General features: G+C 43.2%; 1 protein-coding gene and 2 long non-coding RNA genes across 5 annotated transcripts; 2 read left to right on the plus strand and 1 right to left on the minus strand.

The window, feature by feature from the left end:
- Nucleotides 1-1,358: 1,358 nt before the first annotated feature.
- Nucleotides 1,359-3,685, minus strand: LOC116864075. Its single transcript, XR_004381937.1, has 3 exons — nucleotides 3,603-3,685; nucleotides 1,543-1,770; nucleotides 1,359-1,392 (listed from the first exon to the last, which is right to left on the minus strand). It is a non-coding gene; the product is annotated as an uncharacterized LOC116864075 (long non-coding RNA).
- Nucleotides 3,686-3,876: 191 nt separating this feature from the next.
- Nucleotides 3,877-24,926, plus strand: LOC116864076. 3 transcript variants are annotated; one of them, XR_004381939.1, is made up of 3 exons: nucleotides 3,877-3,978; nucleotides 16,472-16,600; nucleotides 24,863-24,926. It is a non-coding gene; the product is annotated as an uncharacterized LOC116864076 (long non-coding RNA). The 3 variants fall into 3 exon arrangements; XR_004381938.1 differs by lacking the exon at nucleotides 24,863-24,926 and adding an exon at nucleotides 21,902-22,206; XR_004381940.1 differs by lacking the exon at nucleotides 24,863-24,926 and adding an exon at nucleotides 17,127-17,144.
- Nucleotides 24,927-47,950: 23,024 nt separating this feature from the next.
- Nucleotides 47,951-63,451, plus strand: SUB1 (SUB1 regulator of transcription). The gene is made up of 5 exons (XM_032851275.1): nucleotides 47,951-48,051; nucleotides 50,553-50,625; nucleotides 52,526-52,648; nucleotides 59,113-59,221; nucleotides 60,921-63,451. The coding sequence occupies exons 2-5, from the start codon at nucleotides 50,554-50,556 to the stop codon at nucleotides 60,998-61,000; spliced, it is 384 nt and encodes a 127-aa protein (XP_032707166.1). The 5' UTR covers nucleotides 47,951-48,051; nucleotide 50,553; the 3' UTR covers nucleotides 61,001-63,451.
- Nucleotides 63,452-109,423: the final 45,972 nt, after the last annotated feature.

Consider the following 109,423-nt stretch of genomic DNA (forward strand, 5'->3'; position numbering starts at 1 on the left):
AATTGAAGTAGGTGCTGGTGGAGCCGAAGGCCCACACTGAACTTGGGACTTGATTTTTATTGGGCGCTTTCTGTGATATGCACTCGCAGTTTGGCCTGGTTTAGTGTATTGAGCTGGGCTAGGCGAGAAATGTGCGTTTAAGGGCTGCTAAATATCTGCATTTGTAAAGTATCAAAGTACCCAAATATTTCAGGTGTGTGCCATCAATTGTGTGGCTATCACCAGAGCTGATGTCCTTACCTATAAAACAGTCCTGATGTGTCTTTGAAGAGGATTCTGTACCTGCAGATCTGTCCCTGAAAAAGCTCTGTGCCAGTGTTGAGTGGTGAAACCAAGAATACGAAAACGGATTTTCTTCTAAGGTAAATTGTAGTTTACCTTTTAACCACCAGGGGGCGAGCGCATTTCGGTTAGAGACCTGGCTTGGGGCTGGGCAGGAGCCAAGGGGGATAATTACCTTCAGGTGTGGAGGACTCTGAAGCCTCTAGCTGGAGGCCATAGAAATGAACACTTCAGTCGTCCAAATGGATTATGTCTTTTTGACTATTGGTTCTGCCTATGGTTACTGGCTCTAACTCAGGTTTAAAAAGACACTGCTTTAACGAATTTCGTTTAACTCTTGATTATCCCAGGGTTCACTAGAGAACTCCCCAGCTGGTTGCTTCTTCTTTCTTACGTGTTTAGGCCTTTTGCAAATAGGCAGAAATTTGAATGGGAGAGGAAACGACCTGTTGTCCTCATTTTTGTCATCAAAGACTAAATCACAGAAAAAGACCCATTCCCTGTAAACAGAAAGAAAAGAGAAAACAGCACAGAATTCCAAAGGGCAATGTTCCATCTTTTGTTTGTCTCTTTTGTTTAGTTTTAAGGTTGTGAGCAGATGGCCTCGCTCCATCAGTAACACATGAAGTCAGAGCTTAGCTGGAGATTTAGCTGGAGATTCTGGAGGGCAGGCTACGCTAATAGCTCAGCCCCTCTCCCTGGGGCACTGGTTTTCTAAGTATAGTCTGCCTAGTCCATCTGAACCACCTGGGGGAAGGAGGTTTATAAAAACGTTCTGGGCTGCGTCCCAAACGACTGAATCAGAATCTAGATCTCGGAATCCGCCTTTTAAATAAGTTGCCCATTTGATTTCTTATGAATGAACATACATTACTTTTGTGATATGAGGTAAGCCTCCCGGCGTGAAGTTAAGAGGGGAGATGTGGCAGCAGGGTTATTTCTGTGTTAGGTTATAAGGACCTTACACTGAGGTAAAGGTCACATGTCCCAGGAAGCCCCCCCCCCCCCCCCCCCCCGTGGAAAGCAAAGTGGCAGGAAGCTGGGCCTGAGGATGGAAAGGAAAGGCTGCGAGTCTCTAGGAGATAGACTGGTGTGTCAACTGGGAGCCTCCTGGAAGGAGACTGGGAATTAGTGGACACCACAGGAAGTCGCTTTAAAGCATCCCTGAGGACTCCTTGTTCTCCCTGCCACTCAGAAGTCCCCAGAAATCCCAGCACAATACCCAACAATATTTTGATATTGGTATCATCAGCAGAGTACCTGTGGAAAGTTCCTGTTGCCCCCAAGTATCTTCCCTACTTTGGAAAATCTCCTCACTTAATCACACTTTCTGGAATTTCACCTTGTATAGCTTTGTTTGTGTGGGATCTGTGCTTTGTTTTTAAATCTCTTTTCAAGTGCAAATCCTCTTGGGGACATGAAGCTTCTATTCACACACTGGAGGGAATTTTCTTATTACTTCTTGTAATAAGAAGTCATTCTCTCACACTGAGAAGAAAAAGAAACATTTTTATTGAATTGAGAGGAAGGGGTAATTTTAGAGCTGGGGAAATTTGAATGAACGACGGGAGAAGAGGAATAAAACATTGATTCCAGGGACATTCTAAGCAGGGAAAATGGCAAGGGCTGATTCTGGTCCTTGTAGGGCTTCAAACCCGAGGATATTTCTGGCCAGAAGAAAGAAGAAATAGTGAGTACTTGTACCAAGAATGAACTCTTAGTCTGCAAGCTCCAGAATGGAAGACATAGAACTTTCATGATGTTTCTATGTCACCCCAATTTCTATTTTGCCTCCCTGTACCTATCTACTGACTAGGTTATGTTATGACAACAGCCTCCAAATCTCAGTGGCTTACCAAAATGGAGGCTTGTTTCTTCTTTATGTCACATGTCCAGGTCAGCAAAGGGACTCTACATGTGCTTGTCACCTAGGGATCCAGGCTGAAGAACTCCCCTTTACGAGGCCTTCCGCCATTAGATCTCCAGGGTCTAGCACATATTAATACAGTCACAGAATATATATTAATCGAATGGATGGAATACAGAATAAGTAAATAAATTAGATGGAAATTTCTCATTCGGGTCACAGGCATTCAATTCAGCCTTAAATGTGTTTGATACAAAGAACATCCTCCAGTCAATGTTTGTAGACCTGGGAAGAAGAAGTCTTACCAACAGGAAAAGAAGCAGCTGAGGAAACGTTTTAGTCATGCAACCATACAGGAGGAGAGGGGAGACAGGCCTAATTCCATTTTTATTTCTTTAAATTATTGAATGTATTAAACAAAGTTATATAAGCACATGACCCTTTTTTTTTTTAAATTAAATTCGACAGTGTTGTACACTTACTCTTGTGCACCAGGAAAATACTCTGCTAGACAAAGGCGGCCTCTCTGGTTCTGTTTTCAGGTTATTTCCTCTCTGTGTCTGTTATGCTCACACTGCTGTTTTTTGGTTTATCAACTTTAGACACTATCTCTTAACTTCCTGTTGTGAACGATAAGGATTTAGCCTGCCCACACTACTCTCCTGGTGGAAGTATATTGTCATTTTTAGTTCTTCTAGTGGTTACTGTTTTAACATTAAATACTAGACATGCATATCTCTTTCCTGTTCCAATGATTTTAGGCAGTATCTTCATGACTTTATTAAAAGTCAAAAAAACTTGCCTTTCCCTAAATTCTCTCTCCATGTTCTCCTTCCCAATTCCTGACATCTGTCATTTGTTTTCACATTGTTCAGGCTGGTAAGGTTTATATTCTGTATGGAAACCATAATTTGTTGCTCCAAACTTTGTCTAGCTTGATTCTAAAAGGTCAAAGTCTCCGGGGGAGGAGAGGAATGAGGAAAGAGATGTGGGAGGTCCCCTGACCCAAAGCCTGACCCCAATGGGCCCACTTAGACCAATAAGGAGCTTTATTTGAGGCCTCCGGAAGTGAGTGGGAGCTGAGTTATTACCTGTCGTTACCACACTCTGGACTAGGGCAGCGGCGCCTCAAGAACTTCTCAATAGTGCCCAGCACCAACGTTGTGGCAACTGGTGACTCCGGTCCATCCCTACACCTCTGCTCAGACCCTATTTGTCTAACCATATACAAGGCTAACCCTCAAAAATTAACATCCTGAGGCATCAATGAACCTGCAAAAAAGGAGCCTTAAAACTCATCAGGAGCAATCCTCAACACCAGTCCTGAGATCCGAGGGGCCACAAAGACTCCCCAGCCTAAGGCTCCCCATGCAGCCACCCACGGGCTGGAGCAGGGGGTACACATCGTCGCCCCTTCTACAGACCTCAGCAGACGCCCTGTTTTCCTCCTTACTTCTCCATCTGCCTCTGTCATACCCACAGAATGTTGGGAGGCAATTCTCCAGGGCATTTCCACACTGTTTATGACAGCTTTTGTCTGTTATTTGCATAGCAAACATCCTTGGAAGCTAGCGGTAAGGTCTCTCTCTGGGTCAGAAGTCAGTTTTGTTTCCTGACCAATATAATGAAGATACCGCCTTCCTCTGGGGCATGAAGGTTGGGTGGGGGGGGTGTTTTGCCATCAGTTCCTTTATAAGATTGGGGGTTTCTCAGCTGCGATATGGACTCTGTGTGGGTGCTGTTCACCCCAGAAGGCTACATGTCACCCTCCCGGGGCTTGGGGGCAGGTGATCTGCTGCAAACTTGGGGCTCATGCTGCCGGCCGTGCTGTGAGTAATAGACTACATCTGCTTGGGCTGGTTGTTTCCTTACTGTCCATGACCATATGGAGATTCAGTGGACGTGGGGGCAGCTGAGTGGCTCTGTTGGTTAGGCGTCTGCCTTCCACTCAGGCCATGATCCTGGGACTGTGGGATCGGAGGGCTCTCTACTCAGCAGGGAGCCTGCTTCTCCCTCTCCCTTTGCCTGCCACTCCCCTTGCTTATGCGCGCGCTCTCTCTGTTAAATAAATAAATAAAATCTTAAAAAAAGAAGTCAGCCGACTTAGCAGCTGCTGAGTCATTGCTGTTTAGGGACAGCTTGGTCACTTGTCGCAGACCCTCAGAAGGGGTTCAATTTTCTTCCTGGGAGTTAGACCTTCCCCGTGTATTCAAGGCAGTGGCTTCCTCTGTTCTCATGCCTGCCTCTGAGATCCCTCTGCTGCCATCCCTCGGTCTTTCTTTTCCGACAGTCAGTCGGATGAGGTGTCCGGTGTGGTCAGCGATGGATTATTAATGCATATGCTCCGGTTACCTGGGTGGACCAGAACCTCCATTTCCAATTCAATGTAGACAGAAGAAATAATGCAGAGAGATCTTTTTGAGATTTTCAGGAGCCTTGAATCACACAACATTCAACTAGTATATTGCAAAACATATTGAACCATGAAAAAGGGGTATTTGCTGATTCCAAAATCTCTCTTTTTTTGCATCGTTCCTCAGATTTTCACTATAGGGATCAGCAGAACTTTTTTTTTCCCCCCAGCAGAACCTTTAGAAGATGAAAGGCTAAGTGGTATTTCTCAGCCATGTGAAGAAGGAGAGGCCAGGGAGACGTGACATCCTCCACTGGAAATGTTGGAGGTTGCCTCTGTGGATTGTTTTTCAGAACACCATTCACATATTTCTGTTCGCAGAGGCTGGGGAAACCTTTAGTTACCATAGCCCTGTGCAGCTACGGCTCCCCAGAGCACTCATCCCCTGAGACTTCAAGGTTGAACTGAGGCCCTGGCCGAGGTTTAGGAGACTGTGCTTTCTGGGAAACATCCTAGTTTTTGAGGTTTTCGATTCTTCTGGAACAACAGTGGTGGGGTTTCTGTTGTTTATATCTGCTGTCATGGGCATGGTTATGGCTAAGTTATACAGCATCTTTGTATTAACAAGAAAAAGACACCTCGTGTAGCCTAAAGCACTTTAATTCCAAGTGTAAAAAAAAGTTGTCATTAGGGGATGCCTGGATGGCTCAGTCAGTTAAGCATTTGCCTTCTGTTCGGGTTGTGATCCCGGGGTCCTGGGATTGAGCCCCCTGTTGGGCTCCCTGCTCAATGGGAAGCCTGCTTATTCCACTTCCTCTGTCTTCCCCCTCGTGCTCTCTCTCTCTTGCATGTGTGCTCTCTCTCAAATAAATAGAAAAAATATTTTAAAAAATTGTCATCAGGACACTGATGTCTTAGAATAAGACACCATCTGCTGGAATTGTAATAATCTAAGATGCCTGCTGAATGAAGAGCACACAGCCTGGGATTCTCAGGAGAATCCAGATTGTGATGCTGAGTGGCCTGCAGTGGCGATAGTGAGGTTATTGTCAGTTTGCTAGGATGCTTCCCTAATCTGAGGCTGGTTTCCTCCGTGGTCCTCTTGGAAATGCATCAGTCTACCTGATACTTTTAATTAATCCCTTTCTGCCTAAACCAGCTAGAGAGGTTTCTTGTCAGCCACTCACAACTCTTACCAATACAGACAGAAAACAGAGAAGGTAGCAGCAGTGAGGAGAGGGGCAACACAAAATGAATCTTTGGGGTGTGTAGGGAGGAAAAGAAGGTCTCTGGAAGAGAGACACGGTCTTCCACTTAGCTGTTAGGAAGACAGAGTGACTTCCCTGAAAAGGACTGGTAATCCCTTACATATATTGAGGAAGGTTATAAGTTCAATAGAGGAGAAAAAATATATTTATTTGAAAAATGAATGCACTAGATATTTTTAAATCAGCAAAATATCCCTTTACATAATGCCTTACGCTTTCCAATGTACTAGTTAAGTGATTTTGACATAAATAAACATGTGATCCCGTTGGTTTACCCCTGGGTTGGAAAGGAAGTGGCTGTCTGATCCCCATCATAAACCGATAGGCTGATGAAGTCCAGACACCAGGTCTGGAAGGATGTCCATTAGAGGGTTCCCTGGGCGGAGGGGGTGGCTGCTGGGGACCTGGGGTGGCCTCTGTCCTGTTTCATCAACTCCCCTCCTGGTTTTCCTCAATGCTGTGGAAAATCTCAGCTTAGCACTCTTTGAGCCAGATTGTTTCTTCTTCCCTTGCTATCCACTTTTTGATTATCTTATTTCTGGTCATAGTGAGGTGGGGGAAGGGCCAGGGCCTTGATTTTGTCGTCAGTGTAAAGACTGTAATTTCATCTCTAGCTGTGTCTTCTGCTTGCAGACGGAAAACATATGGGCCCCTAAAAGATAGCAATGAGACCTCTTGCCCTCATTTCCTGCACCCGCCTCCCCCTTGGATTTCTTTCTTTCTTTTTTTTTTTAAAACATTTTTTCTTTTTAAACATTTATTTATTCTTTCTTTTTTCTTTTTTTTTCTTTCTTTTTTAAACATTTATTTATTTGAGAGAAAGGGAAAGCATGCATGCCACACCTGCAAACACACACACACACACACACACACACACACACACACAGGTGGGGGGAGGGGCAGACGGAGAGACTCTTCAAGTAGACGCCGTGCTGAACACAGAGCCAGACACAGGACTCGATCCCAAGACCCGTAAGATCATGACCTGAGCCAAAACCAAAAGTTGGATGTTCAACCATCTGTGCCACCCAGGCGCCCCTACCTCCTTGGATTTCTTATCTCATCTGCCTCTCTACCACAGCTCTTCCTTCTCTTAACCCCTTTTGCCCTCTTTCTCAGTTTGAATTCAGTGCCCCAGCCTCATCTGGTTCTTTCTGGATAGATCCAGGGCTTTGGGCCAGGAGGATCCTGGGCAAGAGGGCAAGAGAGGCCTGTGGGAGGGACTTCCCTTGGGAAGCAGCAGAGGAAGGTAGCCAAACCTTTGACACTCTGCAGTTTAATGAATCTTTAGATTATTATGTCAAGGAGCATGGCTGTCTCCTGTTGTCCTAATCTATTTTGTGTTCAACCCAGGAGGAGGAAGGGTACCGGAGGGAAAAAACCACCCCTTTCCTGCCACATATAAAATATTGCAGATGTTAGCTGGTGATTACAAAGACGGTGAAGCAGGCCAAGAAACTGTTGGGGGAGGGGGTTCGCCGAACTGACTGTTCAGGACAGATGCTCTGGAGGATTGCATTACAGAGAGGGAGGCTGTCGGTGCCGTTCCTCCGCCCTGCTCCAGGGGGCAGGCAGCTATTTCAAGCCTGTGGGAGAGAGGGAGTCTGCGCTATTTGCCTTTGGGAGGCATTTCACTTTATTCCTCGTCTTGGAAAAGGATACCCACTTCTGCATTCTGTGGGTGCCTTTTTTATGAAGTGTTACTCGGAGATTCAAAATAAGGAACGGTGGTAGACTGGGCATGTGTGGATTTTGCCTCTTCTCTCCCCCCGCCCCCCTTGCCCCTGCCAAGATTTTACTTATTTATCTAGAGAGAGAGCAAGCACATGAATGAGCTGGGGGGTAGAGGAAGGGCCAGAGGGAGAGAGAGAATCTCAGGCAGGCTCCATGCTCAGAGCAGAGCCCTGTGCAGGGCTCGATTCCAGGACCCTGAGATCACAACCTGAGCTGAAATCAAGAGTCGGATGCTTAACCGACTGAGCCACCCAGGTGTCCCATGGATTTAGCCCCTTCTATAGCCATTCCCCCTTCGTGGGGCCACAGCCCTACGATTTTGTGTGGGGAACACCTTTCTTCACTCTCAGTTTCCATAATCGGTGACACTGAACCCCACCTGACCTGCCCCTATTCCAAGCTGGCGCTTACACCCACCGAAGCCATCTGCCACAGCGAATATACTGGGGTGTCCATGTGACTTAAGTTGGGATGGTGAGAGTCAGCCCCAGGACTTTGCTGTCACTTTGTGAAAGTGGGGTTTGCCTTCTGCCGCGGGGGCTGAACGGATGGACTCTAAGTCTGGTGTGGCTCCTGGCTTTCTTTGTGAGAGCTTGCTGGAGAATGAAGGCCCGTATGAGACATTCAGTCATTGAGAGAACGTTCCTGAGAACCTTGTCTGAGTGTCTGCATCCAGCTGCAGCTGAAGCTGATCCTGCCCCAGGACTTTACCTAACCGGCGCCTGGAAGTCTTCCCTCCTCCCCTTGATAGGCACATTTTGCATCTGAGTGTCTGTCACTTGCAATGGACAGGGCCCTACCTACTCCACGTGGCTCCAGAAAGCTCAGTAGTCCATCATGGTTGCCATATTGGGCAGAACAAAATGAGGGCTGCCCTGCCTTTGCCTCTAATGCTGCTCTCACGGTGGAAGAAGCTGGCAAGCTGCTTTCCAGGTCATATTTAACTCAGAGGGCACAGCTGCCTCCGAGAAAGATTGCCAGCCAGGAGTCGCAGCCAGAACTCAGCCAAACCATCAACACGCTCAGTTCTGAGCTATTGTACGCCAAGGACACCCATTGACAAAAATGAAAGCACATAATAGAGGTCTGACATGAGTTCAGAAAGCCCAAGTTCCACTTGTACCCATGTGGAAAAAAAATTGTTCTCAGACCCTCTGGAAGAGACAGCTCTTGGCTCACGCTCACTGACATAAGCTGATGTGAAATGTTCCTTGAGTAGAAGCCAGCAGCTGGGAAGGGTAGGGGCAATTGGAAAGGAGAGGCTGCTTTAATATTTGTTTATCCTGCAAATTTTTTTTTAAAGATTTTATTTATTTGACAGACAGAGATCACAAGTAGGCAGAGAGGCTGGCAGAGAGGGCGGGGGGTGGGGGGAAAGGCTCCTTGCAAAGCGGAGAGCCCAATGCGGGGCTCGATTCCAGGACCCCGGGATCATGACCTGAGCCGAAGGCAGAGGCTTTAATCCACTGAGCCACCCAGGTGCCCCATGTCCAGCAAATATTGATTGAGTGCCTTCTATCGTGCTAGGGATAGAAACACTAATAAAAGAGTCCTGCTCTCAAAGAGCGTGCAGGTAGGTCAAGGAATCAGGCCAGAAAATGGATGCATTAATGTAATTAGTGCTATTTCAGATGGAAAGAATAGAAATAATAGAAAGGTGATGCTCTTCCAACAGTGCCCATTACTTCTTCCTTAAATCATAGAATCCTGATTTTATTCGAGGAGGCAAGATGTTCAGGTAGGTGGGCCCCTCCCTGTGCTCTGCATGAACCATGAGAGACCCAAGGCAGTGATTCTCACATTTTGGTCTGCATCAGAATCACCCTGGGGGGGGGCTTTTAAAACCCAGAATCCCAGGGGCACTGGGTGGCTCAGTCGTTGAGCATCTGCCTTTGGCTCGAGGGTGCTGGGATCGAGCCCCACATCGGGCTCCCTGGCCTACGGGAAGCCTGCTTCTCCTTCTCCCACTCCCTGTGCTTGTGTTCCCTCTCTCTCTCTGTCAAATAAATAAATAAATAAAATCTTAAACAAACAAACAAACAAAAAACTTTGGGACGCCTGGGTGGCTCAGTGGGTTAGGCCTCTGCCTTCGGCTCAGGTCATGGTCTCGGGGTCCTGGGATCGAGTCCCGCATCGGGCTCTCTGCTAGGTAGGGAGCCTGCTTCCCCTTCTCTCTCTCTCTGCCTGCCTCTCTGCCTACTTGTGATTTCTGTCTGTCAAATAAATAAATAAAATCTTTAAAGAAAAAAAAAAAAATAAAACCCAGAATCCCAAGTCTCACCCTGGGTTACTGAGTTACTGGGTCAAGGTGAGGCCCAGGAATTTATATTTCCAACAGATTCTAGGTGATACTGCTGCTGCTGGTCTGAGTGCCAGTAATCTAAATCAAGCATGGTCACCTGCTTCAACGGTTACGGCCTTTGGGGTAGGGGTGTGGGGGCACGTGACCAAGTTCTGGCCAATGAAGTGGCAGGAATTCTCTGCCTTGAGTGCCCGAAGTTCTTGAGCGGGCGGCTTTGAAGGACGAAGAGGCAGACCAGATGAAGAGCGGTGGGCAGCAAAGCAGAGTTTCTGAGTGACAGTACCAAGCTCCCGGAGAGGGAGGGGACCTGAGAGGGTCGCCGCAGGAGTTTCCAGGGGATTTTCTGAGCTCTTTTGCGGAACTATCTTCAGCGGTCAGGGTGTACTGAGTCCTGCCAATCAGGCTTTGGTACGTATCTGTCCACCTAGTAGGTTAATGTCTCCATGCTGAGGGACTTTTCGCTGACATCTGGGGGCTTATGTCTGAACTGCCCTTTGCCCGTGATAGTGACAGATGCTTTGTCGTTAATTGTCTTGTTTTAGGACGTTTAGCAGAAGTCTTTTCTGCAAAGGCTGCAAAGCAGAATGCTAGTGCGATCCCGTCTCAGCTGCACAACGGGATGTCAGTGCTGTCTGGCTTTAGCCGTCCTGACTTCATATTTTCTTGTTGGGGCCCCAGACTACCTAACTGTCCAACTAACTCCTAACAAAGCGAGAGGGAAAGCCTACAGAGAAATTCCAGGAAGAATGCTTACTTCCCGGGAAAAAGTGAGTGGAAAGGAGGCGTGCCCTTTTGTCTAACTTTGAACAGTTATGTGAGGAGACGCCGTTGACATGTTCTGTTTGTGTGGACATGGCTGGGAGACTGGCAAAAATCCTGACCCAGAGCCCTGACATGGGTGAGGAGCTGAGCAAACTCTGGCACCTCCCACCTTCAGACTGCTGTGTGAAATAATTAAATGTCAGTCCCATTCTCATTTATTTATTTATTTATTTATTTATTTATTTAAAATATTTTATTTATTTATTTGACAGATAGAGATCACAAGTAGGCAGAGAAGCAGGCAGAGAGAGAGGAGGAAGCAGGCTCCCCACTGAGCAGAGAGCCCGATGTGGGGCTCGATCCCAGGACCCTAGGATCATGACCCGAGCCGAAGGCAGAGGCCTTAACCCACTGAGCCACCCAGGTGCCCGGTCCCATTCTTATTTAGAGCTAGACATACCCCAGCCGATTCTGAGGGCCACCCATCTGAGCCTAAGTGGGATGGAGTATCAGGGAAGGCTTCCAAGAGGAGGTGATTCACTCTTGTTTACCAGCGCTTCATGGAGAATGGTTCCCATTTGTGCTTTGGCAAAATGACAAATGATGACACTTTATAGACTCACTATTTTACAGAGTCACTTTTGAACTGGCTACAGGAGAAAGGTGAAATTTGTCAATAACAAGGGTTTATTTCACATACAAAAAAACCTGTGTGGGAACAGAGAATAAGGAAAGTGTTCAGTCTACCTGTGAGAGAGTCAAGGAACATTGTGTGTCAGAGGTGACCGCTGGGCCAGACCACTGACTGCTGATGCCGGGCAGAGGAGAAGTGTAGTCCTAGAATCCAGTGTGTGGGATGTAGCCCCATGTTTGTAGGGCTTACGTGATCGTGAGAACACATCATCCCAAGGAAGTGGCACAGACAAGAGTGCAAAGACAGGACAGAGCTTGGTGTTTCTGGGTAAGAGTAACTGCTCTGCCATGGTGACTTAGAGACCGTGTGGGTGGGACTGTGCCATGACACCAAAAAAGTTGGAGAACATGATTAGATAAAATTAGAAAGCAAAAATCAAGGACGTCAGTTAAGTCAACCCCCCCAAAAGAGGACTATCCCAACCCTCAAAGGCTTCCGAAACAAGACCAACCCCCTGAACCTTCCATGCCTCAGGGTGGGGGGGGATACCACCTCCTCTTAAAGCGCCAGTCCCTCCCTTGGAAGGGGAATTGTTTCTTGGTTTCAGGCCCTACTTGTCATTTTACAATGGCTGGGGTGAAATGGAGCAGGGTGTGAAAGAGCCAGGAAGTGAGCCAGGAAATTGTAGAAAATGATCATTTGTACAGCGCTCTAGATTAAACAGAGGAGTTTTCTTACAGCTGGGGATGATTAGACCTGGGGCCCCATTCACCCAGCCCTGCCCAACCACCGCAAGGACAAGGGGACCAGTAGCTCCACACATCTGTAACCCATTGCTGATTTACTTACAAAAGTCCCTATGACGTATGTGAGAATGGATTTGAGGGTGCTTCAACAAGGATGATGGGATATGATTTTAGTTTGGGCTGAATTTTGGGAAAAGAGTGCAGTTAGATGCTAGTGTGGACAGGAGAGTTTGGCTTTTCCCTTCTTCAACAATGAAAATAGCTTTTGATTGATGTAAAATAATGCCTATTAAAGCAATTTAGAAAACTGTAAATCAGGATTCACCTTTGGACCCAGGACCTAGGCACCTTGGACCCCCTGCCTGCTGGGGGGTAGCTACTTCCTTTTGATCCTTAAGTAACAGCTTTATTAAAATATAAAGTACATATAAGATTCACCTTTTTAAAGTATACGATTCAGGGGTTGCAGTACACTCACAAGATTAGGGAACCATCCCGTCTATCCAAGAGGACTGTGTAGTCCACCAGAGTTGAGTGTTGAGCTGTAGGGAGAGACCACACCCCCATCTCCTGGGGTGTGGGGTATAGGAGGGGGAGGAAGTAGGATAGTGAAGAATGGTGGAGCACTTCCTGAGCAGCCCACCAGAGGTAACCCAGAGAGAAGTGTCATTTTGATGATTTAATATGTTCAGACAAACTGCCTGGTTGGAGTGGTCAGAAGTCACAGAAGTAGGAGAGGGGTGGGGGAAGGCTGGAAGAAGGAAAAGAAAAGGAAGTTTCAGGACACCTTTCCTCAAGTGGAGGGAAGAAAGGTGCTTCAATTTTATACTAAGCTGGGGGTTCTAATTATTACATCCAACAAGAGATTAATTTCTAAAATTAGATTTTTCTTGTGGCTGAGAGCAATCAGAAAATATTTTTCTTTTCTCAGAGTAAATGATATACTATGCAGTTTGCCCAGGTTTCATTCTGGACAAACAATTAGCAAGAATTAGCCCCACAGACCATGTGGTTCCTGTTGTTCAACATAGTGTTTACCCTAAGAAATGACTTCAGGGAGTGATAGTGCTATGAGGAGTAATGATAGTTCAGGTGAGAGATGATGAAGATGAAGATGGCAAATAGAGAAAATTGCTTTAAAAATGGACATGATGGGGTGCCTGGGTGGCTCAGTGGCTTAAGCCGCTGCCTTCGGCTCAGGTCATGATCTCAGGGTCCTGGGATCGAGTCCCGCATCGGGCTCTCTGCTCAGCAGGGAGCCTGCTTCTCTCTCTCTCTCTGCCTGCCTCTCTGTCTACTTGTGATCTCTCTCTGTCAAATAAATAAATAAAGTTTTTTAAAAAAATAAAAATAAAAATAAAAATGGACATGACGGGGCTCAGTTGGTTAAGTGTCTGCCTTCAGCTCAGGTCATGATCCTGGGACCCTGGAACTGAGTCCAGCAGTGGGCTCCCTGCTCAGCAAGAGTCTGCTTCTCCCTGTCCATCTGCTGCTCCCCCTGCTTGTGCTCTCTTTGTCTCTCTGTCAAATAAATAAATAAAATATTTAAAATAAATGGGCATGATTTGGGGCACCTGGGTGGCATAGCCAACTAAGTGTCTAACTCATGGTTTCCACTCAGGTCATGATCTCAGGGTCATGGGATCGAGCCCTGTATTGGGCTCTGTGCTCCGGATCGAGTCGCTTGAGATTCTCCCTCTCCCTCTGCTCCTCCCCCGACCTGCAAATACACTCTCTCTGGGATAAAGAAATAAATAGAATCTTTTTCTTAAAAGATTTTATTTACTTATTTGACAGACAGAGATCATAAGCAGGCAGAGAGGGAGGAGGAAGCAGGCTCCCCACAGAGCAGAGAGCCTGATTTGGGGCTCGATCCCAGGAACCTGGAATCATGACCTGAGCTGAAGGCAGAGGCTTTAACCCACTGAGCCACCAAGGAACCCCAAGAAATAAATAAAATCTTAAAAAAAATTAAAATGGACATGATTTAGTAGCAGATTAGATATGAGAAGTGATAAAGAAGGAAAAGTTAAAGATGGCTCTAAGTTTTCTAGTTTGAGGATTAGGTGGATGATGGTCCCGATGCCTGAAATCCACAGACGGAGGAGCAGCATTGGATGGGGGAGAGGAAGACAAAAAGTTTTGTTTTGGACTGAGTTTGCAGTGCATGTTTCCCAGGAAGTTCAGAGCCCAGGAAATAGTTGGAAATAAAGTCTGGATCTCAGGTGACAGATGGTATGGATTTTGGAGTCTTCAGACATGGAATGCAGGGGAAACGAGGCTAGATAAAATCCTACAGAGAAAAAGAGCATGGAGCAAGAAAAGGCTTGAGGAGCCAACATTTAATGGTTTGTAGAAGGTACCGAAACGATTGCAAAGGAGACTGTAGAAAGAGCTAAAGGAAAGAGGGGACACCTGGCTAGCTCAATCAGGAGAGCATGAGACTCTTTTTTTTTTTTTTTTTTTTTTAAGATTTTATTTATTTATTAGAGAGAGAGAGTGAGAGCACTGAGCTGGGAGGAGAGGGAGAAGCAGGTTCCCCTCAAGTAAGAAGCCCGATGCAGGGCTTGATTCCAGGACCCTGCAGGCAGATGCTTGACCAGCTGAGCCACCCAGGTGCTGCAGCAGGTGACTCTTGATCTTGGGATTGTGGGTTTGAGCCCCACATTGGGCAAGAGATTCCTTAAAAAAATAAAGGAAAAGAGAACATGGTAACCACACCTCTAACATGGGGGAGTGAGGGAGGATGTCAGAGCCACACAATCACTCCTTTGAACAGAGCAATCAAATTAAATATTGGTGATGACTGATCTAATAGTCATAATGTGCTATTCTTCATAGCACATCGGCTAACACTCTTGACCCCGTGATAAGATGTGGCATTTGAGCAAAGGATGAACTTGCAGAATCCTACCTGCTCGTTTGCCCAGTGATTCCTTAAAATCAGTGACTTGACCCTACAAAATAATGGGATAGAGTTGGGTTTTGGACCAAGGTCCAGAATGAAGTCAACTCTTGACTTCTGGATCATTTATCAGATCCAAAATGCCTTAACATGGGATAAAAGTCCCCTCCTGCTCTCACTACTGATTCTTTTTCTTTTTTTTTAAGATTTTATTTATTTATTTGAGAGAGACAGAGACAGAGATAGTAACAGAGATAGTGAGAGAGAGCATGAGCAAGGAGGAGAGGGAGAAGAAGGCTCCCCGCTGAGCAGGGAGTCTGACGAGGGGATGGATCCCAGGACCCTGGGATCAGGGCCTGAGCTGAAGGCAGAGGCTTAACCTACTGAACCACCCAGGCATCCCTACTGTTTCCTTTTCAACCTTATTTCTCACAATTGCTCTCTGTTTACCTTACCCTCCAGGCAATCCATTTACTCCAATATGCCAAGTGCTCCCTCACCCGTCATTCCTTTCCCCATGCTGTTTTCTCAGCTTGGCATAATGGTCTCCAGCCTAAAATCTTTCATCAACTTCTGTTTGGTCTTAGAATAAAATTCAAACATGTTGTGTATGACCATATCCTTGCCTCTTGATAAAGAAAACCAACCCCATAAGGAAGTTTCATGCTACCTCAACTGTCAATTAGAGGAAAAGTTGAAATCTTGAGAAAGCCCCAGTTCTATAAGTTTCTACCAGGGTGTTCTATCTGATAGCTAATGCTTTCCTCATCTTTCACTGAAGCCAGCCTTTTGAACTTGCTAACTTATAATCATAGTTCCCCTCCTCTGTGGAATAACATAACATCCTTCTCCCTGACCTCAGTTTCACGAAACTTCCTCTTATTTCCCTGAATGTCGCAAAATCTCTCCTCCCCAAAATGTCACAAGACAATTCTCATCCTTGTTCTTGAGTGTATCTACATTAAAAGAAAACCCATCACATCGTCTCTGTTGTTTTCTTTCCCCAAATCTATAATTTCAGTCTAATTCTGAGGAAACATCAGACAAACCCAAACTCAGAAACATTCTACAAAATACCCGGAACTCTTCAAGAGTGTCAAGGTCAAGAGAAACAAGAAAAGACTGAAAAATTGTCATAGCCCAGAGGAGATGAAGGAGACATGACAAGCGATAGATATGGGATCCTGGATTAGGTCCTGCAACAGAAGGAATCATTTAATGCTAAAACTGGACAAATAAAAATAAACTGTAGTAATAGTACTGCACAAGGTTAATTTCTTATTTTTGAGAAATGTATCATGGTATGACAGATATTAACATTAAGAAAGCTAAAAGAACTCCTATAGATCATTTGATATATTTAAATTACTAAGGTGGGGTCACCCAGCTTCTGACTGGTGAACACTCCCCTTCTTCCTTCCTTGGTTCTTAGTAAATTCAAGTCCTGACATTAAATTCTAAATTCCACACTACTTTGATCTTATCCTGTGCCATTTTTCCTTTGATCCATTTCACTCTAGCCTGGATCTTCTAGTTCCGGGAACACCAGCTTCCCCTGCAGGGTCCTTGAGCTTGACATTTCTTCTACCTCTCAGCTCTTCGCTTTGTTTCTTTGCAGGGCTGGCTTCCCTCCGTCAAATCTCAGCTTCATGTCCTTCGAGGAAAGAGAGGCCTGTCTTGACCAGATCTCCCATCACTCTGTTACAGCATCTTCAGTATTTTTCTTCATTACACATCATCACAATTGGTAATGTATTGATACATTTACACATTTTCTTCCCTCCAGAATGTTTGTTCCATGAGGGCAGAGAACTTGTCTGTCTTGTTCTCTGTTCTATCACCTGTCCTGAACACAGTGCTGTGCCTGTAGCAGGTGTTTAACAAATATCTGTTAAGGGAGTGGCAAAGGGTAATTTTCTAAGAGGTGAAAACATGACACTCATCAAACATATAGTGAGTATGTGTCAAGTGTTTACTTAACTCATTTAATGAAGGAGCCAGCAGGACAATACTAGGAGAATACAGGAGAATTCTAGGAACAGAGTCAGGAGGCATGATAAGATAATTTAGCTTGGTTAGAGGTAAATCTGGTTAATGTCCTAAAAGGCAAGAAACTGTAACCTTTGGGATGATCTTCTCTTCCGAATCATTTACATCTCTAATGGACAAAACCCTACAAATTAACAGGTAACTTCACAGAAGCTGGGCCCCAATGATAATAAGTCAAACAAAGGTACATTCTTTTTTTTTTTTTAATTTTATTTATTTGCCAGAGAGAAACATGGCGAGAGAGGGAATGAAAGAAGAGGGAATGGGAGAGGGAGTAGCAGGGTTCCTGCCGAGCAGGGAGCTGGATGAAGGGCTCAATCCCAAGACTCTGGGATCATGACCTGAGCTGAAGGCAGCCGCTTAACAACTGAGCCATCCAGGCAGCTCAAAAGTACATTCTTTAGAGGAATAATGTGAGGCAGGTCTGCTGGGCAATGCTCCAGCATGACATTGGAAGGATATGGAATCATCTTTTTGCCAAAATTCTAAGTATTGGACAATCAAAAAAATAAAACCAGAATGAATGGACAAATTGAAAATTTCCAATTGAAAGGGTGTGTGTGTGTGTGTGTTTTCAATGAGTTAGGGAGCAGCTACCTGAATTAGCACATCTTTCCCCGGAAGCCAGCATCATTTGACTTGGCATTTTCTTCATGAGTCAGCCCATGTGTCACCTTCTCTAGGAAGTCTGTCTTGAGCTTCCGCTCACTCCTGGTCAGGACAACCGAGGGATTCATCCTCATTATTGAGACAGTGATGTTATCCAAGCCCTAGATTTCTTGGGTGTACCCCTGCCTTACCCTGTTGTAACCCTTGCTTCCTGGGCCATATTTTTATATTGTGGGTATCCATAAAATAATCCCCAGACGTCCCTTGAGGATTCCCAGAAATAACTGAGGTGAGGTAGGAAGGAGACTTGGAGGGTGAGATCCCCCATCCCTGCAATCAGCAAGTGAGGCCGAGGGGTCAGGACAAAGTAATCAGAAATATAAAGAGGACCTCATTTTTATTCTGGCTAGTGAAATCCTCAGCACTGGTCAAATATAAGAGCGGCTTCTGCACTGCTCTCTCGATCCCATGAGATGCTATTCTGCAACAGGTCCAGAGGTCAGGCTCCCACAGGTATCATTCTCTGGTTTTAGAATTTATTCCGGGGTGGGGGGCGGGGCGGGTAACAGTCTCTGGGACCGAAGTCCTGAGCATCGAACCAGGGACTATTACAAGAAGAAATCATTTCAAGGCAAATAAAGACTCAGCTCAAGCTGTAAACAGTCCCCTTAGTACATCAGAAGGGACCTTTAGGCAAGTGGCATCTTGCCAGCAAATCGACTCAAAACAAATCTGTAGCCACCTAGAGGTGCTGGAGCAGATTTCAGAAATGGCGCTGGGAGGACGATGCAACAGCTTATAGGAATTGCCTCACTCCCACTTTGAGGTTCGTCCTGGGCAGAACTCTCCGCATCTCCGCGGTTTCAAAACAGCACGCAAGAATCGGAGACGGTTACATCAGGAAATCAGGAGACCCTGGAGACATTCCAGCCCATCTCTTTCATTGTGCAGCGGAGCAATCCAAGGCACAGCGGAATGAAAGGATTTGCCCCTGGCCCTCTCGTGCAAGTATTCCCAGTCCCTGATAGCTTCCTGATTAGCTGCGCAGAGGACGCGGCAACACGTGGCTTTGCTTTCCTGCTGACAGAACTTTGTTCTGGGTGCCCAGCTCAGCCTCAATCAACAAACAGTAGGAACAGAGATGTGGCCCCGCCGGTGCTAGGCGAGCAGCACGTGACCAGACGGCGCAGCCGCAGTTCGAGGCAGCGCCATGGCAACCGGCACTCACGCGGCCCCAGACAGCCCCGCAAGCTGGGGGGAGGGGGAGCATTAAAGATGGCTTCTCGCTCGCAGAGCAGAGTGCTCCAGACTGTTGCCCTGCAGTGAGTGGCTCTAAAATACACCAAGCCCTGGCTCGTCCAGCTTTTTTACCAAAGGTTGCGCGTGGGGCTGTCTGTGCGTGTGAGTGTGTGTGAGTGCGCGTGGTCCCAGAAGGAGAAATAAGCTCTGCAGCCTTGGGAATCCCCAAGAATGACTATGTCTGGCAGTGTGGTTTTGCTTCCTCTTAGAGCAATGCGTGGTTTCAAAATGTGTTCCCTGAACACTAATGTCCCCCGGGTGGTAGGGGAAGGCAAGGGGAAAGGGCGCCACCACAACTATCATCTTTTCTTTTCCTTTACTTTTCTTTCTGTTTCTACTTATTGGGACACCTGGGTGGCTCAGTGGGTTAAGCCTCTGCCTTCGCTCAAGTCATGATCCTGGGGTCCTCGGATTGAGTCCCACATCCGGCTCCCCGTGCAGCGGGGAGCCTGCTTCTCTCTCTGCCTGCCAGTCGCCCTGATTGTGCACGCGCGTTCTCTCTGACAAAAATCTTTAAAAGGAAGGTTGTATTTATTTGAGAGAGAGAGAGAGAGAGGCAGACGGCTTGAGCAAGGGTAGGGGGGTGGGGAGGGGGCTGCAGGAGAGGGAGAAGCAGACTCCCTGCTGAGCAAGTAGTCAGATGCAGGACTCTATCCCAGAACCTGGAGAGCAGGACCTGAGTCCAAGCAGATGCCCAATCCACCGAGCCACCCAGGCGCCCTATCTTTCTTATATCTTGTAGGTTCCGCTGCTACCAATTAATAAGTACATCAGTTGTCAGCCACCGCAGTGGACCAGGAGGGGCCTGGGTGGAATTAAGATTCATGAGTAGGATTGATTTTTAGGCCATCTTACTGAGATGCTGAGGCTTCCTTGATTTTAACCTGAGTGCTCATGTAATCGACAAGACAGAACTTCTCAAACAGACCATTCTTTGTCCCTTAATATGTGCTTTCCCCTTGTTTTTCTGCATTTCCAGTTGGGCACCTTGGAATACAGACCTCCAGTTTCCCTGATATGTAGGACTTGGTCACATTCTGCCTGTTCCACTGAGTGGAAGAGTGGCTTTCCTGATGTGCCCTTTCCCAGAGCCTTCTCTACTTCCCTTTGCCTACTTACCGTGTGACAAACCATCGTGGGCCATGAGGATGAGGTCCCCACCCTCATCCTTTTTTGATAATTTTGTTTTGATTTTTGATTTTTGATTTAGATAATTATCATCCTTTTTTGATAATTCAAAAATACTGCTACTTATTTTATCAGTAATAAAAAAAAAGTAGAAAGTACTTAGTATGCTAGATACATGAAGCTCTTGAACCTAACTGCCCTACCAGTCTTCTATGTTTTTTTTTTTTTTAAGGAGGTTCCTCACTCAGTGTTGAGCCCAACAGAGGGCTTGAACTCACAACCCGGAGATCTAGACCCTGAGCTGAGATCAAGAGTTGGATGCTAAACTGACTGAGCCACTCAGGTGTCCTCTGTTCTCTATTAAAAAAAAAAAAAAATTCTTTATTAACAACTGAATAAACATCCTGTAATACTCCCACCACCACCAGACATGCTAGAAGTATTATTTAGGATGCTTTGGGGTACAAGTAACAACAAGCCTACTGAAAATAGTTTTAAAACATAAGCGTTAAAAAAAAGTGATGTCACTTCAGGGACGCCTGGATGGCTCAGTCGGTTAAGTGTCTGGACTCTTGATTTCAGCTCAGGTCATGATCTCAGAGTCATGAGATCAAGCCCAGTGTTGGGCTCCTTGATTAGTGGGGTGTCTGCTTGAGATTCTCTCCCTCTCACTCTAGCTCTCCCCTGCTCACACTCTCTCTAAATAACAAACGAACAAACAAATGAAATCTTAAAAAAAAAACCCAACACAAATTTATTCTTTTATGGTTGTGGAGGCCAGAAGTCTGAAATCGGTTTCACTGGACTAGTGTCAGTTGGCGGGGTGGATTTTTCTGGAAGCTCTAGGGAAGAATGTATTTCTTTGCCTCCTTTAGCTTCTGAAGGCTGCACACATTCCCTGGCCTGTGGCCTCCTCCTTGAGATGCTGCAACATTGCCTCTTCTGCAATCAAACCCTCCTCAGCCTCCTTGTCCTAAGGACCCATGTGATGACAGTTAGGCCATAATATAATTCAGGATAATTTCTTTTCTTTTTTCTTTTTTTTTTTTGTTGTTGTTGTTGTTGTTTTTTTCCCCAATTTGTTATATATATTTTTCCAATTATTTTTATTAACGTATAATGTATTATTTGACGAATTCAGGATAATCTCTTATTTGAAGACCACTAACTTAATCACACTAAATAAAGTTAGATTTGTGGGTTCTGGGGATGAGAACATGGATCCCTTCAAGGACAGTTGCTAAGCACCCAGGTTCTTTCTGTTTTCCTGCTCTGCCACTCTCAACATTTTGGGGACACATCCCTTCAGGAGTTTAATTAATTAATTAATTAATTCTAAAAGTCCAGCAGAGTTGACGTACAATGGTCTATTAGTTTCAGGTGTACAGTATAATGATCCAGCTCTCCCTTCGTGGGTTTAAAATCACCTTGTGGCTCCAAGCATCACATTCTCACAAGGCCTTGTCTCCAGCAAGCAGAGAGGACTGTTCCGAGCCTGTCTCTTCAGTTATCAAGGAGGACCTGTCTTCCCAGAGGTTCTCAGCAGAAGCCACAGCAGGTCCCAGGAGCAAGGACTGGGTCACCTGCCTGTGCTTGAGCTGCAAACAAGGCTGGTAATTTGCTCATCTCTGCGGCCTGCAGCCGGACGAGGGGTGGGGGTGGGGGCGATGCCGAGAGGGAGATTGTGCGGTGGGCGCCACACCTCACTCTGGAAGGTCATGCTGTAGATTCCATAGGCGTGAGTACCACTGAGGAGCCTTTGTTGCCAGGCCTCCATAAAGCCACATGTGATGACGTGGATGGAAGAAAAGATATTAACGTGTGTGTGTGTGTGAGTGTGCGCGCGCGTGCGCGCACGCACACACACAAAATCATCAAACAACGTTGAACAACTATGGTCACGAAACACGAGCTCTTTAAGGATCATGTGGGATAATCGAGTTGTCTCTCATTCATTCAACAGACAGCCGAATCATCTTTTCTGTGCCAGACTTCTCCATCAAGGGCTGAAGTTACAGAAACGGATAAAAATGGTCTCTGGTGTCAAAGAGATCCTGGATAGTCATGAGAAAGACAATCCAGTGAAGAGAAAGTATCGCTCTGAGGGAGAGAAGAGACGCTGGCGGGATGCACAGGGCTGCTCTATGAAACCCAGGGGCTGTCAAGTGTTGTGGAAGCAAGACGTGAACTATCAGGAGCCAGGACTGGCTGGTGGTCTCACACTTCCCCAGCTCGGAGTTTCTTTCCTCCGTACCTTCTCTCTCTCTCCTCTGCCCGCATGACTGCAGCGGACAGCGTACAACCGATGGGCTCCCCTGCAGCTGGCTGTCCCTCCGTAGGGTGGCGAGGTCACAGTGTCACGTAGCTGCCACAGCCACACTAGGAGGGTTGTAAGTGCAGAGACCCCCACAGGTATCTCGAAGAGAATGAGGAAGTGGGGGCAGGCTGTAATTTGAGGCGATGGTTATAATTGGAGTCACTTATGTTAGTGGTCTGTACCCACTTTCAGACAGCTTGTTCCCCTTTTTTGAGCCTGGAAAAGAGTGAACAAAAGTATTGCTGGGTTTGGAGGAGCGGGGAGCAGCCCACTGACTTCCCCAGGGAGTCCTGAAGCAGCCGCAGGGCAGGTGCGGAGATGTGGGGATGGCGCAAGGCCAAACCCTGTTGTTTTTTTGGATTAAGGAGGAAAAGTTCTTGCCCAGAAATTGCAGAGCTGGCGACTGTGTGTGGGATTTTCTTCTTCTGCTCAGCGGGTCTCTACCTCCATCCTGGTTTCGCTTCAGGAAGGGGAAGTTGGGGCACTGTTGCCTCTGGCAGGCCATCGTTAGTCTTGGAATTCCTTTAACAGTTCCATTTCCATAAACAGTTACAGGACAAATGCTCTGAGTATGAAATCATCTTTCTGGGGTAGACATTTCTGGTTGCATAGACCCTGAATCTTGAGGAAAGCTGCCCTTCATCACTGGGGAAGGGAGGGGTTGAAAATGGGAACCCTGTCTTAGCATTATTAGCAGGTATTTTCCTCAAAAGCTAACACATTTTTCATCTTGACTTCACATTAAAAACAATATTGGTAAGAATACTTGGATAGGTGAAGGCTCATTTTGTTTTAATACAGAAACATTTCGCCCTTTTCTGCGGCCTCAGGAGTGCCGCAGGCTATCCTAGGTCCGAGGCAGGCCTCACCTGGGCAGGCATTCACTGGGTTCAGGCTCCTATCCAAGGAGGGAAGGTGAAGCAGTTTTGAAAAGCTGGCTTCTCCTGTCCCAGGAGAAAGTGGGTCAAAAAGAAAACGACGCTTCTTTGTTGTTCTTGAGACTAATTTTGAAGGGTCAGGGAGGTTTTTTCCCTGCTGGCCTGTTAGAGGCAATTTTGAGGAGAAGAAAGAAAATGAAGAACGAGTAAAGAAAACAAGATGTTTGAGGGGAAAAATCTGGGGATTCTGAGGAGAAAAGTTGGAGGCAGTGGTGAGAGGGGCTGGTGCCCGAGAAGTGCCATGGGAGGACCCCCAGGAGAGGGTCATCTGGAAGCTGTTCTTGAGTTGAAGTCTTGCCAGCTCTCCTTTGTGGCTTGTGCAATTTTCACTTCATGTTCTGGCTTTCTTTATTTTCTAGAACAACTGAATTCCAAGTACCTAATCCACCAGGGCTTCACATTCATTACCCTGGGCATTTATTTGAGTTTGAATCCGCATCTGCGGGCCTTATGAACATGGAAGTGTGGTGATGGTGGCAGTGAAGGTCCCTTTGATCTTCAGGTCATCTGACTATTCCTAGTCTTGAGGACAATGGAATCCCTCTGGACATGAACTTCTCTGTAGCAATTAGGGCACAGAGCCTCAGGCCCTGGGCTTCAGTGACATCTGTCCTGGTTGTCCATCCCTCTTTTCACCCAGCACAAAGCAATTTTTTGTGAAGTTGTGGAATCCCCCTCCTCCAATCCCACCTCCAAACATCTGGCCCTGCCCAATTCTTCTCAGGGGTACTCTGGGCTTTAGGCTTCTAGAAGCCACAATCAGGAAGAAGTCTGTCTGTCTCCCTAATTCTTTTTTGCTTTTGCCCTTCCAAATGGCAAGAGGCATGAAATGGGTAAAAGAGAAAAATAAATGGAAAAAATTAGTTAAGGGTTCAAAATATTATTTTGCACACACATAGGTGGGAACCACATGTCATCTGCCCAGAACTAAACCAGTTTGTACATCTGGCATCAGAATCACCGGTGTGTTTGCTAAAACTATAGAATCCTGTCCCCCACCCAAAGTCTGCTGAATCGGAAGTCTTCCAGGCAATTTTCCTGTGCACTACACTTCAGGGTCCTAGTCCTAGCCTCAGTCAAGTCAACTAGGTTTTAATGTTGATCTGTGCTTGTTCCCAAGCTGGTTCCGAGCACTTGAGTATGTGTTCAAATCACGCAGGGATCTTGTTGGTGGGACCCAAGATTCTCCATTTCTAACAAATGCTGCTGGTGGAGGACTAGATTTTGAGGGGCTGGGGGCTGCTGAGTCTAGTTTGCTGTGCTTTGCAGGCCTGTGAGTCTGTCTTGAGACTTCTCAAGTCTCTGGTGCCAGTGGTTTGTTTGAACGGGATTGGAAGTTGCTGTACCCTCAAGGATACTGTGGTCTGTTGACTGGGCTCTACCTCATGGTCATCTAGACTCACTCTGCCTTCCTGCCCCTGCGTCCCTCTCCCTACTGACCCCTATTCCCATTCCCATTCTGCTACCCCAGCTCTGCCCTAATGGGTAACTCCACTGCCATGCCCTGGTCTTTGTCACCCTGTGGCCCTCCTCTGACTCTAGGTAAACAGCTGAACGTCTCTAGAGAATCTTTACATTTGCTGGTATGGAAAAGTCCTTTCTGTAAGAAAAGGGGAAGTAAGATTTGAGCAAGCAAATAAAGGTAGTCAGGAGTTCTTTTTCTCTTTAGGTCCATCCTCTGTGGGAAAGAAACTACAGCTATTGACACTCGCCTTGTCAGAGTGGAGTCTGAGCCTTTCTGATAGGTGGAGGGGGAAGAGGAAGCTTAAACTTTCTTGCATGCCATGTGCTTCTCCCTCAAGTCCTTGGGGAGTAGGGAGGAGCGTCATAGGATGTAGGAAGTGATGAGATTCTTTTCTGCAGCCATGGAGAACTTCGGATGTTCAAACTAGCATGGTTTCAATCTCTGGTTCCTAAAATAAGAAAGGAATAGGGGACGACTGGCCTGTGGTGAGCTCCAGTCATGGAGAATCATTGGTCACTTGGAAAGGTCTACTGTTGGAATGAAGCCGGTAGGGGTCAGGGGACTGGAATGCCAATGGATCTGGAAAGAGAATCCTGACCACGTGTGTCTGGGCCAGAGTGAGATCCCCTAGGCCTGGGAGGATAACCGCAGGAGTCATTGGCCTTGTGGCCAAGGACACTTCTCAGTGCAGAGGCACCAGGCAAGGGTCTGTGGAAAGCTCCGTCAATGTCACCCAGGGAACCTGAATAACAATAGGTCCAATGCCGGCAGCCCCAAAGAGGCTGAGTCAGCAGGGCCCAGTGAACTATATTTAAAAAAAATACTTGTTAGGCAGTTTTTTACATACAATCAGGTTTAGGAACTAACGCCATAGCATTCAATTCGCCACATTTTTAGCAGAAAGATTCATTCATTAGGTACTTACAGAGCCACCGCTCTATGTCATATATTGCTCTAAGCCCTGGGCAAGCAGAGGTGAGTAAGACTGGTGATGTACTTGCAGAACTTCAAAACACGAAGCACATAAAAATGAGGAATGGATTTTTCAGGAATTTTAAATATTCATTGTTTGGTAGGAAATACTGGTTTTTGCAGAACCCCTGAAGCACCATCAGATTCTGTGGTAGACAGTTCGAGAACCACTGCGTCGAGGCTTGGGAAGCATTTTGGAGCAATAAAGCTAGGACAGGCTTTCTGTTCCCCGATCGATTAGGTGGGGACACCCGATGGTCTTATTGCGAGGAACAAAAGAACCAAACACAAAGCATGGAGTGTAGTGCTTGGTGTGCAGCTGACCCTTGCTGCGTTTTCCTTCTCTTTCTCTTCTCTTTGCTTAAGGAGCAGGTTAGCCACGCAAGAGGGAAAGACGGAGAACAAAATGTACATGGAAGTGTGTTGCAAGAGGGATCTGTGGGTTGGGCGGGATAGTGAGAAGCACAAAATGCAGAGGCCAAGGAAAGGCTCTATCCCTACCGTACCAGGGAGCCACCACAGAGGCAAATGGTGCAGCTGCTGGGGAAAAAGTCTGGGAAGACCTCAGGAAGGTTAAACCTCATATCACCATATGGCCCACCGAGTCCACTCCTAGCTATAGATCCACACGAGAGAAAGACACATGCCCACACAAAAACACGTAACCGAATTTCACAGCGGCATTATCTGCAAGAGCCAAAAAGTAGGAACGACCCAAATGTCCATCAAGTGATGAATGGATAACCAAAATATGATTAACCCATATTTTCAGCCTTATTGTTATTATTATTATATTACTTTATAATTCAGAATATTATTCAGCCATAAAAGGGAATGAAATACAGCTAACGTGCAACAGCATGAAGTCATTATGGGGAGGGAAAGGAACCAGCTGCAAAAGACCACATAGTGTATGATTCCATTTATATGCAATGTTCAGGATAGGAAAACCTACAGAAACAGAAAGCAGATTAGTGGTAGTCAGGGACTGAGGGAGGGAGGAGGCAGTAACTGCTGATGGGCAAGGGGTTTCTTTTGGAATGATGTTGATGTTCTGAAACCAGATAGTGGTGACAGAGACACAATTGTGTGAATATACTACAATGCACTGAATTGTACACTTTAAAAATGTGAACTTAGTGACACTTAAATTCCATCTCAATCTAAGAAATTTTTAAAAGTTTTATTTGTTTATTGTAGAGAGAAAAAGAGAGGATGTGTACAAGCAGTGGGGAGGGGCAGAAGAAAAAGCAGACTCCCTGCTGGGCAGGGGGCTGGAAGCAGTGGGGGTGAGAGGGTAAGTCAGGTAATGGGGGAGGAGGGAGGGTTGAGAGGGGCTCCATCCCAGGACTCCCGGGATCATGACCTGAGCCAAAAGCAGACACCCAACTGATTGAGCCACTCAGGTACCCCCTAAAAATTTTTTTAACAGAAGCAACCACAGACAGTAAAACCAGCCCATGTTCTGTGTCTAAGAGCTAAGACAATGCTCAGAGCCTGTTGTGTCCCAGCTAGAACCCACAGGTGGCTGCAGAACGGGACCCAGGGTTCAGATGACAAACCTGGTCAGGCCCAGGATTGCCTTTCTTTGTGGAGGTTTGAAGAGTGTATCAATCTCTCTCAAACAAGAGGGATTGGTGATGAACCAAACTATGCCTGTTACGCTTATAATTCTTTTTTTCTGGGCCTACATTGTTTATATATATTTATATAGGAATATATTTATATAGGAATATATTTATAATTATATATATTTATATAGGAATGGTATGTTAATTTTCAAATACTTAATTCATTTTGCTATTTTTCAAAGACCCAGTTCCAGAAACCCATTCTGGTTGTCAGAAATTCGGTGCCAGGTCCCGGTAAGGGGCAGGTGGGTGGTCTGGGGGTCTAGACGTAACTGTCAACGGAAGCTGGCAAGACAACAGGTACACAGGCCTTGATGGTGTACATCTCCTCGATCACATCTTACAGGCTGCTGTGGGGTGGGTAAGGAAAGTATTTTGAGGAGAAGCAACTTGGGATTTATATGCTATATGAAAATGCCTTCAGGGGACAGAAGGTGTTCTTAAGCATGAAAAGTTTGGATCATCGAGGATGGGAGAAAAGGCCTGCCAATGAATCGTAATTCCACTTCCTGGCTCATCCCTGCCTGTGGGTTTTCTCCCTTGATGGTTTCTGACAACGTGCCATGTCCCAGAGAGTGTCAGTCTTGCTTAGGAGCTGCTGCTTACACTCTCGTGCACATCTGGGCTCACTGTGGCAGATTTGCAAAACCCGTTAACAACAACAACAAAAAACTCTTGAAGTTTGCCTTTAAGCCTTTGCAAGGAGGTTGCGCACCAGCTGTTTATGTTCTCTAGTGATTGTTTTGCATAGTATCAACGAGTAGCATGCAATTACGTCATTATAACGGCAAGTATAAATGGAATTCTCAGTCGGGTGTTTCTGGGTGAGTAGATATACTCTTTCTAGTCCCAGTGCCCTAAGGAGACTCCACAGTTAGACAAACCAGTGGCTTTAGGGAGACGAGGGCCTTGTGATCATGTTGCCAAAACTTAGGGTTTCTAGCAACCCTCAGGCCATTAGCCAACAACTCTCCAATGTGGATGGCACACTAAGACGAGATTTGCCAAGAAGACCCATCTGAACCTCTTGTTACCCATATTTCTGATCCAAATTATTCACGACAGACGTCCCTTTTCCTGGAATTGACACTGAATTAAAATGATCCCAATGATCTGGATGTAATTAGAACCTCATTTGTTCATGCATTTTTTAACAACAGCTTTTATTGAGATATAATTTACATATCATAAAAGTCACTCTTTTAAAGTGTACCATTCAGTACTTTTCAATGTATTCACAGAGCTAGCATCTCCCTTCTTGAATTTTAGAACGTTCATCACCCCAGACAGAAACCTGGTACCTGTTAGCTGTCATACTCTGTTCCCTCTCATTCCCTCTTTCTCTTCAGGCCTCTATAAACCACTCATCTACTTTCTGTCTCCATGAATTGGCTTCTTTGGGACATTTTATCATGTTGAAACATGTATCGGTACATTTATTCACTCAAATTTTAAATTGTGATAAAGCACACATAACATAAAATTTATCATCTTAACCATTTTTAGGTCTATAGATCACTAGTGTTAAGTATGTTCACATTGTTGTGCAACCCATCTCCAAAACTCTTTTCAACTTGCAAAACCGAAAATCTATGCCTTTAGACAACAATTTCTCATCTCCTGCTCCTGCTAGCTCCTGACGACTTCCATTCTACTTTCCATCTCTATGAATCTGACAATTCTAAGTGCCTCCTATGTGTGGAACCATAAGGCATCTGTCTTTTTCTGACTGGCTTACTTAACATATTGTCCTCAAGCATCATCTACATTGTAGCGTGTGTGAGAATTTCCTTCCTTTTTAGTGCTGAATAATATTCCTCTGTGTGTGTGTGTGAATATACCAATCATGTTTTGTTTGTAATATACAAAATACGCTTCTGTGTTGATGGACACTTGGGTCCTTCTGTCTTTTGGCTATTGTGGATAATGCTGTTCTGAACATGGGTCGCTGCTTTTGGTTCTTTGGGGTAAAATCAGAAATAGAATTGCTGGATCATAGGGTAGTTCTTTTTTTAGCTTATTAAGGAACTCCCATACTGTTTTCCATGGTGGTGGCACCATTCTGCATTCCTGCCAGCAGTACACAAGGTTTTTTGTTTTTTTTTAATATTTTATTTATCTATTTGACAGAGAGACAGATCACAAGTAGGCAGGGAGGCAGGCAGAGAGAGGGTGGGGAGCAGGCTCTCCACTGAGCAGAAAGCCCGATGCGGGGCTCGATTCCAGGACCCCGAAACCATGACCTGAGCTGAAGGCAGAGGCTTAACCCTCTGAGCCACCCAGGCGCCCCTACACAAGTGTTTTAATTTCTCCTATATGTCTCTAACATTTGATCTTTTCTGTTACCATTTTTTTGACAGTAGCCATCCTTGGGGGTGTGGGGTGGTGTTCATTCATTTTCAGTGCTAGGTGGGTGGGAAGAGGGGCTGTGAGTAAGGGAAAAATATAAACAAGGTAGTAGAAATAATCCTTGCTTTAATCTTAAAATACAATTAGGGAAGGAAGATAATAATTTTAAATTTAACATTAAAAAGAAAAGATTAACAAAAAAAGAAAAGATTTCATTTATTTTTTTGTCAGAGAGAGAGATAAATCACAAGCAGGGGAGTGGCAGGCAGAGGGAGAAGCAGGTTCACTGCTGAGCAAGGAGCCTGATGTGGGGCTCAATCCCCCAACCCAGGACTATGACCTGGCTGAGCCACCCAGGCTCACTCTGGGCATGCCTTAACATTAACATCTTTAAAGCAATTACTATGTTCCAGGCACTGTACTAAACACTTCCATAATTTGGAACAATTTTGGCAGCCTGTGTGGTGGGTAGGATTGCTACCATCTTGGAGGACAGGAACCTGGGACATCCCAGTGCATTGTCAGATGTCTCCAGGTCAGAGTAAAACCTAGATGACTCACCTCTTAATCTGAAACCTGTGCTCTCTCTCTAAATCAGAGGATGAGGTTGGTTTGATCGTGTTAGTCCAATCTCGCAGGGCTGGAGAAACTGTCATGGCCTGTAGAGGTACAGACGGGTGGTGCTAGGCTTACATTGGATTGTTAGTCATCTGTTGTAATACACTTTTACCCACTGTCTAGAACTAGATCAGAGTTGTTTGTAAGTGGAAGGGATAGAGAATCCACCCACAGATGTCCTCTGTCCTCTCCAGTGGTATTTTTACAGAGGAGGGAAAATGGCCCCCAATTAACCGATGTCATATAGATGGTTATGACAGGAGAGGCGGATACCAGGACCTGAATGCTGGCCTACTGACAAGTCTGATTCTTGTTTATTGCATTGTTGTTTAGTGCCTACACTGAATATCTATCTATGATTCCATCTATCTATCATCTCCAGGTTCCCCACATTGCCACTGAAATAACTTTTGTCCTAGACCCATTTGAAGGGTCCACCCAACTCTCCTAACTTTGAACTAGTTACAAAACCCAGCAAGCCCTTGCAGCGGGGAAAGAAATTGCAGACTCCAGCAGGAGTTATAGTTTAATTTATCTATTTTTATTTATTTATTTATTTATTTATTTATTTATAAAGGGAATTTAACATAAAGCATAAAGCAAATGGCAGGAGCCATCAGTGTTTGTTGGAGGGCTCCCCTGTAGGAAGGAATGCCTTGCTTCAGGCAAGTCTAGATTCATAAATTAAAGTGTCTGCAAGGGGCCAAGATAGGAGGAAGGTTGTTAAAGCATATTGTTTAAAATGTTCTACTTGACCTTGTTCAGGTGTACCCCTCATGGCTGAAGTAAGCCTTGCTTATCTAGAAGCTCCCCAGGCCTGGGTTTAGGGGAGGAGAAGCAAGGGGCTTAGGGCACAAAATCCACAGAGGCCCTCTTTCTCGGGTCTTGTGAGTTCAGGGACAGTGAAGCTTCCTCTCCTGCCTCCCCCAGTCCTGGCCTGTGGTTCCCTTGCCTTCAGAGGGGCCGGAGCTGCTTATGCTGCTGGAAAGGGTGTAGCAGGCTACAGAAGGCTTGTAAGCAGATATCCCTGGGGGCCTGAGTGGTCTTGAATCTCCTTTCATCTAGCTTTGGAGATAAAGCCCAACAAAGTCTCTTGGTCTCAGAGTCTTCCTTCCAGTTCTTCTTCTTCTTCTTCTTTTTTTTTTTTTAATTTTTTTTAAATAAACATATAATGTATTATTAGCCCCAGGGGTACAGGTCTGTGAATTGCCAGGTTTACATACTTCACAGCACTCAGCATAGCACATACCCTCCCCAATGTCCATAACCCACCACCCTTCCTTCAGTTCTGACCCAGCCTATTCTTAGTCCAGAGTATTTTACTTGGTTCCCTAAAATGTCTGTATTATTTTTTCATTTCCAAATTGCTTATGTTCTTTCTTTCTTACAAGATTTTATTTTTCCATTTGAAAGAGACAGTGAGAGGGAGAGCAAGAGAGCTGCACACACAAGCAGGGGCTGGGGGGGCAGAGTCAGAGGGACAAGCAGGCTCCCCACTGAGCAGAGAGCCTGACTCCAGTGGGGCTCAATCCCAGGATCCCAGGACCAAGACCTGAGCCAAAGGCAGACCCCCAACCAACAGAGCCACCCAGGTTCCCCTATGCTCCTCTTTCTGACTATCCAAGCAATATCTCTCTTTGACCTTCGGAATTCCTATGGTTCTCCATGTGCTCTCTTAAAAATTTTTTTTAATTAAATACAATTTGTTTTTGAAGTATACTTGACATACAATGTTATATTAGTTTTGGGTGTACAACATACTGATTCAACAATTCTACACACAGTGCTCACCATGGTAAGTGTCATCTCAATCTGTCATCATGCAATGTCATGATAATATTATTGACTATATTCTCTCTGCTGTACTTTTCATCTCCATGACTTATTTATTTTCAACCAGAAGCTTGTACCCCTTAATCACCTCCATCTATTTTACCTACCCTATCTTCCAGTGGTGCGACTAGCTTGTTTTCTGTGTTTAAGAGTCTGGTTTTTTTGTTTGTTTGTTTATTTTGTTTTGTTTTTAGATTCTACATATTACTTTTCTCTTTACTCAAGGTACTTGTCAATGCTGTCATCCTTTCTTTCTTGCACTTATTAATTTATAACTTACCATGCGTGGCAGGCTGGATAATGGCCACTAAGGATATCCACATTCTAATCCCTGGAACCCGTGAATGACCTTCACAGGGCAAGAAGGATTTTGCTGATGGGGTTCCACTAGGGATCTTGAGATGAGGAGGTTTTCCTGGATTATTTGGATGGGCTTCAGAAGCTGGAGGTTAGCACGACCAAGAAACATATTCTCCTTTCCAAACCTGCAAAGGAAAGAGCCCTGGCAACTCCTGGCACTTAAGCTTAGTGGGAATGATTTCAGACTCGTGGCCTCCAGAACTGTAAGAGAATAAATCTGGGTTGCCCTGTCATCTAGTTTGTGCTTGTTTGTTACAGCAGCAACAGGGAACGAGGGCACTATCTCTGTATTCTGGTTAAGAGTTGACATGTTTTCCCAGACTATGTGTCTACAAAGGAGCCAGTGTGGTTTGGGATTTAGAGTCATGGCTCTGGGGCAATCAAACCTGGATCCAAATTCTGGCTGCCCTTTGTAGTGGACATTTGCCAACTGTGTGACCTACTGTTCTTTTTCCACTTTCCATTACCAACAGAACTCTGATTTTATATGGCGGGTGGGGATGGGGCGGGTGAGTGCTACCATCTCAAAAAACAATCACATTTCACATTCTCCTCTGAAACTCCGGTCACTGCTGACAGTTCTTGCCATGTGGTCATTTCTGGGACGGGCTTCAGAGGAAGCTCTTTAAAAGGAGATTGCTTCTGACTGGTGTGCACCTTTGTTCTTTGACTTACCCTTTTTCCTCAGAAGCCCACATGCTAAGGATGGTAGAGTGGAAAGGTAGGGATATCTGGGGTCTCTGGTGGCATCCTGGAGACAGGGTTCCAGCCCTAGTCTGCATACTTCCAGGCTTCTTCTTCTTCTTCTTCTTTTTTTTTTTTTTTTTTAAGATTTTATTTATTTGACAGACAGAGATTACAAGTAGGCAGAGAGGCAGTCAGAGAGAGGAGGAAGCAGGCTGCCTGCTGAGCAGAGAGCCCGATGTGGGGCTCGATCCCAGGACCCTGGGATCATGACCTGAGCCGAAGGCAGAGGCTTTAACCCACTGAGCCACCCAGGCGCCCCCACTTCCAGGCTTCTTATGTTGTGGGAAGAATAAGCCCTTTATTTGGGGGAAGCCACTTTGTGTGTGTGTTTGTTTTTGCTTTAAATATTTCTTTGAGGCTGGGGACACCACATTCTCAATTAAGAGAAACATTTTACAGTCTAGAGGTCATTTATTTATTTATTTATTTGCACTAATCATGCCATGAATTCATAGGGAAGGGGTTCCAGCAGCTCAGGCTCCTTTCTGTTTTCTCTCACAGAGCATGCTTCTTGGCTGGAGCCTCGCGGCTCTTCTTCTTTCTCTGGTCGTTTTCCTTCAGACGTTTCAGCAAGCTATCTCTGCTCTTAGAATACTTTACATGCTCACTACGTCCATCAGTTCCCTTGGCAAGGCTCCTGCCCTTCACTTGTTTGTTCACAGCAGTGCCAGTGGCATGCTGGGAACCACGGTAGACACTTCCAGTTCTGCCATGGTAACGTTTGTGGGGCATTCCTGTTTGAACCATGCTCATTCCCTTGATGTCCACTGTATCACCTTTCTTGTAAATTTGCATGTTTGTGGCTAAAGGAACAACTCTGTGTTTCCCAAAAGGCCTAGAGAACATACAGCTGGAGTCCTTCCCCTCTTCTTCTTGTTGGTCATCTTGGTGCGTTCCTGGAAGATGGTGGATCTGGCCGAAAGGCTGAGGGGCTGGTCGTTTGTGTCCTCTGTACGTTAACCCTATGATTTCTCATTTGTTGCATTCTGTGGAACTTAGCCATTTCTATCTTTGATTCTGGCATATTCTAGTTTATTTTCACATATCTATAACCAGACTCTAAACTTCTTGAAGGAGGCAAATCACCAACAGGTAGGAACACAGTCTCTAGTGTTCCATAGCTTTGGGATATTTGTAAGGATTAGCGTATAGCAGACAAAACTCAAGGTAGCTGTGGCTTTGTGCAAGAGAAACTTATTTGTTGTTCATGTGAAGTCTTTTCTGGTGTGGATTGTCATTCAGGGAACTAGGCTCTTACCGTCTCATAGTTCTTTACTGCCAAGCCTCCCTGGAGTGGTTTCCCCATGTGCACAGCTAAGAACTTGGACAGATATAGCTACTCATTAGATTGAGCTGTAAGAAACTGATGATGTTTGAAGACAAAAATAGCCTACAAAATGGCAGTTTCACATGATTCTGCTTAATTTTACATGTGTGATTTTATTTTATTTTTTAAATTTTTATTTAAGTTCAATGAACATATAATGTATTATTGGTTTCAGAGGTAGATGCCAGTGACTCATCAGTCTTGTATAATGCCCAGTGCTCCCTGCATCACATGTCCTCCTAAATATCCATTACCCAATTATCCCATCCGCCTCCAGCCTCCTCCCCTCCAGCAACCCTCAGTCTTACACGTGTGATTTTTAAGAAAGAGACTCTAAATCCATTTCCTCAGCTGCAAAATGGGGTACCAATACTCCCTCCCTCTAGAGAGGTTTATACAGATTAAATAAGAGGACATATGCAAAGAACTCAGGAAAAGCTCTAGCATGTAGTAGGTGGCTCAAAGGGCTAGTGCCTAGCTCAGGATCTCTGGCACATACTAGCTACTTTTTAACTATCTTTAAAGAAATGAGATACAATTCACATACCATAAAATTCATACTTTTAATGAATACTTAGGTCAGTGGAGATGGAACTGGAGGGTATTATGCTCTCAGAGAAAGACAGTTATCATATGGTTTCCCTCACATGTGGAATATAAGAAACAGTACAGAGGATCAAAGGGGAACGGAGGGAGAACTAAATGACAGTCATCAGAGAGGGAGGAAAAACCATGAGAGACTCTTAACTATAGGAAACAAACTGAGGGTTGCTGGAGGGGAGGTGGGTGGGGGGATGGGGTAACTGGGTGATGGGCAATAAGGGGGGCATGTGAGGTGATGAGCATTGGGTGTTACTGATAAATTACTGAACGCTCCATCTGAAACTAATGATGTACTATATGTTGGCTAATTGAATTTAAATAAAATAATCAGTTATTTTGTTTTTATTTATTTTTAAAAAGATTTTACTTATTTATTTGAGAGAGACAGAGAGAGAGAGAGAGAAGGAGAGCACTCAGAGGAAAAAGGAGAAGCAGACTCCCAACTGAGCAGAGAGCCCAATGTGGGGCTTGATCCCAGGATCCTGAGATTGTGACCTGAGCCAAAGGCAGACGCTTAACTGACTGAGCACCCAGGTGCCCCCCCATTTTCTTTTAAAACTCACCCTTTTGAAGTGTACAATTTAGTGGGTTTTAGTGTATTCACAAAGTTGTACAACAATCATCCCCCAAAAAGAAACCTTATATTCAATTAGCTGTCACTTTATCTTTTAACTGCTAGCCCTGGAATCAATCATCTTTTTTCTTTAATATTATTATTTATTTACTTACTTTTAATTGAAGTGTAGTAGACACACAACGTCACTTTAGTTTCAGGTGTACAATATAGTGATTTGATGACTCTGGACGTTATGCTGTGCTCAGCATAAGCATAGCTACCATCTGTCACCATCCGGCGCTGTTACAACGCCACCGACTATATTATATTCCCTATGCTGTGCCTTTTATCCTTGTGACTTTATTTATTTCATAATTGGAATCAATTATCTTTTGAAAGGGTCAACTTTGTTGAGACTACCTTGCTGAGAGTACTTGCTTGTAGGACTCACTCAATATCTATTAATTTTATTGGCATGTCCTATAGCATTACAGAAACATTCCTTGTGTATTCAACGACAATCAATAACCGAATTTACTGTGCATGCTCATGCGCATGTTACATGTACATAATCACAGACATTTCACACTGAAGCTCAGGAAATCAGATTCTCCCACACCAGGATAATAAAAAAGACAAAAAAAAAAAAAAAGCCCCCAAACCAAAAAAACCCGACAATCATAATGTTGGTAACAATCCTGGTTGTGCATTTAGGAAGACAGAAGGAAGATTTTGTGAAGCTGTGAGGCTGTGGGGATCTCCACCTCCACATAGGTAATCGTGGGGAAGACTGGAAGGAAGAGCTCCGGTTGCCGTGTTCTTCTCCCGTGCAATGACCTTCTTCCTTTTCTTGTAGCCCCTGTAGCTCCTGGATCCTCAAGAAACAGAACCAGTGTTTAGGAGGGTGCCTCGAAAGCTCCTCGGTATTTAACCTTTTATTTCAGAATATTTTTAAAGTAGCACTCTTTCGGGCACACACAACGAAGGGCAAGTCAAAGTGAAAATAGTCCTTCGTAGCTAAGAATGTCGACTTTGCACACCTGTCAGACTGGACAGGATGTGTCACCGGGGGAGTTTGCCTGATTCTGTTCAGGCACAGCTGTAGAAGCAGATGCGTTTTTGCATGCTTTACATTCTTAAAGAAAGGTCATCCTGGAAAACAACCCACTTCAGTATTTACGTTACTCGGCATGGTGGATGGTTTCAATAGCTCATCACTGTACTAAATTTATTTTGGAGACGGTTCGTTGCTCTGATTTCGAAACAGCCCTGCTGTTGCACCTGCTGGGGCTACCAGCGCGTTGTTCCGGCTCAGCCCTTCCTGAAAAGTATGAGCTGCCGTCACCTCAAAGGGAGCAAGAAATACTGTGCCACTGCCTTGAAATCAAAATAGTTCCATTATTTTCATTTCTGATGCTTATGAATGAACAGACAGATACAAGAGAGAAACCTTGAAATGTGCATGTGACCAACCCAGGGGCAGAGTATTAAAAAAAATGAATTATCAAAACCTGCACACCAAACAAAGCAACAAAAGTGAAAATAAAAACAGTGCCTGGTGGGTCCCACCAGCTGGTGACACAGTTGTCTGGAATCACATGGAATATTTAGTCTGATGGCTGACTGAGACCCAGAGCCGGAAACTGAGACCCAGAGAGGTGAAATGACTTGCCCCAGCCCTATTCTGGTCAATATCACCATAGGTCTCTGCACTTGGCTCTTTAGCATTCTTTCTGCCCGTACAGCTCCCCGTGTATCAATTCTGAGTGACAACAGGGGTTTGGGCATGTGTAGCTCTTACCTTGAATTCAGCCGGCCTAACACTTAGCTGGCTTATGAAGTCTGGAGCACTGCAGTAGGAGTAGGCTGGGGAATCAGGTGACAAGGAAACCACACTTGACAGCATGGACTATGGGTTATGCTAGCGGACTATGGGGATGCAAGCAACTGAGCTCAAACTCCAGCCCCTCTACTCACCAGCTGTGTGATGCTGGTGTCCCCAGCTTCCCTTTGCAAATGACTATGACCTGGCTGGCTTGAAGCAACGGGAATTTATTCTCTCACAGTTTCAGAGGCAGAAGTAAAAAATCCAGGTGTCAGAGACATCGTGCTACCTCTGATGGCTTCAGGGAGGAATCCCTCCTTGCCTTTTCCTAGCTTCTGGGCCTTCGAGCAATCTGCTGGCCTTGGCTTATAGATACTTCATTCTAGTCTCTGCCTAGTTCATCACGTGAGTCTCTTCTCCATGTCTCTGTAGCCAAATCTCCTCTTTTCTCTTCTAAAGACACCAGTTACTGGATTTACAGCCCAATATAATATAACTCTAATTTAGTATGATCTCATTTTAACTTGATTATTTGTGCAAAGACCCTATTTCCAAATGAGGGCCCATTCACAGGTACTAGGAATAAATCAGTAAACCAGCCTCAGGTCAAAATATTAAATAATTGATAAAAATTGCATAAATGACCTGAATAAATATAAATTTGTGTAGAGTGTTTAAAACAGGGAAATTTTATTAAAAAAACTGTACTGGAGAAGAACCGTTCTATTTCATAGAAGACATACCTCATAAAAAAAAAATCTAGATCTTCTGAGCAGAGACATTAGGAATCTGAGAATATTCTTTGGCAGAATCTAGTGGGGTAAGGGGTCTCCAGAAGTTTCTTCAAAGGTATGTTTTGAGCAACTGCTAAAAAAGCAAGAAAAAGTAGAGAAATAATACAGCAGAGTTGTTGAATTTGCCTAACACTTATAACAGCTGAAGTTCTTTTAGAGAATAACTTGAAAAAATATTTGGGAAGAAATCACTTACCAATAACTTTAAAATCATTTATATTTTTAATAGTTTAAAATTATTCATTCGTGTTTTTCATTAAAGATAATTAAAGATGATGGCACTGATTTCTTCATCTTGCTATGGTCCTCTGGGTTGAGGTCCTTATTTTCCTTATTTGCTTTTTCTTTTTTTTAAGATTTTATTATTAAGTAATCTCTAACCTAACGTGGGGCTTGAACTCACAACCTGGAGCTCAAGAGTTATATGCTCAGTTGACTGAGCCAACCAGGTGCCCCTTCTGATTTGGTTCTATGTCCCCGTCTGACATAGTTAGATATACTTCTAAGTGACTTTCCAAATTTGGCATTGTCATATTAAGAAATATAGAGTCAGTGATATCCTAGGCACCACAGTGAAAGAACAGAACTACTTAATGTTTGCATTCTAGGCCTAACAACCTAGCAGAAACCACTGAAGGACAAGGATGTCCACTTAAGATGTTACCAGAAAGTAGATCTTTTAACAACTAGAGAAGATACCAGAATCTATAAACTTGTGTTGGTTCCTCAATCATAGTTAAGTGTTTGAAACTGAAAGTAAGAAGCTGATTGCTTTTAAACAACGTATATTTACTAAAGATACAGTGACGTGAAAAGACCATAGTACTGAATGAGATAAAGTGATCTTGTCATGTTGACCCTGGTCTGTAGGTTCCTGTGATGGTCCAGAGTCAAATATCCTACATAGCTGTCCTTAGCTCCAGTAGTCTGAGGTATGACTGTGTTGGATTATTGGGGTTTCTCAAGGCAGGCATCACTCGGCCCTGTGGTCTCTGGTTAAGTGGCTTCATAGGGTTGTTGGCAGGTGGGGTTCTTGCTTCACAGAGACCATGGCAGTATTTGATTGTCTGTTCAGTCACTATGCTGACCCCATTGGCTAGTACAGCTCATGCCAGACTCATGGACAGACTCCCCAGGAGTGTGATGGTCAACCAGCCAAGTCAACCCTAGCTTTGGGTCCCAGTTAGAGAGGAAAATGCTTGGATTGGATTTTCATATTGGTTTCCTTGATTATCACAAGCCTAGCAACATAGGATGCATGGTAAGTATGGAGCACTCCAGAAGTTTGATTAAGCACTCAACGCCTCAATGGACTGTCCTCCACTGTAGTCTCCTTGGGAGGTTATATACTTGTTCAAACCACATTTATGCTCAAATTCTTCTTCTTTTTTTTCCCCCTTGAGTTTCTTTCTTTCTTTCTTTCTTTCTTTCTTTCTTTCTTTCTTTCTTTCTTTCTTAAGACTTTACTTATTTATTTGTCAGAGAGATAGCTAGAAACAGAGGCAGAGGGAGAAGCAGACTTCCCGCATACCAAGGAGCCCCATGAGGTACTCGATCCCAGGGCCTTCAGATCAATACCTGAGCCGAAGGCAGTTGCTTAACTGACTGAGCCACTCAGGCGTCCCCTTTCCCTGAGTTTCTATGAGGGTTAGTTAGTGATCCATATAAGGATATCATTTTATGAATGTTTTAATGACTCATATAATCATGGATCTGAGACTTCCTTTGCTCTTTACGAAAAGAAATTGACCTCAAAATCTAAATATTTCCCATTACCAGGGACATATAAAGACCATACTTTAAGCTCTGACAGCTATTCTCAAAGCAGAGTTCTGGAAGTTAACTCTGACCAATGTCAGAGTGATAATCGCACAGCTTCTATGAAGATGACCTCTGAAGAGGAAAACATTCATTTGGATGTAAATTATGGTGTATTTACTAGAAAAGAATCACACTATTTTATAGAGAATTCAATGAGTCAGGTATAGATAGTAAGAGGAGTTATGTTATTCACCTAGTAAAAATGGTATGTATATTTTGCTATTATAAAATGCATTCTTCTATAAAAGGTGTCATAGCATTTCTAATGAAGGTTTGATCTAAGAATAGCTCTACTCCCAAGTTTAGAAAAGTCACCCTAAAGGAAAAATGCTTAGCAGTTTATATTTAAATAGCCTCCTTAAAAACATTCCTGTTACTCATTGCATATGACCTTACCTATAATTCATATTTATTTATAATTACTATAGTGAGAAGAAGTATTAAACTTTGGGAATTATAAATTATTAACTTTTTAATGTTCTACTGTGAAAGTTAATTTCAGCAGATAAATGGGAAAAAAAAAGCCTGTAGCAGCTTATTTGGTAGAAGAAAATTCTGGTGAGTAGGGCATAGCTTACTCAGGAGCAAGCACAACCCTCCCTGTCTCCCCACATTCCTATCGGTTTGTCCACTTTGGTCTCCAGCTGTCTACAGAGGAATTTTGCTCTTTGCTTTTGATTGCTGTCGGCTTTTTGATCTGGTGTTATTTCTCACGGAAGCCAAGCCCACTGAGGGAATATTTCTACTGGTTCCTTCCCTCTCTGTCTCTAGACCTAACTCTCCAAAAGTTTCTCTGTCTTCCTCAGAGCCTGTGAAGCATGACTTCTTTCTCTTAGCTTTTTCTCACTTCTCTACATCTGAGGGATGTCGCTCATATCCTGTGAGGAGAGATACTTCCAGTGTCTTCTCTTAGGGAGAGGGTGTACCAACTTGTTATGTCGTACCCTCTCCGTTCCCACCTCTCCAGTGTCGCTGCACCGAAGGGTGCCTCAGACTCCCTTGCACTCCCTTCCTTATTTGCCTGTATGATCCAGAGGCCCCCTTCCTAGGTGTTCCCCAGACCTCTTGATGTCTAAAGCCACCAACACTTTAATATTCAAATGGAGTGGTTGTTGCTATTGCTTCACTTGCTGAAGGATCTCTAGTAACCTTGCTAAGTTGTCCAAAAATCTTCTGGAGAGAATTATGGTCTAATCATTCCGTGCTGTGGTCTGCTTCTCTATTTTAGGCTAGATGCTCTTGACCAGGGGCTCCTGACCTCCCTCGGTGCCCACCCCATCCCTGGCACATGGCTTTGCTCCTCTTCCTTTAATTCTTGTCCCCTCTTCTTTGTATGTTACAGGTACAGCTCTTGTGCTACAAACTCAGTCTCAGGAGAAATGTGACTTTCTTGATTTTTCTATGATTGCATTTGACAGTCACCCCGTTCATTCCATCTAGTGACAGAAGCCTCATCTTAGCCAATTTCAGGTTAAACTCTGATTTCTCCCCTTCCTTCTTTTTCCCCTTCTAAATTCTGGGCAGGGGTGGGGTGGGCTTATATGCTGTCGGATCATCAAAGGTGGTGGTGGGGTCTAGCCTATTTCCCCCCATCTGCCCAGGCAGGTCTTCAGTTAAGAGTTGGTCATGTCTGGTCCTTGTCTTTCTTGCTTCTTCACACTGGTAGCTGTGGAGATGTCCTTTGTTCTGCTCAATCTATCCAGACTGTGGTTGGTGAGATCTTGCCCTGACTGCAAGCTCAGATCTGCTGGTTGCCAGCGCCACATCTAGGCTACTCTTGGCAAGGAGTCCTGTAGCACCTTGGTGGGTCCCGGGAATGAGTGAGGCTGCCTTAGGCCTGCCATCCTTGACACAGAGACATCTCTGTGTATACCCTGTGGGGGTACAGAGAACCTCTGGGAGCTTGCCTACCTGGCTAGCAAGTCACTGGTTTGCTTTGCTTTCAGACCCTCAAACTCTCTGGGCATTGTCCTCCAGGGCAGGTCTGGGGACAGGGCACAGGGGTACTTTTCAAAGACACTGAAGAGAACTTTTATTTCATTCCTCTTTAATTCTCCCTTTCTCTAGTCTGGAGAACATCTCCAGGGTGCTGGGGTAGGGACAGAAAGAACAGGATTTGGCTCATGACATATTGTTTTAAGTTTATAATTTATGCCTGAATTCCTAAGATTTTAAAAGTCACAAGAATCTGAGCCCTGTGCTCTGCTCTAACATCCTTCTCCTGGTGGAATGCTGTAGCTGAGAAAGTGGGAAGGTGGGGAAAGGATAAGGGTCAGAAAGTGGGAAGTGCTGGGCATAGGAACCATATGGGGTAATATTTCAAAACAATATCCTGCTGCCTGAACAAACCTTTTTCTGAAATTTTGGAAGAACTGAGTACTGGAGATGTTTGCAGCACAGTGTATGGCTGGGAACCCCTGAAGACTCCTCCCGCCCCTCCAGGATTTCTCCCGATCTATCTCTTCCTCAGACTCTAGTCTTTCAGGGTAACCAGACTGTTTCCCTCACTCTTTCTCTTCTCTTCTATCTCAGCTCCCCAAACCACCTTCTTTTCGGGTCTACATATAGACACTCCAAATTCAGCTCATTTTGCAGCAGCCGCTTCTTCCAGAGCAAGACCTGGAGTAGGGGATGGCGTCCATTCACATCCAAAGTTTCCCTCTAGGATTTTTCCTATAAAGGGAACAATTCCCACGGTGCCTGGCTGTCTCAGAGAGAGGAGCTTGTGACTCTTGATTTCAGGGTTTATGACTTTGAGCCCCATGTTGGATCTAGAGATTACTTAAAATAAATAAATAATTTTTTAAAAAAGAAACAATTCCCCACCTTATTCTGTACAAAGGTACATGAATTCACCTCCTTCTTATTATTTGAAGGCAACTGCGTCTTATTTTGCTGTAAAAAAAACAAACAACAAAAACCGTCCTTCCACTTTTACTTAAATGTAAACATTTAGTTTTGTTAACTTTTGAAATATATATATATTTTCTTAAATGGTGGAAATCACTTATTTTCAAGGATTTGCTAACAGTTTCCCCAAGTATCAAAACCCAAGAAAACAGCCAACTCCATTTGCATGCAAAGCCTCACATTTCCCTGCTTCTAAAAATTCATACTTCCTTAACAGTTCTCCTCCTCCCAAAGCTCAGAGAATTGAAACCCAAACTCGTGCAGGCATATCGCCCAGTTCTCTCAGTGACACAGAAACTGAATGAAAACTTTTGTTAAAGGGGGAGGGGATGGAGACACACAGGATGCTGTATTTATTTATTGTGTTTGGTATTACCTAGAATATCAATAAAGATTTTGAAGGAGACCAAATGATGTCATCCCAAAATATGCCTTGAAATTGACATCAAAATTATTTTGAGCTAAAAGCACTTAAGAAACACCCCAGCTGGTACAAGAAGGATGCTCTGACTATCCCCCTTTTCTTCCTAAATGCAGAAGATAAAAGCCCCATATGGAAGTTGTCTTTCCCAAACCAGAAAGAAAGTAACATTCTTATCAACACGACTGGAAGTTGAGACTGAGAGGATTCTGTACAAATAGGCCTTGTTCAAATAATTCTTATCTTTCTTTAGCCTCCCCATGTAATTTTTGCACAGTTACCTCTACTCCAACCTAATAGACAAGCTTGTGGATTTTGCAACTATTTTGAACCTTCATTTCCTTATGAGAGCTGCCGTGCCACGCAAAACTTACATTTGTATGCTTTTCTCCTCCTCATCCGTCTTATGTCAATTTAATTCTCAGAGAGGGTTTGGAGGTGAACTCCTCTCCTACAATTTTGTCAGGTAGGTGCATATGAGGGAGAGGGGAACAAGTGAGCAGACTCCCCCGCCCTCCCTATATCAGCAGGCTGTCTCAGTGTTTATTTACATGGCTACTTTTTTTCATTATGATTTAGAGTTCTCTCACACACATACACACACTATATATATATATATTTTTTTTCTTTATTTTGAGCGAGTGAGTGCACACACATGAGTGGGGGGTGGGGAGGAGCAGAAGGGGAGGGAGAGAATCTTAAGCATGCTCCATGCCCACGCAGGGCTTGATCTCACGATCCTGAGATCATGACCTGAGCTGAAATCAAGAGTCAGATGATTAGCAACTGAGCCACCCAGGGGCCCCACAAAATGTATATATTTTAAGGAATTAACTTGTGTTTTTGTCTGCATTTAATCTTTTAAAAGTCAAATAACCCTAGAAAGGGAAGGGTCTGGGGAGTGATGTTTCACATGAGTGTTCAGACTTAGATGCAGCTTCTAAATTCAGCTCACTCCTCAAACCCTGCCCGCATGCCACACTCCCTCCAGTTTCTCCAGAGAAGATAGAACAGAGAAGGTAGGACGGGGTGGATGGGAGCCCCTGCTGTCGTTGTTCCGTATGTAGTCCCCACCATTCCCCACTTTTCTCATTCCCATCCCCTGCACCCCCTACCCTTCCATGGCATCTCCTGCCTGCAATTCTGAGCTTCCATAGGATTCGGCACCTACGTTGCCAACTCCCTTACCATTTTTCTACCTGCTGTTCTGCTTCACATTTTGGGATTCTGCACTGTCTTTGTTCTCTGCTATGGTGGCCATGACAATGCAGGTCTCTCTTCTACTTACAGAGGAGTGAGAGCGACCCAGGGCCTGGTGGTCTCTGCTGAGTACTGTTTTTTATTAAGCGTTGCTCTGCTGGGGTTGAGGCCTCCCCTCTCTCTTGGGTACTATGCTCTCTCTTGTTGTACACTGAGGCCTAGGTATTTATTTTGGACTCACCTTGAGCCCACACAATTCCACAGTGGTGTTCCAATCAGTGGCAAAGAAGGAAGGCTGACTGTGTTTCCTCTGCATGTAATACAGGCAAGTGGTTTTTACAGCAAAGTTGCTTGGATCCAGCGGGTTTAAGTTTAGAACACATCTTTCTTCTCTATTACTCCTAGTGGTCTCTTTGTTGGGCCCAGACATGAGCACCGAGAGCTCAGCTAGGGCCGAGTCCATAGGACAGTCACTTTGGTATTCTAGAAATGTATCATTTATTTTCACAACCAGAGAAACCTCCTCTATAGTGTTTCCAGCCTCTAGCTCTTCTTTCTTCCTTCTTCAGCCCCATGTTCACATCACTGCAGACATTCCCATTTTAACTGCCCTGGCTCAAAAATTTTCGCTGTCTTCTTATTCATACGGGACAATCCAAACTCCTTGGACTTCATTTAGGGCCCTTTACCATCTGCCTTCATCTTACTTTTCCAAAGAATTGCTTACTCTTCCTCTGTGCCAACTTGCTCCGATCGGATCGACACTCACAGCTTCTCAATGTGCATTACTCATTTTGTGGTCACACCTTGCAGAGTGTTCCTCTTTTCCCAGTCCACATGTTCTCTCTCGTTCCCCCTAAGGCTGTCTTTCTCTTCAAAGTGTTCCCAGTTCATTCCAATCTGGAGGCTCAGCTATTTGCAGAATTTTATAGTATTTGTTGTTGTAGCTGTCATTTGACGATTGAACAGGGCCTTGCACTATTGCCTGTAGACTGATCCTTCAAAATACAAACCCCGGGTTAACACAGATCCATTTCTCTGAGCACAGATACAACTGGAGGGAAGCTGTGGGATTCCTTGGTGTTGATTAGCAGTGATGAAGAAAGAAGAAAAGGCAGAGGTGCTATCCTGCATCTTGGAGAAAGGCCAGAAGCCAGTAGCTCTGCAGAGCCAACCCATCCTAGCACAGGAGCAGCCCTGGCACTGAGCCTGGAGAATTGCTGGGTGGTCCATACCTGTTGTAGCCCCTTGTCTCTGATGGGCTCCTACATCAAGAGAATATTTGATCTTCAGACTCATCTGGACCTTAGGGCCTTTGGTCTGCTTGAAACCCTCAGCACTGGGGCTCAGTTGGTTAACTGGCCCAACTCTTGGTTTTGGCTCAGGTCATGATCTCAAGGTTGTGAGATTGAGCCCCACCTCTGGCTCTGTGCTCAGTATGGAGACTGCTTGAGATTCTCTCTCCCTCTCCCTCTGCCCTTCCAGCTCCTGGGCTTGTGCTTGTACATGATCTCTCTCTCAAATAAATAAATAAATCTTAAAAAAGAAAAGAAACCTCCAGCACCAAAATTTTTAGCCCACTGTCCCTTTTCATTCAGGTCCCTATCCAAATAGCTCCATTTCATCCCTAATCACTTCTAAATTAACTTCACCCAACACTTTGTATGACATCATCCTGTTTTTCTTATCTGAAATTATTATCTTTATCTAACTCTTTGCTTATTAATAGTCTATTTCATGTGTTTACAGCAGCCTTATCTATCTTGTTTATTCCTGAATTTCCAGTGCTTAGAGTAGTGCCAACATATAGCAGATGCTGAACACGTTTATTGAATGAATGAATAAACTAGGAAAGGAACTTTGGGCAGTTGCTTACATTTGAGCAGAGTTGTAACTCTTTCTGTCGTGGAGAAGAAGAAGCGGAGGTTGGGAATCAGATGGCTACAACCAGTGTTCTGAACCCTGTCCCTTCTCAACCAGCACCAGATTTCCAGGAAGAGCCACGTTCATGGCTCTCAGGGTTGGGTAACCCAATGATCCTCTAGTTACCCCAGTATATGAGTTCAGTACAACTAGATACCCCCCACAATGCCCTAGGACAGGCACCATTGGCTTCAGGGGAACTTTGGTCAATTAGCCATAGTTTGGTGGGGGAGCTCCCCAAACTTCCTCTAGGTGTGCAAGCTCTAGGCAAGTAACCATGCTGGAGTAGTAGTGATTGAGTATCTTCCATTTTTTTTTTTTTTTTACAAATTAATTTAAATTTTTTACTTTTTCAACTTTCCTGTTGAAGTGTACTGTGAAATGCACAAATATTAAATGAAATCTTTTATCTGCGTATACTTGTGCAATCACCACCAGACCAAGACATATTCAGCATCCTAGCAGATTCCTTCATACTTGGTCCCAACTGATTATCCCCCAAGGGCAACCTGACCTGGATCCCTATAGATTTTTTTGCCTGTTTTGGAACATCATATAAATGGAATTATACAGGAACTGTTTCATTTTTGAAAAGGGGTCATTTAACCTGATGCTGCATGACCAGGAGAGGGGTAAGAACTTTTGCTTTCCCCCTCAGTCTGCAGCACTGTGAGTCAGGCAGGCATTGCAGGGTTTGAATCATGACTTACTCCCATAACCTCCAGAAGCTTATTCAACCTTGTTGACCCTTGGTTTCTTCATTATCAAATAAAGTAATTATTCCTGCTTTGGAAAGTGCTCGTTAGGATGAGTAATATATGCAAAGTGCCTTGTGCAGTGCGTGGCACATAGTGGGTGCTTGATAAATGTGTGTTGGATAAATAAAACGATATTTTTAGCTATAGTAAGCATTCATTACATATACACAAAAATAATCTACTGGTCAAGCATTCATTATATATACACTAAAATAATCTACTGGTCATGTTCCTGCTAGTACTGTAGATTTCTCTTTTGTGAACTACCCCCAGGACTTCAGTTTAAAGATAAGGATGTGTGTGGCCAACGACTTCTGTAAAGATTTCTGGCACTTTCTGGAATTAAAAATTCCTTTGGGTTTTACCAGCCAGAGTCAGTTATTGGGAATGGGGGTAAAGGACCATTTCTGGGAAAATGGGCTTTTTCTGTATGAACAACTCACTTTAGTACAAGAACTATTTATGGAACGAGTGCAAAGCTCGAGGTTTCCCGTTCCTGTTTTATTCACAGATCATACTCTAACTTCTCAGCATTTCACTTTCAAGGGACCCGCTGAAAACGAGGGCGGGTCCCTTTAAGGCCCTGGAAAGGGTCTTGGTGTTGGTTTCGGCGGGGAGGACACGCCCCATCACGTGGGCGCAGTCCCAGAGGGGCGGGGCCGGCGTCTCTGGGCTTCCGTCACTTCCGGTTCTCTGTCAGTTGCAAGCGAGCGAGCAGAAGGCAGTTCGGCTGCAAGAGTGGAGCGTGAGTTCTGGGGACCCCGCCCCCACCCCCTCGAACCCCTTCTTGGCCGGCCCCCACCCTCCCAGCCCGGCCGCGAGCCTCTGGCGGCTCTAACCCAGCTAGCAGGCCACGGCCAGGGGAAATGGCGGCGTTGCCAGGCCTCCCCGCCTCGGCCTCCCTGGACCTCCTCCTCTGTCGCCGACCCGCGCGTCCCATGTTCTGCAGCCCTACCCGCGCCAGAAGCCGGCTCCCGTGAACGGCCCCGGCGTGGCGAGTGCGGCGGCGGGGTGCGGCCGAGGAGCCGCGGGGAGGGGGCTCGGGCGCCCCCGGGACAATGCAGCGGCGGCCCGGGCCATGGCGGGGGCGCGTGTGCTGCCTGCTTCTCCCCAAGGCCTGGCTGGGGCTCTTTCCCCGGCATCCAGGGTTGGGGGGCTCTCTACCGGAGGGGGAGAGAGGACCCCGTCGGAGGAGGGCTAGGGGGTGGGGGAAGGACGGCTGGTGTGCTGAGGGTAGCTAACGCTTCGAGAGAAGAAAATGGCGCTTGGTGCAAGTCCCTCCTCTTCCCATACGGTCTCCTCCGCACTTCGCCGCCTCCCACGCCCCCTCCGACCAACCTGTCCCCCCCGCCCCCCACCCCCGGGCCTCAGCCGTTGCCAGCCCCAAGGTTCCAGTAGCTTCCTGGCACCGCGCGACCCTCTTCCCGGTCTTGGTGCTCATCACCCTCGTGTTGTACCGAATTCCTGTGCCCTTTAGTCCCGGTTTAGTTTCACCTCATCTTTTCTGTTCCTCACGCCATCATCAAAGACCGAAATTCATTTTTTCAGTTGGATTTTGTATAGATTCTACACTAGCGTTTAGTATCACCTGCCCGAATTACTGGCCTGCCCCCCTCCTTCGAACAGTAAAGATTCATTAAGTGGAAGTAAAAATCTATCTTGTCAAAAGTTCAAAGTGGCTTTAGTTACCATCACCTTTTTTTGTTTGTTTGTTTTTGTTTTTTTTTTCGGTGGTCTTATAATTTGGGTTATTTATGAAGTCGTTCTGTGAAATGATCTTAGGCAGCATCCCCCCTACAGCTTTTATTAATAGACCGTATAGTTACGCTTGACAGTTTCAAAGTGAAAAAATAGGTTATGTCCAATTTAATAACCTTTAAAAAAATGTTTCTTGGCATTAAAAAACCTAAATTGCTTTTGGAGTTAGGGTTGTAAAATGGAACAGTAACAGGAATAGTGCATAAAATGTGGTTCTCAACGTTGCTGGTCCCCTCCAAATTTACTCTTCTCGTGGGGAAATTACCAGTAAAAACAGCATGGCTGGTTGCCCATGTTTGAGCTTTTTGAAATTAGTGGCTTGAATTGGGATAGATGGCCCACTTCTTTTACCTTGACCTCCTATTGTGGAATACCTTTAGTGTTAGTTGCCAAAGCAAGTTTAGTCTAGAGAGCTAGATTACTTGGGATTTTTTGAGGAGGAAATGAAGTCTTTTTTCCTTTATTCAACATTTACAGACTGTGTGTTGTATATATTGGGCCCTTTAGGGCATACAGAAATTAACAGGACTCCGTCTTTTTGGAGATAGAGAGGGCTAAAGATAATTTAATAATAAGTGGTTTATGACCTGGTTTTATAAGTGTCTTGAAAAGAGTGCCTTGGAATTCCTTGAAATTTGGGCTTTAGCTCCCCTACCCCTCACTTCTCTACAAAAGTCGGTGCACAAGGCGCTCTATCTCTCAATAAAGATCACCTGAAAGCAAGATACTGGATTATGTATCTTGTGGGGGGGGGAGCTAAGGTCATAGTGGAATTTGAGAAGAGGTTTTGCCCCTCCTATAAGCAGATTCTTCAAAATGTAGTTAAACTATTTCAGAGTAGAAAATTAGTGTAAAATACAATGAACTGTAAAAATTTTATTTAACTTTGTGAACTCTGAATTAGTTTTTGTCATTTTTGATGGCATGATCAAAAAGCCAAAGAAAATTAGGGACATACACAAAATATGAAAAAATAGGATTATGCTGGCAAACGAATTACATCTGTATAGTGCAGCTGTTCCGCATGTTGTGTGAATGTTGGGGTCAGTTCCTGCAATTAATAATTCTGTTAGGTCTCATCAATGAGAAATATAAAACAGTACTGAGAATATGCCTATTCCTGGTTTTAACAGAGATTGCTGTCAGCTGCCTTTTTCCAATTTAGTCTACCCATAAACATCTAACTCCTCTAAAATGAAGTATAAAAACACCCAATGGGTTTGGGAAAGAGGTGTAGGAGTGTGAGATGTGTGTGACATTTAGTTCTTTCTCCTTGCTGGATTCTCCTTGCTGGGTTCTGGGTGTTACTTTCAATTTGGAAGAGTATAAATTAAGAGTATAACTTGTAGCATTGTGCTGAGCGTAACAACTCCAGTACTACAAGATGGTAGAACCATGGAACTTCTCGAATTTTTGCTTGGGAAAGAGTTAAGTCGAAGGTAATAGAACAATTTGTAAATTATTGTGTATAATGTGTTTTTCTTTCAGAATGCCTAAATCAAAGGAACTTGTTTCTTCAAGCTCTTCTGGCAGCGATTCTGACAGTGAGGTTGACAAAAAGGTGACTGTTAACGCAAGTCATTTCTGTGGTAACTTAATTCAGCAGTATTGCCCACATCCTGTTCTCAAGGACAGCAAGGCTTATCAGAATGGTAAAATGAGTGCCTGGATGGGTGTTTCAGAAAGTGCAAATGGCTCCTGGACCTCTTGACCAAAATGCTTGGGTTCCTTGTACGTTCACACTCCTGACCCCTGAATCAGGCTTGAGCAAGTCTTGAGAGTTTAACAAGTCTCCCGTAGAGGACTTCTAGGAACCCCAAAGCTGTAGGGCCACCACTTTATTCCCTAGGGGGATAGCATTAGAATGAGGCTGGAACCCCGTTTGCCATTATTCAGAAACCTGCCTAATCTCTAGGTATTGTGTGTTGTAATTGAGTTAAAATTACCTGAACTCTTTGAATGTCGATGTCAGTTTTGACCACCTTCTCAGCCACTGGTGTTTATCCAGCGCAGTAGGATTACTTAAAATGTAGGCTTGGTACATTTTAAGTTAGAATGTTATTTACTCTGTTCCCCTCCTTTTAGTTAAATCAACACCCAGCAAAGCTAACATAAAATTACGCATTTGGACAAGAGGGTTTTGTACATTAGATGACAACCGTGCTGGGAGCCGTGTATTCTGCTTAACTGAGCAGCTCACACTGCAGTCAGAGCTTCCTTCTATGCAGAACTGGTTTTTTTATTTCCTAGGAGGTTACATAATTATGTCTCTGAGTTTAGTTGGCAGTGTTAGTTAAAAGAGCTTATGGGAGAATCTTGGAGAAGATGGACCTTTATAGGGAAATACAGAATATATAACCTAAAGGTTGAAATAAGGCCTCAAAAAGCATACATTAGCTATACTCCAGAAGAAAATACCTCTTAATTTTTTTTATTCAAACCTAGTAATGGCATTTGACTATTCATTTAACAAATTTTTACTGAGCTTTTTTATGTGCCAGTCCGTATATATAAAGAAGAATCCACTTTCTGCTTAATTGAGCTGTTTTTTTTTTCTGTTTTTGCTATTTGCTATTAATAGTACTATTAATCCTATAAACACAGTAATACGTTAATTTTTTTCAGTTTATATACGTGTGTACATTCTGTTTACCTAACTTCATCTAATTCAGTACATTAATATATTAATTTCTACTTTCCACTAAGGAAGATGACTGCCCTCTGCTGTTTAGGTTGGGAACTCTACTGGTTTTCATAGGCTGTTAGGTCATTTTCAGAATGAGGCGATACAAAAAGTTTTTACAATAATGTTGTTTTATTTAAAACATTGCCTTGATTTGGGATACTCATCTAACACATTGCTGTCCACCTTCAGTGATTTTTGTGATGAAGTTCTTGTGTTGTTGACTTCTAATGCCCAGTATAAAATAAGCTTTTCATATTCATAACTTTTCAAAGTCAGTTTAAGTCCCTTTTGGAATAGACAGGGTATAAATAGCATATCCTAGATTGGAATGAGTTGGTTGTTTCTTCCTAATTAATATATGTCCTTTCTAAAAATATAAGTTGCTGACTAACTTGAGTAGACTTGGGGTTTTCAGAAGTTTATTCACAAGCAGCAGGCCCCCATCTCTTTTTTTTTGTCCCCCCCTTCCAAAAAAATCGTATTTGGGATACTGGTCTAGAAAAGAATTATTCCTCTGGTTATTGCCACTATGATGCTTGAGGTGTATTTTGGGCTTCTGAGAACACATTTTGAAAAAACTGTGTTAGATCTTAGGTTAGCTCCATTGTTCCATTGTCAAGTGAAACTTGCCTGTGTATGTGTTTACGATTTTTTTCTTAATAAATGTAGTCCTTTGAATCTTTAAGTCTTAAAAAGTAATGAAGTGCTTGAACCTGAGATATGTTTTATTCTTACGTGTGCAAATTTCAACCATTATGCTTATTTTTCTTTCAAGTTAAAGAGGAAAAAGCAAGTTACTCCAGAAAAACCTGTGAAGAAGCAAAAGACTGGTGAAACTTCAAGAGCCCTGTCATCCTCTAAGCAGAGCAGCAGCAGCAGAGATGATAACATGTTCCAGGTAATTTCCTTAGATCCAGAGGAATTCGTGTCTGGCTTGATCTGAAAAATATTACTAGTACCTTAATTTAATACTGCAAAATATTGACTAAGAATATTCCTTGAAATATAAGAGTAGGTTTGTAGAAATGAAAGTCATTTATACGATGCTAGATTAAAGTCTAGAAACCTGTAGTTTGGCTAAGTGTAAAATAATTTAAAAGTTACAGATATCAAAAAAAAAAAAAAATCCCCAAAGAGATTGAGAACTGCACATTTAGGAAGCAGTTTGGAATAGATAGGTCTAGTATTGGGCTGTGAAATATGGATGGAGTATTACTGGAGAACAAACAGCATTACGGCCTGCATAGTTTGGGCTTGATAAGAATAGGAGAGGCAGGTGGTGCCTGTGTGGCTCAGTTGGTTAAGTGTGGGACTCCTGACATCTGCTCAGGGTTTTGGGATTGAGCCTGTGTTGGGTTCCACCCTCAGTAGGGTGTCTGCTTGAGATTCTCTCCCTTTCTCTCTCTGTGTCCTCCCCTAACCCCATGATGCTCACTTGCTTTCTCTCGAAACAAATAAATAAATTTTCTCTCAAAAATAAATAAATCTTTAAAAAAGAACAGGAGAGGTGGGTGGATTTACTGAAATTGGCCCTCCCTGTATAGTGGGGAATAAGATTGAATATCGAGGTAAAGCAAAGGAAGTGTTTCAAGTGTTTGAAGGGCTTAATTATGAGTTGGAGCCAAAATGTTAGAATGAGGCTGCAAACATTTGACTGGAAAAGGCTAGAGTGTATATACATGTACACATATATGTATATATAAAATGCATAGTTATGTATAATATAGATACGTATTTTTAACTTTCTGATGGCCTTGAAAGACAGTGCCAGGATTAAGGTTAGAATGAGAAAATAGGGCGCCTGGGTGGCTCCGTGGGTTAAGCATCTGCCTTCAGCTCAGGTCATGATCTCAGGGGCCTGGGATCAAGGCAGTTGATCAAGTTGCTATCAAGTTGTCAAGTGGTACACCTTACGTGTATACAGTTTTTGCTAAAATACGTTAAAAACATAGACCATCCAGATGGATTGTTTAGTTACGGGGTTTAGTTCTCTGACTTCTGTAGCGTTGGGGAATAGACTGTGTTGGTAGAGAACCTGAGTCACTGCGTATAAGGGAGTATTACCGAAGGGCCCTCATTTCTTTGAGTTCATAATAAGTTGAGTGATTACCGTATTTCATCAGGTCTTGCCGAGTTCTGGGTGTTCAGTGATGAACCAAGTAGACGTGATCTCTGGTTTTATGGAATATATGGGAATAAATATGATACTGGTAAACATGTATTTATAATTAAAGTTACGATGTGGGCTGAGAAGCAAAAGGGCAGATTATAGAAGAGGAGGTGCTCTGGGAATCTCTTAAGGATGTGACATTTGAAGCTTAAGACCTAAATGAGCCAGTCATACTAAGGGAATGGGAGGTGGAGTCCTTTTCAGAGTAAGTAGAGAGATCTGTGCAAATGTTTTGTGGCTAGAGCTTAGGAAGCCTGGTTGAGAGAGTTGATAGGCGATCTAGTTGGTAAGGAGGTTGGGGGCCAGATCTTGCACCGTCTTCCTATTGGAAGGCCATTTTTAGGAGACCGCTCACAGAGTGGAACTTGTTAAGACATTGCTGGAATCTGTCAGGACCCAAGTGATCAGGTGTCCTTTTCAAAAACAAATAGATCTAAAATCGAAATTAGAACTGTTTGGGTATTAATAGCCATAAGACAGGATTTTTTTTTTTTTTTTTAACTTCATATCCATCACTTGAGAATTAGAAGAAATAATCTTACTCTGGTAAAGCAGTGTGCATAAACATAAGCAGCTCTTTAAATGTAATACTTGAAGAGAATTGTACCCAAGGAAAGTCACTGCACTGATTTTTCAAACTCCAGAATGATTTGGGCAGAATCCTGGCTAGAGCAGAAATACTGCTACATGCTTGCCTTGAGTCTGGTTCCTTCAGCTCTGAGTTTAAGAACTTGGTTCTGTAGAGACATAACCTCCCTGTGGTAGAACTTAACGTGTTATTGAAAACAACCTGGAGATCTGTCTCGTAAATACTAAGCACTCGTGTCCTAAAGGTCAGAATGGTTGAGACAGGGACATTGATCTGTATTTTTCTTCAAAGTTAGACACAGGGGTCAGTAGTACCACCTTACTTGATTTAATGATTTAAGGAAAAACCTGATCCTTTAAAATTCTGTCGTTACAGAGACAATTCTTAATATGGTGTAGAGCTGGGGGTTCATGTATGTATTCTAGGAACCCATGAAATTATTATTTCTCTATTTGAATTTTTTTTGGTGAGTGGAGAAATTATTCATAACTTTCATCAAATCTCCAAAAGAGAGAGGAATCAAAAAAATTTAAGGATCAACATTCTGAATGATATTCATGTTTTTCCCCCTTGTTAAATACCGCATTATATGTAAATGTATACATATATTATATATATATACACACAGACATATACATATATGTATGCACATGTATACACATGTGTGTATATACACATATACATATATACATAATGTAAAATTATATGCATTCTGTCATCCGATTATGTTATTTCCTCTTATACATGTGATTGTAGAGATCTTTATTCTTTCTACTTTAATCGTTCTATCTGTATATTACCTCATTTCTGTTTTTTTTGGAGGAGGGTAAGAGTTTGTCAGCTTTATTCATTTATTCATTTCTCCTCAAGGGAGAGTTGACTGTTGGGCTTCTTTTTAATAAATGTTATTGAGAGGTCATTTATATATATAACAAAATGCACACATTAAGCCTAAAATTTGGTCAGCTGTGATAAAAATGGACACAGTCTTGTAATGAGGCCTTTTCCATTACCCCAGAAAGTTCTCTCTTGGCCTCCCTTTGCAGTCATTCCCCCTGCCTGAGGTAACTACTGATCTCATTTCTATCACTGTGTATTTATTTTGCTTGTTCTACAGCCTCTTGTAGTGGAATTGTACAGTTTGTATTGTTTTGTGTCTGGCTTCTTTTGCTCAGCATAACATCTGGGGGTCGGTTCTTATGGTTATCCATTCGTAGTTCGTTTCTTTTTATTGCTGAGTTGTATTCCACTGTTGGATTATACAACAGTTTGTCCCTACACTTTGGATAGACATTTGAGTTGTTTCTACCTAGTCTTGGGCTGTTAGGAATAGCACTGTTGGGAACATTCTTGTATAGGTCTTTGTGAATTTGTTTCCTTTTTGGATCAATTATCAGATGCATTTGCTGGGCCTTAGGGTTAGTGTATGTTCAGCTTTATAAGAAACTGTCAAACTGTTTTCTGTAGTAGCTGTACCATTTTACGCACCCAGCAGCAATGTGAGAGATTCCAGTTGCTTCATACATTTCCTCACTGGGTTTTGTCAATATTTGATGCTATTCACATAAGCTAATGGATATGTAGTAGGAGCTCATTGTAGTTTTACTTTGGACTTCGTTCGGGTCTTTTTTGCCCATTAAAAAGATAGAGGTCATTTGGTTTATTGAGCTGGAAGAGTTCTTTATGTATTTTAGGTATGAGTTTTTTGTCAGCTCTAAATATAGTGGACATTTTCTTTAGGTCCATGGTTTGCCTGTTAATTTTATTTTCTTAAGAAAATTTTATTTATTCATTTGTCAGGGGAGAGAGCGAGCGAGCACGCACACAAGCAGGAGGGGCAGCAGAGGGTGAAGCAGGCTCCCCGCTGATCATGACCTAAGCTGAAGGCAGATGCTTAACTGACAGAGCCACCCAACCGTCCCTCTAGCGTGATTTTACAGTTTTAAACCTATTTTCAGTTTGAATTCTCAGGAATACAAGATTTTCAGTAGAGTAGTAGTAGTATTTTTTCTGCTTGTTTCGTTTTGGTTCTTAATCTGAGAACCTATAAAGGCTCCAGAAGTCTCTTCCTGGTTTTTCAAGTCCTCTTCAGTATAGCTCCCATCCGTTTAGCATGTCCTTGAATCTCAGCAGTTGTTGTGTCTTTCTGTTTAGTCCCTTCCATGTCCTTGTCATTTTTTTCTCTTTTACTTAATTGATGGGCTGTCGTTTTTCAAGGTAGTTCCTAATACCTAAGGTGTCTTCCACATGCTCAAGCCCACACCGAACTCATACTTGACTTAATCAATATTACTTCAATAGGTTTTCAGTACATTTTAATGTTAAGAGACTCAGCTAGCTTATTAGCTCATGGGTTTACTAGCTACAGGGCTTACTGGCTAGTGGGTTTACTGTAAAAACCAAAATGAAACAATGTTCAGTTCTGTGGTTAGCTGCTTAAGATACTTCTGCGTTTCTTAGAGTCATTAAATCAGTATTATAAATCACAATTAACAGTTTCAGTGTGATAATTATTTTGGTCTTAATTTATTCATTTAGACAGTTTACTGGGAACCTAGTATGATAGGCACTAGGGGGTGCAAAGAAGATTGATTAAAAAATAAGCCATTAAAACTGACCCTAAGATCACTGGTGACTTTAGAATAGGCAGTGGGAATTCAATTAGTAGAAACAGTATTTTTCTCCTTTTGAAATTTGGCAATAAAAGGAAGAAGGAAAAATGGAGAAAGTTATAAAATGCTGCAGATTAGAGAAAATGCCTTAGAAAAAGAGAGGAATGAGCATGTTAGGAAATGGTAGATAAGCAAAGGGAAAGAATGTGTAAGTAAGAAATAGGATAGAAAAAGTAAAAAGTTAAGGCTTGATGGTATTGTGAGTACAGGGAAGAGAGATTTGAAAGCACTTAACCCATATCCAGTGGACTTCATTTTCTCCATAAAGCATGGGGTATGCCTGGAAGTGGGGGCACACCAGTGGGATCAGAAACTTACTTAAGGAAAGAAAACTGAAGGAAAATGAACCAGACCTGGCTGAGACCAGAAAAAGAGCCGTTAATGTGTACTGGGTCAGTACAGCTGTGATTCTGCTAGCCTTGATCATGACTTGAGCCGAAGGCAGACACTTAATGACTGAGGCATCCAGGTGCCCCTGAAGAGTAGTTTTAGAATGAGTAAGAGATAGGTAGAGGCATTGAAAGTTTTGATCAGAAAGTATGACTTTTTCGTTGAAGTGCTGGACAGTATAGACAGTGTCTTATAGTGAAGACATCTGGAAGGTGCTTTACAGAGTAAAGCCTTTTCCTTCTCTGGAATTTGTAGTTTGTTAAGCATAGTATCAGGTTTTTGGAAAATGGTTTTCTGTGGGTCGTTTTAAGTTCTTAATTTGAGGACTGTGGTGAAGTGTATTAAAGATGTTATTTGAAATGAATGTCTAAAAGGAAGAGGTTTCTCATGTTCTAGTGACCAGATCTCTGGATTTTTTAAAAGGTACATAGCTAGTGGGGTTTGTGGATTCCTACTGGTTGTAGTTTGTACTGCCAAAGTTTGCTTTCTAATGATTTTTGTGGTAAAAAACGCAACATAAATTTTACTATCTTAACCATTTTTTAAGCATGCAGTAGTGTTAAGTATGTTCATATTATTATAAAACAGATTTCCTGAACTCTTTCTTTTAGCAAAACTTAAAGAATTCCCCTTTCCCTCTTCCCCCAGCCCCTGATAATTAACCATTTTGCTTTCTGTCTCTCTGAATCTGACTGGTGTAGGCACTTGTATAAGGAGAATCATGAAGTACACATATTTTTTTTCTTTCTTTCTTTCTTTCTTTTTTTTCTTTTTCTTTTTCTTTTTTAAAGATTTATTTATTTTAGAGTGAGAGCTTCAGTGTCTATGTGAGGTAGGGACAGACGGAGAATTTCAAGCAGACTCTCCACCTAGCTCAGAGCCCCATGTGGGGCTCATGACCTGAGTGGAAATCAGGAGTTGGACGCTGAACTGAGCCACCCAGGCGCCCCAGTATGCATCTTTTTGTGAGTGGTCATTTCACTTAGCCCATTCAGTAAGGTTCATCCATGTTGTAGCATGTGACAGAATTTCCTTTTTAGAGGCTGAATAATACCCCACGGTATGTATATATCTCACATTTTGTGTATCCATTCATCTCAGGATGGACATTTGGGCTGTTCCCATCTTTGGGCTGTTGTGAGTAATGCTGCTGTGAACATGGGTGTATAAATAAATACCTCCTCAAGACCTTGCTTTCACTTCTTTTAGGTTCATACCCAGAAGTGGGGCTGCTGCATGAAATACTCTTATTTTGAATTTTCTGAGGAACCACTGTACTGTTTTCCATAATGTTACTCTGTTTTACTAATGATTCCTTTAATGTGAAAGTGATTGAAAGTGTGAGATGTACTTCATTTTAATTCCATCTTTTTAAGAAAGATTTCTTCTTAACAGTGACATTTCCTTTGGTGGTAGTTTTGATACTCAGAATAGTAGCTACTTTCATGATTTAAAGTATAGGGAGTGTGCAGCAAGTTGTGATAAAAATATGGACAGTCTCTTGAAATGAGAACCTTTCTATGTTTTTGTTTCTTTTGCAGATTGGGAAAATGAGGTACGTCAGTGTTCGGGACTTTAAAGGGAAAGTCCTAATTGATATTAGAGAATATTGGATGGATCCAGAAGGTGAAATGAAACCTGGAAGAAAAGGTGAGATTTAATTTCCTGAATTTGGTCTTAATAATTAGGACTAAGCGAAAAGGTAACCTACCTTATTTAAAATTGAAGTAATGTTGGCAGTGCATTTGGAAGATCCTCATTTAGTTGATTCTGTATTTTCTGTAGTTTTTTAGACATGAGATTTAACTTATTTTAATGACATGTCTTAAATAGCTATTGGAATAAAACCCAGGAAAAAGAACACACTTCCTATCACTTCATTTGGCTGCTAATTTGCTTGGATGTAGCTTTAGGAAAAAAAATTGACGTGAATTCTTAAGTAGAGCAGGCACTATTGGGTCATTTGTAAAATTAGGAATGAAAAATTCTGGTTTACGTGAGTGTTTCCTTTAGGTTCATCTAAAGGATATCCTTTTGTGGGGGTAGCCTTTTAGCAGGTCTTTGTCCTTCTTCCATTTGTGCGTCACCAGTCCCAAGCTTGTTGCCATCACAGAAGCACATTTTATTTATTCATCGTAGAGCTAGGGAGTGTTTGTATACAAACATAAATTCTTATATTTGGGTAGTTAGCTGCTTGAGGTTGATCCTTAGATCAAAATAGGCCTCTTTATCGCCTTCTACTCTGCTTGTTTGTTAGCTTGAAGGTACCGCTTGTTTGCTTTATGCAGTTCTTAGGTTTGGTAAACCTAACCTCTCTGTTTCTGTACACTTTAACATTTTCTTGTTCAAGGCCATTTCTGGAATCACTGAAGTTGTTGCATTGTGGCCAGTGCCAAATTTCTTCTCTTGTTTCTGCAAACATGTATGGAAACAATTTGATTAGCTTTAAAGCCCTTCCAGGGTGTTGACCCAGGGTGTTCTTCTGCCTTCCTCTCAATTTCATGGCCTCCCAGCAGTTTTCTGAGAAATACATGAATTCTTCCAATTCTAGTTTATTTTTCTATTTATGTGGGTCAAATATTAGTACATTAGAAGTTTCAAGTGCAAAGTGCTTTCTCTTCACATTTTTACTTGAAAGGCATGTTCTTAGCTAACATTTTAAATGTTTATTATGTGTCAGCTGATAAGTAAGCTTTTCATTCACATTAGCTAATTTATTGGTTCACAACACTGCTTTGAGGTGTAAATACCATTTTACTGGTGAGGAGACTGAGGCTTAGAGATTTTTTTTTTAAGGTCATACAGTTAGTGATAGGGTTCCTGCGATTTGAACCCTGACAGCAGGACTCTCCAGAATGCATTTTTAACCACTGTCTACATTCTGAGAAGTCCTGTATGGGTCATGTCCGAGGAATTTCTCCAAAGTAAATGAATGCTTCTTGAAGAACTCCGCAGAGTTGCTCACCTTGAGTTCCTATAGAAATTTTGAGCAAATGTTGGAACCAACTGGATGTAAAAATGGAGTGTCACATACAAAATCTGGATCTGGCCACTTAGCCTGCTAGTTTACAAGGTTCTGTGAGATGCATCTTCGCGTCATCGTTTGTTCTCACAGGCTGTACTACGTATTGTGCAGGATGCAGTGTTGGAAGTAAAACTGGGCATTAGACTGGTCTGCTCAGGTAATTGTGATTAATCTGTAATAACAAGGGATTTGACTCTCAATATGATAGTCATTGTGCCATTCCAAGTGGCAGTTGTCGATAAAACAGTTTTTGGGTTGGAAGTGTGAAAATCGTCAAAGCTTAAATGGATTTCCAACTTTTAATTTTTAAAAACTTTGTTTTAGGTATTTCTTTAAATCCCGAGCAATGGAGCCAACTGAAGGAACAGATTTCGGACATTGATGATGCAGTAAGAAAACTGTAAAATCAGAGCCATGAAACCTGTACTGTTCTAGTTGTTTTAATCTGTCTTTTTACATTGGCTTTTGTTTTCTAAACGTTGTTTTCCAAGCTATTGTATATTTGGATTGCAGAACAATTTGTAAGATGAATACTTCTTTTTTTTATGTGCATTATTAAAAGTGTTCTGAGTGAAGCTAATTGTCAACTTTATTAAGGAGGATTGCTTTGTGCCTGCCACCTAGTGTAAAATAAAATCAAGTAATACAATCTTAACTGTTGTGGCCTTTCTTGATCAAAAGAGTTGGTACCATTTAAGGCCAAAAGTAACAGTTTATAGACCTGTTAGTTTCACTTTGGCTTTTACATGCAAAAGGATTTGTATTGCATTGAATTTATAAACTCTGACTTGTGAAATTCATAGTTGATCTGTTTTCTTCCAGCCCAATGTCTAGACTTAACTAGATTTTTCTACCCCAGTGATACTTCACTCCCCCCCCCACCTTTTTTTTAACGGCGTTTTTTCCTTTAATGACTTGTCATGTCAGTTTTCATTTCACTTTTTTGCTCTCTTGAATATATTATACTAATTTGGAAAATCATTGAAACTGTCAACATGTTAGTTATCTCAACAAGGTACTTGTAATTAAAATATTATATGAGAGCTACAATCACTAATTCTACTGTATTAACTATTAGGAGATATAGTTTGATAAAAAAATGGCTTGTATGAAAACTGAGCAAGTAAGTGTATGTCGTTACCTGTAGTGTTCTGTGTAGTTACCTTATTGCTTAGTCTGCAGAGAATAATGACGTAAATGTCTGATTTCCTTTCACTTATTAAACCTGTTCACCATGGGATGATGTCTATGAAATCAGATACTGTTACCTTAGATTAGGATTTAATAAAAATTGTGAAAGCTTACTGGCCTAACATTTTATTTTATAACGTTGAGTGTGGATTATATGTAGCCAGAGATATCACTGAGCTTTACTGTCATAGGAGGTAATGTGGTTAGTTTTTGGAAGAAAGAATATATAGACACATATTTCTGGTTTTTTGGCCTTTTCTTAGTGGAGTTGGTTCTTTTTTTTTTGCAGTTAATCTACTGGACAATAGTATTCTAGACTTAATGTTACTAAGTTTTAGCAGGCACTCGGAAGTGATTTTCATTCAAGTGTAGTGATGAAACAGACCCCAATTGAGGCACAGATTTCAGGGGCTTTGCAGCAATAAATAGGGCAGGATGTGCCTTAGGAAGAGAATTTAGGGGAACTCTAACTGAGATGAAGGAAGGTGGTAGTGAAGAGGAGGGAAATCTCTTCAAACAAAGTGAAACATAGGATATTTTGGTCACATTGATAGGACACAATCCTGGATGGAATAGTAAAAAGAAAGGTTTTAAAGACATGTAAAAAAAAATTCTTGTTAACAAACTATTTTCAATAGCTAATCTTAAATGGTTTTATTGCCATGTCGGAGAGTTGCACTATTATACCAAGACTGATTACTGCGTCTAAAACTTTTTATAGTAGAATTGTTCAGGACTTGATTTCAAAACTAGCTGTCAGGACACGTAGAGTTATTAAATTGTTTTCTGGCAGTTCTTCTGTTTTAAAGTATGTTTTTACATTTTTTAGATGATTTTTCTAATGTTTGCTTTTAGCAGTAATCCTAATAGGTGCATAATTGGGGAATTAAATCTTCTCTTCTGGTATTTCAACCTACATCAGATAATAGGTACCTAAAGTGTTCAAAATGGTATTTTAGACAAATCATATCTTGATTGATAACTTTCCCTTTATTTGGGAACATACATGTGTTCTGTTAACTTAATTGGGTGGACTTGTAAAGTATTTCTTATTAATATATACACAGAAAGGGTAGTTAGAACACAGAACATTGATTTTGGTGTAGGTGAAGAGGGAATAATGGGAAAGTTTCCTAGGTCTATATGAATTCAGGCTGCGTGTGCATTTTGAAACAATCTGCTGACACAGAGCTGGTGCTGAAATCTGTTACCTAGGCATTTTCTACCTGTACAACATTGTGTCATTAAGACCTTCATATAAAGAGTTTCCCTTACAGAATTTGATAGGTTGACTGCTAAATTCATTTAAATTTGTAAATGGATATGCAATATATAGAAATTACTTCTTTTTTGGGGTACAGGAAGTGATGAGAACTAGGTTTAAAAGAAAAGACCAGTTAATTGTACTGAGAAGAGAAGATAGGGGAGTGAGGTTTTCTGTTTAAAATTACCTTCTTGGTAAGATTTCTTCTAGGAAGAGAGCTTGCCATTCTGAGGCAGCGGTTTCTTATTTCGGAATGCCAGAATGAATTTAATTAATGCCAGCCCTGAGTGAACTCGTAGCAGGGTTTCTCCAATGGGGTTTTCCTCTTTGTCTTTTCAAGTATGGGTAGCATTTGACCGATTTCCAGTGCCCTTGGCATTTTACTTAAAGAACAACCACTAAAAACAAAAACAAAAACAACAAAAAAAACCCCCACACCACACACACATATAAAAACAAAACCAAACCTCTTTATGATTTGATTATTCTCTCTTGCTTTTACTTTGTGAATGCTTTTGAAGAATACTCCTACCTCATTAGCTAGTCAAGTTGTTGTGATATTGGATCTATTTCTACGTAGGAAAAAACACTTAGAAAAAAAAAAGTACGTATATCCTGGCTTGGCTATTGAGGGGAAAAGAGAAAGAGTTGAGTTATTTAGGTTTCCTGATAGGGATGTCAGAGCACTATACAAGCTTGAAATTTTTTTAAAAAAAGCGCTGGCTAATATTTAGGTATCTCTTGAAATTCTTTGATATTTGCTTTTTATGGAAATTCAGTGAAATACTTTAAAGTTTTTGTTTTTATTCTTAAAGTGGTATTTTCCAGATAAAGTCTGGGGTAAACATTCACATAGTCACGAATATGTAATTCTGTAATTGTGGAAAAACCTGTATGCTTTGTTTGGTACATCTTCCGTGGAGATGTCAATGAATATAATCCTCCATCTGTGAATATTTTAAATGTTGAAATAAAAATAAGAAATGTGGCCTATGTGTCATCACGGTTTCACAGACCTAAAAATGAATGGCTTAGTTATCTGTCGAATGGGTTTTATTAACAAACAATGCCTTCCTGTGTGAATGCTTTTGGAATGTGAATTCGTGTTAGCATGTTATATCTCCTGAGGACCTCTGGAACCTGACCAGACTGGACTGGATGGGATAGGACTGGATGGGACAGGGTGGAGTGGGGCAGGCAAGTGGGGGTGGTGTGGGCACGTTTTTCCCGTCTACCTGATCCGGATGGAAAAATGCAGATAATAAGGTGTATAGAATCTCTTCTTTCTCTCTCTCTTTTTTTAAACCTTATTATATGTTTTGCAGATGGATTATTCCATGGTATACTTAACCACATTGAATGCTGGACTCTGTTGAGTATTTTAAACTTATATTTTCATTTAGAAGGGGTCTATTTTTTCCCTTCTTGCTTAGTACTTTTGCTTTGTTACATTTTGAGATCTCATTGTTCAGATTTCCGTTCAGGGAAACTTACACTGGGATGGGAAGACCGTGGAAGACTACCCATGAGTCTTCTTGCCTCACGTAATCAGCTTGAAGTTTGTAGAGCATACTGACTCAAGTACCGTCAAGAAGAAAAATACAGTACTTGGAATTTGTAGTCACGGACTTTTTATAGTTTGTAGTATGGCTCAAAGGAGTTAAGGGATTAAAATTTTTTTTTTTGTTTAAAAAGCATAAAACATTAAACAAGTATATGTAATTATTTACTGGGTGACAGTTTATCCAAGACTTGGTCCATTTCTGTACAAAATCTTGCTGCATAGGACTTTCTCCCAGCTCACTGTCCCTAAGTCCTTTATGGAGTTTTGACCACCCTGGATCTGCTTTTACAGCCATTTCAGCCCTAGATTAACAATGATGTGTTTCTGAGAAAGGGAAACACTCCTTTCCTCTCACTCTTGTGCTCTTGATAGAGTTTAAATAGAGTTTATCTTCTTGGGTGACTTACTTTAGCTTAGAAATGATTTTAGGGCACATTCTTACTCCAGCATACCAGGAAAAACACTTGTTCTGAATCTCAGCAGTTGGATCCTACGTCCCAGGGTAAGAAGCACTGTGTGCAAAGTGCTAATTGCACCAGGCATGCCAGACCCTAAAATTGTGCATGTTGTGGCTCATGTGCCTTGGAAAGTGATGTGAAATTCCAGTTTGGCCCTCTTCTAAATAAGACTGATTCTTCTAAAAGCTCCTACTCTGAGTCCCCCCCGCCCCCCAGTATGTAGTTGTTGCAGGGAGGGTACATTTGTATATATAATCTCCCCATAGGACCATTTATCCCTTCACCCCGAGGCCCCATTCAGATTCTGCCGATTGTTTTGATAGTCTTTATAGCAAAAGCTTCCAACCCATTTGAGAGTTATGTCTCTTTAGTCTTCATTCTGACACACTTCTTTAGGGTTTCCTTGACTTGCAACCTTGCTATTTCTGTCTGGTCATTTGTAGGTCGCTGGTGGTGGTGACAAGGGTAGGGAGGGCAGAGGCTGGCTGAACAAGGAACTTTTTTGTGAAGGGTCAAGAGCAATGAGGGGTGCTGCGGGAGGATGTGGGGTCGGGAAGGCCATGTGTGATGGAAACTGCCACATCTGGGTTTGGCTGCATCAGTGCTTGTCTAAATTGATCTTCGTGTGTCATCTACAGTTCCAACCACTTCCCAGTTCAGTTTTGGTGATTTTTTCCTAAGTGCCACCTGAACTGTGAGTACTTCCAATAATTTTAAAGAAAAAAATTTATACCTACTCTACCTACCTACTCTTCTCCATTTTACTGTGACTGTGATCATTTGGATCTTTTTCCCCCTCCAGCTTAGCTGCTCGAGTTCGGAGAGTGGACTTGTCCGGCAGTGCATGTGGATCACTGTGCAGTCATGCTTGGGGCATGAGCCGGTCGTGAGCCCTCTCGTTTATTGTTTTTGAGGCACAAGCTCTGTTTCTTCTATTCACTGTTGGCCTTGGAAGATGAGGAGAAAGAACGTTTTCATGTATTTATGCTTGAGTGATAGGAAAGGTTGAAAGGGTAGTGAGGCACAATATAGTAGAAATATGAAGATTTTGAGGAATCTGAGGGTTTTAGCCTCAATCCAGGGTCAATACTATCTCCTCGTGCTCAGGTTCGAAGACCAACCCTTTATATTAATTGGGAAGTAATTTCAGAAGCTTTATGGTTTTCCTTAAAATTCTTTATTCAGAAAAAAGGTTTTTTGGCATTGGAGCACTCAAATCTGTTTTTGATCTAGGACTACCCCTCCCCCCCCAATATGGGGAAATGCTTCTTGCTCAGTATAGAGTCATTAACTGGTAGGCAGGGAAAGCTCTCAAACAATTGAGAACATTTTCAACGCATTAGAATCCTGTAACAGTGGTTCTTAAATTTTTAAATAGGAAGCTTTTAACTTGCTGTAAAGCAACGTTCAGAATAGTGTTGTCATAAGCCACTTCCATTACAAAACCGCCTCCAGAAGGTCAGCGGGTGTGAGAACTTGGAAAGAAATTTAAAAATGCATTGAGGTCTGGATCTGTAACCTTTTCAATTCCAGCAATCTCCAGGGGGAGAAAAGAAACTAGAGTACTTAAAATTCTTTCCTGTAAGTATGGAAAAGAATTTGGGTTAGACTCCTATTTAGAAATTTTTTATCTTAGGAAAGGCAGAAACACTAAGTTTAACTCCCAAGTTCATGTGTACCGTCTCTTCCTGTAAACTGCCCAGTGGAGTAGTAACAATCCCCATTTGTTCAGTGCCAGGGGGAGAAGTGTGGTCAGTGGTGGGTATTTTATTTATTTTCCCATTTAATATTCTTCCTTCCAGGAGAAGATACTTTTTTTTTTTTTTTAAAGATTTTATTTATTTATTTGACAGAGAGAGATCACAAGTAGGCAGAGAGGCAGGCAGAGAGAGAGGAGGAAGCAGGCTCCCCACTGAGCAGAGAGCCCGATGCGGGGCTCGATCCCAGGACCCTGCGATCATGACCTGAGCCAAAGGCAGCGGCTTAATCCGCTGAGCCACCCAGGCGCCCCAGGAGAAGATACTCTTATTCCTTACTTTACAAGTGGAAATTGAGATTTCCAGAGAAGAGTTGACTTGGTCAAAGCAACAAAGAAAGTGGCAGAAGCAGAATTTGAATCCACATCTGGCTAACTCCAAAACCTGAGACTGTTTTCGTCCCTGTGTTCCTGTGGGGTAGGCCTTGGCCAATGGCAGAATTCTCTCTTGGTTCATTGATTTTGCGATGGACTCTGTTGCAGTAAATATCACCCTGATCTTCACTGGCATCATAGGCTTGGATCAGTGTCTGACCCAGTGAATCCTGTTCACTTTCTTCAAACCGCACTCCCAGCAGCGGCAGGAAGGGCGGTTCTTCACACTTGGCCCCCAGCACACAGTGAAATGCTAGAGTTAGGTTGACTTTGCTGAACCCTTTAGTCAAGGCTGAAGTCCCAAAAGTCTGTTGGTTTGCACTGGTTAGGTTATATCATTGGCCAGAACTCCTAAATGCAAGCAGGTTGAATTATTATTATTATTATTATTATTTCAATTAATTTTATTATTATTTATTATTAATTATTTTTGAGGAATCTCTGTTCCCAACATGGGGCTTGAACTTAGAACCCTGAGATCAAGAGTCCATGCTCCACCAACAGCCAGTCAAGCACCCTGGGCTGAATTATTCTTGCGTATAGGGACTAGATCTCCCTTTGGCCTGCTCACTACTAACTTCTAGGCACTGTGGGCCTTGTGATGGTGTAGGAAAAACTTAACTAGTAATGATAATACTGGGGAAAAGAAGAGGATTATATGAGATTTGGACTTGGTTTTCCCTCCGCCCCACTTTTTAGTGGGTCTAATGAAGTTGGACCTGGAGGCTCTCTCCACAGTATGTGGGCTGTCCTCCGGCGCCAATCCAAATCCACTCCACACTCCAGCCCTGCACCTGGCACAGATGGACACAGCCACAAGCCCCCCTGCTCTCGCTTCTCGTGGGCTTGGTCAGTGCAGAGCCTTGCTAGGAAAGTGGAGAGAGGGAGGAACAGAGGTCAGAGGTCTGTTGCTCTGGCTTCTTTCTTCCTTCCCAGGTCTGCTTGGGCTGGCTATGTCCCTCAACCTCTCAAGGGACCTTTACCCACTTCTCTCCTGATTTCCAGTAGTCAGCCCATTACGTTGTGCCTTTGGGTCTAATGTGTTAATTTACTATCCCTGTGGTTTGTTACACTTGACTCCGTTATAAATGGTCTCTTAAACCCTTGGGTTGACTTGAGCGTGCCAACTGCTTGTGTTGCACTGACTGCTATGGGATCAGGTACCAGGAACGGCCCCAGGAAATACCCTCTAAATTGTGTAGCGGGCACATCATCTGGAGAGGACAGGGTGAATGGGAGTGTGGGGGACAGTGAGACGTGAGGAAGCGTTTTCGGCAACGCCCAAACTTCTGAGCCAAACTGGTAGCATGGAAGCCCGGCTGGAGGGCAGGACTGCCATAGACCCAGCGTCTGGGGCGCCTCATCCTTATGGCTGGTGCGGCTGGGAAGAAGTTGCAGACACCTTGGTTCTGACAGCCCCAAGAAGGACATCGGGAAAGAAAAAGGGAAAGCAATGAACATAGAAAAAGATACTTAACAAACCAGAGAGGGCCTGTGGCCTCTTTGGAGGGGCGTCATCTGTGGGGGCAGAGCAGTTCTGGGATGAGCCGGGACTGGCTGCAAGGGCTGCATCGTGCCGTTGTGGCCCCAGTTACGTGCTCAGTCCTGCTGGAATCTCTTTAGGGTGCTGATTGGGGAAGGAGATGGCATTTGAGCTGAGGACTTCGAACCTCCAAATTTCCCTGGACCTCCACTGCTTGCAGAGGCGGCCATACCAACCCCTACTGCCTCCGGCTCCACAGCCCGAGTGAGATCTGAATGTTTCCCTGTTAGAGTTATAGAGCCTGCTCTGGGAGCAGAACCTATAAATGGAGGAAGGGCTTAGAGAACTTCTGTGGGAGGAGCTCCTAAGCATGTTAAACCAAAGGGGTCCTAGATGGGAGTGGTTGTTCTCACTCTCACAACCAGTAACCACTAGAAGAGTGTGCTTCATCCCAGTGACCTTGGACTTGACCCACCTCTCCCCTCCCCTCCCCCCAACAAACACATCTTGATTTTGGAGATTTTCAGACCTACAGAAAAGTGGAAGGAACAGTAAAAGGAATATCTTATATCCTTCACCTATTATTTTGCAACCCTGTTTTTTTTTTTTTTTTTGGAACTGTTTAAAAGTAAATTGCAGATACATAACATATAAATACATATGTATACAAACACATACTCATATATACATCACGTACAAATCTTTTCAGATGGACTATTTGAAGCGAACTACAGATACCCTATTATTTCAGTACCTCAGTATGCATTTCTTAGAAATAAAGACATATCACACACAATAGCACTGGGTATTACATGCAACTGCAGAATTACTGAGCACTATCTGAAACTAATGATGTACTATGTGTTGGCTAATTGAATTTAAATGACAAAATGATAAAAGAAAAAAAACCACCTTTTCCAAGACAAAAAATGAGAAGGGTCACATTATTTTACCTATTATCTTTCTCTTTACTAGAAGATCACGGGATTTTTCCTACCTGATCCTGCAGATAATCTTTCGTGATAGGTTGTTTGGGTGGAAGTATGTGAAGAAAATTAAGCTGCACAGAAATACGTACTTGGAAAAGAGAGAAGTATTTTAATAGCCCTTTCAGATAACTGTAGATAATATTCCATAAGAGCCGCAAAACTTGATAAGGCTTCTTAAGGGTTAGTTGCACTATGTGATTTTTGCTTGAAAGCTGTAATTCCACCATTGGCAACAAATACTGTCAGTTGTTTTCCTTGAAGTGAGAGGCTCAGTTTATTCGTATTTGAGAAATGTCTGCCAAATCACAAGTCTGAATAATCATCGTTTGGCGGTGGTTCTTGCAAGTAAAAATGGTGCTCCATGGACGAAAACAGTGGTTTGGGTTCATAATCTAAATAGTCGTGTTTATGCTTTTCCTGAGATAGCCATTGAACTTCAATATGCATCTCCTAAGAATAAAAGTACATTCTTCTGCCTAACTTCACTATCTATTACCACAACTTGGGAAATTTCTCTAATTTTATTCAGTATTCAGTTTATATTTAAATTTCTCCAATTGTTCCCCCAAATAGTCTTTGTTTCTTCCCCTGATACAGTCAGTATCTGGATGAGGTTCATGCCCTTCAATTGGTTATTCGTCTCTTTTAATCTCGAATAAATTACCTATAATTTCTGTTTTCCATAACATTGTTTTTTAAACAGTCCATGCCAAGGAGCACCCATGTGGCTCATTGGGTTAAAGCCTCTGCCTCCAGCTCAGGTCATGATCCCAGGGTCCTGGGATCGAGCCCCACGTCGGGCTTTCTGCTCTGCGGGGAGCCTGCTTCCTCCTCTCTCTCTGCCTGCCTCTCTGCCTACTTGTGATCTCTGTCTGTCAAATAAATAAATAAAATCTTTAAAAAAACAAAACAAAACAGTCCATGCCAAGTGTCTTGTGGTATGTCTCACATTCTGGATTTGTTGTTTCATTTCCTCATGGCTCATTGAGGTGAAATGTCTTTGGCAAGAAAACTACAAAGGTGAGATTCTGTATATAATCAGAGCCCGCCCTAAAGCCCATTGGGCCAGGCTGCTTCCCTCTGATCACAAGGTTAGTTAAGGTAATTGTGAGATCTTTCATTTTAAAGATACCTTCTCCCACCCCTCTAATTAAATTTTTTGAGAAGCAAGTAAGTTTGCGGGACTTCGTGTGGGAGGGAGGAATGGTTCCAGTGAATTGGTGTTGGAGATTGCCTTTGGCCACCTTGGACTTACCACACCACTGAACCAATGGACTTTCTGTGTCTGCTGAGTTGACTGGTCTTGATTGTCTAGAGGAAACTGGGCTGTGGAGAACTATGGAAACCAGGAGATCTTTTGGTAACCTTATATACCCCCTTGACCAGTTGTCCTGGAGAATGAAAAACTGTCTCAGACACTGTAACGATGTAGAGTTTTGAACCCTGTTCTGGCCAAGGTGCTGGGAGAGGTTAAGGGGCACATGGAGTGGACAGTGGGACCCGACACTTGCCTCACAGAGGTAAGGAGTGTTGCAGTGGTGTTCTGTGTGACTCAGTTGTTTCTGGTCTCCCTTCTCTTTCTCTCTTCCATTCTCTCTTTTTTTGTTGTTTGAAGGTTTTATTTAAATTCCAGTTAGTTAACAAACAGTGCAGTATTATTAGTTTCAGGCCTTTTCTCTGAAAAAGTTATGTGGATAACACCAATGTTGGCTAAAGTTTTAGGTTTAGGTGGGAGTATGAGAAAAATCAGTATCGGTTTGTAATGACATGGTAGTTGATAGAACTTCTTGCCCATCCTGTGATGGGGGCTTAGTCTTCCCACCAGATGACCAGAGAGAATGATAAAGTGTGTGTCTGTGTGTGTGTGTGTGTGTGTGTGTGTTATATGTCCCATCTATCCCTCCGGATCCATCATACCTTCTTCTGTGTCCTGGGAGGCTGATAATGTGTGGATCACATCAGTAGGTCATCCTCTCTAGTTTCTGGTTGGGTTTGGTCCATCGTGAAAGGAGAATGGGGAGGAAGGGGGTAACTTCAGGCTGTGTTTCTCATCACTGCCGCTCTCAAAGTGACTTCTATGTGAGTTTCTTCTTTTGGGTTCCAGTAACTACTCTTTCCCCTCACGTTTTGGCTGTGGACGGTAACAATTCCCCCATTGTTACTAGCCCGGGGTTAGGAGCATGGGGACCTTTGGTTTTCCTGTGCCTTTGCCCACACCTTTATAAATAATCTATTTTTAATAAACACACTCCTTGAATTAGCTTAATTTGCATGTGTATTTTCAAACTGGGAACCTGACAACAGGGAAATAGGATTAGCAGAGAGAACTAGCACTGAGATGAAAGCTCTGTTGCTTGGTCCCCTGGATTAAAGTCAAAGGAAGATCAGGTGTGTCTTCACCTTTGCTTTGGGCTTTGCAAAGAACCTTGTTCAGTTATTTTTGCTATGTTTGTTCTCCTGGCAATGAGTGGCTTCTAAATACAGTCACATCACTGACCAAAAACAAGTGCTAAAATCATCAACTAAAAATCATCAATTTCCTAAGGAAGAAAAGTTCTTCAAGGTTGGGTCCACCCATTTAATTAGGCAAACTCCTCTCTCCCTAGGCCACAGATTTGCACCATCTCAATTCCAGAGAATCAAGGCTGTGAGGAGGAACATGAGATCAGTGGCCATCTCAGGTTGCTGTGCATAAATGATTCTGTAGCTTGCCGCTGCACTGCACACTTGCGCTCACAGGGAAGAGGTTCCCAGCACGGGCAGCTTCCACAATTGCTTGCCAGTGGCTCAGGCAAACACAGAGAAGGAGAGGAGGATGTTTCTGAGGACAGGTATCTCCTGCTTTTTGAAAGGTCACATGAGGCCACTTCGATTTTACAAAAGACCTACTTAGTATCTGTTTTTGCTAACTGGAAGAAATTCAAAGAGGATTTCCACTTTTCTGAAAAAGGACAAAAAGCAAAAATAGTGCTCAGTGTTTGCAGCAAGCTCTCGCAGAGGCCCTGAGGACCTGGGGTGGTGAGGGTGGCCCAACCCAGCACCTTCCCTGGGAACTACATCCCAGCATCAAGCAGCCGGAGCTCTGAACTGTGTCTGTGAGCACCTGTGATGTATTTTGCATATCTGTTAGCAAGATGTGTACTGAGGTCTCAGGAAAACCTAAGAGGTTATTTTTTGGGTCTGGGAAGGCTCCAGATTTTTTCCATTATAAATTAATGGTAATTTGCTTCTTTTCTTTACACCATTTTGGCTTATGAAAAGTTTCATAGGATTGTTCTCTTTAGCGGAGGAATCCTGTACTTGAAAGGCGGTGGGAGATGTTGGCTGCCTTGGAAAAGTTGAGCCAGAGTACATTGTCAGGGCAGGTATACAAGTTGGACATCAGCCTTGACAATTCATCCTGGGAGGTATCAGCTTTTGCCGTAGACAGGTTTTTATTCTTCTTGCTGTCTGCCCCACTGGTGCACATCTTTTTGACAGGAGAAGAATGTATTGAAAGCTAAAGGACTTGGCAATTTATAAAAATGTTGGTGACAAGCAGGTCTTCGTTATTACCCTGCCAGTGTGGCAGAAGCCATGGATGGCTTTGATGAACTTTGATATGGGTCATGGGTTATGGCCAGGCTCATCAGGGTTGGGTTCCCAGGCCTGTGAATGGAAAGCTCTGTGGATTTCACTTATGTTTCTAATAGAATCTGGCACATCTTTAAATATAGGAATATTCTGTTGTGAGTGGCTCCTGAGGGAAGAGCAGCAAGAGTCATGGGCCATCTATTCATGTGGGGAGATTGTCTTTTTGTTGGCTGTGGAGCTTACTCGAGTCTTTTCTTTTTCTTTTTTTTTTTTTTTAATTTTTTTTTTTTTAAAGATTTTATTTATTTGTCAGAGAGAGAGAGAGAGAGCGAGAGTGAGCACAGGCAGATAGAGTGGCAGGCAGAGGCAGAGGGAGAAGCAGGCTCCCTGCTGAGCAAGGAGCCCGATGTGGGACTCGATCCCAGGACTCTGGGATCATGACCTGAGCCGAAGGCAGCCGCTTAACCAACTGAGCCACCCAGGCGTCCCACTCGAGTCTTTTCTATGGACTAATTTCAGCCAGTTATTTTCCAAAATTCTATTCTACTGTTCCACTGCCCTGCTGATTCTGGGAGCTGTGAACACTGAAAAGGCTTAAGAGATGTCCTTTGTAATTTGGCCTGGATGTAGTTGGCTCCTGTTGTTATTATTGGAAATATATTATATTATTGGAAATGTCAAATAGAATCTTCTTGATGACAGTTGTTCTAACAGGCTTGGTGTATGGATATGCTTCAATTCATGCAGGAAGCCTATTAGCAACAACTAGCACAATGTATTTATATGAAAATACATATCTTTATTTGTACCCACCTCAACGTTTGCAAGTATCCCATATAAGGGAGGCTGAATTGCCTTCTCTGTGGGCTTGACAATTATGCCAGACAACACTGGAAAAGTTTGTAGTGCACAAAGTGCCTACTCCTTTTCAACTGGAGGTGCCATTCCAAAGGTCACACAAGCAGTCTGGGAGAAGATCCTTGGACACCACCTAGTGGCCATCTAGGGACTGTCAAAGGTGAACCACAAATTAATTTGGGCAGCTGCGCTGCCCAAATTAATTTGTGGTGAAAGACATGTCACTTCCAGTTGGTTGTGGACCAATACTTTCGTAAAATACAAGAAAAAAATTATTAGAAAGGTCACATAAAAATACAAGTCACAATTCTTAATTATTAGATTCAACAAAGAATAACATTTTAACAAAGATAATCAGAACAAAAAGTTGAGAGAAAATAACAAGTAGCTGTCATTCATGGCAAATGTAAACAAAACTAAACAAAATGTTAGGGTGGGATAGCTATCTCCCTGTCTTAAATGCCTAAATGGAGTTTTGAACAAATGTCATAGGAACCAGTGTTTTAGTTTTGTACCAAATATTTGGTATAAACAAGTACCAATATTTGCTATATATAAATATTGAATTTTTAATGTGATAAATGAACTTGTTTTCTCACTTGTTCAGACTTATCTAATCTAGATTGAAAATTTATCTAATCTAGATTGATCACTTGTTAAAATTTATCAAGTCTAGTTACGAGTTACTCACCGGGATAATGTATATTAAGCTGTTTCTATGCTTTGTTTTTAATAATATACATAATAGGAAAACCAGCTCACAGGAGCTAATTTTAGATGCTATTTCTCACTTTTATGCAGATCGAAACAAGTGAAACAAGTTATATTTTAAAAAGTCATCACCAATCCCTCACAAGCAGTCAATTCAACAATATTTCCTGCATAACTATAGTTAAACTATCTTTTGTTGAAAGAAATGAATTCAAGATCTGTTTCCATATTTTGATGGAAAAGAAAATTCAAAAACATTCTATCCAATATCTAAAGTATTGGTAATTATTGTTAAATTATGGAAATGTAGTTACAGTCTGTGTAAATTTTGTCTTTCCGAATTACAACTTTTGTTTTTGCCCTTAGGTTTCATTTGCAACTGGAGAACACGTTGCATAAAACTATTAAAATCATTAAAAGTACTGATGTTACCAGGCAAATAAGTAAATAAGGCTGCTCAAGTCACATCTTTAAAAAGTGGGAACAAACTCCTTTTTTTTTTTAAACTAAGAGCTTGTTCCTGAGTTCAAACATTGTCAGTAAAATTCCCCTCTTGAGTAACAACTGTATCTCAGCAACAGATAGAGATAATAATTGTTTATGATCAGCTTCTATATTATAATATAGAATATTACAGAGTATTTATTATGTCAAAGCATTTGCTTTTATGTCATTCACAATTTTTGCTATGTAATAAACATACGATTAGGATTATCTTTTTTTTAAAAACTATAGCAAGACCTTCTTAATTAAAGGAGCAGCACACTGCATTGATTTACAAGGGTAACTACAAGAGAATAAGGGATAAGGGGAGATTGGCCTTCAGGGGGTGAGGAGAAAAACAACAGCAATACACACACACACTCCCCCAGGGGTTTAGGAGAAAAAAAAAAATATATATATATATATGATCTCCCACACCACAAATGCACACACAGATGCAGAAAATTATAAAGCAAATGGGCAAAATGTTAAAAATTGGTGAATCTGGGTAAAGGGTATGAAGGAATACTTTGTACTATTCTTGCAACTCTTCTGAAAGTTTGAAATTATTTCAAACTAAAAAAGAAAAAGAAAAAGAAAAAGGAAAAGATGATTATTTGACTGGCAAGTAACCAAACTGCCAAAATGTTCTATCTACCTCATGATTGCAAGTATTATTAAGTCCTTCAGAAAGCTAGAAGTAAATAAGCAAATAAATTAATAAACAACATTAATTACTTCCTAGTTTAGCTGGTAGGATGACACATAAATTTAAAGGAAAGTTAACTTACTAAAAATTAAAATTATTGTAAAGATTACAAGTTGTGAAAAGAAATGCTTATGTTTTCTAAGATTTGCACATGCTTCAGTTTACAGTTGACAAAGCAATGTCAGATAGTATGCACTGCCGCTCGGGACCTACTCCTACTCAGCTCTAGTACACAGCTCACCAGGCAGTGAGGACCCCGAATGCTCCATGTCGCTTGTCACAGACCCAGTGCTTGGATGTGACGCCCATGTCAAGTTACTCTGAGTACTCCTGGCACCTCCTTTCAATCTCTGTACTTAATTCATTTTGGACCAATGAATTGTGGACCGCACATTGGTGTGAGGGACACTGCAAGGAAAGTCTTCTGTTTTCCTCCTCTACACACAATACTAACATTTCTGGTCTCCAAGTATGTGGGGCTTCCTCCCCCCGCCCCCCACTGCCCTGGCCCAAGCAATTTTGCAGTTCTCTGGACAACAGCGAGGTGTCCTCCAATGAAGTTCCGTTCTGACACTACCTGGAGTTAGCATCAGAATTCCCAGGTCAAGGGCTGAGTCCTGCAAGACCGAGCCCCTCCCTACTTCAGATGCTGGCAAGTCCGAGTTGCCGCCTGTGCTTCCGACAGGTTCTGTAATTTGCCAGAATCACAGACCTCAGGAAAACAGTTTAGGTCCTAGATCACCAGTTTATTACACAGGCTGTAACAACTCGGGAACAGCCGGATGGAAGAGCTGTGTAGCGCAAGGTGTGGGGAATGGGAGCTCCATCCCCTCTCCAGGCATACTGCCCTCCACATGTCTCCACATATTCACCCATCTGGAAGCTCTCCAAACCCCTGCAGTTAGGATAGTTGGAGTTTTTCTGGAGACTTCGTTACTGTAGGCATGATTGATTAAGTCACTGGCCATTAGTGATTATCTTAACTTCTCCCTCTCCCCTCCCAGGAGGTGGGTGGGGGTAGGGGGTAGGGCAAAAAATTCAAACCTTCTAATTACATGCTTGGTTCCCCTGGCAGCCAGCCCCTGTCTTGAGGCACTCGAGGAGCACCCAGACACTAGTAATCCCATGAGCATTCAAAAAGACACTACTTCAGAGATTCCAGGTGCCAGGAAATGAGACAGACACTAAATGTATATTTCTTATGTCACAGACATTCTATTGTTTTTCAAGTCTTTTCTGAATTTGGGACTTGATCTTAGAGCACAGCAACGTTAGGATTGCTAAGGAAGATTGGTTGGTGCACGAGAAGAAAAACAAGAGTTGACCTAAAACTTTTGGAATTCATTTTACAAAGTCCTGGTGATTTTTTTGGTTCCCTTTGCATCATGAGCATATAATTATCCAAATGAAAAGGAAAAGAAATCACAAAGACTTTATGTGCCTAACTTTCACTTTCTCCCAGCAGTTATTGGAATGCCAGCAATGGAGTCTCTCTGAAAGTACCGACCTACACACAGCCCAAAGTTGGTTTCTTCAATAGTGGGATCGCATGTTTACCAGGGACCCGAAGAAGGCTTGTCTAGCAGTGTTAGTGACCACTTGACTATTAGTGCCCACCTGTGTGGGACCAATCAGGATGTTCGTATACCTTTTTTCCCCCTAGCAACATTGAGCTGTTTGGGTGGATCGCAAGTTTACGTGACATTGTTTTGCAGGTGAGTAGAACAGAGGGTGAGATAGCCAAGGGAGTTAAATCTTTGAAGTGTTGGACATGGGATAGAAAGGGGTAAAGCAGGCAGACAGTATATAGCGCTAGGGGTGAGGGTGGGTGATGGATGTTGGAAAAATGGTCATGCCAGTAAGTTGGAGGTCTCAATGAACTCAAAGAATGTCTGGAGTGGGACTTAGGGTCAATAAACTATAGTTTAGGTGCTTTAGCTCGAGATGTATGAGGTGGCTGAGGAGAGGTGGAGGAAAAGCTATTTGAGATGAATGTGTTGGGGAAAGGAGGACAGAGGATATTGAATGGATGAAGTTGTCTTTGATGCATGAAGAAAGGGTGACCAGAAGGTCAGTAAGTGACTGACACTAACACAGAGGCTTAGTGAGGGCTCAACAGATTTCAAAATATTCTGTAGTTTAAAAAAATTTTAATTGTTTCTGAAATTATTTCAGACTTTAAAAAGTTACAAAAATAGCACAAAGGATTGCTGTTAGCTCCTAATTCAGAGTCTTACAATGTTAATATATGATAATCGTCACATCACAATTGTCAAAATGAGGAACCACAATATAATTGTCAAAATTGGGAAACTAACATCAACACAATATAATACATAGTCTTACAGACATGACTCGAATTTCACCATTATCTGACCAATGTCCCCATTTTTGGTCCGGATTCCAGTCCAGGATCACACACTCCCATTTTCACCTCATGTCTTGTTTCCTCTAATTTGAAGCACTTACTCAATCCTCGACCTTGACATTTGGGAAACATACTGGGCAGTTCTTTTGTAGGGTGTCTCTCAATTTGTGTTGTCTAATGTGTGCTGATGATTAAATTCAGGCTCTGCATTTGGCCAGGATACATCCTTTTTTAAAAAGTACATCTTATCAGGAGGTACATGATGTTTACTTGTCCCATTATTGGTGATAACTGACAGTTTGGTGAAGGGGGTGTCTGCTAGAGGTCTCCCCTGTCTTTTCCCAAGGGGAGGAGGAATAACATGGGTGAGGCAAGGAACACATTTTGGAAGGAGCAACAAGGCCTCTACCCAATCTCATGCCTCCGACCCCCCCTACCCCCCCGCAAGTGAGGGAAGCCCCCGCGTCAGGGAAGAAGGCCGCGGGGTAGTGTCCTCCTCAGAGGGTGTCTGGTTTCTGTTCAAATAGGGGCGTGAAGGGAATGCTGGGAGGAGAAGCTGGATTTGCCGATGGAAGCGGATTCCAGAGGCCTCGGGAAGGATGGGAAATTGGGTGAGAGTGCAGGGCCGCCTGGGGAGTAAGAGACCATGATGACAGGTGGTCTGGGGCCTGGGCCTGGGCCTGGAGGTGGTGGCTCAGGGGACAAGGCTTTTGGGGCTTGGCGGGCTCAGGCGCATGGCCACGTGACCTGAGAGCTCATCGGAAGTGTGGAATTCGGGCCCAACTTCAGGCGCTGAGAAGCAGAATCGACAGTTTTCACAAGATGTCCGAGTGGTTGTACACCTCTTCAAGTTCAAAGAGCACTGTCTCAGAGGACCCGGAGCAAACGGCTAATCTGCGCCTGTGTAGCGGGCACTGCTGGAGTCCCCGGCCCGCGCCCCACCCCGCGCCCTCCCGGCAGCCACAGCTTCCGGAGCTGCTGAGGGAAGGCGCTCCCGAGCTGCGGGGTCAGCCGGGCCTTGGCACTCGTTCGCGGAAGCTCAACCTAGAATCAGTTTCTTTAGCCCTCTCAGTGATTCTGAGATTCAGACCCACAAACAGATCTCCTACCTCAACCGCGTGGCCGGTTTCTGTTGTCCGCGGGTTCAAAGCCGGAGAGTGGGTAAGTCGTGGCCAAGCTCCACGGTTAGGCGAAGCGGGGAGCCACCTGCGGGTGGGTCCTCTTTCACTGATTTTCTCCTCATGGCACCACAGACAAAGGGAATTGAGAGGTGGGATCTAGCAAATTCCCAGACTGGAGACCGTGAGACCCTGCCCAGGACCTGACCTCACTGCTGTTATGAGCTGAATGTGTCCGCCCAGTATTCAGATGTGCAAGCCCTAAGCCCCAGGGCGGCTGTTTTTGAAGACGGAACTTCTAAGGAAGTAAGTCAGGTTAAATGAGGTTATCAGGGTGAGGCCCTGATCCAATAGGGTTAGTGTCCTTATAAGAAGAGGCACCAGAGCTCACTCATGCTCCTGCTCTCACTTTCACAGAGGAGAGTTCACGTGAGCGCAGAGAGCCATCCAAGCTAGGGGAAGAGGTCTAGGGATGAAACCTACCTTCCTAACACCTTGATCTTGGACTTGCCAGTCTCCAGGACTGTGAGAAATAGATGACTGTGCCTTAAGCCACCCAGTCTATGGTGTTTTGTTATAATCACCCAAGCTGACTGATACAATTACTCTAGCTGTCCCCCCAATGACCTTCTGCAGAGTCGTTACTGTTTATGCTGCACAATGAGGTCTTTTTATAGTGAATAATGAATAATATGATTTTATATTATACTATTTTCAGTAGGTAAAGATTTTGTTACAGAACTGATACACATACACCAAGAATTTATATATATATATTTATAGATATATAATGTCATATATCATGTATAATATGAATATAAAATATATTTATATATAATACAGTGTATGTAAATATATATTATGCATATATTTATTTTAATGTCAATAAGAGGGTACAAAACCTTGGCTGAAAATATCAGGAGTTGGGATGTGGGAGGAGCTGCTCACGAGATAGGCCTGTTCCCTACAGGGTAGTCAGTGCTCTGACTTCTCACAGCAGAGTCTGGTTTTTGCCCGGTGGCTTTAATGACCTGTAAATAGCATGATACAGTATGCATCCTTTTGCATCAGACGTCTTTCCCTCAGCATTTGGCTTGTGAGATTCGTCCGTGTTGTGCTATGTGGTTACAGGTAGCTCACTTTCATTGTGTTGGTATTCTGCCTGCCATCTCTCTGCATATTGTTGATGTTTAATGTGGGCAGTTCTGTCTAAACCTATTTCCTCTTATATGTGCAGTATGGGTAAATCTTCCTTGATGTTTGCCCGTCTTGTTTAGGATTTGCTTATCATGCTTCCTTTGAATGACAGCTGGATGGCTGGGTATTCTTTTCCTTCTTTTTGCTGTATACCAGCAGTGTGTTTTCCTTGTGCAGGGCAAGGTCAGGTCTTTTGGGACCAAGTGCAGCCATTGATGGGGATTCTGATCTTTCGTTCTCTTAGCCATTAAAGTGTTCTGTCCCTGGCTCATTTCACATAGCCGTCGATATGTCCTTCCCCAGTGGGCATAAGCTTGGGCCCCTGACTCAACCTATTGCTCTGGATGAGCTGTGGCAACACTTCCTCTCTGGCTTTTAACCTCAGTAGATGCAGGTGAAGCAAATAAGTATAAAACATGAAGTAAATAAAATTGTGGAAGCTCATTCTAGTCAAATATTGTAAGATGTTCATTATTTTGCCAGAAGGTGGTAGCAAAGTTACAATCAGACCTTGGGTTAAAAAATGTCCACACTCAATGAGAAGCGAACCAAGCCAAATAAAAACAAAAAATGGGAACAAACTAAGCAAATGATAAAATGGCAACTGCTTATTGAATATGTAATTTTTACCTTATAATCCTATTGTTGGAACTCGGTATTATTAGGAGAAAAAAATCTACAAAGTGAAGACAGTTCTTAAGTTTGATGAAATAAAGGATTCTGAAAAGATTCTTGAAGAGCCCAAAATCTTTACCAAACTAAATTTCTACCCTCTCAATAGTATTTGGTACTAGACTGAGAGATTGGAAATAAAAACGGTAAAGTAATAAAGTTTGGGGCATGCTATAAATTCTCACAGTGGTTTCCCATTTTGGTATCAAGTTACATTATTCCACACGTTCTCCAATAGGAAAAGGTGGGGAAAGAAACTAACATCTAATAACTAAAATGTTCTCTATTGAAACGATCATGATTATTTTATGAAAATTAAAGTAAATAAATAAGATGAGATACTTTTCTTGCTCCTTCCTTGCTCTCCTGTTCAACATTCCTTCACTTCCTTTCCACTCTTGTCTACCTAATGAGCCCCCCAGTTCATTCGTTCATTCATTCCTTCATTCCTTCATTCCTATTCTTCACTGAGTCTACTATATGCCAGGCACTCTTCTAGATGCTGCAGAATTCACAGTGACCAAGGCAGCAAAGGACTCTGCTTTGGTTGTGGTCATGCTAGTGTAGTACTAGTTTTCAACAGACAGAAACAAAATTTTGTCTTTATGATTTTCAGAGGGTAGACTAAGTCTATTACCTAAAACCTTATATGGCATGAACTTTGAAAAATTTTATGAAGCCTAGTCTCTTTTTGCTGTCGATCGACAAGCAAGTTCCTTTTGAAGATACAGTTAGCTCCCTCTGTGCTCTAGACAGGAGTGCAAGAACCAGCTCTGCACAGAGTCTTTCTTTCCTTTTACTTGTTAGTTTTTCTTCAGGGCTGGCTGATTCATCATGGGATTTGGCAAGCAGAGTAGGGATGAGAAATGCCTTTGAGCTAGGTAAAGAGAAACACAAAAGTCGAGTTGTTAAGAAAAAGTGCACCAAAGTTTTAGAATAAATCTTCTCAGAGGATGACTTCCTAAAATGCACTTTCCCTGCTCCATTTCTCTAACTTTTCTAAGAATCCTGGCAGGCCGACCCGTGAAAGTGACATGGGATCCAAGAGCCCCTTCTCTCACCTGCCTGTGGGATCTGGTTTGTGTTTGACTGTGGAAGCGGGGGGAGGTCACTGTGACTTCCTAAGACCAACAATCCCATTTTTGGAAGCCAGGAAATTTTCAAGTGACTCTCCATATATATATATATATATATATATGTAGTTTGTTGCTCCATAAGTTCACCCTCATTTGATACATTGAGAGTTAAGAGGAAAGATCTACTTTTCTTTTTAAATGTGGAAATACATATGTGGGGAAACCCATGGACACTCCAGGTGAAATCCACTTGATGTTCTCTGGGGGGCTAGAGTCTTCCTGCGCTTGGATGCTGGTTCCATTGCTGGTGCATTTCTCCCTGAGACCTCCTTACTAACTGCAGCCATTACCACTTTGTAGGCCTTATGGGGGCCTTGTCTGCCAACCTTTGAGGGGCCACATCCATACCAACACTTCACGCTCCTGCCTTTGGTCCTTAATTGCCCATAAACAGCGAAGACCAAGAACAGTTATCTCCCATGTTCCCACCTTTTTGGGTATACACAATGACTTACAACAATGTCTTTTGTTTGCTTTCTGGAAGCCATCTGCCCATTGATCCTCCCAGGAGGCCAAGGAAAGAGGGCATGCTCAAAGATTTTTTTTTTTTTTAAGATTTTATTTATCCATTTGACAGAGGGAGAGAGAGATCACAAGTAGGCAGAGAGGCAGACAGAGAGAGGGGGAAGCAGGCTCCCCGCCAAGCAGAGAGCCCGATATGGGGCTCGATACCAGGACCCTGGGATCATGAACCGAGCTGAAGGCAGAGGCTTTAACCCACTGAGCCACCCGGGCGCCCCCATCCTCAAAGATTTTATCCCAAACTTGTTCTCTTTCAAATTCTGTCTTGTTCTCACCCTCCTTGCAGCTTCTGGCCCAGGCCCCCTGCTGTGAGAGCAATCGCTCCAAAGGCAGAGGGAATTGCAGTTGCTGCCCCAGAGCATGGTTTCCCCCTCAGGCTGGGAGGTGCTGTAGCTGTCTGGGGTTCTGAGGAGATGGGAGCCAGAGGCGTGGGAGGCAGCGAGGTGGCTGGGCTGAGTCCTTGCCAGCTTCCTCCACATCCACATTCTCAGTCATATCATAGTGACTTCTTTTTATTTACTTATTTATTTACTTTTAAATTTATTTGACAGACAGAGATCACAAGTAGGCAGAGAGGCAGGCAGAAAGAGGAGGAAGCAGGTTCCATGCTGAGCAGAGAACCCGATGTGGGGCTCTCCCAGGACTCTAGGATCATGACCTGAGCCGAAGGTAGAGGCTGTAACCCACTGAACCACCCACGCGCCCCCATCATAGTGACTTCTTTTCTTGATTTGGCAAAGACAAGGTGAAATCTACTTAGGAAACCTGTTATGGCATAGTTACTGTTTCCAAAAGGAGAACAAATAATACAATGAAAATGTAAAGAAGAGAACCGGGTAAAGAAAATTGCTGGGAGTGTGAGAGACACAGGATGGGAAGGGGCAGCCTATTCCCAGGAGCATCTCCATCAGAGGAGGCTTAGCTATGGCCCAGCCTCTGACAGGTATGGACTTAGAATTTTTCTTTTAGCCTTAAGATTCTGTAATTATATTTCCACTGAACAAAATTCCATAGATTCCTCTGGCAATTTTCAATGTCTCACGAGTCTTAGAGTCAGGAAATATCATGGAAATCCTCAGAAAAGAAGTTATAATCCATGGCACACTTGCCACACATATGGAAAGGTGTCCTTAGCATATGGGGATGTGGGCTGTGATGAGAACCAGGAATTAAAGGATGCTTCTTTGCCTCGATGAACTCCTTACATGTGAATTCCCAGCCTGGAAGTTGGAAAGTTTCAAGGGACGGGAAGAACACCCGTGAAACTGAAACTCAATCACATGGACCAGACCTGCCTTTCAAAACACTAGCATGCTGGAGAGCACTTTATAATCCATCCCAACAGCTTCCGTGGTGTTTGCTTTCAGAATTGGCCCTGTGTTTTATAAGAGGATAGCTGGTTTGCTTGGATGGTGTTGTCTCCTGTATATATAAATGTAGCTTTTAGAGTCAGGAGACTCGGATTTCAGTCGTAGATCTGGAAAGACTCATTAGCAGTGGGCCCTTTATCAAGTTGCTTAACTTTGCAGAACCACGATTTTCTCATCTGTGAAAGGGGTGATATTAGTAATAGTGCTTGTTGTCAGAGTGCCATGAATATTTTATCATCTATGAGCATGTATTATAGACCCTGTATAAAGGGTTACTGAGTAAGAATTGAATGCAGTAAGAGTAAGGCTGCCAGTCAAGCTAGCTCATTACGTTTGTTTGTCATACAACCTGGTTAGATAGAGTTTGTTATAGAACTGCCCAGAAAGGTTTGAGAGGAGAGTATAGGTCCTTTTTTGGAGCAGAAGAAGGCAGTAGGAAGGAGCTTGGATTCTAAGCATTTTGTCGGAAGCACAAGCGCCACCCACTTTAGGAGACCACAGCTGCCTGCTCAGGTAGCTTTTCAGTCCTCCTCTCTAAGCACCCTGCCTTAGCGACTGTCCCCTCTCCCCGAGGGTCCCCGTCTTCCACAGCATCCTAATTAGGCCCTGGACTTTCTCAGGAAATCTCTGAGATCCACCCACAGAAATGTGTTTTGTTTCTTTCTTTCAAGGGTTTGCTTTGTTTTCGAAGCTGGTCGGTCTGAGCACAGTTCAGCTCAGCAAGCAAGCAGGGGCCGCTGCACCATCTCCCTGCTCCCCTCTGTTTTGTCCGACAGGTGTCCTTCCTAGTCTGGGCGATGGGAAGGCAAGAGGGCCAGTAGGTAGAGGGAGAGGGCTCTGAAGACAGGGCACTTTAGTCTGCCTTTCTATTCCGCAAGTGAAGGGCATGGTGGTGACTTTCTGCGCACTGCTCCGTGGGAGTGGGAGAGACAGGATGAGAGCTTGGGCACTCAGAGTTGTTAGGGCTGCTTGGCTTCTCTGTTCAGAAGAGGGGAGCCCTTGTGGGAGAGGCACTAAAGCAGGAGCCCCCACAATGAACATGCCTCCTCTGACCCCACAAAGTCACAGACTGACATGTGCCCATGGTGGACAGTATCTTTCATTCTTATAATCTCTCTGGGTCTAGACCAACACTGTCTAGTAGAAATTTATGCTATTAAATAATTAAGAAAAATTAAATACGAACATTGTGAAGTCTGTTTTGTGGTCACATTAGCCACGTTTCAGGTGCTCAGTAGTCACATGTGGCTAGGGGCTACAGTTTTGGAAGCGTAGGTTCAGACTAGCCACCCTAGGGGTGTGGGTGGACATGACTGTGCTCCCAGGATCTGCTAGTCAGTGTCCCGATCCAGAGGAGAGATCGTGGGCTGACAAGCCCTCAGGAGCCAGGCGGGTAAAGAGAATGAGTGTGGTGGGAGGGTGGGCCCTGGGCCAAACTCAGGAGTCTGTGCCTTGTCCCAAGACCAGCTGTTACTTGGCTTTTGATAGTGGTTGCCATTTAGCAAAGGCAAAAACTGAAAAGCCAAAATGGGAGCCACATGGCAGCCTTGACATTGTCTGTGAGCCACCAATTTCAAATTCTGCAGATGAATCAAGCCACTGTACCTGAAACAGCTTCTGTGGAATCAGACCTATGTGGTGAGAGGTCTGTGGGAACGTTGGTTGCAGGAGGCCAGAACTGGGGTGTCAGGTTCTAGAAATGGGCAGACTGAATGAAGGAGATTGTGGTGGGAGTAAAAAGGAACCAAAAAACAAAACACATTTATTTGTTTTTTTTTTTCTTTTAAAGGTCAAAAGTCAGAGAAGCTTGCAATACGTACATAGGCTGATAGAGAAGAGGGCTAGGGATTGGCATCCAGCCAGGAAGAATCTCTTATTAGAGGCAGTGATTTCCCCGGGGATCTCAGTTTTCTCCATGTCAGCATTTTGTAAGTGTGCCGCTGCGCATCCATAGGCAAGGAGGGGGAGCGTTTCCTTGCCCCACGCACACAGTTGTCTAGCAGCCCCCAAATCTTCATTGTATGGCTCCAAAGGAGAGCATCCCAAAATACAAGTACTAGCATTTCAGTGAAAGGAATGGATGGCAGAGTGGGGGTGTGGGGAGAGATTTAGTTTAGTTATAGAGATGTCCATTATTTAATGAATAATTGTCCTGCTGTTCCAATACATTACTTGCATTCAATTCAATAGGTTCTTCTGACATATAAGGTTCCAGACAGCTTTCAAATTATCAAAAGTAAAGTGCCTCATACAGAAGGGATCTGTTTTACAAATTCAACACTGCAAAAAAAACCTGCTATATCTTTTAAAAAAAGATTTATTTATTTACTTATTTATTTCAGAGAAAGAGAGAGGGAGAGCGAGAGCAAGCACGAGTGGGGGGAGGGGCAGAGGGCGAGAATCTCAAGCAGATTCCACACTGAGCCTGGAGCCCGATGTAGTGCTCCATCTCACAATCCTGAGATCACGACCAGAGAAAAAAATCAAGAGTTGGACACTTCATGGACTGAGCCCCCCCAGGGGCCCCCAAAATTTCTGTATCTTAAGGTTCCGGTCTTTTTAACCATCTATATTACTGGATTTTATTTACTATGTGTTTTGGTTCAGACACTTCAAGAAAAATGATTTATTTGCATTTCAAATTCCTGGGTTATGTGTTAGTTATTATGATTCAGCCCTTCTGCTGATTGTATTAACACTGCTGCTTTATAGTGCTCTTCCCACATGATGCCAGGAGTGTTGCGAAAACCAGAATGAGAAACCTGAGTCAAACTGAGGCAAACATGAGCAAACTTTATCCAAATAAAAGTAGAATTGTCCGTTTCCAATCAGATATTGACAATGGCTGAGTTTTTGTTTTTGTTCAGTTTCACCAGAGGCAACATTTGTTGAATGACTGTTGTATACCCTCTCTTACCTGGGGTTACCCTGGGGTTGAGATAAGGATAAATTCAACACTTTCAGTCTTGCCCTCAGCAAGTTTGAAACTCAGAAATACAGTCTTTGATACTTCCTTCTAAAGTTCAATGGAAGTTGACAAATAATGACCGAGGGCCTAGGCAACATGCTAACCATTTGAAACTTATTGCAGGAGACAAACAGGAATACAGACCTTCTGAGTAATATTATAAAATACCAAAAAGGCATTTGCAGATATAAGAATTAAATTCTCTCAGAACTTGGATGTTTCCTGGAAAAGAAAATGCTTCTGAGGAACAAAGAAATTATTGCATATTGGATCCTGGAGTCCCTTTCCCTTTGGAGCCTTGGAGCTTGTCCTTTATTCAGACCATCAGCAAGTTTGTTGAGATGCCTCTTTCCGCAGAGGAAAAGTCCTCAGAGAACTTGCATCTGTGAATACAGTGTTTTAACAGGCACCTCAGCAAAGGGCAAGACTATTCTAGGAGCTAGGGCCCTTGCCTCCTGTGATAGTTCACTTGGGCTGTCAGGACAAAATACCACAACCTGAGTAGCTTAAGAAACAGAAATGTATTTTTTTTTCCCACAGTTTTGGAGGCAAGAAGTCCAAGGTCAAGGTGTTGTCCAGGCTGGTTTCTGGTGAGTTCTCTCTCCCTGGCTTATAGACCACCACCTCTGTTGCTCACCAGACAGAGATCTCTGGTGTTTCTTCCTCTTCCTCTTCCTCTTCTTCTTCTTCTTCTTCTTTTTAAAAAGATTTTATTTATTTATTTATTTTAGAGAGAGAGAGAGCATGGGGGGAGGAGTAGAGGGAAAGAGGAGAGAAGCAGACTTCCTGCTGGTGCGAAGCCTGATATGGGGCTAGATCTCAGGACCCTGAGATCATGACCCGAGCTGAAATCAAGAGCCAGACACTTAACGGACTGAGCCACCCAGGCACTGCTCTTTCTCTTCCTATAAGGACACCAGTCCTGTCGGATTAGGGACCCACCCTTATGACCCCAGTTAACTATAATTACTTTTTTAAGGCCTCTCTCCAAATATAGTAAAAATGGGGGTTAGAGTTTTAACATATGAATTTGGGGGAGGTACAAAATTCAGTCTATAACAACTTCTTTCATTTTTAGACACCAGATCATTTCATCTAGGTAACGGTAGTGCCTGAAAATAGTTATCCCTCACCCCTAATTTAATAAAAACAAACAAACAAACAAACAAACAAACAACCAAAACAACCATGTTCTTCAAGGTTAACCCTGGAAAGAGAATCTCCAGGAGAGCAGGAACGGCTGGATCCTAGAGCCCTGTTGCTTGTCCCCCAAGTTCCACTGTCCCGTGGAGGGATCTCTTATATGCATTCCTGCCACCAACTCCATGTTGGCTGGGGGATTGGTGAGAGTGGTGAGTATCATTTCCCCTTTAACAAAGCTGGCCTAAACAGTGCAGCATGACCTTCCCACACATGCCTACAGCATAGCCGAGCCAAGATTATGTCACTTATGAGAGGCTTTCCTGAGAGCGAGGAAGTGGCAAAAGGCAGAGAATTATTGACCGCTGTAGGAAGCACAGTAATCCTTTGGCCAAGTCTTCTCTGTTTAGGGTCCACTAGAGTGAGCTGTCTTGCTTCCTAGTTCTTGGGGTACTAGAGACACCTAACCTTCCAAATGCTATCCCGAGAGAGAATGCCCAAGCATTCTTTTTTCTCTTTCCCGTCTCCCCTCTTGCTGTTTATTCCAGCAGTGACTGCCCCTCTGCAGGAGAAGTCGTGGACACAGAACCCCAGCTTAACGTGCCAGCGTGCCTCAGCATTTTCTAACAGGTCAGGCCTTTGCTGGCAGTTATCACCCCTTGGTCTCCATGGATGTGGCTGAATGGTGAGTCATCTTTATCTCCCTAGTGCTCCAGTGTAAGCACCGAGGTGTGCCAGGCACCCTTGGTGAATAAATTGTTCACACGTCGTCTTTTTGTCAGGATGCTAGATGATCTCGGCTGCATTCCATCTGTTCACTCTTGCATCTTTCTTCCTTCCAAATGACAGACATCCAGTGCCACCCCGAAAGACGTCAAAAGGGATGAGAGCAAATAATTCTACCAGATCTTGCTTGCAGAGTTTAATTTTCATAATTACTCAACAACTTCAGACAACATGAAAACCCACCCTAAAATCCTTATAGGCTCCCCCAGTTGTTGCACAGCAATAACAAAAGGACTGAAACAGCAAATTTACATTTAGACATTCTGAACATCTAATCTTTGTGACAACATTTAAAAAATCCTGTTTCTCATACATGCATTTTATCTACCAAATAAAATTGATGGAAATGCTTTCATGTAGGAAAGGAGAATTTTTTTAGCAGTAAAAGCCAAGGTTATTTTCCTAACTCAGTTGCAGCTATAATTCTCAGCCTTCTGCTGTCACTCTTCAAAGCAGGCCCCCAGTCTAAGATATAGGAGGCAAAGCCAATTCGTGATTCAGCCCCTGACTCTCCGTATGCAGGATTCCTTTTTGAGCATACCCTTGAAGAACTGAAACTCACTTCCTTAAAGAGAAAATCATAGAAACTTAGGGTACTGTGTTGTGATCTTAGTTGAGACAAATGTTCAAAAGGAGTTCCTTTTTAAATTTTAATTTACTTTTTAAAAAGATTTTATTTATTTATTTATTAGAGAGAGAGAGAGAGAGAGCGCCTAAGTGTTGGGAGTGGGAGCAGCAGAGAGAGAGGGAGAAACAGACTCTCCACTGAGCAGGGAGCCTGATACAGGACTTGATCTCAGGACCCTGGGATCATGACTGGAGCTGAAGGCAGACGCTTAACCCATTGAGCCACCCAGGTGCACCAAGGAGTTCCTTTTTTAAAGATTTATTTTAATTAAAAAAAAAAATAGACAATGATAGAAAAGACCAAGAAGCTGGACTCAGTTTTTCTTTGAAAATGTTTAATTTCCATGTTTCTAATTTTGAGTATTTGGGCATGATGATAGCTCTGAGCAGAACCTTTTCAATCCACTGATGTCCCTGAATCAAAACAAGCCTCTTGCTCATTCATTCATACAGTAAGCATTTATTAAAGGTCGCCAGGTGGGTCTGAGAGGTACAGAATTGGGAAGGGACACTCTCCTTGCTTTCCAGGGTGTACAGTTGGGACCTACAGTGGGGTGTATAAATATAAAGTAGGACACGAGGGGAGACTATGGCTGCATGGCTCCCTGGGTTTAACAGATGTCAGAAAAAAAGTTATTTCGATGAATCAGTAAACAGAAGAGATAGGAATCCAGGCTTTTGATCAAATAAAGCTTATTCGCAGGAGGCTGGGGCAGGGAGAGGAGAAAGTGGGGGAGAAAAACATACCCACGTCCGGAGTGCAAATGACGAAGAGTCGACCAGGCAAATGCAACTGACTGCAGGGAAAACCTCCAGGTACGTCCATGGAGATGAGCTGATGGACGCAGAAAGACTCTAAAACAGTGTCGAGCACGTTTGCGGCAGCTCTCCTGGAGAAGACTCCAAGGATTTAGTGATGGTATGAAATTAATTTTTACTGTCTGTAACAGTCTACAATGCTTTTTAATGTCTGTGCTCCCCCTTCTCTATTAATCTCTCCCCAGACCACCCATGGGAATTCCCACCCCCCCTCATTTTGTCTTCCTTTGAGTCTTCAAAGCTTCCCAAATTCTCATTTGATCTGTAAGGTGGCAGTGTCTAACACAGTCAGTAGATGTCACTGTCAAATAGTGAAGGTGTCTACCCAACCAAGCCCTGAGGTCAGAAGCTTCAGGTTCCCTTTGGTGGATTTACTCCCTCCTTGGTTGGCTTTGTGAAGTCTAAAATCCGTGCATCGTGTTTACTTAAGACAGTGGTGTGGCCACCTCTCCATTTCAGAGATGACGTTGGGGGCTTGGTTTGCCTGGGATCTGTGATCCCAGGCTGTCCCCGACGTCCAGCTGCAGTGCATTGCCTCATGCCCTAAGAAGCCACAGTTGCCCTTCAAGGCTGATTCAATGGCATTTAATGGTATCTAAGCCTGGCCCATCGCCCTCTGGACTTAGATCTTTAAGTTGTGGCCAAAATCTTAGCTCTGAAGATGGAGACAGGATCAGGTACCGCATGGTCTTGAGTGTAGGAGCCAGTCTGAATGTGTCCTGTCACTTGATAGCAGACAGACACTCTTCATCAGCTACTCAGGACTCCAGGCGCCAGGAAGTAAGTTGAGGTCAAGGAGTTTGTTTTATCTACTGATTTGGAAAAATATTTAGCCTCCCTGGAACAGGGATGTGCATTCCGTGTGCCTGAAGCCATGAAATTTGGCAAGTCCCATATCAGATGCCTAAAACTGTTATACAACTCAGTCTAATTTAGACTGTAAGGCTGCCAGAGAGAATTGGGTCTCCCCTTGAGCCCAAAAGTCCCCTCTGACAATTCTTAGGGTCCAACAATCAATACCAACCCCAAACAGTAATAATGATAACAAGAATAATATCCATTGGCCAGATTCAATAACCCAGCTTTGCATAATTAGAAGCTAGAGTTTGATCCAGAGGGACATGTGAGAACTTGTGTAATTATTTGGCCTTCCTGCAAATGAAGACAAAGGTATCTGACAAAGGTATCTGACGTGGGTATGTTTTTCTCCCCCACTTTCTCCTCTCCCTGCCCCAGCCTCCTGCGAATAAGCTTTATTTGATCAAAAGCCTGGATTCCTATCTCTTCTGTTTACTGATTAGAATGGATTAGCGTGGATTAGAATGAAAACATCGTCCAAGCTAGTGTTTCTTCTACAGTGGGCTCTGACCCCACAAGAAAAGCCATCTTTCTTACAATTTTTCAAAGAAGAGTCTGTTGCATATCTCAGTTCATTTTTATACAAAATTGTCTTAGAAGGATTTAATTCTGCTTCATTTTGCATGGTATACATGAATCTGTAAGAACAAGCACTCAAAACTTTGTTCTTTGGCAAAGTAACACTTGAACCAGAAAAGCAAACTCAAAACCAGTATGTCCAACACTTACCTTCCAAATGGTAAGTGATACTGTGTTGTGTTTGTGTGTATGTGTTCAAAACTGTGGAAAGTGTGTATATTCTAGATTCAAATAGACGTGGGTTCGCCTCGTCTCTCAGAATATTCTTTAGCTTTCTCATCTTTATGTTCTTTTTTTTTTTTTTTTAAGATTTTATTTATTTAGTTGTCACAGAGAGAGAGAGAACACAACCAGGGGGAGGGGCAAGTAAAGGTAGAGGGAGAAGCAGATTCCCCGCTAAGCAGGGAGCCTGATGCGGGGCTCGATTCAGGACCCTGTGATCTTGACCTGAGCCAAAGGCAGATGGTTAACCAATTGAGCCACCCAGGCATCCCTCTCATCTTTATATTCTGCTCATCACACCAAAGTGTATTTTGTAGAATACTAATTTTGTAGAATAGAAAATAAGGATCCCGGGAAAGAAGAAAAGAAACTGAATTACAAATTGTTTGGGAGGGGCGCCTGGGTGGCTCCGTGGGTTAAGGCCTCTGCCTTCGGCTCAGGTCATGATCCCAGGGTCCTGGGATCGAGCCCCGCATCGGGCTCTCTGCTCAGCGGGGAAACTGTTTCCTCCTCTCTCTCTGTCTGCCTCTCTGCCTGCTTGTGATCTCTGTCTGTCAAATAAATAAATAAAATCTTTAAAATTAATTGTTTGGGAAGGGCTAAGTTGTATAAAGTTCGACTTTTTAGTTGTAGGGTCTCTCAGAGCCTTTACTATATTCACATATAATGAGATCATCAAAGAGGGAACTCTATAAATGAAAACACAAGGAATATCCGAACTTAATTGTGCAAACTCTCCTAAGCATCTCATGGGATCCAGGAAGTTAGAAAAATCATGACTATACCCCCTCAGGACTCTTCAGGTTGTAAATAATGGAGAGCCAACACTAGCTTAGATGTTTGCTTGGTTAATCAAACCAAAGGCAGGACACGGGTGCAGGAGCTTATAACAGTTACTATTTATTGTGAGATGACCATGTGCCAAGCACTGTTCAACATGCTTCACATGTGTTAATTTGTTCAATCCTCCCCGCAGCCCCATGAATTAAGTACTATTATTATCTTTTTACAGAGGTGAAACTCAGGTTCAGAGGCGTTCTTTCCCAAGGTTACCCAGGCAGTCTGACTCGGAGCCCACATTTGGAAATACCATGTGTTGTGCATCTCCAGGGACTTTAATGTTGTCAAAGTTTATTTTCTCAGTGACTCTTGTGTCCTTGGGTCTGTATGATGCTCTTCAACCAGCTTTCCTTGTGAGATTAGAGACCTGCCTCTCCCCTCTTAGGTTGCCTCTCCCCTCTTTCCCAGGAAGGGGATCCTCCGCTATACTACTCTATCGAAACCCTTCTGGAGAAGGGTGATGATTAGCCTGACTTGAGTCACACGCCCCATCTTGGTGGGCAGGAGGGGGAGGTGTTCTTGTGAGCTCAGCTCACGTACTGCTGCCATGGCTGGCAGAGTGGAGGACATGATTGGCCTCATCCACTCTATCAACATGGACTTCGTGGTGGGGGCAGGGTGGGGAGCAGGTCTCAGAAAGAAGGAAGGTGTGTTTTCCAGAAGCAGCAGCCTGGGGCGTTGATATTCTGAATTCTGATACCTGGGATCTTTTAGGATTGAATGGGCTATGTATCTAGAGCTGCCAGCACTGTTCCTGGTTCTGAAATAGGTTGTCAATTTATTGAGGTTCCTATTCAGGTTGCAGAAGAGAAAGACCCTCCGTTTTTAATGGGGGCACTAATCTAACTAGTGGCAGGACGGGCTGGGAAGTGTGCTTTGTATAAAAGTCACAGAGTTAGCCATGTCAAGGTCTTGGTCTCAGGTCAGACCAACCTGGAGGACAAACAAAACCAGGTCACAAGTCCAGGGAATGGGGCAGGGAGATCCAAATAGAGCATAGACAGACAAGCTCAGATGGAACCCATCCGGAGTCCGCATCTGGAGGTTTCCCATCTTAGTGGGGGGTGCAGGCAGGAGTCCAAGCAAGTAGGTCCAGCTCAGAGCGAGATCTGGATGGGCCCACTGGGGTCAGAGAGCAGGATCCCAGGTGTTGGATCCCAGGGAGCTGCCCTCAGATGTAGAACAGGGAGACAGGGTCTCAGATTCCAGCATTGGCTAGGGAGCAAGTGGTCCCAGAGCGTTTCCTCAGATTCCTGGGTGGGGAAGGATCACACAAACAACACACTGATTTATTGCAACCCACCACACACACAAATTCTAAAGGCCTTCAACTGCTTGTAGGAATGGGTTGCCAAATCCCCAATGGGGCTCTGCGGAGAGCGCTCTCGGAGCCCTTGCCGCTGGGGTTCTGAAGACACTCTTCTGAAGGTTAGTCATGGTACTGGCGGCTCTGTTCTCAGCCTGGCAGGGTGCAGTGCGCCTCCTTTTTTGTGAGTTTCCACAAAGTGGGTCCTCTTCTTCCTTTGCTGTTGTTCATTTCATGCTGCCACTGTCATAAATTACCACAGACTCAGCGACTTAAAACAACACATATTTATTACCTCACAGTTCTGGAGCCCAGAAGGAGACACTGGGCCAAGATCTTTGGGCTAACATCAAGGTGTTGGGAAGGCTGTGTTTCTTCTGGAGGCTCTGGGGGAGGATCCCGTTCCTTGCCCTTTCCAGCTTCTAGAGGCCGCTGCATTCCTTGGTTGGTGGCCCCTCCTCTGTCTTCAAAAGCAGCAGCCTAGCATCTTCCAGTGTCTAACTCTGACTCTCCTGTGTTCTTCGTTAAGGACCCTTGTGATTACATGGGACCCTGGCCCCTTCCAGATAATGCAGGATAATCACCTCTTCTCAAGGGTCCTTAACTTAATCACACCTGCATGGTCCCTTCTGCCATGTGAAGAAACACATCCGTGGGTTTCAAGGAGTAGATGTGGAAATCTTTAGGCGGGCCATTAATCTGCCCAGCATAGCTGTCATGTTCACTTTTAAGACCTTCAAAGAGCTTTGGCTGTTGGTCTCATGCATATATCATTCCCACAGGGCTTCTCTATTGGCCTGTTCCAGGTTTTATAAGCAGCAGGGTGGGTACCCGCTAGATGAAAGCTGCAGGAGTTAGCTCTCCCCGTGGAGGAGGATGGGCCTGGAGGATCCCCACTGTTCCCCGAGGGGGTGGGCTTCTGTAAGAGTCATTTTCTATGGTTAGAGGCCCAGGTCACCCAGAGAGCCCTTGCCGACCATTATGTTTTCCCCCACGAAGAGAAGAATTTCTTGGCAACCTGTCCGTAGCTGCAGCCATATAAATCTGCTATATTTAAACAACCCTTATGGAGAAGCAAATGGGACAGACAGGTCTCTGGAAAAACTCTCATGCCTGTGCTCCAGGAAAAATGCACGAGACTATTCATCACAGTAGTCTTGTTTGTAATGGTGCAAAACTGCAAACAACTAACATTTCCTTCAGTAGCAGAGTGGATTTCTAAACTATTGATAGACCCTATGGTAATTGACGTAAGTGACTTAGAAGTCTGTATATGAAGATGAAAAAGTATTAAAAATATAACGTTAAGTGAAAAAAAAACCCAGGTTATAGGGTAATATTGTTTATGTACTTAGGAAGCAAAAGTTTAAAAATATGCTTGGGATGGAAACACTTCAACTTCAGGAGAGTGGGCTCCTCTGGACTGGAGGGAGGAAATGACCTTGGGTAAGACCACGGAGGAGACCCCAGCTGCACTGCTAAGTATCCTTTCTTTAACAACAACAAAAAACTGAAGTGAATATGGCAAAGTGAAAATATTTATTATAGCTAAGTGGTATAATGTACTATTTTGTGTATTTTGAAATATTTAGTAAGAAAGTAATAGTGAAAAAAATCTAAGCATAAGACATATGGAGTTAGATATTTTTGAAGCAACGTTTTTTGTCTATAATATAATGTTAAATAGAAATTTGAACTAGTCCCATTATGCAGTCAAACTACATACTGAGCCGGTGAACGATTTGTAGATTTTCAGTGCTGTACCCTGACTTAGTGCTCAAGCCTTCGATCTTTAATTCTAATACTACAGCTAGTCATTGTCTGTCTACATACCATGGCCAATGGTTTCCTCTTCTGCAAAATCCCACTTGAAAAGGGGATGAAGTTTTCATTTGCTTGTCTTTACCAACACTAATTCTCTTTTTTTAATGCTTTAAAAAAAGATTTTATTTATTTATTTGGCAGAGTACAAGCAGGGGTAGGAGTAGGCAGAGGGAGAGGGAGAGGCAACCCCTTGCCCCTCCTTGAGCAGGGGCCCTGATGTGGGGCTCAATCCCAGGACCCTGGGATCATGACCTGAGCTGAAGGTAGATGTTTAACCGACTGAGTCACCCAGGTGCTCCTTACCAACACTTATTCTTACTAAAAACCTCTCTAGTATGATAATTCCATCATGAACTTGCTTTAGCAGGATAAAGTCAATGATCCAGATTTTTTCCCCCCCAGGGACTTATGCAATAGACATGAACTTTCTCTGTTGAACTAGATGGAAACATATGTTAGGTAATTTTTTTTATAATGAATATAGAATTATCTCTTCACTATGATCATATTGAATTTTGAGTAGGACATCATCCAAATAATGATGTAAGACTGCAACTTCCCCAGCACTGCGTGTCTGCCTTACACACATTACAGGCAAGTTTAAAGTTGACTGCTGTTTAGAAATTTGATGGAACCCTCTTGTATCTACTCTTTTCCAGCCACCTAGTACTTTGTGCTTTTCTTCACATTGCAAGTACCATGTTGTGCTATTTCTCCAGGCTTCCCAAACTGCAAGGAGAGGTTCTGGACACTCTGTACAGAAGGAGAATTTGTAGTTGAAAAAAACAAGATTTTAAGGTGTTGAAGCAGTGGAGTCAAAAGGGAACACATAAAGGTTTTTATACAAATTCTTGTTCACTAAGTTAGAGCAGTAAAGATAATACATGCATGGCTGCTGCGAGGGCATACAGACCCTCTGTGCAAAATCTAAAATGCACCCTTTCTCTGGATGGACATAGCTTCAGTTGGCCAGGTGCCCTTGTACAGGCCACAACCTGCCCAACCATATGTAGTGGCTCTGAGAGGGATTATCCATAGCTCTTTAGACATCTTAAAATAGCAATACAGATATGCTACAGATAATTTAAATGTGCGTGATGGAAACTTTTTAGGGTATGCATGCAAATATCTTTGCTGAGATAGCATGTACAGTAAGAGACCTGTTTCTTCCTCTGCATCTGTGTGTCCATCCAAATAGCGAGTGGGGACTGTTGAGTCCTTCCCACACTCCAGGGGTGATGACCGTAACAGAGCTTGGGGAGGGTAGTGGGAGCAGGCATCTGCTCAAGGCAGTAGTCCCCAGGGGCCGATGCAGCACAGGAATGCTGTAGTGCAGTGGGAAACTGGATCAGACAGACACCTATGAGTAGGAGTAAAATAACTTGAGTGCCCATCTGTGTCTCCTGAAAGTTTTTGTGATGCCCATACACTGTTCCTGCAGCCGGTTAAAAGCGAGCCCTCCCAGGCAGCTGGAATCTGCAAACCGAGGAAAGCATGGCACAGAGAGCTTCGTGTGGGTGGAAGAAATGATGGATGATGGATTTCTTTTATTATTTAATATGCCTCCCAATAATTGGCTAGGATGCGAAAATTCCAGCAGGAAACAATGACCACAAAAGCTGGAAATACTCCGCTGAATTTTTTCAGATTACTGACTACGTTTCAGTTAGAATTGAATTAGCATTTCTCATGCCTCCCCCTTTAAAAAAGTTTTTATTTATTTATTTGAGAGAGAGAAAGAGGAAGAGCACAGAGGGAGAGTGCGAGGGCTCCCCACTGAGCAGGAAACCCATCGGCCCGCAGTGGGACTTGATCCCAGGACCCTGGGATCATGACCTGAGCCGGGAAGGAATATATATATATATATATATATATACATATATATATATATATATATATATATATATCCTGTGCCTCATTAGACTGACAGTTCACTGATTGTGTTTTTCCAATAGGTGTATAGGCTTACATGTCTGGCTAAGAATCTATGATTATTGTAGCTTATCTGATCCACTGTCCCTGTTTCCGGCCCCATTTAGGCTGGCTGCTGTGTTCTCTGTGGCATGTCCCCTCATTCTGAGACTAGGTGCTTTCTGGCCTCAGATGCTCAGCCTCATCTTCTACTCTCCCTGTCCCAGCCTGGGGGGCGGCCCAGCCATTTCCTTGGGGAGCCCTGGCTCCCTTCACTGGCCTGTGGTGGTTAGGATTCAAGATCTGGGTACAGGGTGTATTCATTGTTCCTGGAGTTTGTGGCTGCTAGGCCCCTTTAGTAGATAGATTCTCTCTCTCTGTCTCTCTTGATACATGTATGTACAGAAACACACACTTAAATTTATATTAGTTTCTGTATCTGCTATTTATAGAAACTCATGACCTCACACCAATACCTCCAATCCGAATCTATCACCGTAAAAGTTCCTTCCTTCCTTTCCATATTTATACATCTCTTCTGCATGAGAAGCCTGTCTCCACTAGCTTTATAGCTGTCCCCCCTTATCAGAGGGTTCCCTTTCTTGGGCTTCGGTTAGTCGCGGTCAGCTGTGGTCCAGAAGTAGATGATCCTCCTTCTGACCTATTGTCAGAAGGTCACTGGGAGCCTAAGGCTCGGGCACCAAGCCTCCACCAGCTGCCCGCCTCGCCTCATCTCATCATGCGGGCAGTGTAGCATCTTGCATCATCCCAAGAAATAGAAAGGTGAGTGCAGTAAGATATTTTGAGAGGGAGACCACATTCATATAACTGTTGTCATAGCATACTGTTCTAGTTGTCCTGTTTTATTATGGCTGTTGCTAATCTTACTGTGCCTAATTTATAAATTAAACTTTACCACAGGTATGTATATACAGGAGAAAATAGAGTACATATAGGATTGGTACTTTCTGTGGTTTCAGGCATCCACTGGGGGTTCTTGGAGCATCTCCCCTGCAGATAAAGGGGGACGACTGTCCTTTACTCCTTTGATCAACCAGTCCTTTACTCCTTTGATCAACACTTGCCTTGTCCAGATGCCCTCTTCACTCGAGTGCCCCGCTGCCCCTCCACAAAGATACCCTTCTCCCCCTTGCCCCAGCACCCTGGCCTGGTGGCCCCTCAGCCCCCGAGGGACGCCCTTCTCCTCATGCAGAGCTCTGACACACCCTACTGCCCCAGTGTGCAGACACTGCATTCCTTTTGCTGAGCTGACCTCCCATTCTGGGCCACCATGGCTTCTTCCCTCTTCCCTTTTCCTGCCTCATCTGGTAGCTTTGGGAATGGTTTGAGAAGGAAAGAGAAGGGAAGCAGGAGGAGGAAGAGGAGGAGTACTTTTTATATGTACTTTTTAAGAATAAAAGGACCCTAGGGGTGCCGGGGTGGCCCAGTGGGTTAAGTGTCTGCCTTTGGCTCAGGTCATAATCTTGGGGTCCTGGGATTGAGACCCTCACTGGGCTCCCTGCTCAGTGGGGAGCCTGCTTTTCTCTCTCCCTCTGCCCCTTCCCCCACTCATGCTCCCTCTCAAATAAATAAAATCTTAAAAAAGGAAAGAATAAAAGGACTCTAACCTTAACCTTTCTAAATAAATGTTGAACAATTTTAAAAAACAGCGGTGGTTTGGGGACACGCCAAATTGTTGGCCTTCCTGGGGTGCCTTGTGTTTCTGCTAAGCTCTGGCTGTCAAGCGCTCTTATAGATGTCTTAGTTCCTGCCTTCTGTACAAGTCCAGAACCCAGTCCTGAGGAATTAGGCTTCTCTTCACTTCCTTTATCTTCCTGAGTTTTCATTGAAGACATGCTGTGTGGTCTACCTTCATTTTCTATTTTCAGCAGTCCGGCTCCTGCATGTATTTTTCCTTTTCTAAATACGCCTTTCTGGAGTAACTTGGGTTTACTGGCCTCAGAATTCTCAGGCTTGCCACGGTGATGTATAGCGGTAGGTTTGTTGCTAGAATTTGTTTATCAGGAACTTGTGACTGAATTTCTATACATGTTTATCCCTGAATCTCTCTAGACCGACCTTCCTTCCTTCCTTCCTTCCCTCCCACCCTCCTTTTTTTCTTCCTTCCTTTTTTTTTTTTTTTTTTAAGACTTAGCATCGTGGGGCGCCTGGGTGGCTCAGTGGGTTAAAGCCTCTGCCTTTGGCTCAGGTCATGATCCCAGGGTCCTGGGATCGAGCCCCGCATCGGGCTCTCTGCTCCGCGGAGGGCCTGTTTCCTCCTCTCTCTCTGCCTGCCTCCCTGCCTGATTGTGATATCTCTGTCAAATGAATAAATAAAATCTTTAAAAAAAATTTAAAAAAAAAAAAAAAAGACTTAGCATCGTACCTGATATGTTCAAGAGTGATTGTTGTAATTTGTTGGATTGTAACAAGTGATATTGACTGATATTGTACTCCTGACTTCTAATTTATTTGGCCAGTAGTCCCTTTGTTCTGGGGGAATTAGTCAGGACAGTCCTTTAGTAATGAAAGGTGAAGCAAAGGCCTTCTTTTGGAACTGACAGGTGTTTGCTAAATGACTTGTCTCTGTATGTGGGGTCACTACTATGGGCAGAGCTGCCTCACCGCCCATTGTCTTTGCATTAGTGGGGTTTCTTAAGTACAGATCCAGGCCATGATGCTTGGTATATCAGTGCTCTAAATATTGGAGCACAGTGTATGTATTCTTTTTTTTTTTTTTTTTAAAGATTTTATTTTATTTATTTGTCAGGGACAGAGGGAGAGAGAGCGAGCAAGCACAGGCAGACAGAGAGGCAGGCAGAGGCAGAGGGAGAAGCAGGCTCCCTGCCGAGCCAGGAGCCCGATGTGGGACTCGATCCCAGGACGCTGGGATCATGACCTGAGCCGAAGGCAGCTGCTAAACCAACTGAGCCACCCAGGCGTCCCACAGTGTATGTATTCTTGCTCCCATATCAGGAACAGAGACCCTGAAGACTCTGGAACACACACAGTCCCAGCTTTCTCTTTCCTTATTCTGGAGGAGAGACTGTGCCAAGGAGCTTTGCTTGGAGCATAGTGACCTGGGTGGGATTTATCTGACCCCAAATTGTGTTATAAAGATTGAGTGCCCCATTTGGCAAATGTGCTGATACAGAAATGCATTCTGATATCTTTGGGGGCTAAATAATGATACTACAGTCCTGGGAGTGGAGGCTGGTGTTTCCACTCTACAGTCAGTCATTCTGGAAAGAGGTCAGTCCTGAGGAAGGAGGTGGGAGCGTAAGGTAGATCTGAGGAGAGGTAGAGGAATAATGTCTTCTTCTCTCTAATGCCTCAGGTTGGTTAGTCTGGAGCACTTTAGGAACTATTTCCAGGAAAGCTTCTATTTCACTTGCTCTTAGACTTACTTTGAGGACTCTATTCCTTTATTTTTTTAAATTAAAAAAAAATTTTATTATTATGTTCAGTTAGCCAGCATATAGTACACAACTCTTTATTTTGGGAAACATGCTCACGTGTGTCATGGTGGCTCACAGCATTTGCTTATCTGGTTTACCCAAGATGATTATAAAGAAACAATGACATACAGTGTTGAAATGTCAAAGTGAAAACGTCAGAGATGATCTAGGTTAGTTTCACAATAGGGCTATGTTGACTTTCTGATGGAACAATTCTTTGTTGTATGGGACTGGCCTCCCCATTACAGGGCACTTAGCATTCTTTTTTTTTTTTTTCTTTTAAAGATTTAATTTATTTATTTGACAGAGAGAGAAAGCACAAGCAGGGGGAGCAGCAGGGAGAGGGAGAAACAGACTCCCCACTGAGCAAGGAGCTGACGTGGGGCTCGATCCTGGGACCTTGAGATCATGAACTGAGCTGAAGGCAGATGCTTAACTGATTGAGTCACCTAAGCACACAGCATTCTTCATTCCCTTAATTTTTGTGACAACCCAAAACCACCCCACTCATATCCAAATGCCCCCAGGGGGAGAAAAGTAACATTCCTGTTGAGAACCACCAAAACCTTCATTACCTAGAAGATAGGAGGCCTGAAGTAGTCATGTGACTGCTAAAATTACAGAATGACTTAGAGAGCCCAAAAAGAAACCACGTTTTCTCACTCCTACAGGTAAGTCTTATTATCCTTTTCACTTGAAATTAAGAAACAAAAGTTCAGAGTGGTTAAGGACATGTCTTGGATCACACACAGCCTATAGTTAGCCCTAGACCTGGCTAGTTTCAAAGACTACCCATCACATTTCCATCACGTGATGCTCATAAGCTAGCTCACATCCAGTTAGAAAATGAAGACCCTGACATGCTTGACACTTTCTGCAGGATATTTCCTCCTCGCCCAATGTACAACTAACAAAGTGATAATCCTTAGATTTTTTTCTTTTCTTACTTTTTAAAAAATTTATTTATTTATTTGAGCAACAGAGACAGAACGAGCACATGCAAGCAGGGGAAGGGACAGAGTCAGTGGGAGAGAATCCCAAGCAGACTCCCCAGTGAGCTTAGATCCCAATATGGGGCTCCATCCCAAGACCCTGAGCTCATGACCTGAGCCGAAATTGAGAATCAGACACTCAACCAACTGAGCCACCTAGGAACCCTGATAGATTTTTCTGATATTTTGAAATGTTCTAATTTTTCTCATATAAGGTACTGTAAAAATTAACATTTTAAAGTGACGATGATGCAGAAATCTCTAATTTTTGGGGTTATTACTCAACTATTAACTCATTTGGAATTTGCAAATAATTAAACTTGCGCAACCCTGCATTCTTTCAGTCTGACCAATTTCATCATGGGAGTTTTCATACAGAGATATAAGATGTCAACAAAACATGTTACTATTAATGTATTACTATTAAAAGCAAATTCTTTGAATTTCTAACTACGGAAATGAAGGATTATATATTATATTTTGTGTAAAATGAAACTAAATATATTTTTAAAGATTTTATTTATTTATTTGAGAGAAAGAAAAAGCAAGGGGAGGGGCAGAGGGACAAGTAGACTCCCTGCTGAGCACAAGCCTGACCCAGGCTAGATCCCAGCACCCTGAGATCATGACCTGAGCCGAAGTCAGACTTTTAACCAACTGAGCCACCCAGATGCCCCAAAGTGAAACTAAATATTAAGAAGACGTTTCTGTATAGTCTCTCTTCATAAACCTAGCTTATTAATGAGTTCTGTTGATTTATGTAATCGGAATCATTCTGGCATCTGGAACTAGCACACGCAAGATTACTTTTTTTTTTAAGATTTTTTTTTTTTTAATTTATTCGACAGAGAGAGAGAGATCACAGGTAGGCAGAGAGGCAGGCAGAGAGAGAGGAGGAAGCAGGCTCTCCGCTGTGCAGAGAGCTCGATGCGGAGCTCGATCCCAACACCCTGAGATCACAACCTGAGCTGAAGGCAGAGGCTTAACCCACTGAGCCACCCAGGTGCCCCAAGATTACTTTTTTCTTATATGATAATATAAGAGCTACTCTTCATTGAGATAGTCTCAGTGCTATTTGTTCATGTTTCTAATACACTTGTAAACAAAGCATGATTATAAATTAAAGAGATCTATGTCACCAGTGATAATCAAAATCTTTCTCATTGTTCTAGATGGTCACCCAGATAATCACAATATGCTGATATTAAACTTTCTGAGATTATTTTAGAAGTATAAATGTAAAATTCAAACATTCCTGGAGGACTCTATCTTACATATGAAAGCATTTCTTTTCAGCTATCAGTGTTTTGTTCCTTATTAAGATGCTATAATTCTGAGTCTAACTCAGCCACATAATTTAGAATAATTAAAAAATGTATTTAGAAAGTCAGTGCTTGCAAGATTTGGTTGAGGTGCCAAGAATTTTTATGCCTCTGTTTGCATTTGCTTTTCTGATTCGTTAACATCAGATAACAATATTCTAATTATCTGGGGTTAATAAGAAGAGAGCACAGATATTTTCATGCCCAATGAAGGCCAAGTCTTGACCGGCACTGCTGCCCCAAGGTTTCCCAGTGGACTGAGGGGATAAAGTGGGAGAACTGAGTCATCAGCAGGCATGCAACAGCACAGTGGTACTAAGCTCGGAAATGCCAGCAGTAGGCAGGCAGGACCAGATGCATGCTGGGAGGGGCAGCTCCGTTCCCGAAACATGTCAGATGTGTAAGTAACTTGAGTTCTGTTCGTTTTGTCATTTTGTTTAGGTTGAATTTTAAAATGTGTTGTGCCTTTATGATTTTATAAGTGCTATACATTCAAGGATTTTTACCCCTGTTTTCGTATCTGTACACATCCAAGTAACATTGCAGTGAAAATTTAATTTAAGGCAACACTAGATGGTCCATGGGCTTTTCTTTTAAAATCTTTTATTTATTTTGTTAAAAGTGGTCCTTTTAAGAAACAGTGCTCTAAACGTTCTGGGACATTTTTCTCGAGGAATTGCCTCCGTTGAGCATTTCCTTGAATGTTTTCAATAGTCCAGGTCGTTCTCCTCTGATCACGGATGTGTTGAGATCATTGTGGCAGACGTTTTGTTGCCTGCTCAGCACCCATGAAGCCTCCCTACGGTGACCGCCCCTCTGTTCTCCTTTCTGGAATGCAGTTTTGGTGGAACTGCCAATCACGGTGCCCCATCCCACCTCCACCCCCTTTCTCTAGCCTGGGGCTGGGCAGGAGATCCAAATGATGTCAGACGGACTCTCACTGGAATTTGAGGCTTGACGCAGAGTGACACGAGGACTGAAAATAGTTGACACTGATTCATCCCAAAGGTGGAGGCCCAATGCACCCTCCTGCCTGTCAGCTCCAGCTGCTCTATTCCTTGGTTTTGCCTGGGTTCTGTCCTTTCCAAAATTTGCTGATCAGTCATTGCTTTAACTCTATGGGCTAACCTTACCTTTCAACCAATTCTTTTATTTTTGTAAGTTTAGCCCGAGTTGGTTTCTGTAACCCACAACCATTGATGGAGCCCTGAGTAAAGTCTAGTAAGAAGGGTCAGTGAGGATGCCAGGAAGTTTTGTCTGGGGTCAAAAAAATAAGGTATAACATTTACTGGGGTTCTACACTTGGCTGTTCATTCTGTGAACACTCTTGAAAGAAGCTGTGGAGCCTCGAGACTTTAGCATCACCTGGAGTTGATTCTCTCGCTTATCAGCATGTAAACTGTTTCTAACATTGACCATGTTCCTTAAACTCTCCGAGCCTGTTTTCTTCTAGGTAAGTTGGGGATAATAATGGCAACGATCACATGGTATTGTTGTGAAGATTAAATGAGATAAGATACATAAAGCTTATAGTAAAGACTTAATATATAAAGTGTTATTATTATTATAATTTTAATATGTTTTATGAAACAGTCATTGAGCTACGTGCTGCAGATGCAAAAATAGTAAGAGAAAAGAAATTAAGTCCACTTGTATTTTTCTTGAAAAAAAAAAAAAGAACATTGACTTTGAAGAAGTGCATTGATAATCTGCCTCAGGTGTAAAGCAAGGAATTGAGCACCTCCAAGGAAATGCTTAATTAAAAGTCGAGTGAGAACTGCAAGAGAAGGGAAATTAGATAAAGAATGACAGATTGGGGATTTTAGAATGAAAAGTGATGTAACATGATGCAGCCTGTGTATAGATAGGGACAGTTGTTATCTGTGTTTTATTTCTGGAGTTCTATGTGGGATGGTGGAATTCAGGGACAACTCCCAGTTTATAATTTATATTATACTTAGAAAACAGACCCTTGAAACAGGATTTCGAGATTGAGTTACGTATCAAGTCAAGAAGCACAGAGATCATGGGCTTGGTAGGGATGAGGGGAGAACGGGACATGGATAATTCATGGTGCATAGTGGCAACATGACTACCCAAACAATCATGGAATGATAGCAAGAGGCCAAGTGCGGTGGAGGGCAAGGCATGGGGAGATCAAGTGGCTGTGGGACTTAATTGCTATAGTGATAGTCATGTTTGTAAGGATCGTGGAAACACTTGGCTTCTTCTGCGAACCCTAGTCCAAGGGAAATGGAAATCTTTAAAGATACACTTGAGAATGCACATAGGGAACCAGAAGGCCTCCATGACAACTTGGAGGAAATCCTTCCTTTTTTGTAACTGCAGGGTTGATGTGACTAAGGGTAAAGGGTAAAGAGGGTAAAAGTCTTCTAGGCTTCTTACCTTTAGGGTAAGGTCACTGGTGGGGCTGGGACATGAGACATGACTGGTTTGAAGTCGTTTGGGCAGACTTGGACAAGGCTGAGAACTTTGAATCTATAAGTTCCCCTTACCTTCCTTGATAGCAGGGGAAACCCCACCCCTCTCTGAGGGAACAAGCCTTCCTCTCCTAAAAGCCTTTAGTACCTGGCAATTGTGTCCCCAGCTAGGGTCACCACTCAGTGCCTCCAGGCCCCTAACAAGAGCTGAAACCAACAGAGCCCTGTTGGAGAGGCACAAAGGCTGGTCTGGGAAGGGAGAGTTTATACGTAGCTCTAAGATGTCGCTGATCTGAGTTGGCAAGAGTCTGGGGAGCAAAGTGACAGCAGATTCTAAAGGTGTTAGACCTTGGGGCACCAGGGTGGCTCAGTTGGTTAAGCGACTGCCCTTGGCTCAGGTCGTGATCCTGGAGTCCTGGGATGGAGCCCCTCATTGGGATCCCTGCTCAGCAGGGAGTCTGCTTCTCCCTCTGACCCTCCCTCCTCTCATCCTCTCTCTGTCTCTCTCTCAAAAGAAAACAAAACAAACAAAGGAATAACGCAGAGGACATGGGGAGATGGAAAGAAGGGAGTTGGGGGAAATTGGAGGGGGAGACAAACCATGAGAGACTGTGGACTCTGAAAATCAACCTGAAGGTTTTGGAGGGGGGGTGGGAAGTTGGGGAAGCCTGGTGGTGGGTATTAAGAAGGGCACGTATTGCATGGAGCACCAGGTGTGGTGCATAAACAATGAATTCTGGAACACTGAAAAGAAATTTAAAAAATAAATTAAAAAATATTAAAAAAAAAACCCTTAAAGGTGTTAAACCAAAATGGACACTATATGAGGCTTTTTTGGTCTGAATTATTAGCACTGGAATGCTTTTCCAAGGTTCTAGATTTCTGTGCTCAGTTGGCTGACTGAAACCTGGACTCCGCAGCCATGGCATGGTGGGGTGTATTTTCTGAACTGTTTGGAATATATATCCCACCCCATATGCTTAGTCCTAGGGCTAAGTCAGTTCTCTTGTTCCCTGTCACAGTGTAGTTTGGAGGAATAGCAGTCATTTTGCTATCCTATTGTGGATGGAATTATGCTAATAGGACTTGGCGGTGAGGAGGTAGCAAACCACTTTGATGTCTTACCAAAAATGAGTATGCCTTAGGGTGAAAAGGAAACCCTGAGAAAGTTTAGGGCTTTGGCACCTTGGTGAGTGTCTAGAGCCCAGGGACCTGAACATTGCTTCTAAAGTGAGAGACGTGTATGGCACCTTGCCTGCCTCGCCACTAAGAATGAGGTACAATGCATGGTGAGCCTCTTTGGATTTTAGAGGCACAAACCCCATTTGGGCATGCTGCTTTGACTCCCTTATTGGGTAACTCATAGGATACCAGTTTCCTGTTTTGGATAGGGTCTGGAATAAGAAAAGGTTGTGCAGCAGGTCTGGGTTGAGGGCCTATCTCCCTGCTACCTGAGCCTTATGACCCAGTAGAACAAGCAGGAGGAGAGAATTTCCAATATAATAAAAATAAATAAGACTTTTATTTTCTCATTTTTGTAAAATAATACATGCTTATTATGGAAAATTTTGACATAAAGTAAGGAAAAAGAAGAAAATGAATCACCTATAATCCCACAACCCATTATAACTGGATCCTATTTTGGTGTATATCCTCCCTGTGTTTTATGTTTTTTTTCCCTTAATGTAAATACTTGTCTTTTTCTTCAGAAGAGCAGGTTTCATAGAACATAGAATTCTATAACTTCCATTTAAGTATGTTAAAAGCCTTTCCTTATTCTTTAGCAACATTATTTTAAACACCTGTTTCATGGTTCGTTGTGTGGCTATCTCATGATTTACTTAATTTCTTAGCTGTAGATAGTTAGATCGTTTTCAGTTTTTAGATATTATTACAGGTTTTGCTGACCAACATATTTTAATTTTTATTCTGTTAAACTAAAACCACAACCTATAAAAGAGAGAAAACTATTGCCTGAAAAATAATATATCTTTAAGAAATGTGAAAAAATATACATATATTTTAAATTGGGGAGGAGAAAGGTAAAGCATGCATCTATCCTTACAATAATGTAAAACTTTCTGAATATAATGTTTTTGTGATTCAGTTTCATATCCCAAGAGCTTTGAGCAACTGTCTGGGACCGAATTACACGTCCAACCCACAGACTGTAGCGATTTCTTCTTGGTTTTTTTTTTTTTTTTTTTGGTATCAGAGTTGGTGAATATCAAATAGCAGTTCTACCTGACATTTTGATTTGGGTTAATTCTGCTGAAGAACGACTTGCCCAAGAGTGGTCTTCTGTATTAATCATGATTTCTAATTTCTGTATTTTCTGACGTTTGAGATCTTGCCCCACCCGGGGCGCTTGGTTCCTAGAGAGCGCCAACAACTTGGTGAATTAGTATCTTTTTCATATTCACTTTAACCCACCCAAAGTCTGACTCCCCAGCCACCTAACTCACACACCAAACCCCATCTCCCCTGCCCTAAAGCAGGTACTGGACAACTGGGGACCACCCCTAGAGCTTCGAGCCCTGTGAAATTTATTCAAACTCTTCAATCTTCAACGTGTTCAAACCTGTCATTCTGTCTTACCCATTCCTTCCCTGAGAATAAAGGCTCTGGATCATCCTATCCTCACTCCTTCTGCCTCTTGGTGCTTTCCCACCAAGGAAGTGTGTGGTATGCTGGGCCCCTCTGTTGGGAAATGTAAGGAATCACCTCTTCTTTCAAAGGCAGTTGTTCCAGGACGCCTGAGGGGCTCAGTAGGGCTCAGTTGGTTAAGCGGCTGCCTTCGGCTCAGATCATGATCCCAGTATCCTGGGATCGTGGGATCGAGTCCCACATCGGGCTCCTTGCTCAGCCGGAAGCCTGCTTCTCCCTCTGCCTCTGCCTGCCACTCTGTCTGCCTGTGCTCACTCTCTCTGACAAATA

This window comes from Lontra canadensis, unplaced genomic scaffold, assembly GCF_010015895.1.
Source record: "Lontra canadensis isolate GAN:19392208 unplaced genomic scaffold, GSC_riverotter_1.0 scaffold5, whole genome shotgun sequence".
Lineage (NCBI taxonomy): Eukaryota > Metazoa > Chordata > Mammalia > Carnivora > Mustelidae > Lontra > Lontra canadensis.

Coding starts and splice junctions, on each gene's coding strand:
- SUB1 (XM_032851275.1), top strand. CDS start 50,554: ATGCCTAAATCAAAGGAACTTGTTTCTTCAAGCTCTTCTGGCAGCGAT. Junction 52,649..59,112: donor GAGATGATAACATGTTCCAG/GTAATTTCCTTA, acceptor TTTCTTTTGCAG/ATTGGGAAAATGAGGTACGT. Junction 59,222..60,920: donor AATGAAACCTGGAAGAAAAG/GTGAGATTTAAT, acceptor ACTTTGTTTTAG/GTATTTCTTTAAATCCCGAG.